Genomic DNA, 139,508 nt, shown 5'->3' with positions numbered 1-139,508 from the left:
GGCCACAGATGCCTGTTCTCTCCTGCCTCAGGTCCCACCCCGCATGGACAGCAGCACTCACTTGCACCGCTGCCTTTCATGTTGCCCATCCCCTGGGCGCACGCTCTAGCTGGAGTTGCACGGGGAGCTAGAGAAGTCTCGCCTCTTCTTATCTTTTTCTCGTGCCTTCTTCTTGGAGTGCTGGTGCCGGAGCTCTTTCAGGCAGAGGCGGTAGACACGCCTCAGGCACCTGAGCGGCAGGGCAGTGTTGGCCTCCAGCTGGCAGAGCAATTCGTAATGGCTGAAGGTGCCCTTTCCCCAGCAGTCTGTCCCCGTGGAAGACGAGGCCGTCCGTCCCCTTCCCTGGAAATGAAAGGGCCGGGGGCACAATGAAGCGGGCGGGAGCTTGGGGGGCCCAGAAGTGTCCTGCTGGGCTTGGCTTCCTCTGGAAGAACGCCAGCCTCGCAGGACTGCTCCGGGCAGCACGTTGGGCTGAGGAAACCCCCGGCAGGCCCCGTGTCGTGCTGGGGGCTCCTGGAAGGTTGCAGCCCTGTGGCTTGGCGTGTCCCTGGGGAAGAGGCAGAGGACCTCTCGGGGCCTGCTGAGGCTTTCTTGCCCGCGCTGGGTTTTGTTTTATCATTGCAAGCCGCCTGGGCCAAGGCTATTGTGGTTCCCTGCTCCCCAGAACCCGGTCCCTTCCCGTGTGACTGATCTTGATTGCTCACCTGTCCCTGGGGTCTCTTCACAATTCTCCAGGGGCCAAGTGCAGTCCAAGCCATGCAGAGCAGCCACACGGTTTGCCAGGCCCTGCAAAGCAGCCAGGTCATCTCCACCTGGGAAAGGCAGTCCCAAAGCTGGCCCAGAGGGTAGGGCGGGTCAGAGGCCATGCTCTCTGCGCCAACGGGCGGTTGCTCCAGGCCCTCAGGAACGATGTCCCTCCTGATCCTGACCCAGCCGTGGGGGCTGCGAAGGCCAATGCTGCTGGGCCATTCGGAGGCCAAGCTCTCTGCACCAACGGGCGGTTGCTTCAGGCCCTCAGGAACGACGCCCGTCCTGACCCTGACCCAGCCGTGGGGGCTGCGAAGGCCAATGCTGCTGGGCCATTCGGAGGCCAAGCTCTCTGCACCAACGGGCGGTTGCTTCAGGCCCTCAGGAACGACGCCCGTCCTGACCCTGACCCAGCCGTGGGGGCTGCGAAGGCCAATGCTGCTGTTCCAGTTGGAGGCCATGCTCTCTGCAACAACGGGTGGCTGTTTCAGGTCTTCAGGAAGGACTTCTATCCTGACTATGATCCAGTCGGCATGGATGTAAAGGCCAAGGCCACCGAGGAACAGAGACACCATGTAGAGAACCATGGTCAGGGAGAGAACCCGGCTGAGCCTCATCGTGGTCTCTCCCGAGGAAAAAAATCTTGACGCGTGAGCAGGCTTAGGCTGTCACCCTGAGCAGAGCTCAGGCAGTGACCACCAGGACCGAGTGGCCGCCCCACGTGTCCGCGGTTGCAAGGGTTGCCGATGTGACAAGTCACGGGCTGATGTCAGGCAAGGCTCTGTGATGTCACAAGGCCTTTCCCCGCCCGCCCGGCAGGCGATGAAGGCTGAGGCAGAGCTGGGGAGCACCTGTGTAGGCGGATTGTGAAGCCTGCTGCTCCCACTGCTATGCCCGCCAGCAGACACTGAGCCCAGCAGGGGAGCGCGACTGGGCCCCACGTGATTTGGGCTGTGCCCTGAGCTTCTCGGCGAGAAGGAGCTGTGCCCAGAGCTCCATCCAAGCTGCGTTCAGTGCTGTGCCCCAGCTGGGCAGCCGTGACACGGTTCCGCTCAAAATCCTCTTGGGGCCAAAGTGGCAGCCCATGTTAAGAGGAAAGCCCCAAATTCACTCTTGGTTTGACAAAAATCTTAACCACTGAGAACAAGGAGTGCGATTGGTCTAGAATTATTCCTGGAGGGACATGACCCACGGGGTCCTGGGCATGCAGCGGCCGCTGCCACCTCACTGGCACATGGGCACCCACCAGGCATCTCACTGGGACATTGGCACCCCCTGGGAACCTCACCGGAACATGGGCACCCTGCCGGGATGCGGGGCCCTCCTCGTGGAACATGGGCACCCGCAGGGCACCTCACAGCCATGGATGCCTGTTCTCTCCCATCCCGGATCTCCCACTTCTCCCGGAGCGTGTGCTCCGCAAGCCCACATACAGCAGCCTGGCTCGCACCACTGCCTTTCACGTTGCCGCTTCCCTGGATCCCCTCGGTGCCAAAATGACACGTGCTACAGGAACAATACACTTTTTTGATCTGAACAGTGCTAGAAGATTGAGGAAGTAGGCTGCTCCCAGCAGGAGTTCTGCCGAGTTTCCCAGACGTGTCTGCTGCTCGGGCATGCTCTGGCTGTCCCCTTCGGGGAGACGGAGATGAGCCCTGGCCTTTGGGATGCCAATGGGCCCTGGCAGCACCTTTGGGAGGGTGGGAAGGGGGACCCTCCCCAGAGGTCCTCACCAGAGAGCTGCCGAATGCCCATGCTGGCTGTTGTGCCAGGTGGGCACGGGCAATCCTCCAGGACGTGGCCACCCATTGGCCATGGCCACCCCGCAGGAACATGATCATCGGGGCGATAATGGCCTCCAGCCAGCAGAAGAGGTTGTAGTCAGTGGAGGTGCCCTCAGCCCAGGAGCCTTCGGTGGGCCGAGGCATGTCCTGACACACCAGCTGGCTGTCACCCTGAAGAGAATTCACTGTTAGCTGGGTGAAACTACTACAGTTGGAATTGTTATCCACCCACTTCCTAACACCTGCCCCTCTTCCTGGTGTGATGCTTGCCCTCGCACCAGCCTTGGAGGTCCTAAGGAACCCAGTGGGTCATGGGCAGGCACTGGCCACTGCCACCTTACAGGCACATGGGGAGCAACCACCACACATCTCTCACTGGGACATGGGCACGCACCAGGCACCTCAGCGGGACATGGGCACCCACCGGGGACCTCACGGGGACATGGGCGCCGTGCCGGGATGTGGGCCCCTCCTCTTGGGACGTGGGCACCCATGGGGCACCTCACGGCCACAGATGCCTGTTCTCTCCTGCCTCAGGTCCCACCCCGCATGGACAGCAGCACTCACTTGCACCGCTGCCTTTCATGTTGCCCATCCCCTGGGCGCACGCTCTAGCTGGAGTTGCACGGGGAGCTAGAGAAGTCTCGCCTCTTCTTATCTTTTTCTCGTGCCTTCTTCTTGGAGTGCTGGTGCCGGAGCTCTTTCAGGCAGAAGCGGTAGACACGCCTCAGGCACCTGAGCAGCAGGGCGGTGTTGGCCTCCAGCCGGCAGAGCAATTCGTAACGGCTGAAGGTGCCCTCTCCCCAGCAGTCTGTCCCCGTGGAAGACGAGGCCGTCCGTCCCCTTCCCTGGAAATGAAAGGGCCAGGGGCACAATGAAGCGGGCGGGAGCTTGGGGGGCCCAGAAGTGTCCTGCTGGGCTTGGCTTCCTCTGGAAGAACGCCAGCCTCGCAGGACTGCTCCGGGCAGCACGTTGGGCTGAGGAAACCCCCGGCAGGCCCCTGTCGTGCTGGGGGCTCCTGGAAGGTTGCAGCCCTGTGGCTTGGCGTGTCCCTGGGGAAGAGGCAGAGGACCTCGCCTCTTCTTATCTTTTACTCGTGCCTTCTTCTTGGAGTGCTGGTGCCGGAGCTCTTTCAGGCAGAAGTGGTAGACACGCCTCAGGCACCTGAGCAGCAGGGCGGTGTTGGCCTCCAGCCGGCAGAGCAATTCGTAACGGCTGAAGGTGCCCTCTCCCCAGCAGTCTGTCCCCGTGGAAGACGAGGCCGTCCGTCCCCTTCCCTGGAAATGAAAGGGCCGGGGGCACAATGAAGCGGGCGGGAGCTTGGGGGGCCCAGAAGTGTCCTGCTGGGCTTGGCTTCCTCTGGAAGAATGCCAGCCTCGCAGGACTGCTCCGGGCAGCACGTTGGGCTGAGGAAACCCCCGGCAGGCCCCTGTCGTGCTGGGGGCTCCTGGAAGGTTGCAGCCCTGTGGCTTGGCGTGTCCCTGGGGAAGAGGCAGAGGACCTCGCCTCTTCTTATCTTTTTCTCGTGCCTTCTTCTTGGAGTGCTGGTGCTCGAGCTCTTTCAGGCAGAAGCGGTAGACACGCCTCAGGCACCTGAGCAGCAGGGCGGTGTTGGCCTCCAGCCGGCAGAGCAATTCGTAACGGCTGAAGGTGCCCTCTCCCCAGCAGTCTGTCCCCGTGGAAGACGAGGCCGTCCGTCCCCTTCCCTGGAAATGAAAGGGCCGTGGGCACAATGAAGCGGGCGGGAGCTTGGGGGGCCCAGAAGTGTCCTGCTGGGCTTGGCTTCCTCTGGAAGAATGCCAGCCTCGCAGGACTGCTCCGGGCAGCACGTTGGGCTGAGGAAACCCCCGGCAGGCCCCTGTCGTGCTGGGGGCTCCTGGAAGGTTGCAGCCCTGTGGCTTGGCGTGTCCCTGGGGAAGAGGCAGAGGACCTCTCGGGGCCTGCTGAGGCTTTCTTGCCCGCGCTGGGTTTTGTTTTATCATTGCAAGCCGCCTGGGCCAAGGCTATTGTGGTTCCCTGCTCCCCAGAACCCGGTCCCTTCCCGTGTGACTGATCTTGATTGCTCACCTGTCCCTGGGGTCTCTTCACAATTCTCCAGGGGCCAAGTGCAGTCCAAGCCATGCAGAGCAGCCACACGGTTTGCCAGGCCCTGCAAAGCAGCCAGGTCATCTCCACCTGGGAAAGGCAGTCCCAAAGCTGGCCCAGAGGGTAGGGCGGGTCAGAGGCCATGCTCTCTGCGCCAACGGGCGGTTGCTCCAGGCCCTCAGGAACGATGTCCCTCCTGATCCTGACCCAGCCGTGGGGGCTGCGAAGGCCAATGCTGCTGGGCCATTTGGAGGCCAAGCTCTCTGCGCCAACGGGCGGTTGCTTCAGGCCCTCAGGAACGACGCCCGTCCTGATCCTGACCCAGCCGTGGGGGCTGCGAAGGCCAATGCTGCTGGGCCATTCGGAGGCCAAGCTCTCTGCGCCAACGGGCGGTTGCTTCAGGTCTTCAGGAACGACGCCCGTCCTGACCCTGACCCAGCCGTGGGGGCTGCGAAGGCCAATGCTGCTGTTCCAGTTGGAGGCCATGCTCTCTGCAACAACGGGTGGCTGTTTCAGGTCTTCAGGAAGGACTTCTATCCTGACTATGATCCGGTCGGCATGGCTGTAAAGGCCAAGGCCACCGAGGAACAGAGACACCACGCAGAGAGCCATGGTCGGGGAGAGAACCCGGCTGAGCCTCATCATGGTCTCTCCCGAGGAAAAAAATCTTGACGCGTGAGCAGGCTTAGGCTGTCACCCTGAGCAGAGCTCAGGCAGTGACCACCAGGACCGAGTGGCCGCCCCACGTGTCCGCGGTTGCAAGGGTTGCCGATGTGACAAGTCACGGGCTGATGTCAGGCAAGGCTCTGTGATGTCACAAGGCCTTTCCCCGCCCGCCCGGCAGGCGATGAAGGCTGAGGCAGAGCTGGGGAGCACCTGTGTAGGCGGATTGTGAAGCCTGCTGCTCCCACTGCTATGCCCGCCAGCAGACACTGAGCCCAGCAGGGGAGCGCGACTGGGCCCCACGTGATTTGGGCTGTGCCCTGAGCTTCTCGGCGAGAAGGAGCTGTGCCCAGAGCTCCATCCAAGCTGCGTTCAGTGCTGTGCCCCAGCTGGGCAGCCGTGACACGGTTCCGCTCAAAATCCTCTTGGGGCCAAAGTGGCAGCCCATGTTAAGAGGAAAGCCCCAAATTCACTCTTGGTTTGACAAAAATCTTAACCACTGAGAACAAGGAGTGCGATTGGTCTAGAATTATTCCTGGAGGGACATGACCCACGGGGTCCTGGGCATGCAGCGGCCGCTGCCACCTCACTGGCACATGGGCACCCACCAGGCATCTCACTGGGACATTGGCACCCCCTGGGAACCTCACCGGAACATGGGCACCCTGCCGGGATGCGGGGCCCTCCTCGTGGAACATGGGCACCCGCAGGGCACCTCACAGCCATGGATGCCTGTTCTCTCCCATCCCGGATCTCCCACTTCTCCCGGAGCGTGTGCTCCGCAAGCCCACATACAGCAGCCTGGCTCGCACCACTGCCTTTCACGTTGCCGCTTCCCTGGATCCCCTCGGTGCCAAAATGACACGTGCTACAGGAACAATACACTTTTTTGATCTGAACAGTGCTAGAAGATTGAGGAAGTAGGCTGCTCCCAGCAGGAGTTCTGCCGAGTTTCCCAGACGTGTCTGCTGCTCGGGCATGCTCTGGCTGTCCCCTTCGGGGAGACGGAGATGAGCCCTGGCCTTTGGGATGCCAATGGGCCCTGGCAGCACCTTTGGGAGGGTGGGAAGGGGGACCCTCCGCAGAGGTCCTCACCAGAGAGCTGCCGAATGCCCATGCTGGCTGTTGTGCCAGGTAGGCACGGGCAATCCTCCAGGACGTGGCCACCCATTGGCCATGGCCACCCCGCAGGAACATGATCATCGGGGCGATAATGGCCTCCAGCCAGCAGAAGAGGTTGTAGTCAGTGGAGGTGCCCTCAGCCCAGGAGCCTTCGGTGGGCCGAGGCATGTCCTGACACACCAGCTGGCTGTCACCCTGAAGAGAATTCACTGTTAGCTGGGTGAAACTACTACAGTTGGAATTGTTATCCACCCACTTCCTAACACCTGCCCCTCTTCCTGGTGTGATGCTTGCCCTCGCACCAGCCTTGGAGGTCCTAAGGAACCCAGTGGGTCATGGGCAGGCACTGGCCACTGCCACCTTACAGGCACATGGGGAGCAACCACCACACATCTCTCACTGGGACATGGGCACGCACCAGGCACCTCAGCGGGACATGGGCACCCACCGGGGACCTCACGGGGACATGGGCGCCGTGCCGGGATGTGGGCCCCTCCTCTTGGGACGTGGGCACCCATGGGGCACCTCACGGCCACAGATGCCTGTTCTCTCCTGCCTCAGGTCCCACCCCGCATGGACAGCAGCACTCACTTGCACCGCTGCCTTTCATGTTGCCCATCCCCTGGGCGCACGCTCTAGCTGGAGTTGCACGGGGAGCTAGAGAAGTCTCGCCTCTTCTTATCTTTTTCTCGTGCCTTCTTCTTGGAGTGCTGGTGCCGGAGCTCTTTCAGGCAGAGGCGGTAGACACGCCTCAGGCACCTGAGCGGCAGGGCAGTGTTGGCCTCCAGCCGGCAGAGCAATTCGTAATGGCTGAAGGTGCCCTTTCCCCAGCAGTCTGTCCCCGTGGAAGACGAGGCCGTCCGTCCCCTTCCCTGGAAATGAAAGGGCCGGGGGCACAATGAAGCGGGCGGGAGCTTGGGGGGCCCAGAAGTGTCCTGCTGGGCTTGGCTTCCTCTGGAAGAATGCCAGCCTCGCAGGACTGCTCCCGGCAGCACGTTGGGCTGAGGAAACCCCCGGCAGGCCCCTGTCGTGCTGGGGGCTCCTGGAAGGTTGCAGCCCTGTGGCTTGGCGTGTCCCTGGGGAAGAGGCAGAGGACCTCGCCTCTTCTTATCTTTTTCTCGTGCCTTCTTCTTGGAGTGCTGGTGCTCGAGCTCTTTCAGGCAGAAGCGGTAGACACGCCTCAGGCACCTGAGCAGCAGGGCGGTGTTGGCCTCCAGCCGGCAGAGCAATTCGTAACGGCTGAAGGTGCCCTCTCCCCAGCAGTCTGTCCCCGTGGAAGACGAGGCCGTCCGTCCCCTTCCCTGGAAATGAAAGGGCCGGGGGCACAATGAAGCGGGCGGGAGCTTGGGGGGCCCAGAAGCGTCCTGCTGGGCTTGGCTTCCTCTGGAAGAATGCCAGCCTCGCAGGACTGCTCCGGGCAGCACGTTGGGCTGAGGAAACCCCCGGCAGGCCCCTGTCGTGCTGGGGGCTCCTGGAAGGTTGCAGCCCTGTGGCTTGGCGTGTCCCTGGGGAAGAGGCAGAGGACCTCTCGGGGCCTGCTGAGGCTTTCTTGCCCGCGCTGGGTTTTGTTTTATCATTGCAAGCCGCCTGGGCCAAGGCTATTGTGGTTCCCTGCTCCCCAGAACCCGGTCCCTTCCCGTGTGACTGATCTTGATTGCTCACCTGTCCCTGGGGTCTCTTCACAATTCTCCAGGGGCCAAGTGCAGTCCAAGCCATGCAGAGCAGCCACACGGTTTGCCAGGCCCTGCAAAGCAGCCAGGTCATCTCCACCTGGGAAAGGCAGTCCCAAAGCTGGCCCAGAGGGTAGGGCGGGTCAGAGGCCATGCTCTCTGCGCCAACGGGCGGTTGCTCCAGGCCCTCAGGAACGATGTCCCTCCTGATCCTGACCCAGCCGTGGGGGCTGCGAAGGCCAATGCTGCTGGGCCATTTGGAGGCCAAGCTCTCTGCACCAACGGGCGGTTGCTTCAGGCCCTCAGGAACGACGCCCGTCCTGACCCTGACCCAGCCGTGGGGGCTGCGAAGGCCAATGCTGCTGGGCCATTCGGAGGCCAAGCTCTCTGCGCCAACGGGCGGTTGCTTCAGGTCTTCAGGAACGACGCCCGTCCTGACCCTGACCCAGCCGTGGGGGCTGCGAAGGCCAATGCTGCTGTTCCAGTTGGAGGCCATGCTCTCTGCAACAACGGGTGGCTGTTTCAGGTCTTCAGGAAGGACTTCTATCCTGACTATGATCCGGTCGGCATGGCTGTAAAGGCCAAGGCCACCGAGGAACAGAGACACCACGCAGAGAGCCATGGTCGGGGAGAGAACCCGGCTGAGCCTCATCGTGGTCTCTCCCGAGGAAAAAAATCTTGACGCGTGAGCAGGCTTAGGCTGTCACCCTGAGCAGAGCTCAGGCAGTGACCACCAGGACCGAGTGGCCGCCCCACGTGTCCGCGGTTGCAAGGGTTGCCGATGTGACAAGTCACGGGCTGATGTCAGGCAAGGCTCTGTGATGTCACAAGGCCTTTCCCCGCCCGCCCGGCAGGCGATGAAGGCTGAGGCAGAGCTGGGGAGCACCTGTGTAGGCGGATTGTGAAGCCTGCTGCTCCCACTGCTATGCCCGCCAGCAGACACTGAGCCCAGCAGGGGAGCGCGACTGGGCCCCACGTGATTTGGGCTGTGCCCTGAGCTTCTCGGCGAGAAGGAGCTGTGCCCAGAGCTCCATCCAAGCTGCGTTCAGTGCTGTGCCCCAGCTGGGCAGCCGTGACACGGTTCCGCTCAAAATCCTCTTGGGGCCAAAGTGGCAGCCCATGTTAAGAGGAAAGCCCCAAATTCACTCTTGGTTTGACAAAAATCTTAACCACTGAGAACAAGGAGTGCGATTGGTCTAGAATTATTCCTGGAGGGACATGACCCACGGGGTCCTGGGCATGCAGCGGCCGCTGCCACCTCACTGGCACATGGGCACCCACCAGGCATCTCACTGGGACATTGGCACCCCCTGGGAACCTCACCGGAACATGGGCACCCTGCCGGGATGCGGGGCCCTCCTCGTGGAACATGGGCACCCGCAGGGCACCTCACAGCCATGGATGCCTGTTCTCTCCCATCCCGGATCTCCCACTTCTCCCGGAGCGTGTGCTCCGCAAGCCCACATACAGCAGCCTGGCTCGCACCACTGCCTTTCACGTTGCCGCTTCCCTGGATCCCCTCGGTGCCAAAATGACACGTGCTACAGGAACAATACACTTTTTTGATCTGAACAGTGCTAGAAGATTGAGGAAGTAGGCTGCTCCCAGCAGGAGTTCTGCCGAGTTTCCCAGACGTGTCTGCTGCTCGGGCATGCTCTGGCTGTCCCCTTCGGGGAGACGGAGATGAGCCCTGGCCTTTGGGATGCCAATGGGCCCTGGCAGCACCTTTGGGAGGGTGGGAAGGGGGACCCTCCCCAGAGGTCCTCACCAGAGAGCTGCCGAATGCCCATGCTGGCTGTTGTGCCAGGTAGGCACGGGCAATCCTCCAGGACGTGGCCACCCATTGGCCATGGCCACCCCGCAGGAACATGATCATCGGGGTGATAATGGCCTCCAGCCAGCAGAAGAGGTTGTAGTCAGTGGAGGTGCCCTCAGCCCAGGAGCCTTCGGTGGGCCGAGGCATGTCCTGACACACCAGCTGGCTGTCACCCTGAAGAGAATTCACTGTTAGCTGGGTGAAACTACTACAGTTGGAATTGTTATCCACCCACTTCCTAACACCTGCCCCTCTTCCTGGTGTGATGCTTGCCCTCGCACCAGCCTTGGAGGTCCTAAGGAACCCAGTGGGTCATGGGCAGGCACTGGCCACTGCCACCTTACAGGCACATGGGGAGCAACCACCACACATCTCTCACTGGGACATGGGCACGCACCAGGCACCTCAGCGGGACATGGGCACCCACCGGGGACCTCACGGGGACATGGGCGCCGTGCCGGGATGTGGGCCCCTCCTCTTGGGACGTGGGCACCCATGGGGCACCTCACGGCCACAGATGCCTGTTCTCTCCTGCCTCAGGTCCCACCCCGCATGGACAGCAGCACTCACTTGCACCGCTGCCTTTCATGTTGCCCATCCCCTGGGCGCACGCTCTAGCTGGAGTTGCACGGGGAGCTAGAGAAGTCTCGCCTCTTCTTATCTTTTTCTCGTGCCTTCTTCTTGGAGTGCTGGTGCCGGAGCTCTTTCAGGCAGAAGCGGTAGACACGCCTCAGGCACCTGAGCAGCAGGGCGGTGTTGGCCTCCAGCCGGCAGAGCAATTCGTAATGGCTGAAGGTGCCCTCTCCCCAGCAGTCTGTCCCCGTGGAAGACGAGGCCGTCCGTCCCCTTCCCTGGAAATGAAAGGGCCGGGGGCACAATGAAGCGGGCGGGAGCTTGGGGGGCCCAGAAGTGTCCTGCTGGGCTTGGCTTCCTCTGGAAGAACGCCAGCCTCGCAGGACTGCTCCGGGCAGCACGTTGGGCTGAGGAAACCCCCGGCAGGCCCCTGTCGTGCTGGGGGCTCCTGGAAGGTTGCAGCCCTGTGGCTTGGCGTGTCCCTGGGGAAGAGGCAGAGGACCTCGCCTCTTCTTATCTTTTTCTCGTGCCTTCTTCTTGGAGTGCTGGTGCTGGAGCTCTTTCAGGCAGAAGCGGTAGACACGCCTCAGGCACCTGAGCAGCAGGGCGGTGTTGGCCTCCAGCCGGCAGAGCAATTCGTAACGGCTGAAGGTGCCCTCTCCCCAGCAGTCTGTCCCCGTGGAAGACGAGGCCGTCCGTCCCCTTCCCTGGAAATGAAAGGGCCGGGGGCACAATGAAGCGGGCGGGAGCTTGGGGGGCCCAGAAGTGTCCTGCTGGGCTTGGCTTCCTCTGGAAGAATGCCAGCCTCGCAGGACTGCTCCGGGCAGCACGTTGGGCTGAGAAAACCCCCGGCAGGCCCCTGTCGTGCTGGGGGCTCCTGGAAGGTTGCAGCCCTGTGGCTTGGCGTGTCCCTGGGGAAGAGGCAGAGGACCTCTCGGGGCCTGCTGAGGCTTTCTTGCCCGCGCTGGGTTTTGTTTTATCATTGCAAGCCGCCTGGGCCAAGGCTATTGTGGTTCCCTGCTCCCCAGAACCCGGTCCCTTCCCGTGTGACTGATCTTGATTGCTCACCTGTCCCTGGGGTCTCTTCACAATTCTCCAGGGGCCAAGTGCAGTCCAAGCCATGCAGAGCAGCCACACGGTTTGCCAGGCCCTGCAAAGCAGCCAGGTCATCTCCACCTGGGAAAGGCAGTCCCAAAGCTGGCCCAGAGGGTAGGGCGGGTCAGAGGCCATGCTCTCTGCGCCAACGGGCGGTTGCTCCAGGCCCTCAGGAACGATGTCCCTCCTGATCCTGACCCAGCCGTGGGGGCTGCGAAGGCCAATGCTGCTGGGCCATTTGGAGGCCAAGCTCTCTGCGCCAACGGGCGGTTGCTTCAGGCCCTCAGGAACGACGCCCGTCCTGACCCTGACCCAGCCGTGGGGGCTGCGAAGGCCAATGCTGCTGGGCCATTCGGAGGCCAAGCTCTCTGCACCAACGGGCGGTTGCTTCAGGTCTTCAGGAACGACGCCCGTCCTGACCCTGACCCAGCCGTGGGGGCTGCGAAGGCCAATGCTGCTGTTCCAGTTGGAGGCCATGCTCTCTGCAACAACGGGTGGCTGTTTCAGGTCTTCAGGAAGGACTTCTATCCTGACTATGATCCGGTCGGCATGGCTGTAAAGGCCAAGGCCACCGAGGAACAGAGACACCACGCAGAGAGCCATGGTCGGGGAGAGAACCCGGCTGAGCCTCATCGTGGTCTCTCCCGAGGAAAAAAATCTTGACGCGTGAGCAGGCTTAGGCTGTCACCCTGAGCAGAGCTCAGGCAGTGACCACCAGGACCGAGTGGCCGCCCCACGTGTCCGCGGTTGCAAGGGTTGCCGATGTGACAAGTCACGGGCTGATGTCAGGCAAGGCTCTGTGATGTCACAAGGCCTTTCCCCGCCCGCCCGGCAGGCGATGAAGGCTGAGGCAGAGCTGGGGAGCACCTGTGTAGGCGGATTGTGAAGCCTGCTGCTCCCACTGCTATGCCCGCCAGCAGACACTGAGCCCAGCAGGGGAGCGCGACTGGGCCCCACGTGATTTGGGCTGTGCCCTGAGCTTCTCGGCGAGAAGGAGCTGTGCCCAGAGCTCCATCCAAGCTGCGTTCAGTGCTGTGCCCCAGCTGGGCAGCCGTGACACGGTTCCGCTCAAAATCCTCTTGGGGCCAAAGTGGCAGCCCATGTTAAGAGGAAAGCCCCAAATTCACTCTTGGTTTGACAAAAATCTTAACCACTGAGAACAAGGAGTGCGATTGGTCTAGAATTATTCCTGGAGGGACATGACCCACGGGGTCCTGGGCATGCAGCGGCCGCTGCCACCTCACTGGCACATGGGCACCCACCAGGCATCTCACTGGGACATTGGCACCCCCTGGGAACCTCACCGGAACATGGGCACCCTGCCGGGATGCGGGGCCCTCCTCGTGGAACATGGGCACCCGCAGGGCACCTCACAGCCATGGATGCCTGTTCTCTCCCATCCCGGATCTCCCACTTCTCCCGGAGCGTGTGCTCCGCAAGCCCACATACAGCAGCCTGGCTCGCACCACTGCCTTTCACGTTGCCGCTTCCCTGGATCCCCTCGGTGCCAAAATGACACATGCTACAGGAACAATACACTTTTTTGATCTGAACAGTGCTAGAAGATTGAGGAAGTAAGCTGCTCCCAGCAGGAGTTCTGCCGAGTTTCCCAGACGTGTCTGCTGCTCGGGCATGCTCTGGCTGTCCCCTTCGGGGAGATGGAGATGAGCCCTGGCCTTTGGGATGCCAATGGGCCCTGGCAGCACCTTTGGGAGGGTGGGAAGGGGGACCCTCCGCAGAGGTCCTCACCAGAGAGCTGCCGAATGCCCATGCTGGCTGTTGTGCCAGGTAGGCACGGGCAATCCTCCAGGACGTGGCCACCCATTGGCCATGGCCACCCCGCAGGAACATGATCATCGGGGCGATAATGGCCTCCAGCCAGCAGAAGAGGTTGTAGTCAGTGGAGGTGCCCTCAGCCCAGGAGCCTTCGGTGGGCCGAGGCATGTCCTGACACACCAGCTGGCTGTCACCCTGAAGAGAATTCACTGTTAGCTGGGTGAAACTACTACAGTTGGAATTGTTATCCACCCACTTCCTAACACCTGCCCCTCTTCCTGGTGTGATGCTTGCCCTCGCACCAGCCTTGGAGGTCCTAAGGAACCCAGTGGGTCATGGGCAGGCACTGGCCACTGCCACCTTACAGGCACATGGGGAGCAACCACCACACATCTCTCACTGGGACATGGGCACGCACCAGGCACCTCAGCGGGACATGGGCACCCACCGGGGACCTCACGGGGACATGGGCGCCGTGCCGGGATGTGGGCCCCTCCTCTTGGGACGTGGGCACCCATGGGGCACCTCACGGCCACAGATGCCTGTTCTCTCCTGCCTCAGGTCCCACCCCGCATGGACAGCAGCACTCACTTGCACCGCTGCCTTTCATGTTGCCCATCCCCTGGGCGCACGCTCTAGCTGGAGTTGCACGGGGAGCTAGAGAAGTCTCGCCTCTTCTTATCTTTTTCTCGTGCCTTCTTCTTGGAGTGCTGGTGCCGGAGCTCTTTCAGGCAGAAGCGGTAGACACGCCTCAGGCACCTGAGCAGCAGGGCGGTGTTGGCCTCCAGCCGGCAGAGCAATTCGTAACGGCTGAAGGTGCCCTCTCCCCAGCAGTCTGTCCCCGTGGAAGACGAGGCCGTCCGTCCCCTTCCCTGGAAATGAAAGGGCCGGGGGCACAATGAAGCGGGCGGGAGCTTGGGGGGCCCAGAAGTGTCCTGCTGGGCTTGGCTTCCTCTGGAAGAATGCCAGCCTCGCAGGACTGCTCCGGGCAGCACGTTGGGCTGAGAAAACCCCCGGCAGGCCCCTGTCGTGCTGGGGGCTCCTGGAAGGTTGCAGCCCTGTGGCTTGGCGTGTCCCTGGGGAAGAGGCAGAGGACCTCTCGGGGCCTGCTGAGGCTTTCTTGCCCGCGCTGGGTTTTGTTTTATCATTGCAAGCCGCCTGGGCCAAGGCTATTGTGGTTCCCTGCTCCCCAGAACCCGGTCCCTTCCCGTGTGACTGATCTTGATTGCTCACCTGTCCCTGGGGTCTCTTCACAATTCTCCAGGGGCCAAGTGCAGTCCAAGCCATGCAGAGCAGCCACACGGTTTGCCAGGCCCTGCAAAGCAGCCAGGTCATCTCCACCTGGGAAAGGCAGTCCCAAAGCTGGCCCAGAGGGTAGGGCGGGTCAGAGGCCATGCTCTCTGCGCCAACGGGCAGTTGCTCCAGGCCCTCAGGAACGATGTCCCTCCTGATCCTGACCCAGCCGTGGGGGCTGCGAAGGCCAATGCTGCTGGGCCATTTGGAGGCCAAGCTCTCTGCGCCAACGGGCGGTTGCTTCAGGCCCTCAGGAACGACGCCCGTCCTGACCCTGACCCAGCCGTGGGGGCTGCGAAGGCCAATGCTGCTGGGCCATTCGGAGGCCAAGCTCTCTGCGCCAACGGGCGGTTGCTTCAGGTCTTCAGGAACGACGCCCGTCCTGACCCTGACCCAGCCGTGGGGGCTGCGAAGGCCAATGCTGCTGTTCCAGTTGGAGGCCATGCTCTCTGCAACAACGGGTGGCTGTTTCAGGTCTTCAGGAAGGACTTCTATCCTGACTATGATCCGGTCGGCATGGCTGTAAAGGCCAAGGCCACCGAGGAACAGATACACCACGCAGAGAGCCATGGTCGGGGAGAGAACCCGGCTGAGCCTCATCGTGGTCTCTCCCGAGGAAAAAAATCTTGACGCGTGAGCAGGCTTAGGCTGTCACCCTGAGCAGAGCTCAGGCAGTGACCACCAGGACCGAGTGGCCGCCCCACGTGTCCGCGGTTGCAAGGGTTGCCGATGTGACAAGTCACGGGCTGATGTCAGGCAAGGCTCTGTGATGTCACAAGGCCTTTCCCCGCCCGCCCGGCAGGCGATGAAGGCTGAGGCAGAGCTGGGGAGCACCTGTGTAGGCGGATTGTGAAGCCTGCTGCTCCCACTGCTATGCCCGCCAGCAGACACTGAGCCCAGCAGGGGAGCGCGACTGGGCCCCACGTGATTTGGGCTGTGCCCTGAGCTTCTCGGCGAGAAGGAGCTGTGCCCAGAGCTCCATCCAAGCTGCGTTCAGTGCTGTGCCCCAGCTGGGCAGCCGTGACACGGTTCCGCTCAAAATCCTCTTGGGGCCAAAGTGGCAGCCCATGTTAAGAGGAAAGCCCCAAATTCACTCTTGGTTTGACAAAAATCTTAACCACTGAGAACAAGGAGTGCGATTGGTCTAGAATTATTCCTGGAGGGACATGACCCACGGGGTCCTGGGCATGCAGCGGCCGCTGCCACCTCACTGGCACATGGGCACCCACCAGGCATCTCACTGGGACATTGGCACCCCCTGGGAACCTCACCGGAACATGGGCACCCTGCCGGGATGCGGGGCCCTCCTCGTGGAACATGGGCACCCGCAGGGCACCTCACAGCCATGGATGCCTGTTCTCTCCCATCCCGGATCTCCCACTTCTCCCGGAGCGTGTGCTCCGCAAGCCCACATACAGCAGCCTGGCTCGCACCACTGCCTTTCACGTTGCCGCTTCCCTGGATCCCCTCGGTGCCAAAATGACACGTGCTACAGGAACAATACACTTTTTTGATCTGAACAGTGCTAGAAGATTGAGGAAGTAGGCTGCTCCCAGCAGGAGTTCTGCCGAGTTTCCCAGACGTGTCTGCTGCTCGGGCATGCTCTGGCTGTCCCCTTCGGGGAGACGGAGATGAGCCCTGGCCTTTGGGATGCCAATGGGCCCTGGCAGCACCTTTGGGAGGGTGGGAAGGGGGACCCTCCCCAGAGGTCCTCACCAGAGAGCTGCCGAATGCCCATGCTGGCTGTTGTGCCAGGTAGGCACGGGCAATCCTCCAGGACGTGGCCACCCATTGGCCATGGCCACCCCGCAGGAACATGATCATCGGGGCGATAATGGCCTCCAGCCAGCAGAAGAGGTTGTAGTCAGTGGAGGTGCCCTCAGCCCAGGAGCCTTCGGTGGGCCGAGGCATGTCCTGACACACCAGCTGGCTGTCACCCTGAAGAGAATTCACTGTTAGCTGGGTGAAACTACTACAGTTGGAATTGTTATCCACCCACTTCCTAACACCTGCCCCTCTTCCTGGTGTGATGCTTGCCCTCGCACCAGCCTTGGAGGTCCTAAGGAACCCAGTGGGTCATGGGCAGGCACTGGCCACTGCCACCTTACAGGCACATGGGGAGCAACCACCACACATCTCTCACTGGGACATGGGCACGCACCAGGCACCTCAGCGGGACATGGGCACCCACCGGGGACCTCACGGGGACATGGGCGCCGTGCCGGGATGTGGGCCCCTCCTCTTGGGACGTGGGCACCCATGGGGCACCTCACGGCCACAGATGCCTGTTCTCTCCTGCCTCAGGTCCCACCCCGCATGGACAGCAGCACTCACTTGCACCGCTGCCTTTCATGTTGCCCATCCCCTGGGCGCACGCTCTAGCTGGAGTTGCACGGGGAGCTAGAGAAGTCTCGCCTCTTCTTATCTTTTTCTCGTGCCTTCTTCTTGGAGTGCTGGTGCTGGAGCTCTTTCAGGCAGAAGCGGTAGACACGCCTCAGGCACCTGAGCAGCAGGGCGGTGTTGGCCTCCAGCCGGCAGAGCAATTCGTAATGGCTGAAGGTGCCCTCTCCCCAGCAGTCTGTCCCCGTGGAAGACGAGGCCGTCCGTCCCCTTCCCTGGAAATGAAAGGGCCGGGGGCACAATGAAGCGGGCGGGAGCTTGGGGGGCCCAGAAGTGTCCTGCTGGGCTTGGCTTCCTCTGGAAGAACGCCAGCCTCGCAGGACTGCTCCGGGCAGCACGTTGGGCTGAGGAAACCCCCGGCAGGCCCCTGTCGTGCTGGGGGCTCCTGGAAGGTTGCAGCCCTGTGGCTTGGCGTGTCCCTGGGGAAGAGGCAGAGGACCTCGCCTCTTCTTATCTTTTTCTCGTGCCTTCTTCTTGGAGTGCTGGTGCCGGAGCTCTTTCAGGCAGAAGCGGTAGACACGCCTCAGGCACCTGAGCAGCAGGGCGGTGTTGGCCTCCAGCCGGCAGAGCAATTCGTAACGGCTGAAGGTGCCCTCTCCCCAGCAGTCTGTCCCCGTGGAAGACGAGGCCGTCCGTCCCCTTCCCTGGAAATGAAAGGGCCGGGGGCACAATGAAGCGGGCGGGAGCTTGGGGGGCCCAGAAGTGTCCTGCTGGGCTTGGCTTCCTCTGGAAGAATGCCAGCCTCGCAGGACTGCTCCGGGCAGCACGTTGGGCTGAGGAAACCCCCGGCAGGCCCCTGTCGTGCTGGGGGCTCCTGGAAGGTTGCAGCCCTGTGGCTTGGCGTGTCCCTGGGGAAGAGGCAGAGGACCTCGCCTCTTCTTATCTTTTTCTCGTGCCTTCTTCTTGGAGTGCTGGTGCTCGAGCTCTTTCAGGCAGAAGCGGTAGACACGCCTCAGGCACCTGAGCAGCAGGGCGGTGTTGGCCTCCAGCCGGCAGAGCAATTCGTAACGGCTGAAGGTGCCCTCTCCCCAGCAGTCTGTCCCCGTGGAAGACGAGGCCGTCCGTCCCCTTCCCTGGAAATGAAAGGGCCGGGGGCACAATGAAGCGGGCGGGAGCTTGGGGGGCCCAGAAGTGTCCTGCTGGGCTTGGCTTCCTCTGGAAGAATGCCAGCCTCGCAGGACTGCTCCCGGCAGCACGTTGGGCTGAGAAAACCCCCGGCAGGCCCCTGTCGTGCTGGGGGCTCCTGGAAGGTTGCAGCCCTGTGGCTTGGCGTGTCCCTGGGGAAGAGGCAGAGGACCTCTAGGGGCCTGCTGAGGCTTTCTTGCCCGCGCTGGGTTTTGTTTTATCATTGCAAGCCGCCTGGGCCAAGGCTATTGTGGTTCCCTGCTCCCCAGAACCCGGTCCCTTCCCGTGTGACTGATCTTGATTGCTCACCTGTCCCTGGGGTCTCTTCACAATTCTCCAGGGGCCAAGTGCAGTCCAAGCCATGCAGAGCAGCCACACGGTTTGCCAGGCCCTGCAAAGCAGCCAGGTCATCTCCACCTGGGAAAGGCAGTCCCAAAGCTGGCCCAGAGGGTAGGGCGGGTCAGAGGCCATGCTCTCTGCGCCAACGGGCGGTTGCTCCAGGCCCTCAGGAACGATGTCCCTCCTGATCCTGACCCAGCCGTGGGGGCTGCGAAGGCCAATGCTGCTGGGCCATTTGGAGGCCAAGCTCTCTGCGCCAACGGGCGGTTGCTTCAGGCCCTCAGGAACGACGCCCGTCCTGACCCTGACCCAGCCGTGGGGGCTGCGAAGGCCAATGCTGCTGGGCCATTCGGAGGCCAAGCTCTCTGCGCCAACGGGCGGTTGCTTCAGGTCTTCAGGAACGACGCCCGTCCTGACCCTGACCCAGCCGTGGGGGCTGCGAAGGCCAATGCTGCTGTTCCAGTTGGAGGCCATGCTCTCTGCAACAACGGGTGGCTGTTTCAGGTCTTCAGGAAGGACTTCTATCCTGACTATGATCCGGTCGGCATGGCTGTAAAGGCCAAGGCCACCGAGGAACAGATACACCACGCAGAGAGCCATGGTCGGGGAGAGAACCCGGCTGAGCCTCATCGTGGTCTCTCCCGAGGAAAAAAATCTTGACGCGTGAGCAGGCTTAGGCTGTCACCCTGAGCAGAGCTCAGGCAGTGACCACCAGGACCGAGTGGCCGCCCCACGTGTCCGCGGTTGCAAGGGTTGCCGATGTGACAAGTCACGGGCTGATGTCAGGCAAGGCTCTGTGATGTCACAAGGCCTTTCCCCGCCCGCCCGGCAGGCGATGAAGGCTGAGGCAGAGCTGGGGAGCACCTGTGTAGGCGGATTGTGAAGCCTGCTGCTCCCACTGCTATGCCCGCCAGCAGACACTGAGCCCAGCAGGGGAGCGCGACTGGGCCCCACGTGATTTGGGCTGTGCCCTGAGCTTCTCGGCGAGAAGGAGCTGTGCCCAGAGCTCCATCCAAGCTGCGTTCAGTGCTGTGCCCCAGCTGGGCAGCCGTGACACGGTTCCGCTCAAAATCCTCTTGGGGCCAAAGTGGCAGCCCATGTTAAGAGGAAAGCCCCAAATTCACTCTTGGTTTGACAAAAATCTTAACCACTGAGAACAAGGAGTGTGATTGGTCTAGAATTATTCCTGGAGGGACATGACCCACGGGGTCCTGGGCATGCAGCGGCCGCTGCCACCTCACTGGCACATGGGCACCCACCAGGCATCTCACTGGGACATTGGCACCCCCTGGGAACCCCACCGGAACATGGGCACCCTGCCGGGATGCGGGGCCCTCCTCGTGGAACATGGGCACCCGCAGGGCACCTCACAGCCATGGATGCCTGTTCTCTCCCATCCCGGATCTCCCACTTCTCCCGGAGCGTGTGCTCCGCAAGCCCACATACAGCAGCCTGGCTCGCACCACTGCCTTTCACGTTGCCGCTTCCCTGGATCCCCTCGGTGCCAAAATGACACATGCTACAGGAACAATACACTTTTTTGATCTGAACAGTGCTAGAAGATTGAGGAAGTAGGCTGCTCCCAGCAGGAGTTCTGCCGAGTTTCCCAGACGTGTCTGCTGCTCGGGCATGCTCTGGCTGTCCCCTTCGGGGAGACGGAGATGAGCCCTGGCCTTTGGGATGCCAATGGGCCCTGGCAGCACCTTTGGGAGGGTGGGAAGGGGGACCCTCCCCAGAGGTCCTCACCAGAGAGCTGCCGAATGCCCATGCTGGCTGTTGTGCCAGGTAGGCACGGGCAATCCTCCAGGACGTGGCCACCCATTGGCCATGGCCACCCCGCAGGAACATGATCATCGGGGCGATAATGGCCTCCAGCCAGCAGAAGAGGTTGTAGTCAGTGGAGGTGCCCTCAGCCCAGGAGCCTTCGGTGGGCCGAGGCATGTCCTGACACACCAGCTGGCTGTCACCCTGAAGAGAATTCACTGTTAGCTGGGTGAAACTACTACAGCTGGAATTGTTATCCACCCACTTCCTAACACCTGCCCCTCTTCCTGGTGTGATGCTTGCCCTCGCACCAGCCTTGGAGGTCCTAAGGAACCCAGTGGGTCATGGGCAGGCACTGGCCACTGCCACCTTACAGGCACATGGGGAGCAACCACCACACATCTCTCACTGGGACATGGGCACGCACCAGGCACCTCAGCGGGACATGGGCACCCACCGGGGACCTCACGGGGACATGGGCGCCGTGCCGGGATGTGGGCCCCTCCTCTTGGGACGTGGGCACCCATGGGGCACCTCACGGCCACAGATGCCTGTTCTCTCCTGCCTCAGGTCCCACCCCGCATGGACAGCAGCACTCACTTGCACCGCTGCCTTTCATGTTGCCCATCCCCTGGGCGCACGCTCTAGCTGGAGTTGCACGGGGAGCTAGAGAAGTCTCGCCTCTTCTTATCTTTTTCTCGTGCCTTCTTCTTGGAGTGCTGGTGCCGGAGCTCTTTCAGGCAGAAGCGGTAGACACGCCTCAGGCACCTGAGCAGCAGGGCGGTGTTGGCCTCCAGCCGGCAGAGCAATTCGTAACGGCTGAAGGTGCCCTCTCCCCAGCAGTCTGTCCCCGTGGAAGACGAGGCCGTCCGTCCCCTTCCCTGGAAATGAAAGGGCCGGGGGCACAATGAAGCGGGCGGGAGCTTGGGGGGCCCAGAAGTGTCCTGCTGGGCTTGGCTTCCTCTGGAAGAACGCCAGCCTCGCAGGACTGCTCCGGGCAGCACGTTGGGCTGAGGAAACCCCCGGCAGGCCCCTGTCGTGCTGGGGGCTCCTGGAAGGTTGCAGCCCTGTGGCTTGGCGTGTCCCTGGGGAAGAGGCAGAGGACCTCGCCTCTTCTTATCTTTTTCTCGTGCCTTCTTCTTGGAGTGCTGGTGCTCGAGCTCTTTCAGGCAGAAGCGGTAGACACGCCTCAGGCACCTGAGCAGCAGGGCGGTGTTGGCCTCCAGCCGGCAGAGCAATTCGTAACGGCTGAAGGTGCCCTCTCCCCAGCAGTCTGTCCCCGTGGAAGACGAGGCCGTCCGTCCCCTTCCCTGGAAATGAAAGGGCCGGGGGCACAATGAAGCGGGCGGGAGCTTGGGGGGCCCAGAAGCGTCCTGCTGGGCTTGGCTTCCTCTGGAAGAATGCCAGCCTCGCAGGACTGCTCCCGGCAGCACGTTGGGCTGAGGAAACCCCCGGCAGGCCCCTGTCATGCTGGGGGCTCCTGGAAGGTTGCAGCCCTGTGGCTTGGCGTGTCCCTGGGGAAGAGGCAGAGGACCTCGCCTCTTCTTATCTTTTTCTCGTGCCTTCTTCTTGGAGTGCTGGTGCTGGAGCTCTTTCAGGCAGAAGCGGTAGACACGCCTCAGGCACCTGAGCAGCAGGGCGGTGTTGGCCTCCAGCCGGCAGAGCAATTCGTAACGGCTGAAGGTGCCCTCTCCCCAGCAGTCTGTCCCCGTGGAAGACGAGGCCGTCCGTCCCCTTCCCTGGAAATGAAAGGGCCGGGGGCACAATGAAGCGGGCGGGAGCTTGGGGGGCCCAGAAGTGTCCTGCTGGGCTTGGCTTCCTCTGGAAGAATGCCAGCCTCGCAGGACTGCTCCGGGCAGCACGTTGGGCTGAGAAAACCCCCGGCAGGCCCCTGTCGTGCTGGGGGCTCCTGGAAGGTTGCAGCCCTGTGGCTTGGCGTGTCCCTGGGGAAGAGGCAGAGGACCTCTCGGGGCCTGCTGAGGCTTTCTTGCCCGCGCTGGGTTTTGTTTTATCATTGCAAGCCGCCTGGGCCAAGGCTATTGTGGTTCCCTGCTCCCCAGAACCCGGTCCCTTCCCGTGTGACTGATCTTGATTGCTCACCTGTCCCTGGGGTCTCTTCACAATTCTCCAGGGGCCAAGTGCAGTCCAAGCCATGCAGAGCAGCCACACGGTTTGCCAGGCCCTGCAAAGCAGCCAGGTCATCTCCACCTGGGAAAGGCAGTCCCAAAGCTGGCCCAGAGGGTAGGGCGGGTCAGAGGCCATGCTCTCTGCGCCAACGGGCGGTTGCTCCAGGCCCTCAGGAACGATGTCCCTCCTGATCCTGACCCAGCCGTGGGGGCTGCGAAGGCCAATGCTGCTGGGCCATTTGGAGGCCAAGCTCTCTGCACCAACGGGCGGTTGCTTCAGGCCCTCAGGAACGACGCCCGTCCTGACCCTGACCCAGCCGTGGGGGCTGCGAAGGCCAATGCTGCTGGGCCATTCGGAGGCCAAGCTCTCTGCGCCAACGGGCGGTTGCTTCAGGTCTTCAGGAACGACGCCCGTCCTGACCCTGACCCAGCCGTGGGGGCTGCGAAGGCCAATGCTGCTGTTCCAGTTGGAGGCCATGCTCTCTGCAACAACGGGTGGCTGTTTCAGGTCTTCAGGAAGGACTTCTATCCTGACTATGATCCGGTCGGCATGGCTGTAAAGGCCAAGGCCACCGAGGAACAGAGACACCACGCAGAGAGCCATGGTCGGGGAGAGAACCCGGCTGAGCCTCATCGTGGTCTCTCCCGAGGAAAAAAATCTTGACGCGTGAGCAGGCTTAGGCTGTCACCCTGAGCAGAGCTCAGGCAGTGACCACCAGGACCGAGTGGCCGCCCCACGTGTCCGCGGTTGCAAGGGTTGCCGATGTGACAAGTCACGGGCTGATGTCAGGCAAGGCTCTGTGATGTCACAAGGCCTTTCCCCGCCCGCCCGGCAGGCGATGAAGGCTGAGGCAGAGCTGGGGAGCACCTGTGTAGGCGGATTGTGAAGCCTGCTGCTCCCACTGCTATGCCCGCCAGCAGACACTGAGCCCAGCAGGGGAGCGCGACTGGGCCCCACGTGATTTGGGCTGTGCCCTGAGCTTCTCGGCGAGAAGGAGCTGTGCCCAGAGCTCCATCCAAGCTGCGTTCAGTGCTGTGCCCCAGCTGGGCAGCCGTGACACGGTTCCGCTCAAAATCCTCTTGGGGCCAAAGTGGCAGCCCATGTTAAGAGGAAAGCCCCAAATTCACTCTTGGTTTGACAAAAATCTTAACCACTGAGAACAAGGAGTGCGATTGGTCTAGAATTATTCCTGGAGGGACATGACCCACGGGGTCCTGGGCATGCAGCGGCCGCTGCCACCTCACTGGCACATGGGCACCCACCAGGCATCTCACTGGGACATTGGCACCCCCTGGGAACCTCACCGGAACATGGGCACCCTGCCGGGATGCGGGGCCCTCCTCGTGGAACATGGGCACCCGCAGGGCACCTCACAGCCATGGATGCCTGTTCTCTCCCATCCCGGATCTCCCACTTCTCCCGGAGCGTGTGCTCCGCAAGCCCACATACAGCAGCCTGGCTCGCACCACTGCCTTTCACGTTGCCGCTTCCCTGGATCCCCTCGGTGCCAAAATGACACGTGCTACAGGAACAATACACTTTTTTGATCTGAACAGTGCTAGAAGATTGAGGAAGTAGGCTGCTCCCAGCAGGAGTTCTGCCGAGTTTCCCAGACGTGTCTGCTGCTCGGGCATGCTCTGGCTGTCCCCTTCGGGGAGACGGAGATGAGCCCTGGCCTTTGGGATGCCAATGGGCCCTGGCAGCACCTTTGGGAGGGTGGGAAGGGGGACCCTCCCCAGAGGTCCTCACCAGAGAGCTGCCGAATGCCCATGCTGGCTGTTGTGCCAGGTAGGCACGGGCAATCCTCCAGGACGTGGCCACCCATTGGCCATGGCCACCCCGCAGGAACATGATCATCGGGGCGATAATGGCCTCCAGCCAGCAGAAGAGGTTGTAGTCAGTGGAGGTGCCCTCAGCCCAGGAGCCTTCGGTGGGCCGAGGCATGTCCTGACACACCAGCTGGCTGTCACCCTGAAGAGAATTCACTGTTAGCTGGGTGAAACTACTACAGTTGGAATTGTTATCCACCCACTTCCTAACACCTGCCCCTCTTCCTGGTGTGATGCTTGCCCTCGCACCAGCCTTGGAGGTCCTAAGGAACCCAGTGGGTCATGGGCAGGCACTGGCCACTGCCACCTTACAGGCACATGGGGAGCAACCACCACACATCTCTCACTGGGACATGGGCACGCACCAGGCACCTCAGCGGGACATGGGCACCCACCGGGGACCTCACGGGGACATGGGCGCCGTGCCGGGATGTGGGCCCCTCCTCTTGGGACGTGGGCACCCATGGGGCACCTCACGGCCACAGATGCCTGTTCTCTCCTGCCTCAGGTCCCACCCCGCATGGACAGCAGCACTCACTTGCACCGCTGCCTTTCATGTTGCCCATCCCCTGGGCGCACGCTCTAGCTGGAGTTGCACGGGGAGCTAGAGAAGTCTCGCCTCTTCTTATCTTTTTCTCGTGCCTTCTTCTTGGAGTGCTGGTGCCGGAGCTCTTTCAGGCAGAAGCGGTAGACACGCCTCAGGCACCTGAGCAGCAGGGCGGTGTTGGCCTCCAGCCGGCAGAGCAATTCGTAACGGCTGAAGGTGCCCTCTCCCCAGCAGTCTGTCCCCGTGGAAGACGAGGCCGTCCGTCCCCTTCCCTGGAAATGAAAGGGCCGGGGGCACAATGAAGCGGGCGGGAGCTTGGGGGGCCCAGAAGTGTCCTGCTGGGCTTGGCTTCCTCTGGAAGAACGCCAGCCTCGCAGGACTGCTCCGGGCAGCACGTTGGGCTGAGGAAACCCCCGGCAGGCCCCTGTCGTGCTGGGGGCTCCTGGAAGGTTGCAGCCCTGTGGCTTGGCGTGTCCCTGGGGAAGAGGCAGAGGACCTCGCCTCTTCTTATCTTTTTCTCGTGCCTTCTTCTTGGAGTGCTGGTGCTCGAGCTCTTTCAGGCAGAAGCGGTAGACACGCCTCAGGCACCTGAGCAGCAGGGCGGTGTTGGCCTCCAGCCGGCAGAGCAATTCGTAACGGCTGAAGGTGCCCTCTCCCCAGCAGTCTGTCCCCGTGGAAGACGAGGCCGTCCGTCCCCTTCCCTGGAAATGAAAGGGCCGGGGGCACAATGAAGCGGGCGGGAGCTTGGGGGGCCCAGAAGCGTCCTGCTGGGCTTGGCTTCCTCTGGAAGAATGCCAGCCTCGCAGGACTGCTCCCGGCAGCACGTTGGGCTGAGGAAACCCCCGGCAGGCCCCTGTCATGCTGGGGGCTCCTGGAAGGTTGCAGCCCTGTGGCTTGGCGTGTCCCTGGGGAAGAGGCAGAGGACCTCGCCTCTTCTTATCTTTTTCTCGTGCCTTCTTCTTGGAGTGCTGGTGCTCGAGCTCTTTCAGGCAGAAGCGGTAGACACGCCTCAGGCACCTGAGCAGCAGGGCGGTGTTGGCCTCCAGCCGGCAGAGCAATTCGTAACGGCTGAAGGTGCCCTCTCCCCAGCAGTCTGTCCCCGTGGAAGACGAGGCCGTCCGTCCCCTTCCCTGGAAATGAAAGGGCCGGGGGCACAATGAAGCGGGCGGGAGCTTGGGGGGCCCAGAAGTGTCCTGCTGGGCTTGGCTTCCTCTGGAAGAATGCCAGCCTCGCAGGACTGCTCCGGGCAGCACGTTGGGCTGAGAAAACCCCCGGCAGGCCCCTGTCGTGCTGGGGGCTCCTGGAAGGTTGCAGCCCTGTGGCTTGGCGTGTCCCTGGGGAAGAGGCAGAGGACCTCTCGGGGCCTGCTGAGGCTTTCTTGCCCGTGCTGGGTTTTGTTTTATCATTGCAAGCCGCCTGGGCCAAGGCTATTGTGGTTCCCTGCTCCCCAGAACCCGGTCCCTTCCCGTGTGACTGATCTTGATTGCTCACCTGTCCCTGGGGTCTCTTCACAATTCTCCAGGGGCCAAGTGCAGTCCAAGCCATGCAGAGCAGCCACACGGTTTGCCAGGCCCTGCAAAGCAGCCAGGTCATCTCCACCTGGGAAAGGCAGTCCCAAAGCTGGCCCAGAGGGTAGGGCGGGTCAGAGGCCATGCTCTCTGCGCCAACGGGCGGTTGCTTCAGGCCCTCAGGAACGACGCCCGTCCTGACCCTGACCCAGCCGTGGGGGCTGCGAAGGCCAATGCTGCTGGGCCATTCGGAGGCCAAGCTCTCTGCACCAACGGGCGGTTGCTTCAGGTCTTCAGGAACGACGCCCGTCCTGACCCTGACCCAGCCGTGGGGGCTGCGAAGGCCAATGCTGCTGTTCCAGTTGGAGGCCATGCTCTCTGCAACAACGGGTGGCTGTTTCAGGTCTTCAGGAAGGACTTCTATCCTGACTATGATCCGGTCGGCATGGCTGTAAAGGCCAAGGCCACCGAGGAACAGAGACACCACGCAGAGAGCCATGGTCGGGGAGAGAACCCGGCTGAGCCTCATCGTGGTCTCTCCCGAGGAAAAAAATCTTGACGCGTGAGCAGGCTTAGGCTGTCACCCTGAGCAGAGCTCAGGCAGTGACCACCAGGACCGAGTGGCCGCCCCACGTGTCCGCGGTTGCAAGGGTTGCCGATGTGACAAGTCACGGGCTGATGTCAGGCAAGGCTCTGTGATGTCACAAGGCCTTTCCCCGCCCGCCCGGCAGGCGATGAAGGCTGAGGCAGAGCTGGGGAGCACCTGTGTAGGCGGATTGTGAAGCCTGCTGCTCCCACTGCTATGCCCGCCAGCAGACACTGAGCCCAGCAGGGGAGCGCGACTGGGCCCCACGTGATTTGGGCTGTGCCCTGAGCTTCTCGGCGAGAAGGAGCTGTGCCCAGAGCTCCATCCAAGCTGCGTTCAGTGCTGTGCCCCAGCTGGGCAGCCGTGACACGGTTCCGCTCAAAATCCTCTTGGGGCCAAAGTGGCAGCCCATGTTAAGAGGAAAGCCCCAAATTCACTCTTGGTTTGACAAAAATCTTAACCACTGAGAACAAGGAGTGCGATTGGTCTAGAATTATTCCTGGAGGGACATGACCCACGGGGTCCTGGGCATGCAGCGGCCGCTGCCACCTCACTGGCACATGGGCACCCACCAGGCATCTCACTGGGACATTGGCACCCCCTGGGAACCTCACCGGAACATGGGCACCCTGCCGGGATGCGGGGCCCTCCTCGTGGAACATGGGCACCCGCAGGGCACCTCACAGCCATGGATGCCTGTTCTCTCCCATCCCGGATCTCCCACTTCTCCCGGAGCGTGTGCTCCGCAAGCCCACATACAGCAGCCTGGCTCGCACCACTGCCTTTCACGTTGCCGCTTCCCTGGATCCCCTCGGTGCCAAAATGACACGTGCTACAGGAACAATACACTTTTTTGATCTGAACAGTGCTAGAAGATTGAGGAAGTAGGCTGCTCCCAGCAGGAGTTCTGCCGAGTTTCCCAGACGTGTCTGCTGCTCGGGCATGCTCTGGCTGTCCCCTTCGGGGAGACGGAGATGAGCCCTGGCCTTTGGGATGCCAATGGGCCCTGGCAGCACCTTTGGGAGGGTGGGAAGGGGGACCCTCCCCAGAGGTCCTCACCAGAGAGCTGCCGAATGCCCATGCTGGCTGTTGTGCCAGGTAGGCACGGGCAATCCTCCAGGACGTGGCCACCCATTGGCCATGGCCACCCCGCAGGAACATGATCATCGGGGCGATAATGGCCTCCAGCCAGCAGAAGAGGTTGTAGTCAGTGGAGGTGCCCTCAGCCCAGGAGCCTTCGGTGGGCCGAGGCATGTCCTGACACACCAGCTGGCTGTCACCCTGAAGAGAATTCACTGTTAGCTGGGTGAAACTACTACAGTTGGAATTGTTATCCACCCACTTCCTAACACCTGCCCCTCTTCCTGGTGTGATGCTTGCCCTCGCACCAGCCTTGGAGGTCCTAAGGAACCCAGTGGGTCATGGGCAGGCACTGGCCACTGCCACCTTACAGGCACATGGGGAGCAACCACCACACATCTCTCACTGGGACATGGGCACGCACCAGGCACCTCAGCGGGACATGGGCACCCACCGGGGACCTCATGGGGACATGGGCGCCGTGCCGGGATGTGGGCCCCTCCTCTTGGGACGTGGGCACCCATGGGGCACCTCACGGCCACAGATGCCTGTTCTCTCCTGCCTCAGGTCCCACCCCGCATGGACAGCAGCACTCACTTGCACCGCTGCCTTTCATGTTGCCCATCCCCTGGGCGCACGCTCTAGCTGGAGTTGCACGGGGAGCTAGAGAAGTCTCGCCTCTTCTTATCTTTTTCTCGTGCCTTCTTCTTGGAGTGCTGGTGCCAGAGCTCTTTCAGGCAGAAGCGGTAGACACGCCTCAGGCACCTGAGCAGCAGGGCGGTGTTGGCCTCCAGCCGGCAGAGCAATTCGTAACGGCTGAAGGTGCCCTCTCCCCAGCAGTCTGTCCCCGTGGAAGACGAGGCCGTCCGTCCCCTTCCCTGGAAATGAAAGGGCCGGGGGCACAATGAAGCGGGCGGGAGCTTGGGGGGCCCAGAAGTGTCCTGCTGGGCTTGGCTTCCTCTGGAAGAACGCCAGCCTCGCAGGACTGCTCCGGGCAGCACGTTGGGCTGAGGAAACCCCCGGCAGGCCCCTGTCGTGCTGGGGGCTCCTGGAAGGTTGCAGCCCTGTGGCTTGGCGTGTCCCTGGGGAAGAGGCAGAGGACCTCGCCTCTTCTTATCTTTTTCTCGTGCCTTCTTCTTGGAGTGCTGGTGCTCGAGCTCTTTCAGGCAGAAGCGGTAGACACGCCTCAGGCACCTGAGCAGCAGGGCGGTGTTGGCCTCCAGCCGGCAGAGCAATTCGTAACGGCTGAAGGTGCCCTCTCCCCAGCAGTCTGTCCCCGTGGAAGACGAGGCCGTCCGTCCCCTTCCCTGGAAATGAAAGGGCCGGGGGCACAATGAAGCGGGCGGGAGCTTGGGGGGCCCAGAAGCGTCCTGCTGGGCTTGGCTTCCTCTGGAAGAATGCCAGCCTCGCAGGACTGCTCCCGGCAGCACGTTGGGCTGAGGAAACCCCCGGCAGGCCCCTGTCATGCTGGGGGCTCCTGGAAGGTTGCAGCCCTGTGGCTTGGCGTGTCCCTGGGGAAGAGGCAGAGGACCTCGCCTCTTCTTATCTTTTTCTCGTGCCTTCTTCTTGGAGTGCTGGTGCTCGAGCTCTTTCAGGCAGAAGCGGTAGACACGCCTCAGGCACCTGAGCAGCAGGGCGGTGTTGGCCTCCAGCCGGCAGAGCAATTCGTAACGGCTGAAGGTGCCCTCTCCCCAGCAGTCTGTCCCCGTGGAAGACGAGGCCGTCCGTCCCCTTCCCTGGAAATGAAAGGGCCGGGGGCACAATGAAGCGGGCGGGAGCTTGGGGGGCCCAGAAGTGTCCTGCTGGGCTTGGCTTCCTCTGGAAGAATGCCAGCCTCGCAGGACTGCTCCGGGCAGCACGTTGGGCTGAGAAAACCCCTGGCAGGCCCCTGTCGTGCTGGGGGCTCCTGGAAGGTTGCAGCCCTGTGGCTTGGCGTGTCCCTGGGGAAGAGGCAGAGGACCTCTCGGGGCCTGCTGAGGCTTTCTTGCCCGCGCTGGGTTTTGTTTTATCATTGCAAGCTGCCTGGGCCAAGGCTATTGTGGTTCCCTGCTCCCCAGAACCCGGTCCCTTCCCGTGTGACTGATCTTGATTGCTCACCTGTCCCTGGGGTCTCTTCACAATTCTCCAGGGGCCAAGTGCAGTCCAAGCCATGCAGAGCAGCCACACGGTTTGCCAGGCCCTGCAAAGCAGCCAGGTCATCTCCACCTGGGAAAGGCAGTCCCAAAGCTGGCCCAGAGGGTAGGGCGGGTCAGAGGCCATGCTCTCTGCGCCAACGGGCAGTTGCTCCAGGCCCTCAGGAACGATGTCCCTCCTGATCCTGACCCAGCCGTGGGGGCTGCGAAGGCCAATGCTGCTGGGCCATTTGGAGGCCAAGCTCTCTGCGCCAACGGGCGGTTGCTTCAGGCCCTCAGGAACGACGCCCGTCCTGACCCTGACCCAGCCGTGGGGGCTGCGAAGGCCAATGCTGCTGGGCCATTCGGAGGCCAAGCTCTCTGCGCCAACGGGTGGTTGCTTCAGGTCTTCAGGAACGACGCCCGTCCTGACCCTGACCCAGCCGTGGGGGCTGCGAAGGCCAATGCTGCTGTTCCAGTTGGAGGCCATGCTCTCTGCAACAACGGGTGGCTGTTTCAGGTCTTCAGGAAGGACTTCTATCCTGACTATGATCCGGTCGGCATGGCTGTAAAGGCCAAGGCCACCGAGGAACAGAGACACCACGCAGAGAGCCATGGTCGGGGAGAGAACCCGGCTGAGCCTCATCGTGGTCTCTCCCGAGGAAAAAAATCTTGACGCGTGAGCAGGCTTAGGCTGTCACCCTGAGCAGAGCTCAGGCAGTGACCACCAGGACCGAGTGGCCGCCCCACGTGTCCGCGGTTGCAAGGGTTGCCGATGTGACAAGTCACGGGCTGATGTCAGGCAAGGCTCTGTGATGTCACAAGGCCTTTCCCCGCCCGCCCGGCAGGCGATGAAGGCTGAGGCAGAGCTGGGGAGCACCTGTGTAGGCGGATTGTGAAGCCTGCTGCTCCCACTGCTATGCCCGCCAGCAGACACTGAGCCCAGCAGGGGAGCGCGACTGGGCCCCACGTGATTTGGGCTGTGCCCTGAGCTTCTCGGCGAGAAGGAGCTGTGCCCAGAGCTCCATCCAAGCAGCGTTCAGTGCTGTGCCCCAGCTGGGCAGCCGTGACACGGTTCCGCTCAAAATCCTCTTGGGGCCAAAGTGGCAGCCCATGTTAAGAGGAAAGCCCCAAATTCACTCTTGGTTTGACAAAAATCTTAACCACTGAGAACAAGGAGTGCGATTGGTCTAGAATTATTCCTGGAGGGACATGACCCACGGGGTCCTGGGCATGCAGCGGCCGCTGCCACCTCACTGGCACATGGGCACCCACCAGGCATCTCACTGGGACATTGGCACCCCCTGGGAACCTCACCGGAACATGGGCACCCTGCCGGGATGCGGGGCCCTCCTCGTGGAACATGGGCACCCGCAGGGCACCTCACAGCCATGGATGCCTGTTCTCTCCCATCCCGGATCTCCCACTTCTCCCGGAGCGTGTGCTCCGCAAGCCCACATACAGCAGCCTGGCTCGCACCACTGCCTTTCACGTTGCCGCTTCCCTGGATCCCCTCGGTGCCAAAATGACACATGCTACAGGAACAATACACTTTTTTGATCTGAACAGTGCTAGAAGATTGAGGAAGTAGGCTGCTCCCAGCAGGAGTTCTGCCGAGTTTCCCAGACGTGTCTGCTGCTCGGGCATGCTCTGGCTGTCCCCTTCGGGGAGACGGAGATGAGCCCTGGCCTTTGGGATGCCAATGGGCCCTGGCAGCACCTTTGGGAGGGTGGGAAGGGGGACCCTCCGCAGAGGTCCTCACCAGAGAGCTGCCGAATGCCCATGCTGGCTGTTGTGCCAGGTAGGCACGGGCAATCCTCCAGGACGTGGCCACCCATTGGCCATGGCCACCCCGCAGGAACATGATCATCGGGGCGATAATGGCCTCCAGCCAGCAGAAGAGGTTGTAGTCAGTGGAGGTGCCCTCAGCCCAGGAGCCTTCGGTGGGCCGAGGCATGTCCTGACACACCAGCTGGCTGTCACCCTGAAGAGAATTCACTGTTAGCTGGGTGAAACTACTACAGTTGGAATTGTTATCCACCCACTTCCTAACACCTGCCCCTCTTCCTGGTGTGATGCTTGCCCTCGCACCAGCCTTGGAGGTCCTAAGGAACCCAGTGGGTCATGGGCAGGCACTGGCCACTGCCACCTTACAGGCACATGGGGAGCAACCACCACACATCTCTCACTGGGACATGGGCACGCACCAGGCACCTCAGCGGGACATGGGCACCCACCGGGGACCTCACGGGGACATGGGCGCCGTGCCGGGATGTGGGCCCCTCCTCTTGGGACGTGGGCACCCATGGGGCACCTCACGGCCACAGATGCCTGTTCTCTCCTGCCTCAGGTCCCACCCCGCATGGACAGCAGCACTCACTTGCACCGCTGCCTTTCATGTTGCCCATCCCCTGGGCGCATGCTCTAGCTGGAGTTGCACGGGGAGCTAGAGAAGTCTCGCCTCTTCTTATCTTTTTCTCGTGCCTTCTTCTTGGAGTGCTGGTGCCGGAGCTCTTTCAGGCAGAAGCGGTAGACACGCCTCAGGCACCTGAGCAGCAGGGCGGTGTTGGCCTCCAGCTGGCAGAGCAATTCGTAACGGCTGAAGGTGCCCTCTCCCCAGCAGTCTGTCCCCGAGGAAGACGAGGCCGTCCGTCCCCTTCCCTGGAAATGAAAGGGCCGGGGGCACAATGAAGCGGGCGGGAGCTTGGGGGGCCCAGAAGTGTCCTGCTGGGCTTGGCTTCCTCTGGAAGAACGCCAGCCTCGCAGGACTGCTCCGGGCAGCACGTTGGGCTGAGGAAACCCCCGGCAGGCCCCTGTCGTGCTGGGGGCTCCTGGAAGGTTGCAGCCCTGTGGCTTGGCGTGTCCCTGGGGAAGAGGCAGAGGACCTCGCCTCTTCTTATCTTTTTCTCGTGCCTTCTTCTTGGAGTGCTGGTGCTCGAGCTCTTTCAGGCAGAAGCGGTAGACACGCCTCAGGCACCTGAGCAGCAGGGCGGTGTTGGCCTCCAGCCGGCAGAGCAATTCGTAACGGCTGAAGGTGCCCTCTCCCCAGCAGTCTGTCCCCGTGGAAGACGAGGCCGTCCGTCCCCTTCCCTGGAAATGAAAGGGCCGGGGGCACAATGAAGCGGGCGGGAGCTTGGGGGGCCCAGAAGCGTCCTGCTGGGCTTGGCTTCCTCTGGAAGAATGCCAGCCTCGCAGGACTGCTCTGGGCAGCACGTTGGGCTGAGGAAACCCCCGGCAGACCCCTGTCGTGCTGGGGGCTCCTGGAAGGTTGCAGCCCTGTGGCTTGGCGTGTCCCTGGGGAAGAGGCAGAGGACCTCTCGGGGCCTGCTGAGGCTTTCTTGCCCGCGCTGGGTTTTGTTTTATCATTGCAAGCTGCCTGGGCCAAGGCTATTGTGGTTCCCTGCTCCCCAGAACCCGGTCCCTTCCCGTGTGACTGATCTTGATTGCTCACCTGTCCCTGGGGTCTCTTCACAATTCTCCAGGGGCCAAGTGCAGTCCAAGCCATGCAGAGCAGCCACACGGTTTGCCAGGCCCTGCAAAGCAGCCAGGTCATCTCCACCTGGGAAAGGCAGTCCCAAAGCTGGCCCAGAGGGTAGGGCGGGTCAGAGGCCATGCTCTCTGCGCCAACGGGCGGTTGCTCCAGGCCCTCAGGAACGATGTCCCTCCTGATCCTGACCCAGCCGTGGGGGCTGCAAAGGCCAATGCTGCTGGGCCATTCGGAGGCCAAGCTCTCTGCGCCAACGGGCGGTTGCTTCAGGCCCTCAGGAACGATGTCCCTCCTGATCCTGACCCAGCCGTGGGGGCTGCAAAGGCCAATGCTGCTGGGCCATTTGGAGGCCAAGCTCTCTGCGCCAACGGGCGGTTGCTTCAGGCCCTCAGGAACGACGCCCGTCCTGACCCTGACCCAGCCGTGGGGGCTGCGAAGGCCAATGCTGCTGGGCCATTCGGAGGCCAAGCTCTCTGCGCCAACGGGCGGTTGCTTCAGGTCTTCAGGAACGACGCCCGTCCTGACCCTGACCCAGCCGTGGGGGCTGCGAAGGCCAATGCTGCTGTTCCAGTTGGAGGCCATGCTCTCTGCAACAACGGGTGGCTGTTTCAGGTCTTCAGGAAGGACTTCTATCCTGACTATGATCCGGTCGGCATGGCTGTAAAGGCCAAGGCCACCGAGGAACAGAGACACCACGCAGAGAGCCATGGTCGGGGAGAGAACCCGGCTGAGCCTCATCGTGGTCTCTCCCGAGGAAAAAAATCTTGACGCGTGAGCAGGCTTAGGCTGTCACCCTGAGCAGAGCTCAGGCAGTGACCACCAGGACCGAGTGGCCGCCCCACGTGTCCGCGGTTGCAAGGGTTGCCGATGTGACAAGTCACGGGCTGATGTCAGGCAAGGCTCTGTGATGTCACAAGGCCTTTCCCCGCCCGCCCGGCAGGCGATGAAGGCTGAGGCAGAGCTGGGGAGCACCTGTGTAGGCGGATTGTGAAGCCTGCTGCTCCCACTGCTATGCCCGCCAGCAGACACTGAGCCCAGCAGGGGAGCGCGACTGGGCCCCACGTGATTTGGGCTGTGCCCTGAGCTTCTCGGCGAGAAGGAGCTGTGCCCAGAGCTCCATCCAAGCTGCGTTCAGTGCTGTGCCCCAGCTGGGCAGCCGTGACACGGTTCCGCTCAAAATCCTCTTGGGGCCAAAGTGGCAGCCCATGTTAAGAGGAAAGCCCCAAATTCACTCTTGGTTTGACAAAAATCTTAACCACTGAGAACAAGGAGTGCGATTGGTCTAGAATTATTCCTGGAGGGACATGACCCACGGGGTCCTGGGCATGCAGCGGCCGCTGCCACCTCACTGGCACATGGGCACCCACCAGGCATCTCACTGGGACATTGGCACCCCCTGGGAACCTCACCGGAACATGGGCACCCTGCCGGGATGCGGGGCCCTCCTCGTGGAACATGGGCACCCGCAGGGCACCTCACAGCCATGGATGCCTGTTCTCTCCCATCCCGGATCTCCCACTTCTCCCGGAGCGTGTGCTCCGCAAGCCCACATACAGCAGCCTGGCTCGCACCACTGCCTTTCACGTTGCCGCTTCCCTGGATCCCCTCGGTGCCAAAATGACACATGCTACAGGAACAATACACTTTTTTGATCTGAACAGTGCTAGAAGATTGAGGAAGTAGGCTGCTCCCAGCAGGAGTTCTGCCGAGTTTCCCAGACGTGTCTGCTGCTCGGGCATGCTCTGGCTGTCCCCTTCGGGGAGACGGAGATGAGCCCTGGCCTTTGGGATGCCAATGGGCCCTGGCAGCACCTTTGGGAGGGTGGGAAGGGGGACCCTCCCCAGAGGTCCTCACCAGAGAGCTGCCGAATGCCCATGCTGGCTGTTGTGCCAGGTGGGCACGGGCAATCCTCCAGGACGTGGCCACCCATTGGCCATGGCCACCCCGCAGGAACATGATCATCGGGGCGATAATGGCCTCCAGCCAGCAGAAGAGGTTGTAGTCAGTGGAGGTGCCCTCAGCCCAGGAGCCTTCGGTGGGCCGAGGCATGTCCTGACACACCAGCTGGCTGTCACCCTGAAGAGAATTCACTGTTAGCTGGGTGAAACTACTACAGCTGGAATTGTTATCCACCCACTTCCTAACACCTGCCCCTCTTCCTGGTGTGATGCTTGCCCTCGCACCAGCCTTGGAGGTCCTAAGGAACCCAGTGGGTCATGGGCAGGCACTGGCCACTGCCACCTTACAGGCACATGGGGAGCAACCACCACACATCTCTCACTGGGACATGGGCACGCACCAGGCACCTCAGCGGGACATGGGCACCCACCGGGGACCTCACGGGGACATGGGCGCCGTGCCGGGATGTGGGCCCCTCCTCTTGGGACGTGGGCACCCATGGGGCACCTCACGGCCACAGATGCCTGTTCTCTCCTGCCTCAGGTCCCACCCCGCATGGACAGCAGCACTCACTTGCACCGCTGCCTTTCATGTTGCCCATCCCCTGGGCGCACGCTCTAGCTGGAGTTGCACGGGGAGCTAGAGAAGTCTCGCCTCTTCTTATCTTTTTCTCGTGCCTTCTTCTTGGAGTGCTGGTGCCGGAGCTCTTTCAGGCAGAGGCGGTAGACACGCCTCAGGCACCTGAGCGGCAGGGCAGTGTTGGCCTCCAGCCGGCAGAGCAATTCGTAATGGCTGAAGGTGCCCTTTCCCCAGCAGTCTGTCCCCGTGGAAGACGAGGCCGTCCGTCCCCTTCCCTGGAAATGAAAGGGCCGGGGGCACAATGAAGCGGGCGGGAGCTTGGGGGGCCCAGAAGTGTCCTGCTGGGCTTGGCTTCGTCTGGAAGAACGCCAGCCTCGCAGGACTGCTCCGGGCAGCACGTTGGGCTGAGGAAACCCCCGGCAGACCCCGTGTCGTGCTGGGGGCTCCTGGAAGGTTGCAGCCCTGTGGCTTGGCGTGTCCCTGGGGAAGAGGCAGAGGACCTCTCGGGGCCTGCTGAGGCTTTCTTGCCCGCGCTGGGTTTTGTTTTATCATTGCAAGCTGCCTGGGCCAAGGCTATTGTGGTTCCCTGCTCCCCAGAACCCGGTCCCTTCCCGTGTGACTGATCTTGATTGCTCACCTGTCCCTGGGGTCTCTTCACAATTCTCCAGGGGCCAAGTGCAGTCCAAGCCATGCAGAGCAGCCACACGGTTTGCCAGGCCCTGCAAAGCAGCCAGGTCATCTCCACCTGGGAAAGGCAGTCCCAAAGCTGGCCCAGAGGGTAGGGCGGGTCAGAGGCCATGCTCTCTGCGCCAACGGGCGGTTGCTCCAGGCCCTCAGGAACGATGTCCCTCCTGATCCTGACCCAGCCGTGGGGGCTGCAAAGGCCAATGCTGCTGGGCCATTCGGAGGCCAAGCTCTCTGCGCCAACGGGCGGTTGCTTCAGGCCCTCAGGAACGACGCCCGTCCTGACCCTGACCCAGCCGTGGGGGCTGCGAAGGCCAATGCTGCTGGGCCATTCGGAGGCCAAGCTCTCTGCACCAACGGGCGGTTGCTTCAGGCCCTCAGGAACGACGCCCGTCCTGACCCTGACCCAGCCGTGGGGGCTGCGAAGGCCAATGCTGCTGTTCCAGTTGGAGGCCATGCTCTCTGCAACAACGGGTGGCTGTTTCAGGTCTTCAGGAAGGACTTCTATCCTGACTATGATCCAGTCGGCATGGATGTAAAGGCCAAGGCCACCGAGGAACAGAGACACCATGTAGAGAACCATGGTCAGGGAGAGAACCCGGCTGAGCCTCATCGTGGTCTCTCCCGAGGAAAAAAATCTTGACGCGTGAGCAGGCTTAGGCTGTCACCCTGAGCAGAGCTCAGGCAGTGACCACCAGGACCGAGTGGCCGCCCCACGTGTCCGCGGTTGCAAGGGTTGCCGATGTGACAAGTCACGGGCTGATGTCAGGCAAGGCTCTGTGATGTCACAAGGCCTTTCCCCGCCCGCCCGGCAGGCGATGAAGGCTGAGGCAGAGCTGGGGAGCACCTGTGTAGGCGGATTGTGAAGCCTGCTGCTCCCACTGCTATGCCCGCCAGCAGACACTGAGCCCAGCAGGGGAGCGCGACTGGGCCCCACGTGATTTGGGCTGTGCCCTGAGCTTCTCGGCGAGAAGGAGCTGTGCCCAGAGCTCCATCCAAGCTGCGTTCAGTGCTGTGCCCCAGCTGGGCAGCCGTGACACGGTTCCGCTCAAAATCCTCTTGGGGCCAAAGTGGCAGCCCATGTTAAGAGGAAAGCCCCAAATTCACTCTTGGTTTGACAAAAATCTTAACCACTGAGAACAAGGAGTGCGATTGGTCTAGAATTATTCCTGGAGGGACATGACCCACGGGGTCCTGGGCATGCAGCGGCCGCTGCCACCTCACTGGCACATGGGCTCTTATTGAGAACCTGTGCAGGGCAAGATCGCACCACTGGGACATCGTCACCCTATAGGACACGGGCACCTACCGTGGCCCTCGGTAGGACATGGGCATCCTAGAGTCACTGACGCCTGACGAGGACACGTGCAGCCGGCCGTCACGCCATCCCAGCTGACATGGGTCCTCCCGGGACAGGGCCATCTCTTGGGGAAGGCCGCAGGCTGGAGCAGGGTGCGCCAGGCCCTGCCCGTAGCGGGGCTGGGGCGGGATCGGATGTGCTGCTATTACCGCTTCCGCTGTCGCGGTCGCGGGAGGGCGGGGCGGGGCGGGCTGGGGCGGGGGCGGAAGGGGCGGGCGCGGCCCGGCGCACGGCGGCGGCGGTTGGCGGGGGCGTCGCGCGGGGCCGGACCGCTTCCTGCCGCTGAGGAGGGGGCCGGCGCGGAGGGCTCGGTTCGGCTGCTGCGGGACCGCGGCTCGGCGGCGGACCCCGCGCCCGGCGTGAGTGAGCGTGGCGCGGTCCGTTCTGCGCCGTCGGGCAGGGGGGCGGCTTCCCGGGGCTGCGGGCGGCCGCCCGCTGTAGCGCGGCAGTACCGGGGGCCCCGCTGCCCCGCCGCTGCGGTGTCGGCTCGGGCGCGCTGCCCTGCTCGGGTGCCACCGGAGTGGCGGGGCAGGGCCGGCAGCGGCGTGTGTCGCGCCGCCCCGGGAGGCCGCCGGGGCGCGGCGCCCAGCGCGACTTGGGCCCTCTGCTCCTGGGGCCGGTGGCGGGCGGTGGCCTGGGGGAGCGTGCCCGGGTCCTCGGCTCGGCTCGGTCTCCTCCTGCGGGCCGGGGGTCCGCGCCGCTGCCCGCCGCTTGTTGTCGGTTGGCCGCGTGCCCTGGGCGCCTTGGGCTGCCGGCGTGAGGTCTTCAGGGGAAGGGGTCGGGAGGGGAGCGGTGTTCGTCTCGGAGGAGCAGCCGCACGCCTCGGAGAACCTACTTGTGCTTGCGGGTGCTCGAGAGCCAGGGCCACGTTTTGCTGGGAAAACCCTCGTTTCACTCAGTTGCTGCCCCGCGGAGAACACTAAAGCAAGGATCCTGGGCCAAAATGTTTTTTTTTTTCTACGACTTCTAATGTGGGTTTTAAGGGAATTAAAGCTGATGCAATCAGGGGTCTAAGAATAGCATAGTCCACGTTTCCTAGCATGTGCAAAGTGCTCTGAACGGCTTTTGCATGTATTCTTGCACACGGGCATTTGTGGAGATGCTACTTTCCAGAGGGCACCTGGTGTTCCCTGTGGTTGCACACAGTGAGGCTTGCTTTTCCAGGAAGCCCCTCGACGCTGGTGAGAGGACCGGTAAGCAGAGTCTGATCGGGGAGAGGCTGGGCAGTCGTAGCTCGGATTTAAATTGTTATGCGATTCCCTAACTGGGAGGAATTAGCTTTCTTTATTTGCAAGAAAGTATGGACCTGAGTAATTTGCAGCTGTGGAAGACAGCAAGTCTGAGCTTATTCTTCATTAACTGGCAAACTGCTCCATTTGTGTTTCTGTGATAATGTACCTGGAGAATGTTGCGTATAAAATAAGGTGCTTGTTCACATAGCCAAATAAAGCTATAAACGTTTTGTAGTTTAATTTAAATTGTGCCCAAAATATTTTGTTATTGTTGGATGCTGGGCTCCAATCTGACAATCTCAGTCTTCCAAAAATGATGTTATTTTTCCCAAATTTAAGTTTTTCTATTTTAAATGCTACTTCTGTTTATTTTAAGAGTTATTCAATCTCATTCTGTCGTTGCTTTTCCTATAGTTTCACTGGTTTCCCATTTCTCACTCCATTTCTGGATGGGAAGAAGTCTGTGAATGCCAATATGGAAGCTGAACACCCTTCTGTTCTTTTAATACGTGACAAAAAGTTAGGCTTACTCCTTTAAATAATGACTGAATCAAATTTTATTCCTGATTGACTAGTCATTAAAAATGAAATCGGGATGAGTGATGCCCTTGTAAAAAGTGTTAATCTACATTAGAATTAGAAGTTAGTGGTTGAATATGGAAGGCCTGCGCAGTTTGCAACTGTTATTCCTCTCAGAAAATGAGTATTTGGAGTGGAAGTGTAGTGAGCATCAGGTAGCATCGTTAATCTTTGCAGATGTAGTTACCGTTATTAGCATCCCTCTTACCTCTGGGGCACATAGTTATCTTCAGTTTCCAGACACGAGTTTTATCTTATATCAAATTCTGGCTCTGCAGTGTAGCTGTTGAGCAGCGCTGTGCTTTTCATTAGCTGCCAGCCTGCCTTAAATATCTGGTAAATGTATGAGGGAGAGATACTTCCTGGCTCTGAGCAAGGAGTGAGAGCGAGCACCCTGTTACTTGAGATATTTCCTTTGGTAGAACAATTTTAAGGATTCAGGGAGGCAGACAGTTTACTGACTTTATGATGTGTGTGTTCCATTTGCCTAAAGAATCATTATGCAGCTGTGGTGAAATTACTTTTAATGATGATTATATTTTCTTCTGCTTTATTCTTTGCAATCCAGACATCGTTAATCTAGGCTGTGAATTTTATAGCTGGATAAGAACTTGAAGGCATATTAGTACCTGGATGTGGTCAGTTCTGTTGTCCTAGAGCCAGACTGAAGAGAGGAAAGAAGGTTCTCTTGCTTCAGAATATCACCTTTTTTTTTTCTTTTTTTTTTCCTTTTGGATCAGGTCTTGAAGCATAGGGTGAAGGTTTCTCTTCACAGTGCATGGACGGAAAGCCAATGCGCAGGTAAGAGATGAAAATTGTCCTTCTCTTATCCAAATATGATAAATCATGTGAGTTGGTTTCATAAGTGCCTAGACAGTAAAATGTTGTTTGTTTTTGTTTTTTTTTAAGGCCTGGCTAGGAGAATTAGAATATAAAACATTCATCTTTAGTCCTTACTTAAATGTATTTAGTTTTCAATATTTACAAGACCAGATGTTTTTAAATGAATATGCTGTTAGGAAGACTACAGAAGACAAGTTATCATAATTCTCCATCCCCCTTCCCTACTTCCCCCATTTACTATCGTATTTGAAATCCAGTATTTAATTACTTAGGTATTGTGAAATTGTGTGAAATAAATTGCCTGGGAATAAATTTAAACTTGATTTCGAAGGGGCATTATTTTTCCCTTAACTGAAGGAGTTTAGTCCCTTTGATGGAGTGAGGTCTTGGGTGAAAAGGAGATTTTCTTTTCTAATTACGGATGCCATCTGCCTTAGTTCTAATGAGCTGAAGATGCAGCTGAAGTTTAATTCAGGGGAGTTCTTGCTGTGGTTATGTCAGAAACATTATCTGTTATATAGAGAAAAAATTGTCACAGTAAATCAGCACGATGGCAGGTTGGCAAACAAGATTGTTTGCTAGTTCTAGTTGCTTTTCACTATCACTATCCGATGGCAATCCCATGGCAAATCTTAACAGCAGATATATTTCTGTATGTGATACAGGCTGTGTGTAAGCAAAGTTTCCTGAAGTTTTACACCTCTAAATGAAGTAAAGAGAACTCATGCAAATTGCTTAGTCTGTCTGCACTCTTTAGGATGTGGGAAGTAGGGAAACTTTTATTATGGAAAATTCTGTAAACAGTCATGTAAGAGAAAGCAAGGAATTTTAACCATATGTAAAGCATTTCTAGCTACAGCATTTGCAGAAACCATTAGCCTGGGTTCTGTGTTGTGGAAGGAGGTAAGAAATAAATAGTCATTTAAACCCTTGAAGAGTGACACTATGTTGTTTAATTAAATGAATCCCTCAAGTGCAACAAAAGAAGACTGTGCTGCTGCTTCAGTTAAGCTAATGAGTAAACCTTGGGACATGATACGGGCATCACTGGGGCTACGTATTGTTCAACATTTTTGCCAAGATAAGAAATGTGGTTTAAACAATGAGGAGCTGTATGTGACTCTTACAGTGAGTTCCTTTTTCTCCAAGACAGATTAAGTAGCAGATGAGCTCTTTTCCATCTTAGTCTTCCACAATGGAGACTGTTTAAATCTTAGCCAACGTAAAACCACAGCTTTTCAGGTTCTTATGTTGTACTCCATTTATCAAAATGTTTTTGCAAAATGACATAAAATTGGTGACTAGCTTGGCTTCTGTTCTTGTTTTCTCTCTACTTTATTTTTTTGTGTTCCTAATGGAAAAATCGAGGTTCTAAATTTATTTTTATGTCTGCTGTCTTCTGCATATTGCATTGAGGCAGAGAATTAAAGTGCTGAAGTTTGTATGTCTTTTGTGGGTTTGTGGCCTTGGACTTGGTATCATGGAAGTTCTGTCTGCCACTCAAACTGGGTAGTGTTAGTGGTGGGCAGCAGCACTGGGCTGAAGAAGTAGAGGTTTTCTATTGTGGTGCTGATCCTGGTACTTCAGGTTTGGGTTTTTTTAAAAATTTTATTTGGATAATGAATGCAGACCAGACCTTTCAGTACCTTTCATTTTCCCTCCCTCTCTGGCAAGCCGGGGTAGAGCATGGATAACGTTTGACATATTTACATGGCTTTACTTTTGAGCTAACCTTTCAGGTGATCTCTGTGCCTAGATGTATTGTATTGCTGCAGTCTAGCCTGACAAGCACGGATCTATCGTGAGCTGTGGACTTCAGTTCTTGAATATGCTTGCATGTTTTAAGGGCCTCTGTGTGGATTGTTAAAATTTCTGTTTGTTATTCTACTGGGTATCTTAGCAGAAGATGATAAAAGGTTCCTGATTGGATTTCAGGCTCACAGATCTTCCTATGAGGTCCAGCTAAGCAGATGGCAGAGCACTTCTTTCATCCTTTTACTCAGGGCTCTGCAGCCATTTAATACCACATGCGAGAGTCCTGTTAGATACTGCAAGAAGAGGGGAGTGAGACTTGGTCAGTACTGTATTAGTAAACATGGTGAGTTGCTATCAAATGTGTACAGCATTCAGAGGATGGGAAGTACAATTTGAACAGAAAAGGCATTGCAGCTATTCCTGTCGAGATTATAGTAGAGAAAATGCATTGATGTTCAAACAGGATTTATCTTGCATTAGAAATGAAGTGATAGTTGGGGCAGGCTATTCTTTCTTGCTGTCAGGCAGCAGCAAGAAAACATTGTTTTGCTGAAGGTAAAAGCAAGGCAGAGGGAACCTCTCCAGTGAAGGGTGTAGTCCCACAATACGTGAGCAAGAGGGCGGAGCAGGTCTGATGCTCAGGGTCAGCCAAGAGTCCTGTGCTCATCAGGCAAGTCTGTAGTGATGAGGAAGGGTTGAGGTCAAGCCAGGAAGCCAATGCAGCAGGTCAGTATTAGTGGGGTACATGGTCAGCTACAGGTGTGCCTTCACCATAGCTCAGGCCAGGCACGAGGGCTTGAGCAGCTCCCAAGCAAAGTGGGGAGGCTCTCCTGGCTCTTTCTCTTTCTTGGCAGCCTGATCCCAGGTTACAACAGCACTGTATTAGGGCTGGCTTGGGCACAGGCAGCCAGACCCTGCTGAGGGGGTGAGACTGCAGGTCCCGACGGTGTGCTTGCGGCCCTCGTGCACTCAGGAAGTTAACTGATTGCTTGGACATAGCACTTACCCAAGACAAACTGCAAAAGGCTTAGGAAGGTTTTGGAATACTCCAGTAATGACCTCATCTTTCTGTGTATGGACATCCTCATTCTTGGTGAAACTAAGTTTTCTGGGTTTGGTCAGTGAAAATGAAACTAAACAATGTAAATAGGGACATATACACCAGATCCTTGCTGTTCTCCTTTTGAGTAATGTAAAATAATATTGCAGTCAGGTTTATCTGCTTGTTTTCATAACTCAACCTCATTCAGCACGTATACCTAAACCTTGCTGTCTAGGTAAGAAAAGGAGTCAGTGGCATTTTTACTAATAATTAGACTTCTAGCTAACTAATTCCTAGAGTATTGATTGCCACAATTAAACATTTCCATTTACTTAGTTGGCAGTGTTGTGGTGGTCACTTCTGATGCTGAAGGTATCACTTTTGGCTGCGCCAAATCAAAGATCTTTGTTCTAGCAGTTCTGTAACGAGTATAGGAAATATTTTCTTTGTGTATGCATTAAATTCAAAGCGAGGCATTGACAGAAATCACTACTGGTTTGGTTTGTTTTCTTCATTTGCTACTAAAATCCATTGCTACTGAAATCCCCTAGAGCAATGTATGATTTTGGATTTCAGTTGATGTTTTCAGCCTGAGACTTGTTCTGTTTCATAGACCTTAGGTCAGCCTATTGTTTTCTGCTGAACTGTGTTAAAGCTTACTTGTAATCTCATGCTAAAACATACGTTATCTTAAACAAAAAATGCAGGCTACTCTGACTTGAAAGTTAAGGAGCTCTATGACAGTATCGGAGAGTACTTTTTCTTAGATACATATTACTAAATATTTTTTTGAACTTTGGAAGAAGCTGCTATAAGCTCTAAGGATGGATGTCTCATAGATGCCTTTGTTAATGAATAAAGTTTTGGGAACTGGCATAGCTGAATAAAATGGAGGCAGAGCAGCCTATTTATTTAGCTGACTTAGTGTTGCAGACTGCCTGTGTTCCCATTTGTACTTTTCAGCAGTGTGCTACAAAAACTGATCCTTTGTCAGCCCCTTCTTAATCCCATTGTATTTGCTGATTTCCCCAGCCCTGCATTTTGATGGAAGCTAATCCTAGAATATCTGCATAGCTGAGTGTGAATCCTTTATCCTTGCATACACATTTCCTCTCCGATCCTCAACCCTTCTTAATCACCCTGAGTATTCAGAGGCAGCTCTTAGCTTTGCGTGTGTGTGTGGGGGAGGCAGCTAGCCTGCCATGTGAGAATCAAGTGCTGCCTTCTGTCTTTCACACCTCTAAGCTACTGACTCATCATTTCATTCTCTGTGCATATATATGCATAATGCACACATAATGCAGTTAAATTATTATCCTCATGGAGACACATGCCATCAGACAGTGTCCTTTTAATTCACACTTCTGTGCCTGTGTATAGCAGCAACCCACAGTGCTTAATATCAAGCATCTGGTTTGATCCAGTGTGGAAATTCCCAAGGCCATTGATCACTAGCTTCTGCATTACCCAGAGGTAAGTTATGGATGAATCAGGAGTGCTAATTTGATTATTACTCTTTTTTCCATCCATTCAATTTTCTTTAATCATTAACCAGCACTTTCTCTCCTGGAGGAAGGAGGCTAGATACAGTGCAGGCACTCAGATAAACACTGATGGGAACAATGCAGTAATGCCTCCAGTTCTTACTAACTAGACTCCTTTTCAATTAGTTAATTTAAAGAAGTGTTCAGCAGAGTCTAATTTGGGCAGAAAAATCCTGTTCCATGCTGGCTAGGAAGGACTAGGACTACTGCCTAAATCTGGCCAACTACTCATGTGGCATAAGCTGGTCTACCCCATTGCTCTGTGTCAGCGAAGAGTCTTGGGTGGTGGGATTGACAAGGTACACTGTATTCCTTGTAGCGGCATAGCCTTAATGTAATCTTTTTGTAGTTAAAATCTGTGCTAGTCTGAAAAGCTCTTCAAGATCTGCTTTACGGCTGTTTTTAGTGAGGGTCATCTTTGAAGAAAGCCTACAGGTGTAACAGGGGTTCTGCTTTCCAAAAGAGGTCCTGTCCTGGACATAGGCCGTCTCTTGTGATCTGTAGTTCTGTGAAATGGGTTTTTATTTGAATAATGCTTGTTCTGTGCTTAGATGCTTTGACTGACAGCCTGGTAAAGACAAACTGTCCAAAATTATTACAGTAGCATGTGTCTTAATAGGGCTCTTATTTTTTCTTTTTTCTCCCAGGGGTTGGTTTGACATAGCTTGAAACCCCTAATGCACAATAATATCCATTTGGCTTGCTTAGCAAGAGCTAGATTCTACAGGGGGATTTTTGTCACCACCTTTCTCCATCTCTTGGTATAGGGATTAAATTACTTACCCTCTGGCCTTAGCTGCTAAGGACTATGGAAGTAAGCCAATTAGGTAAATTAATCTTTAGCCAAGGTTTCTTGGGGTTTTTGTAGGGATACCATTAAACTTAGTTTGCATATGCTGCTGTGAGGAGAGCTTAGCTGCATTGTTCATGAGGATCTTGGCAGAGCTTTGAAAATGGTTGTCAAATCCCACAAGGTGAATTTGGGTTGTGAGGGACAAGAGTGGGTGGAGGAGAGTGAGAGGCAGTATAACAGCAGAAGGATTTGTCAGAGGTGTCAGAAAAGGAGAACGGTGATGGATATAAAAAAGATGGAGTAGGGATAAAAGACAAGGCATTTAAGGTGCAGAGGCTGAACAGGAGCAAGCAGAAAAACCCAGAGGGGAGACCCAGCTGGATCTGTGTAACTAAGATATGAGGAAGAGGTAATGGTCTGAAACATCTGAATATGATGATCAAGGAGAGTGTGTGGGGGGAATGGGAAAACAGGCTAAGATGCAAGTGAATAATTTGAACTGCTGCAAAGAGACTGGTTTCCCTCCCTGTGGTTAGAAGGTGCATTTGACATAATAATGAGAGGAAAAGATGTGAGTTATTTTTTTTTAATTCTTTCCTTCAAGCATGCTGCAAGATATGTTGAGCAATGGGAAAGCGAAGTTAGATTTCTTTTTAACTCTTAGTATGAACAAAGTGTGGCAGTGACAGCTCACAAATGCCATTATACCAGTGAAGCTGGTAATGGATAAGATGTACTGGGTCTTTCAGTATATCTCCAACAGCCAGTGCACTCACTGGATAATTCATAACCATCAGTATTCTGATATTTTGCTCAGTATCCTTTAATTGCTCTAAGTGAGGGTTTTCCTTTGAAGTGGGAAGAGGCAATAGTTTCCTGTATTTTCTTTATTTTTGTAGTAATCAATATGTCACTGGTGCTGATGCATCTTTTTAATAATTGTTCATATGATATGTGGCAGAAATTCAAATATGCTCCCAACATGCAAAATGGCGTCTCAGTTACGTGTTTGGTATGTTTAGTGTGCACTGATCTGCTTATTTAGTTTGATTGCTGAAAACGGAGTTGTGTTTAATTCTTGTTTAGCACTGATTTCAGTCATAATGTGATAGTGAAGCCTGGGGTGTAGGCAGACGTCTCTGCAAAGTGATGTACGAGATGTGTCATCTTGGTTCATCCCTGCAGAACTGCAGAAGGGCTTGGGGCAATACTGCATTCGCGTTCTCTCGAGTTAGTAGCATACATGGTGCGAAGGATGATCTGTCAGCATTGTCGTGCTACCGTGCAAAGGGGTATTGCACTTAAGCTGTAGCAGAGCTGACATCTGCTTAGGGATGTGAGGAATAAAGGAAAGGTACCTGAACTTTCGTAAAGAAGGACATCAGATAGCTAGAACACTGCGTGCGAAGCTGGGACGATAGTCTGTTTTTTCTACTCTGTGCCAGAAACTTGGTTTATATATTCTCAAGTGGTTCCTCATCTCTAAAGTTACAATCTTGATTTTATTTTCTTCCTTTTTTGGTAGGCTGATAGTCATGGATACTTTGATTGTTTTGACTTTTTCCTGATTGGTCTGATATCCTGATTGCCCTCTGCGGTTCTTAGTCTGCCATTCTTGGGAAGGATTAACATTCTTTTGAAACATGTCAGGGAAGGTAGATTGAGTCTGAAGCCTCCATAATTTAAAAATAACTGAAGAGGTGATGATTAAATGGGTATTCTGTGAACCTGAAAGATAGTTGTGGTAGGTTGCAGGCCATTTTAAGTTACTGCAATCTGTGTGATAGTTTAGTATGTTCAGATATCACAGTGATGAGTGACCGTATCAAAAATGTAAGTAGAAGAGCAGAGAAATTTGGTTAAATCATGCAACTAGAATTCTTTGCAGTGGAAATCCATCTCCAGCTCTGTCAAAGAAAACTCAAGTGACAATGGGCAAGTCAGCTAATCATCTTTGCTTTGAGTCACTCTTTGTGAAATGCAGCTAATATTCCTCTGCCACGCAAGGCTATTATGAGGTTCAGTTAATAAATATGTATGTGTAGTTGGATATTACAGTGGTGTGTCATAGAAAGCATATAAAAATAGGTATAAATATAAGCCTGTTGCAAGTTGGCATTTGTTTACTTCTAGGTACACTTTGGTTTGAGACGGATTCCTCTTTCACGTGATCATATGTTTGTTTCCACATTCCAGCATGGAACTACGGGCACTGCTGGTTTTGCGCTCGTAATCGATGCGAGCCCTAGAGCTTTGGCTGACAGCTGGTGATAGATTAGTTGATGATGGTCCTGTCTTATGGTTTCCTCCACTGCAGGTGTACCAGTACTCGACCAGGAGAGACCGGAATGGACGTGACTAGCCGTTGCACACTCGGAGATCCTAACAAACTGCCAGAAGGGGTGCCGCAGCCTGCTCGCATGCCCTACATCTCTGACAAGCACCCTCGACAAACTTTGGAAGTCATCAATCTTCTCCGGAAGCACCGGGAGTTGTGCGATGTGGTGCTAGTAGTCGGTGCGAAGAAGATCTACGCCCACAGGGTGATTCTGTCAGCCTGCAGCCCTTACTTCCGAGCCATGTTCACTGGGGAGCTGGCAGAGAGTCGGCAGACAGAAGTAGTGATCAGGGACATCGACGAAAGGGCCATGGAACTGCTGATTGACTTTGCGTACACCTCTCAGATCACTGTGGAAGAGGGAAATGTCCAGACTTTGTTGCCAGCTGCTTGCCTTCTCCAGCTGGCTGAGATCCAGGAGGCCTGCTGCGAGTTCCTTAAGAGACAGTTGGACCCTTCCAACTGCCTGGGCATCCGAGCTTTTGCTGACACTCACTCATGCCGTGAACTGCTGAGGATTGCTGACAAGTTCACACAGCATAACTTCCAGGAGGTAAGAAGCTAGTATGCTGGAATCATGGTGTAAAACCTGTGAATGCATCCTGAGAGAGCCTGGGCAACTCTCATTTTGTGCTTCTTTCCAAATCCTGCCTTTACATCTGCTGTGTGCTCTAATAGTGATGGGTGCCAGCCGTTAGTTGGGGAAGAAAGAGGAAAGAGGTACTTGCAGGACTGTGGTGCACTGGTGGTTCATATATGATCCACAGCACTTCTTCTCTTAGTGTGGCGAGTGCTATGTGGAAGGCAAGGTTGCAGGCATAGTTGGAGTTCAGTATTATATCTGATGTGGCTGCACGATGGCGTGACATTCCACTCATCTTTCAGAAATGTTTGGATTCTACAGGATTGGAGGAGAGACGGGTGTTAAAGTAAGGACAATACATCAATAAAACAAAAAAAAATTGGTGTTGAGTTTAGGGATTGGACATATGGGTGTGTGGGGGAGCATACCGCTGCCTCAGTGGAGTCTTCAACTCCCTTGCTGTAGCAGAAGTAGGATTTTGCATCTATTATTCAGCAGAAGTTGTTTGAAAGTAATTCAGATGTGTAATTTTGTAGCTGACCTTTATAAACCCAAGTCTCTTTTCCTTTGTTAACTCTGCCTAGATAATTTTTTTGGGAAAAAAATTGCTAGCAACTGGTTCAGGGAAGGATCAGCATAATAATTAAGGATTCTGTGAGCAATAGTCTGAGAAGAGTGGGTCTTTACTTACTGTTACACCCAGATGCAGAAAGGAGCCCAACACTTAAGTGGTGTCTTTCCTGAGCTCTGGTTGGAAGGGCAAGAATTTGCGTATGTTTTGGAAGCAGCTACTCTCTAGGAGTGCGCTCAGCATGAAGGTCTGTTCCCCTGCTGGAGAGATTCATCTCTTGCCTTTTCCAGAAACTGCACTCTTCCATCCCTTGGAACAGGCAGCCTGCTATGGAGAAATCTCCTCCTTCCACCTGCTTCACAGGTAGATCCTTTCCAAAGGGAGTAACTCCAGTATCGACTCCTGATGCTAATTTAGTTTCCCAGAGAAGTGGCAGTATGTAAGTGCTGTGATTGATTGCAGCTTGCTGACTTTTTTTTCTCCCTGCAGGAAATAGATTGGAATTGTATTAATTTCAGTCAGGTAGTACTTAAGAAAATTGTGAGCAGAAGCAAACACAATTGAACTTGACCGTTGGACACATTGAAGACAATACTTGGTATTTAACTGTAAACACATGACATCAGTTTTCTCTAAAACTTGCCATCAAATATGTCTTTCCTAACCATGAAGACTAGAAAATAAAATGTGCTGTTTAAGATGAGAGCTTGTTTTTTGTAGAACTTGGTGATTTCTCAAAAGCCCTACATTTTAGCTGGCCATTTCATGTGCTCTGTGCTTGCTCTGCATTTCTTTTCTTCTGCATTTTTTTGGGGAGCAGGATGGTAACCTATTTTCAGTGTTTGGTCATTTTAATGGTTAGATCTGTGCTCTTCTCATTATTACATGAGTAGGGCATGCTTACAAGCCTCTAAACTTTTTAACAGCATAACAATTTTGTTTTTAAATGTTTTAGCATTAATACATGCAGCTGGCTGTTAAAAGCTGCCTGCTATGGGGATCTGTTCTTTTGCAGTCCCTCGAAGACTGTTAAAGCACACAAAAGCAAAAGTTTTGGACATGAGAAGACATTCTCCTCCTCAAAGATAATGCAAGTTATACTTGACTTAAGTGAATCATGGCCTCTGGAAAACCATTGCTTGGATTAGAGCACTATTTCTTTGGCCTGGGCAGGTTTGGTGTCCCTTTCAGTGCCCTGGGAGTTTTGCATCTCTTCATCCTTAATGATCACTTCTTTCACTTCCACTGTTTCTCTGTAGACAATCTTAATGGTGCTGCTTGTTGGGATTGTATTCTGTTCTGCCATTATTTTCCATCTGGTGAGTGGATTGGTAATCCCTGATGGAAGCCAGTGACTTGGTTACTTAATAATACTCCACTGTGGAGGTTGAGAACTGATAAAAAATGTGCCCTCCTCTGCAGAGGCTGTATCGTCATCGTTCCTCCAAGCTGGCAAAAAGAAATGAGATGAGAATTTCCTGAATGGCAATGTAAAATATTAAGCACTAGGCATCAGGCCAACCCGTGCAGTTACTCTGAATGCCATCTGAATTGCTTCACGTCCTCTGCTGTGCTAACCTCTAGTTCTATTAATTTTTATGTGTATTGCTGCATTACATCATTAACTTCTTGGTAAAATGTTTTTCCAAGTTTTCCATTCCCCTCAATTTAATTTGTTGCCTAAAACCCCTAGTGAATCTTGTGCATGTAATATGAAATGGTTCTATTAACAACTCCGCTGTATAAGAACAGCCTTCGTATTTTTTTGTTTAGTTTCTGACATCTGTGTGAAGGGGAAAAAATACACTTAAGGATGAACAACTTGTACTTTGTATGAACAGACAAAAATTGCACTCCATATTGTATACTCTGACATTTATTCTATCTGTTTGTAAGTGCAGTAATGCACATGAATACTGTAGAGGAAATGAAGCCCATCCAATTCTTGTTTAGTAAGCAAGTCAGTGAAATAGGCCATTAATATTAGTCAGATAATTATTAGTGTCCTGGTAATTAAGCCAAAATAAGCCAAAGCATTTTAAATAATTATTTGTTTTACTATGTAAACTAACAAGTTGCGTAGTAGTAATAACTTGGTTTGCCATCGATGCAACTGGGTTTTCTGAGGGTGGAAGGGAGAGTCTGGGTGACCATCCTTAACTGAAAAATTTCCAGAGCCTCTGTTTTCAGAGTCTGAGGCTGCACTTAACTGTCGGGGTAAAGTTTAGGCATAAGCTAGTCTATGTAGAAGGGAGGGAGACTATGGAAAAATGTTGATAAAGATCTTTAATGACCAGCCCAGTTGTTACTTTAAGGACAAAGAAGTGTGTGGGCTAACCTTGCTGTGGCTCTTACTGCCCCTGAAAGCCCATGGGATCCTAGACCAAAGTCTGGTAGCTGATTTCACTCTGTTGTGTTCCTTTCAACTATATTTGCTGTTGTCAGTACTTGGCAATTTTTGTATATTCATTCAGTGCTCTTAATTTATTTAGATAATTAAAAGGACTGCACAGCTGACTGCTGTTGAGACGATCGTGTCAAAGAATGTATTTTTCTTTCATTTATGCTGCAAATCATAAAGTAAGTCCTGGAATTCTAGTGTGGTTGCAAATGACAAGGACAAACCGATATTCAGTTATTTTCTGTCACTGAACTTCTCAGATTACAGGCTACGGACTGGGAGTGCTTGTAGGGAAGCCAAGCTGGCAGTTATCAATCAAACCATTTCTGCAGTTCTCTTTATTTCGATTCTTGCATCTTTCCCATCTGCCTGGTATCAGTGCAGAAGATGTGGTTGTGCGTGAGCTCTGTAACCTCTCAAGGCAGTTGCAGGCTGACTCACATGTGCTCTGTGGTGTGTTGTGTGAGCAGGCCTCCAGTGGCAGCTAACGCTTCCTGAGAAACTCGGTCGCTATCTTGGGTACTGAAGGAATGAATATGTTTGCAGATTGTCAGTGGCTTGAATTTCACAAGAGATCAGTCCTTAGGGCTTTAGGAGGCTCTGATTCCCTCTTAAGTGCATCTGGACTTGTGCAAATGCTATGTATATATTTAGAGCAAATGAAACAGGCAGGATCAAATGCGTCCATCACCATCTCCTGAAATATTTTCTGTTCTGCCACAAATCGGCATTCAGGAAGACTTTCCATGTTCTCTACAATGCTACTGGTAACTTCTTTCTGAGACTCTTATTTTTGTGCTCTGTTTTGGATTTCTTGTGAATAGAGCCTCTCTATTCTGATACCACTTCAGTCACGTATTTATCACCTATGCAGCATTTTTATTTCTGCTTTATATATTAGACATGGCAAACAAGGAGACTGACTTTTAAAGAAGGGCTTTGTTTTTCCTAAATTTTGAAACCTGATCAGTGTGTTCTGTGGTTTAACGCTTTAAACATGTCCTACAAAAAAACTTAATGTAAAATTCCCTTTCACTTGCATCCCCATCTAAAGGTGTCAGTGTTGTGTTGCTAGGGACTGCATTCTGCTCTGTGCAGCAAACCCTTCACATGTGTTGATGTCAAAACAGTGATGGGTATTTGGCACTTTACTGGATCAGTCCATTAGACTCTTAATTCAAGTGGACTGTATCCACTTTAGAGTTGCACTGAAGTGCTGGAGTGGTGAATGGCTGTGGTGCTTTGGCCACTGTCCTTACTTTCTCTTTTTTTCCCTTTCCATTTAACCAGGTAATGGAGAGTGAGGAGTTCATGCTGCTTCCTGCCAATCAACTCATTGACATTATATCCAGTGATGAGTTAAATGTTCGCAGTGAAGAGCAGGTGTTCAATGCAGTGATGGCCTGGGTGAAATACAGCATTCAGGAAAGAAGACCCCAGCTGCCACAGGTAATCTTGAGCGCAGTAACATTCGAGACCGTTTTATCCAGGGGAAGAGTAATGAGGGCTGATATGGTGGTGCCACAGCAGTGTCACAGTTCTGAATGCATGCAAAGCCACAGTAATTCTCTCTGAGTTCCACCTGTGTTAGATGGCTTGCACTTTGCCTTCATCTAGGCTGGAAGGTGCAGTGGCTAGAGCCTTCAGTAGGGGCTTTGTTGAATTATTTCCAGGTAGGACTTGCCAAACTAGATCATTCCAGTAGTCTGTCCAGACAAACCTGGCTGCATTGCTTTGAGTGTTGTGTAAAAACCATAGTGGATAAGAAAAAGCTTGTCTTCATTTGTGGTGTATCTTTAAGATCTGCTGTTTGATTATGCCTCAGCCCTCATGATCTTATACTGGAGCTTGTCAGAATGGTTATGTTGAAATACGATGCTTCATCTAAACCAAGCCATTTCACAGAGAAGCACCCATTCTGACAAAGCTGTCAGCCGGAAAGCCTCTGAAGTCTCAGGCTTTCTGATCAAAAGAGGTGAGAGTCTGCCTGCCTCAGTGTCTCTGCTTTGGAAGTAGATGTTAAATGCAACTTTATTTAGTGGAAAGCTTTTGAAAATTGTTTTAAATAAACAAACCAAACCGGAAAAACCTGCTGTTCTCAAGGTAGCTCTTAATGCTCTTATAACTGTGTGCCTTTTTAGGCCCCTCTGTCTATACCTGCATGCACCTCTAAATTCTAAGCTAAGTTGTGAAAGGTGTGTTGTTTGTTGTTGTTCATTTATTGCACAATACTGGTCACATTTAAGAGCTAAATGGTTGATAAAACTTCTAACTAAACTAGTGTTTCAAGCAGACGTATTGACATCTGTAATTTTGTAAAGGTTTTCAATTGTGAGCTTGTTTTCCTCTGTTAATAGATCCAGTGGATTGTCCCCTTTCAAATACTGATTTTCTGCTGGGTATCTAAATTGATATATTGAAAAGGCAAAGGTGCTGTAAGACGAGCTGCATTTAACTAAAAAGCCAGGATTTGGATGTGTAAATGACCGTGCATGTTTGCCACAGGAATTAACAACTCTATCAAAACTTGTTAGCCACTGTCATTTTCCATTTGGCTTCTCACATCTCTGTGGGTATATGTGATTTACCATATATGTTCTGTTTTGTGTTTTAGGTCCTGCAGCATGTCCGTCTACCGCTGCTGAGTCCCAAGTTTCTTGTGGGTACAGTGGGCTCTGATCCACTTATTAAAAGTGATGAGGAATGCCGGTAAATCTCCTCACTGATTTACAGAATTGGATTGCGTTGTATTTGGGTGCCTTGTTTGCATCTGTTCTCTAAAACTGCTGATTTGTCAGTGGTAAATGGGTGATATCTCACAATTTCCTCTTTTGCAACTGAGAGATGCAAGAAAGCGTGCTTTCTATTTGTATAATAGTCAACAGTGTGCCCTAGAAGTGTTTTTGTTTTTTCAAGTTTTCAGTGAAATAGGAAACTTTGAGTGCACAGTTTGACTGTTGGTAAAATACCCTTCAGTGTATTGTTTTCCACTTCACCTTTTTTGTTTCTCTAGTCATGGACTTTCATTACAGCTTACCACTCGCATGGCATTCATGATCTCATTATGACTTAAAGGAGTTTCTCTATGTAAAAAATCTGTACTTTGATAACTGAATTGGACTCTGGGATTACAGTCTATTTCCCACAATGCTAGTGCAGGGAAACTTATTTCCTTCTCTTATGGTATGAGTCTCACCTTTCTAGTTCTACGGAGTTCTGTATCATCTATAAAGCACGCAATTTTTCTTGTTGTGCTTAATGTAAAAAAGTTCAGGGGATAGGCTAAACTGTTCTCTTCCTGAATAAGCATTCGTAGTGGGGAAATTCCACATTTGTAGAGGGAAGGAGGACTTTTTTTTCTTTTTTGTTTTGTTCAAGGGTTTGGAATATTAGGATTAGTCCAGGTGGCAAGTCATGAATGGATGGACAGTGTGAGCTGGCCAGAGCTGATGGAGAAAATATTCATCAGAAGGGTACTATCTCCATCTATTGGTCATGTGTGTGTATTACGTATTTGTGTGCTTTTCAACTCCTGAATTGTTCCTAGACAAAACAACTGATGTTAAGTTTTAGCTTGAGGCAGTCTGGGTTTTTCTTTTCTGCATAGTAAGCTTGACAAATCTCTTGTGCCAGTTTTTTTATCAGTCTTTATAGCAAGCAATATCTATTATTAACTCTGGCCAAATATTGATACTGGTCTACTGCTGTCACTTGTGTAAATGACTTGTAAACAACTGATGAGTATTTAGGTGACAGTGTACGTTTTAACTAGAGCTACTCATGCACTTATGTGATTTGTGAATACCTTAAATGCATAACTAGTGCTGGCTGCTCTTGCCATCAGTTTTGATTCATACCTTCTCCTGCGACTGGTATCAGGTGAACTTTGGGGATTAATATTTTCCCGTCTTGCACAGGGATCTAGTGGATGAAGCTAAAAACTATCTGCTGTTGCCCCAAGAACGGCCACTGATGCAAGGACCAAGAACTAGACCACGCAAACCGATACGCTGTGGAGAAGTGCTCTTTGCAGGTATGTGTAGCTCCTGCTGGCTTAGGTCAGGAGAGTCAAGTTGGGGTTTTCTGGTGGTAGTGCTTCCATAAGGCTAGTCTTTACAGCATATTTCTGAAGTGACCTGTGCATTAATATTTGGAGATTTGAGTTAACTTATACTTTCTTACTTGTGTGATTTCTTTGGTGCTATGAATGCCACAGTACTTCCAAACTTATGCTAATCCTCTTGAAAATCACATTTTGTCTTCTAATTATAATCCTCAGAATGAGCAACTCAGAGATGGGGCTACTGGGTTAAGGCTGGCAAAGTCTGGAGGGATTATTTGTACCAGGCACACATATAGTACATGAGCTTAGTGCGTTGTTATGACTTATTTCTTGTGTTTGGTTCCTACAGTGGGGGGCTGGTGTAGCGGGGATGCAATTTCCAGTGTCGAGCGCTATGACCCTCAAACCAATGAGTGGCGGATGGTGGCTTCCATGAGCAAAAGACGCTGTGGTGTTGGAGTCAGTGTTCTGGATGATCTCCTTTATGCTGTGGGAGGCCATGATGGTTCCTCTTATCTTAACAGTGTAGAAAGGTATGTATCCATAAAGCCAATGTGCAAAATGTTAACTCTGAATGTTTAAACCTGGGTGCAGCCTCTTAAAAATGAGTTCATTTTGCCAGCTGTGTTCTTGTTCTGCTGAAAACCTGAAATTTATATTACATGTTATCTACATTTCCTCCTCCCTTGCATACCCCTTCAATATTGTGTTGGTTTACTGTTGAACTAGGACTTCACGTGTAACAGCTTGTGTCATGTTATTCCCAGCTTAATGAGACAAGACATAGCCTTTGGTATAAGGAAGCATATGTAAGAGTTGGGTCTGGGTATAATTGATGGGAGGAGTGATGATCCTGGTTAACTTTCTTTGCAATTGCTGGTTTGTTTTTAGCATTGTTGAGGAAGGTGAGGTTATAGTAAGCATTTCTTAGATATTAAGGGAAAGACCCTGGAATCTTATTGTGGAGTGGTAACCAGAGAATTAAGGAACCTTGGCACTTACACAGAAGAAGGAAAATAGGTCAGTTTTAGACCTGTGAAAGACATAAATCAAACAAGCTTTGCCAAGCTTCCTGTTTCTGGGAGCTGCATATGGCAGTCCCCATGCCTAAAAGCCACGTGACTCAAGCACTCCTAATACTCTAAATCTTGGCCCTGTAACAAATCCAATGAGCTATACAAATATCTCCTTTCTCCTCGAGCCTCCCCATCTTCCCACATATATTCTTGCGTACTCTAGCTTCCCAAATCATGACCCTAGCCTTACATCTCCCATGTCCTGCACTTTTCTGCTATGCACTATATTTCCTTGTCTCTGGATTCCCAAGTCCATCTGGTTCCTTCTTTTTTTTTTATCTTGAAGCGCAGGTCCCAGTGCTGGCTAAGTTCTTGTGTGAACTGCAGAGAACATACAGCAGAGTAACTCTGGCTGCTGCTTTTTGCCTAGATGCAAGTCCCTGGTAACCTGCTGTCTTATGAACCTGAACCTTTGATCTTCAGTTTGAATCATCTCAAGCTGCAGTTTGAACATCCCTGGAATAATGTGTATTGGATGCATTATATCACTTCAGGGGTTTTAATCCAACTTACAAATAGCTGTGTTGCAGTTTAAGCTCAAGATAAGCAAGTTTCACTGCCTTAGTAGTTCCCAAACACAGGGGAGTCTGAAGCATTACCTAGTCAAGCAATTTGTGCTGTTTGGTGTGTTTTTCTAGGTATGATCCAAAGACCAATCAGTGGAGTAGTGACGTGGCCCCCACCAGCACCTGCAGGACCAGTGTTGGAGTAGCAGTTCTTGGAGGCTACCTCTACGCTGTGGGTGGCCAGGATGGTGTCTCTTGTCTCAACATTGTGGAAAGGTACTTTTTAATTAAAAAAAAAAAGTGGGTCACAGGGAGAAGAGGGTCTCTTAGAAGGTGCAGTTGATGCAGATGAGCTGGAGAGGAGGCAAATACTATACAAATCTTATGGGGATTTTTGTTTGGAGTCAGTCTTCCCGCCCCTCTGTGAAGATGCTGACACTTGATTAAGTTTCGGTGTTTATTCTTTTGCCAGGTATGATCCCAAAGAAAACAAATGGACTCGAGTGGCTTCCATGAGCACCAGGCGTCTGGGAGTTGCAGTGGCTGTGCTAGGGGGCTTCCTCTATGCTGTGGGAGGCTCTGATGGAACTTCTCCTCTCAATACTGGTATGCCTTTTGCTGTCCCTTAATTGCAGTCAGCACTTGTCATGGTCCTGTTTGTCCTTAGTGTCCCCAGATGGCTGTTGAATATCTTAGTGATCAGTTTGCGGTGTTTTTTCTTCTTTAAATATGATTTTTCCCATACAGTAATTCACTCTCCAGGCTTGTGAGCCCCTATTACCTGGTTGCATGTTGTTTTTTTTTTCCTTTCTCGATGCTGCATTTGGCAGTGTGTCCTGAATACAATACTTTGATCACCTGCATAACAGTTGCAAGCACATCTTTTTTTCCTGCAGTAGCCCTTTTCTGCTGTAGGAAGGAAGGTGCCAAAGGTAAAACTACTGCAAGATGGTAATGCAGGTCAGTTTGTAGCATTGCCAGCTCCCTCTTGAGTGAAGATGCTGACTGTGATTGACTGTGTAGGGCTGGAGACAGGAGAGATAATAGCAAGCGTTCTATAGAAGAAAAGCATTAGAGTGAGAGATAACAAACTGGTTCATCATGTTTTTGGTGTGTGGAAATTGCAGTGTCTTTACAGATTGAGCAATACTTTGGATGCAGGTTCAAAAGTGCTAACCCCCACTGCCTGCCAACCCTGTTGTCCAAAGATGTGTAATTTCCTCTGCAGTGGAACGCTACAATCCCCAGGAGAACCGCTGGCACACAATCGCACCCATGGGGACGAGGAGGAAGCACCTGGGCTGTGCAGTATACCAAGACATGATATATGCTGTGGGAGGCAGAGATGATACAACAGAGCTCAGTAGTGCTGAGAGATACAACCCTCGAACCAACCAGTGGTCTCCTGTTGTGGCCATGACATCCCGCCGGAGCGGAGTGAGTTTGGCTTGGTTTGCTTGTCTATACTATACATAATCTCGTGGTGAGAGAACAGGGTAGAGTGTCATCTTGTGAGGTTTTTCTCTTGCTTCCTCTGTACCTTCACCTCAGGGGTCCGTATTGGGACTGGTACTGTTTAATATCTTCATCAATGACATAGACAGTGGGATTGAGTGCACCCTTGGCAAGTTTGCAGATGACACCAAGCTGAGTGGTGCGGTTGACATGCCTGAGGGATGGGATGCTGTTCAGAGGGACCTGGACAAGCTCGAGAAGTGGGCCTGTGTGAACCTCATGAGGTTCAACAAGGCTAAGTGCAAGGTCCTGCACCTGGGTTGGGGCAACCCCTGGTATCAATACAGGCTGGGAGATGAAGGGATTGAGAGCAGCTCTGTGGAGAAGGACTTGAGGGAACTGGTGGATGAAAAGCTGGACATGAGCCAGCAACGTGTGCTCGCAGCCCAGAAGGCTAACCGTATCCTGGGCCGCATCAAAAGAAGCGTGGCCAGCAGGTTGGGAGAGATGATTCTGCCCCTCTACTCTGCTCTGGTGAGACCCCACCTGGAGTACTGCGTCCAGCTCTGGAGCCCTCAGTGCAGGAAAGACATGGACCTGTTGGAGCAGGTCCAGAGGAGGGCCACAAAAATGATCAGGGGGATGGATCACCTCCTCTATGAAGAAAGGCTGAGAGAGTTGGGGTGGTTCAGCCTGGAGAAGAGAGGGCTCTGGGGAGACTTTATTGTGGCCTTTCAATACTTAAAGAGGGCCTATAAGAAAGATGGGGACAGACTTTTTAGCAGGGCCTGTTGCGGTAGGGTAAGGGGTAATGGTTTTAAACTGAAAGAGGGTAGATTTAGACTTGATATAAGGAAGAAATTTTTTTACAATGAGGGTGGTGAAACACTGGAACAGGTTGCGCAGAGAAGTGGTGGATGCCCCAGCCCTGGAAACATTCAAGGTCAAGTTGGATGGGGCTCTGAGCAACCTGATCTAGTTGGAGATGTCCCTGCTCATTGCAGGGGGTTTGGACTAGATGACCTTTAGAGGTCCCTTCCAACCCAAACTATTCTATGATTCTTCTGTGAGGGGGAAAGGTTCGCAAAAAGTCAAAGCTCTTTAGCAAGACTAGAGAATGAAGTCGTAGTCATGTCATGCCATAGACAGCTGTTTAATATGCCTGAGGTTGGGGAAATTGAGTCATTTGAGGGTCTTTTTTAATAGTTTTGGTCCCTTATATGGAGTCAACTTCTTAGGCCTGAAACAGAGTTCTTTAGGTTTTTACTTGGTGAAGTAGCCATACTTGGTATGAGATCCTATTAGAGAACACTATCAAAAATAGTACCTGAGTCTTACCCTGCAATCCACTTTGGATGAATTAGGAGGTGAACATACCTACTTGCCCAGAAGAAAGAGCTGGGAAACTGGGCAAGCGTGTGTTTAGATTCAAACTTCCAGCAAAGTCTTTTCATGGCCTTGAGATGTGTGTGGGAACAGGATTTCTGGGCTTTCACTTAGTACGTTACCTCTCTTCACTGAATCCTGTGAGTATGGGGAGTGGCAGCATGTTCTCATCAACTGCTAATCTTCCTGCTTTCTGTAGACATGTGAACAAAAGATTAACATAGTGTTTTAAGTAGTCATTGTGTTTGGGCAGATGCAAATGTTATGAATATTTCTCATTAGATACTGGATTTTGTAGTAAAGAGTGGATTAATTCTGTCTGCATGTTAGTATTTTGGTGTCTGGTAAGGCAAGTATGAATCATAATTTGAGCAACTACTGGTTTTGGAGGCAGAGAATACGTATTTATTTCTGTCCTCAAAGCATATAGTACACTGTCAAACACTCTCCTTTTTAGTTACTGATAAGGCATTGACTTTTCATGAGCTGCTTCTGTATTTGCTTTCTGTAGAAACTGCTAAACAGATGCATCTGTATCTGCAGCCCTCCTGAGTTCTTTCTAACTTCTGCAAAGCCAAAACAAGGACCATTTTACATTTATATTGTGTTCTTGTCGTCTTTTCTCTTTTACGCCATGAGATGTTTTCACTGGAAGTGATGTTCCTAAACCACAGAACTGATTGAGATTTCAGTGGTTCTGAGCTTCAGCAGAAAGACAAAATTGAAATTTGGAGGCCAAGGTGCTTACAGATGGTCCAGCCCAAGAGGAGCAGGCCAGGGGCTTACATATGGTTCTCCTAGTTTCAGCAAGCATTCCAGGCTGTAGTCTGGTAGATATTCTGATTTGTCTGTGTCATACTTTGTCAAGAATTTCAGTCCAGGACATAATAAGTTTTGGCTGATAAAGGCTTAGGTTCTCATGTATCTATTATCATTCAAGCAGTTCTATCTCTTGTAACTGGTAGTAAGGGCAACCTTCTGCTTTTTCTTTACGAGATTCTCTATTTTGAGATATATATTTAACTTTTAATGTCTTGTTATTTTTTTAGGTTATTTTGTTTGTTCTTTTTTCCCCCAAAAAACCCTCTACTGCAGACTGCCTTTCACCAAACATGATTATTAAATCCTTTTATTAATATTTTCATTTTAACCCTTCTCTTTAGGACCTGTCTTTTCAGGACATCCCAGCTAAATAGCTACTATCTGTGATGGGTTGTTTTGCAGGTTGGCCTCGCAGTGGTGAATGGACAGCTAATGGCAGTGGGGGGTTTTGATGGCACAACGTACTTGAAGACCATTGAGGTGTTTGATCCAGATGCTAACACATGGAGGTAACTTAAGTTTGTGAACAGTCAAATAGTGATCTCCAGCTGTAGCTGCTGTCACCCAGCTGGAGCTGTCCCAGCCAAATTAGAAGTGTGATGTACACCATAGTGAAGAACTTGGGTGTGGTAGCCAGCATAATGTTCACATTGTGGCTTGTTGGCTTGCATGAAAGAGTAAGAAAGAGAATCACATTTTGAAAAATATCCCAATATGCTATTTACCTACAGCATCCCCATATCTATGACTATGGCAGTTGAGAAACATTTTCTTGCAGATTTCTGCCTGAATTCCAGCCATTGACTCCATTTTAAGTAAAATGGGAGCGAGTTTTCTGTAGTTTTCCCATCTGAGTATCCCAACAGATTTAAGCAACAGAATACAGTATCATTGCATCTTTTGCAGGTAGGAAAATTTTGTATGGATAGGTTATTGAGACCCAGAGAAGATAAATGATTTAGCAGGCTTGTTGGGTAGCAAGCAAAAGGTCATACCAAAACCTAGTTTGTTTTTAAGTGCTGCTTTTGAACATAACAAAAATGGACCACACTGAGAGAGAGATGCCCCTTCTGTTTGTTTTGGGCTGAGTCTCTTCTGCTTCCCAATAAAACTAAGCTTGCCCTTAGCAGAAGGAGCTCACAGTGATGATGCAGAATTTGGCCTACTCATTTTTTGCTTTCAAGCTGAGGCTCTGATTTCTAGATCCTTTTGGAGGAGCTGAAACAGAATACTTCAAGCATATGATGTTCTTCCCCTTTAAATCTGCAAGACAGCAATTGGAAGAATTTCATCTGATTTACAAGCTGAGAGAATTAATATGCAATTGCTGATCAAAACCATGTACTGAGCAGAAAGGCTATTTTTCCTATTTCTTTTTTAGTCATAACTACACTTGAAAGCAATTGCCTGTGTATTTATTCCCAAATCTAACTAGTATTAAATTTCAAGCTCCTATCTGTATTCTTGCTGCTTTAGTAATCTGGCAGGGGTGGGGCATAGAAAGAAATTAATGTCCTTATTCCTTCCAGCCTTGTAATACTAGCAGATTAACCCTTTCCCTATGAGATAAGCTGTCATAAGAAGCAGTGGAGGAACTTCCTTGTTTGTTGAGTTATGGACAATGCCTTTTGAACTGCTGAGAAAACCAGTTGAGTAGAGAGTAATACCTACTTTGTATTCCTTAGCTGAATGGTTTCAGCTACTTCAGTGACAGTAACAATAATAAGATGTCTAGAGTTAGGAGTTACTGCCTGGGCTAGTGTTCACAGAAGTTTAGGAGGTTGTTCAAGGTATTAAGCTTGTGGGTTTTTTCTCCCACTGCGTTCAGTATAGCTGATCAACATCTGTAGTCTTCTCTTTTGTTTGCTGAACTTCTTGCTCCATGAAGGATATTTTTATTTGTGTAGCCTGACTGAGAAATGCTTCCGATGCAATTCGGGTTTAACAAATTGCATTGGTAGGAGTTGTTTGAAGAACTTGCTTCTCCTGTTTCTGCCAGCAGACTTCAGTGGCACAGAGGGGAATAGGCAGCTGAAGTGAGTAGGATGCTGGAGTCTATAGGGATCAGATTTCCATATGAAATGCAGGCACCATTTCAGTAACATATTTTGGAGAAACAGATGGTGCTTGGGATGTGTTTGTATCTTGGTTGGATCAGCTGAATTGAGGGTATTAGAAATATAAAAGGGATTAGTTTAATTGTGAGTAGCAAACCTATCTTTGCTCTTGCGTTACCCAAAATGTAGCCCAAGGTCAGCTACAGCCTGCAAAGTTCTTTTCTATCTTGTGCATTACCAGACAGGGAGAAAGCAAGTGATTACTCGAGTAACAGAAAACTGCGGTGTCAGAATGAGAAGCAGTTTCTGTTTTGAGAGAGAAAGGCATGAGCAAAAACAGCTGTTTACCTTGGAAGTATATAAAATGACTGCTACCCAACTTACTTGTCATGCTCCGCTTTAACCAGAGGTTAACAATGGTGTAGTAGTGCTTACAAGGGCTGGTTCAGTCTTTCCCATGGTAGCTCCATGAAGGAGCTGAACCAGTGTGACCACTGAAACCTTGTCTTTGCAGGTTGTATGGTGGAATGAACTATCGGCGGCTGGGAGGAGGAGTAGGTGTTATCAAAATGACACACTGTGAATCCCATATATGGTAAGCATCAAGAGGGAGGGAGACCCCTTGGTTCTCATTCCTAGAAAAAACTGAAGAGACTTGTTGACACTGGACCTCTTTGCAGCTCTAGTATGAACGGTCTAGATCCAATGTAATTCTTTGCCGGTGACTCTTTCTATGGAATTATAAAAATGACTTCTGTGAGAGTGTGCCTAATGGGAGACCATGTTGTCAGACTCCAGGGAACCACTGGACAAAAGTAGAAGTGTTGCTTATGTCCATATTTTTTCTAAATAGTCTACACTTTTGAATAAACCAAACTGTAAAAGTTATTGTGGCGTAAACAATGCTGATGTAGAGACCACGTGCTATACTGGGAGTCTGGCGAGGAGGAGGGTTTTCTGCTTTCCCTCCTGCTGTGAGCAGTGGATGTGGCAGCTGTGTGGTGGGCGAAAGAGGAAAGTGATACAGAAAACATTGCTTTTGCCTTATTTACAGAGAGCTTCAAAAAAAGTACTTGACCTGCAAGGTGCCATCTTTGCACAGAAGCTTTTCTGTGCGCAGAGTATATTTATTTTTTCATTTGATTTGTATCACGTATTTTCTTTGTATCGCTCACAGCGATAATTCCAGCTTTTTATATACATATATATGTGTGCATATATATATGTATTTTATATATATGTATATGTGCATGTGCGATTTGAGTTTTGACAAGCTGGTGGTTAGGGCAGGGCTATGTCCTGCCAGCTATTGTGGTTCCAACCCTTGTGGTATGTTTTAGGGTCTCTTAGAGTACAGGAGAGCTATGAGGATGGGTGCCCTGAGTATCTTTTCAGTCTTGCTGGAGGCAAGTAGAACTGGAACTCTCATCTATCGACTGAATCAGTGAAGTGCACAAAAGGGGTGAGAGTGAAAAGGATTTCAAATGATGCCTTTTTACTGTACAGTGTATGGTACAAAAGTTCAGCTTTTGTCTCTCCCCTCCCCTGTATATGAACCTAGAAATAACTAGTTGTTGCTTACTTATAAAAACCTTTTTCTCACGTTGCCTGCTAGATATCGGTTCTTGTCTGAAGCTGGAATGCAGGTATCATCTGTTAATTCTGACTAGCCTAGATCAACACTCACTTCTCAGGTTCTTGCTACAATGGCAGACCTGCAATCAGCTCCTGCTGAAAAAAGCTTAGACCAGCATCACCTTAGCTGCCCTCCTGCCTCTTGTCTGTGTTTTTAGAATTCCTGTTGTAAAACACTGACCATGATGAGATGGTACCCTCCCTTTTAGTGATTTTTATGCACTTTTCCTGCAGTTGTTTAGAGCAGGGAAAGGTATGAGGCTCATTTAAGAGTTGGAGGGGAGGGATTGTTTGCTGGCACTGTAACTGTCATGTTTCAGTGGCTGCGGAGGCACCCAGGGGCGGGGGGAGAGGAAGGAGGAACTCTAGACTCAAAGGTTCTGATATGGTTGTACTGTAATTTTGATCTAGTATAAAAGAATGACCTTTTGCACCTGATATAACTTTGGACCTTACTAAATCTGATTTTAAAAGAGTAAGAGGACTGTAAATTCCTGAAATGAAAAAGGCAGTGCTGACATCTTAAGTTCTTTAACTTCATAGTTTGATTCATGTAACTCAGCATTTTAATGTGCTTGAATATAGTAAAAATTACACTACAGTAATAAATGGGTCATTAAAACTTTTTTAAAAGCCCCTTTTCCCCTAAAGGTCGGTATTCTTGTGTTTACATATGAAGATCATTTGCACCTTTACAAGGAAAACAAGTATTCTGTAAACAAATGTTTACATGTATCATTTATGCTTTTTTCTAGCATGAGTAACTTGTATAAATAGTGCTATCTTAATAAATTTCTTCTATGCTGTTCTTTGTTTGTTCCTTGGGGTGAAAGCAGTGGACTATGCTTTTGTATAGTTTGTGTGAATATAGATGCTGGGGGTTTTTTCAGATACCAGCCCAAGTAAAACTGGCTTAAAACTCTGCTGTTTAGTGTTACCCTCAATTGCTTAGAAGCACATTATTCAGAAACAGCTTCTTCTGGAAGAAAGTATCTGCACTATCTGGCTAAATCTAGCTCTGTTCACTTAACTGCAGTTATCAATTATGTGGGCTATACCCCAATTTGCAGATAAGCATGTAAAAAAAAAAAAAGTAGCTTTTCATTCCAGCAATACCTTACAGCTAGGCTGTAGTAGATACCACACATACATAGCAAAGCATCACTCTTGAAAGCTGAGTATGGCTGTAGTTTATATACATACTCCACTGGAGTTTCATATGCTATTAGTCTGTGTTCTTATGGCAAGGAAGAAGTTAAAAGAGGCTGTATGGAATTTAGGTTTTCTAGAGATTATTTATGTAAATTTGTTGGAAAGAGCTGAGCATTAGATTTAAAACTAAGCCATGGGTGTAACAGTCCTGTTTTCAAATCAAATACAGGTGCCAGTTATGTCAGACCTCCTACTCCTGCTTTACCCAGTGTTCCTCTGAATCGAGATAGCAAACTTTGTCTAAGATGTTTCATAAAAGGAAACTAAAGCACCAGAAGTGATAGTTTAAATAGCTGCTGAGCTGTCAAGACCTTCAGAAGATTGCTTAGCTGCTTTTACCAGGGTAAGAGTTATCACTTTATAGACTGCAACCTTTACAAGCAAAAATAATCCATCTTCAACTAGTAAACAAAAACTAAAACCAGTGCATGTTTCTTTGGCTAATTCTGGAAATAAATTATTGAAAGTAGATTAGGAATTAGGCATGCAATTATGTCATGTTAGGCAGTTACATGTTTGCATGGCTGGTTCATGTCAGTGTTGCTGGGGAGAAGAATGAAGAATGGTTTTAGTGACAGCTGACAGATAAATCTTAAAATTATGTGGTTGGACAACGAAGGGAAAACTTGCATCCCTGCCTAGGGGGAAGATCACAGCACAAACTCATCAGACCTTAGATATGCTGCACAAGTGTGAAGCTATTACAAGTGAATTGTATAGGAAACTAGACTTTAAATGTTGCTGCTTACAGAATTATTTAATAGGTAACAATTAGTAGTTTAGTCAGTTGGAAAATAAGTACCTCACAAGTATATATTTAATCATATAGGTGGTCTTTACTTTGCTCAAGACCAATGTATTGGCAAAAAATGGTAAATATTTTCTTTATTTAGTACTGAAATACAAAAATCATAACACTTAGCATTTACTTACTCTACTTCCTTTCTGCTCATTTAAGCTGTAGCCAGGCACTGTGCACTAGTTCTCTGAACTCCTACTTACTGTAGAAGGGAGAGATCTAGTATAAAGTCTTAGCACTCATAGCTCCAACCCTGAATGCTCTCTGGCCTACAAGGTTACATTCAAGACAACAAACATCAGGCAAAGCATAGTAAATATCTAGCTTATACACAGACCTCAATTTCCTATGTATTAACTTGTCTGAGAGGACCAACAGGCTGGACACACAAGGCAGTTGTCAATCTCATGCTGTTTGCCTCAGCCCAACCGGGACATATATGAACACTTTATGACCATTACCAACTGGCCTTAGCAAACTAGAAAGGAAGTTAGAGACCTGGGATTTTTCTGCCCTGGGTTGTAGAGCATGCACCCTTTCTCAGGTATGCTTGACCTTGCATTTAGACTGGCCCAAGAGTAGTCGCAGTTTAGCTAAGGCCTGTATAGCTTCAGCTATCTAGTTAAGTGAAAACCAACTTGCTATCTGAAACAACAGAAATACCTGTCAATAAGTTGCATCCAAGAATTTGCAAAGTTTATCTCCTAGCCCCTGGCTGATATCTACACATAAATGAACAGAGTGACTATGATAAAACAAAGGTGCTTAATAAGCTATTAGAAGTTCATACTGTAGCACTTTAGGGCAAAATGTCTGCTTGTCTTTGCTGGGCATGATGTTGAATTACAGCTAGTTATGGAGTTGAGTTGCAGGAGTTAAGAGTCCAACTTTGGACAGCCAGCATGAAAGGAAAGAAGATGCTGCAGGAGTGAGTTTCCAATCGGTTTCTCAGCATACATCTTCCAACAGTAAGCCTTTTTAGTGTGAAGATTTGCTGAAGTGACTCACTGTATCTGAGAGATTGCTAGTTCGGTCAGTAGCATCAGCACTCCGGTTAGGTATTGGCTTTGTAGAAACTGTAAGACAAAAAAAGCATGTTAAAACAAAAATTGTAGTTGCCAGATTTCCACACCCTTGATGGTTGGAAACCAACTACCCAGTAAGTATTCCATGTGATTAGTCAGCTTCTCTGTTGTTGTTTGCAAGGTACCTTTTGTTACCATTTTGACCCTGGATTTGGAGAAGACACATGCCTACATGCTGCTCCTTTCAGAGCCCTCTAACTTCTGCTCCTGTCCCATGTGAAGCAGGGTACCTAAGAAATGCCCTGCTCCTACTCCAGCTTTTTGGAAGGGGAGAACCCTAGGACTTCTGTTCCTTCGGCTACCTCTCTCCTTCTGTAGGAAGGCGACTATGCCAGTTTCCTTGAATACCCATATTTTCCCATACTGAATATATGTCTGACTTGAAGTCATCCCTATTATGGAAGAGCCATGACTGAGTTTACACAAAACACTTTCCAGAAGAGAACCCTTCTTCAGAAAGCCTATTCAGTTGAGTATCTCTTGTGTTTACTTACCTGCAACATAAAAAGTTGTTTCATCCACTTTTTAACTACTACAGGTAAAAACAGGCAATGTAACACTAACATGTAGTGGTTTGCAGTTGTCCTACTGAAGGCCGAAATTAAGAGATGCTTCCCAGCAAAGCTTATTTTCTTTCATTTGATGAACTCATGCTCCAGGAAAGAGGTACATGAGTGAGGTCCCAGTTGTAGCCTCTAACGTTCCCTCTGTACCCAGAACAATGAAGTCAGCACATCATAGACAGACTAGATTTAAGGAATTGCATTTACACAAACTGTTCTTTAACTCAGAAGACCATATTGTATTGCTTGAAGAAACTTCAGGAAGGATTAATCCTCTATGGTTTTAAAGCATACTGTAGATACCTCTATAGGGAAACCAGCACCTTAATGAAAAGAGGTACAAGTGAAGTAGTTTAAGATGTTTTGACTCTTAAGATCATCTGTTGTCTCTTGGCTCACCCACACCCCAGTTTTTTATATAGCGGGTTAATTATGTGTCTTCTGTCTGTCCCTTAATAACTGCAATACTAGAAAACTAACTTTTTTTTTAAGGTTTTTGATTAAGTTTGGGATCTTTTAAGCCTAAGTTTTGGCCAATGGGCAAAGAAACTTTCCTGTTCATACCGCAGCTCATATACCTATTTCTAGCCCAAGACTAGGGTTATTAGCTTCTGCTGCAATACAGTAGTAAAATACTGTATTGATAGCTGCTCCAACACCAGAGCTAATTATGACTAAGAAAAGGTTTAACTAACTTCTTGTAGGAAATTATGCATAAGAAACATGAAACCTTCATTTTTAAAAGTAAGGCATTTCTAGTCGGGTACAGCTATTTTATTTGTCCAGCATTAGTTAGGACAACATGCTACTTAAAACCTCACCTTTATAATCCCATCACAGTGTGCTGAGGCAATTGCTGTAGAAACTTTCACCAGTTTTGTAGCTGACAAGTGGATCTTAAAGTGTCTATGGAAGTGAGAGTAAAGGCAGTCCATAAAGACATCCACCTCTTCTTGAGTGATCTCTCCTGGAGTTTTTTGGACTGTGTCCCACAGAGCTTTTGCATCCTCCGGATGAATAGCATATGAAATATTCAGAGGCTGGGGCAGACAGGGGACAGAGAAAACAAGTTCCATGGCAGATGCAGTTTTGTCCACTTTGCATCCGGTCCACATAGCTGCCATCCAACTGAGATTGAGAGGGCTGATGGCTAAACGGCGGAAGCAGCAATCAAAAGTCTTCTGAAACCAACTTCCAACAATGGATGTGTAGCTCTCTCCCCCATTAGCAAGAAACAAAGGTAAACAAGTGAAGTCCTCTGGCACGTTCTCAGAAAGATCATCTCCAGACACACAGCAGAACCAGCCCGACCATATCAGTTTCTCTTCTGAGTTTTTTGAGGAAGCTGCTGATCTCGAAGAAAGCTGGGATGGGGAAAAGAAGCATTTGAATGCTACAGAGCAAGTTTGACTTTTTTTAGTCAAAGATGATTTCTGTTTTATAATTTCAAGTGTTTGGTAGAAGATTTTTCTCAGGACCTCGCACGCAACATTCTCTTCTATAAAGCTCATAGAGTTATTCAGTCTATCCATTACATCCCTAAAAAGATGTGGGCAATTCTGTCAAAAACAGCAGGAAAAGCACTTTTTACTTCATTAGGAACAGTCCTGAAATCTGAGTTTATGCTGCTTAAGAAGAGCCAATCCATGGTACATCCTATAACCATTGTCACACTGAACTTGGCATTTCAGTAACATCTTTCACTTCAGGCAAAGCATTTCAGAAATATTAATTAGACTTGAGCTATGGCCAAGAGGTAGGATTATACCAACTTTATCCAGGAAGCTAAATAACCTGGCTTGAGTTCTTGCAGTAAATTGACTGCTGAACTAAAAAATTACACAAAGATTTCTCCTTATAGTCTTACTCTGATCTCATCAAAGAGTTGAGCTCCAAATTGCAATTAAACATATCCATTGCTTATGAGATTTTCTGTTCCAGTTAAAAATAGACAGAACTCACTTTCATTAAATCTCAACAGATACTACAGTAATTATTTCATACAGCTAGGGTTTAGTATTTTTTTTTAAGAGACAGAGCAAAAGCAACTTGTAAAATGCAAGTCTCAATTCTAGTTATCAAAACTGCTATGAAGACTCCTTACCTGCACGAGAATCGCAGCCTGGTCTTGGTCACTACCTTTCAGGTCTGGAAGGCTGGAGACAGACACTTTGATGTCCAGCTCAACCCCTACTTCCACCGCCAATCCCTTCTGCTTCTCGGCAGCAATAAAAGCACTAAGCAGTCTAGCGTAATCCCTCAGACGAGCGTCAGAGAATCTGTACAGAGGGGTCACGCTGTATAAGGTCCACTGCTTGCGCAGTAGAAATGCTGTTCTCTGGGGATCTGCGTTTTCCTAAAAAAAGAGTTAAGAAAATAATATTAAACCCCAACAAACAGGGATAGCTTCCCCCTTCAGGGCTTGCAAAGGGACCCCCGGCCCGCGCGGCCCGGGCCCTGTGCTCGAGCAGGGGTGGTTTTCCCGCCTAGCAGTGCCGCGGGAGCGGTGCCGACCAGGAGGCGGTAGCGCTGAGGCGGCGGCGAGTCCCGCCGCCGCGGGGAACGGAGGGGAGCGAGCTCGGCCGAGGGACAAGGGCCGGCACCGGCGGGGCAGCCCGGCTGAGGGGACAGGTAGGCCCCACCCCCACCGGCCCTACCTGGGAGCGCGGCGCTGGTGGGAGCAGCCGACCGCTGGGGCTGAGCCCGAACCGCCCGTGCGCCCGCCCAAACGTCGGCCCCCGCGACAGCCGCCCGATGCTGGGGAGCGTCCGCACCGCCCCGTCTGCCGACTCCATGGCCGGTGCTAACCCCGGCGCCGCTCCCCGCCGGGCTCCGTTTGAACCCCCTTCCCGTCAGCCCCCGCGGCGCGCTGGGCGGGGCGCCGCCCCCCGCCGCCATATTTGTGGCGGGCGGAAGTGGGGGAAGAAGGTGATGGTGCTTAGCCGGCGGGGTGAGGTTCCTTCGGGCTGGCTGCTCTGCCGTGGCTCAGGGTGAGGAGATCTTCCCCCGACGAGCGCAGGGGAAGCGGGCCGTACCGTGAGGTGGCTCGCCTGCTGTGGCTGGGGACTTCCCCGCCGCTCCCGGCCCTGTCTGCAGGGGCTCTGCTTCCTGCCGGTGCCCCAGGCCCTTCCGGGAGATGGGGCTCTGGGGTAGGGCTGCCCCTGGGGGGAGAGGCTGAGGCTCGGGGGCTGGCGCTTTCCCTCCTGCGTCTTTATTTTTAACGGTTCGCAGGTTTGTGACGATCCCCTCTTGTTTCTGAGTCAGGTGCAGCCTGCGAAATGGCCCTTCCCTGCCTGCTGCGGCTGCTGCCCAGGGTGCTGCCCCCGCTGGCCGGAGCGCTGGCCCGGCCGGGCTGTGGGAGGGCTCTGCACCGGGCGGCCCCCGCCCTGGCGGCTCCAGGTGAGAAAGAAGCGTTTGTCTTATACCCGCCGCTGCCTCTTCTGGGTTTTGGTGTTTTTTTTTCTCCCTGGGACCTAGGTCAGGGTATCCTGCAGAGGAGACTAAAGGCACACTTGCGATAAATTGTTTTCCCTGGATCATTTTTTTTAAACGTCTTCTCCAAATCATGTTTTTATTTGACTTTTGGCATTTCACAGTGAATCGTGATTGAAACTATATTAAACCCAATTTGTCCGTCTTTTCTTTTTTTTTTCTGAGCTTTTACTTTGCTTTTTTTCCCCTCTTTCTTATGTAGCACACAATCTGTAAACAACAGGGGTAGCTGAATGCCTAATGTGAAAACAAACCTTCTTGCCCTCTACTTTACAGCCTTTAGGCTGTGGTGAAGGTAGCAAAGTAGACCAGTTCATATAATTATACACACACATATATATGTGTCTAGGTAATAGCATCCTTCAAACTTCTCCTTGCAAGCTAAAACTCTAGCATATTCTGTAAGTGGTGTGCTTGGTTTTATAACTAAGTCATGATGCCAGGCACACTGGGGTCTGTGGAAAGTCTTCTGTAGTCATGGTTCAGGCCTTTTACCAGTAGTTGCAGGCAGGAAACTGTTCAATGTACACCCACATGGTGGGTGTCAGTGTGTTTCAGTCTTGGCTTGTCAAGCCCCCTTTCTGCTGTGTCTTCTAGATTTGAATGTGAAATTGTCAGAGTGCCTCAGGACTGATCTGCAGCTTTCCCTTCTCTTGCCCCTGAAATTTGCAGGGCACCAGTTTGCAGCAAGACTGTTCAGGTTTATGAAAGTTTGACTGAAACATAGAAATAATTTCTCTTAAAAACTTGTTTAGAATAATTTCATGTCATGTTTATGTCCTAATGTCTTACAGCAGTCATATTGGGGATATATGGAGTAATTTCTTTGTATATGTCTGAATTATGCTGGTGTTGGGAGGGTGGGGGGGGAAACCCTGTAACTGTTTTGTCTTGCCTGTCTGCAAAAGCCACAAAATAATTTATTATTTTTATTCAAGACTTCAATAGCTTCGTCGCTCGGACCAACACTTGTGGAGAGCTGCGTTCTGCTCACGTGGGACAAGAGGTCACACTGTATGGATGGATTCAGTATCAAAGGTAAATGCAAACCAAGGTAAAAATGGAGATGCTTATTTGCCAGATCCAATGTATGCTCTAGGCCTGGATTCAAACACTTTTTTTATACTTCAGGTTATCTTTTCGTATCCTGCAGTAGTCACTTCTGAAGTGAGTAAAACAGTTGAGAACTGTGCCAGATCAGTATTTAAAATTTCAGAGTTTCATACAAATGTTAATTGATCCTCATTACAACACTGTAAAGCAGTTAAATATTGTTACTGTTGTTGTATAGGAAAGCAAGCAAGTAATAGCGTATTTATAGCAATTCTGACAGCCGTGAGCAGATAACTTCTTTTATATAGTGTCCTTAAATTTTAAACAAACGTTATTTGTCTTTTCAACTACAGTATCTAATGAAGCAATTTTAAAGTATGCAAGCTTTGCTTAAAAAAGAAATGTTAAGAAAAAATATTAAGAAAAGGTGGTAAGCAGAAGATGAAATGTTAATTCCAACAGTTTGCTATAGGCGGCGTGATATAATCACTCCTAATGGAGTTGTACATTTTGTAAATGTAGGGTGAAAAGCATGTCTGCATACAGCATGGACGATGCTCCAAAATATTCTGATCTTGGGTATGTGCTTGTAAAATGGAGATAGGTCCTGTGGCTTTGATGAAATTAATTTGTATCAAAAGTCATGTTTTGCATTTTACAGTCCAGAGAGGCTGGTTTTTATCCAGCATTGTTCTGCAGTGGTGGTCTGCATGGATTTTTTTTTATTAAAAGGTCTTGAGCATCTCGTCTTTAAACAGTCATGGGTGGAGTTCCAGGAAACAGATTTAGGATTATTGCAATGAGATCATTGCGCTCTTGCTTTTAAAGACAGCCAGAGCATGTTTCATTTGACAGCTTCTTGATGGATTAAATACAATGGTAGCTGTCTCTGCTGCAGCTGAAGAGATCAAGATTTATGATTCTGAGTCTAGGACTGTGGATTGTTCATGTGAAACTTTTTATGGGACCAGTGTTCTCCTTCTTGGTTTGTGGTTTGATTTTTTTTTTTTTTTTTTTTTTTTTTGTATCCATGTGAACTTTAGTTTTATTGCTCATCTAAATGTGTTTATCTGAATGATGTTTCCCAGCAGGAAATTGCATGTGTTCAGAATCCCTGCTCTACATGGATTAATTGTCAAGTTAAAATTCTGCCTCTACTGCTTATTTGCACATTGTCTGTGGCTGGGCAAAATCTGAAACAGATTGTTCAGGTTAGATTCAGATGTGGGAAAAGTATCTGTACATACATGTCCTGGTTTTGGCAGGGATAGAGTTAATTTCCTTCCTAGTAGCTGGTACAGTGCTGTGTTTTGGATTTAGGATGAGAACAAAGTTGATGACACACTGATGTTTTAGTTGTTGCTGAGCAGTGCTTACACTAGTCAAGGACTTTTCAGCTTCCCATGCTCTACTGACTGAGAAGGCTGGAGGTGCACAAGAAGCTGGGAGGGGGCACAGCCAAACTGGCCAAAGGGACATTCCATACCATGTGACGTCATGCTCATTATAAACTGGGGAAAGCTGGCCAGGGGGCCGCTGCTCGGGGACTGGCTGGGCATTGGTCGGTGGGTGGTGAGCGATTGCACTGTGCATCACTTGCTTTGTGTATTACTATTATTATTATTATTATTATTACGTTATTTCAATTATTAAACTGTTCTTATCTCAACCCACAAGTTTTTCTCACTTGTGCTCTTCCAATTCTCTCCCCCATCCCACCAGGGGAGGGGAGTGAGCGAGCGGCTGTGTGGCGCTCAGTTGCCAACTGAGGTTAAACCACGACAATACATTACTTGGAAGTTCTTTGAGATTAGTCACAAGGTACAGCAAGTAGCTAGTTGCCATGTGCTTTGGCTTAAAAAGCAGAAGACTACTGAATTCTTGAAAAAACTGTTCTTCCTTTTGTGTTTTTCATGGATCAGACAAGGCCTGTTTCTGGTTTTGAGGGATTTCCAGGGACTGACCCAGATCATCATACCGCAGGATGAGGTAAGTGCTACCAAAACATGAGTGTCTATCATTTTTATTTTTCCTTTGGTAGCTTGGGTCCAGCAGACATGGAGAGCAGAACAAGTGCTCTGACTCACAAGTAGACAAGCGTTATGAGAGCCCTGGTCTGACACAGCAACAGAAACATTAATGCTGTTTCGTCTGGCTTATGAGGAATGATCCTGGATTCAAATGGGCCGTTAAGAAATTAGGCCCTTGAGCATGGTGCATTTCTCCTGTTCTTTGAATTTCTGTGAGACATTGTCATCTTCTTGCAGGCACATTCCCATGTGAAGAAGCTCTTGTCTAATGCCCCAGTGGAGTCTGTTGTGCGAGTGACTGGAATTGTGTCCCCTCGGCCCCCAGGGCAGGAGAATCCGGTGAGGAAGTTGGGGTCTCTCAGGGGTTTTTTCCTTGTGGAAAAGAGCACCGGATAGTAAGATTATGGTGGGGTTTGTGTCATAGCTTTGCCATGGGTTCTGGGTGTGTGACAGCCTATCCTCAGATAATGTGAGGGGAAATAACTGCTGTGACATGTAACTTAGGAGAACCTCAAAGCACATTAGACACCCGTGAATTAAATTGTATTCCAGCCCTTTGAAAGGATAATGGCTAGCTTCTTCAGGCTTTCAAAATGTGGTTGAGAATTTCTTTTTCTTGAAAATAAGTATTGTCATCACAAGTTCCACAGCATGTGGTGGCCTATTTCTCACTCAGAATAGATTTTGCTGTTCTCGTTGTATAGGAAACAGGGGTTGAATAATTTTTTTAATGTTATGCATTCCCCAGCTCTCACTGTAATCAGCCATAGATTAATCTGTCAGGATTGTACATATCCCATCACTGGCAGGCCTAAAAAGAGAACCTGGATTTATGACAATAACTTTTTTGCTCTGACCACTTATAGATGTCCATAAAGAATGCAGGCTTCAAGCAATGCTTTTATTTCTTTTAATCACTTATTTTATTGGAAGGTTGTATATACTTTTCCCTGGTAAATAGAAAGAGTTCTATAGGATCAAATGAACTTTGATGTGTCACAGTGCTAAGCGGGGGAAGCTGTCTATTCTCCCTCAGGATCTAAGAAAAAGAAGACCAGTTCTGAGAACTGGTGTATAGAACTGGAAGTTTTGAGAAGTTCCTCACAAGTTGCCTTTTTTGACTTGTATTAAGGACTGATGGTGATGCTGCTAATGCACACTAAAATGTATACTGCGTGGTTTCATTGAAGCTAATGGAACTAGTATTTTGTCCAAATGCATGTGCCCTAGAAGAGTCTGTTCCTCTGTGCTCAGCACGTCCTTCAAGGAGAAGGCAAAGGAAAATAATTATATTGCTTGTAGAGATCAGTTTGCTACTGGGAAAGAGCATGCCATCTTTAGTGAGGTGACTTGTGTTTTTCTGAACAGAAGGGAAATCTAGGAGAAATTGGTCCTTGAGAGAAGTTCTGAGTTATACTGTGTTAGAAGGCAGGGAGGATAATCACATGGGTTTCTTTTCCCCCCGACCATCTGTGAAATACCTTTGTCCAATTGTTTTCCCTAAGTTTTGAATCTAATTTTTTTTTGCCTTTTTGCTCCAGAAAATGCCAACAGGGGATATTGAAGTGAAGGCAGAGACTGCAGAGATCCTGAACTCCTGCAAGAAGCTTCCTTTTGAAATCAAGGATTTCATCAAGGTCTCAGCGTTTCTTCTTTTTTTTTACCAAAGTGGTGGCTTTTCAATAAATTGGGAATTTGCCCAGGGTGATGGTAAAACATCTGAGAGCTTTGTCTGGTTCTCCTAGCTCTGCTTTGGGGGAAGGATGGTATTTAAGGTAGGGATACTGCTTGTTAGCTGTGAGGATGTATTTCTAATTAGAGTTAAGCAGAAAACAAGGCTTGAATGATTCCAGTGCACAGGGTTTTCAAATATCACTGTAAGAACAGATGGTAAGGGAAGAGTGAAAGAAATCGGGCTATGCGAGCTTTTTTGAGAGTGTGAAACAGAACCTGCCAATGCACTGCTGTGTTTTAAGGCAAGGGTACTTAGTCTTATCTGGGCAAGTAGCTAGTCAGCCAGAGGATTTTGTTCCTCTGTAAGTACGCAGTCTTATAAGAGGTTAGTTTTAGTGCAGGCTCCATGGTGCAGGAGTGGCATCACTGTTATTTGAAGATTTCTCTGTGCCATTGAAACTGTGACTGATAAATAGGTGTTGGAATTGGGGGAACTGGGTCCTGTTCCTTCTGTGTTATGGGTCCTGGACAATTCCCATCATCTGCACTACTTTAGTTTTCCTGTCTGTAATAAGGATGTATCACCATTTAGTTTTTCCTTAAGATCTATGTATGATACCACTCCTGCTTAAAAATCGCAAGGAGGATTGCTACAGTCTGTTGCAGTGGACTGAGAATAAGGAGGGCTGAAATCCTGAGCTTTATTGAGGCAGCTCTTATCACAGTAAATGTCTGTCTGTTTTGTTTCTTTTTTTTAAAGTAATTGTCATGCATGGAAACACTCTCAGTGGCTGATGTTTGTGTAGGTTGTGGGTAATGGGTGGGTTGTGGCAATAGAGCAGCATTCTTTTTTAGCTTCCCTGTTTTGTCCTGTGGCTTTAGGAGCAGCTTCATTGGACATGCAATATGAATTTTGTCTTAATCCTAATTACTTCTTATCTCCAGAAATCAGAGGCCTTACGGATGCAGTATCGGTACTTGGACTTGCGTAGCTTCCAGTTGCAGTATAACCTGCGGCTGAGATCACAGATAGTGATGAGGATGCGGGAATATCTCTGTAACCTCCATGGTAAGAAAAGTGCTTAAAGAACAGTGAGCAGCAAACAACATTTTAGCCCTCCATTCTTCTGTTTCCTATTGCTGGGAAAGACTGCCAATCAACTTGCTACTCCAAACCGGTCCCACTTAGTAAGGACATGTCTGCTTGCAGTGGGGTCTTTAGAGGGATGTTGGCAGGCCTGAAGAACAAAGTATGTTGAAATCTCTTAGCATGCTACAAACAAGTTGTTTCAAATGAGGTATATCCAGTGAGAAAAGGCCTTTTGCAGGTAGTTTCCCTCTTCTGGTCACCCAACTTGAGGCATGTCAAAGAGATGGATTTCTTACAGGGCTTTTGCTTATCTTAAAATCAGGAAGTCCTTTCTGGAAAAGCAAAACCTAGTTCAAAATGGATAGAGAACAATTTTTCAGCCTATATGGAGTCCTCTGTCATCAACAGTTCTGGCAGGACATCAGGGTAGCTCAGAGCCTTTAAATCTGTCATTATACAAGTTATTCTTGGAAGCAGCAAAATCTGTAGATTTTGGAGAGGCTACATGGTGTGCTAGATCACCTATTTTGCTGACTAACTCTACTCTAGCTTACTTTGTGTCACACTAGTTCTCCCTGCTCTCAGCATATTCTATGTCTGAAGCATGTGTTTGTTCCTCAGGGTTTGTGGACGTAGAAACTCCAACGCTCTTTAAGAGAACACCAGGGGTATGTATGCTGTTAGTAATGCATTTTAGCCTCCTGCAGTTGCATAGGCAGTTCATGGTTGAATTATTGCCAATTGCCACTTGGCCTTCATTGCTGTTCCCCCACTAAGGAACAGCTCATGTGCAAATTTCTACTATGATACATGGATCCTTTTAAAAGTAGAGGGAGTGAAAGGGAAGAGGTGATATCTTGTGTCTTAATTTTGGACCTTCAAATGAATAAAGCTTCTGTCTTGTAGAGCACATGTTGAATGCAAGTCCCATCCTGGGACAGCCAGATTATAAAACCAAAAAACTTCCTCTAAGCACTGTTTCCCCAGCATTTATCTCTTAACTATAGGTTACTGCAGTGGCACTACTCAAGTCATTTTAATTTCTGAGTTTATATTCCTTTCTTTCATTTCAAAAATAATTGGAGAGCTGTAGCCCAGGAGTTGTTGATGCAGCTAACACGTGGAGTTCTTGCATTTAAACCCCTGTCTTGGATGGTGTATGCATTAGTGTCTCAGAGCAGAAGGTGGAGAATCCTCCTTTCGGGTAATTTGGACCAAGTTGGTTAACAGATTTTTTTTTTAAATGTAATGGGCAAACAGCCACTTCCTCACAAGTGGAATTTCATAATGGGGAAAATAGGTCCTTTCCTCTTGCGCTTCTAGTCTGTGCTGTCAGGAATTGAGGCCACTTACTTGCTGAACTCTGTAAGCTTTTCTTTCTGATGCTAGGGAGCAAAAGAATTCCTTGTGCCCTCGAGGGAAGCGGGCAAGTTCTACTCTCTGCCGCAGAGTCCCCAGCAGTTCAAGCAGCTCCTCATGGTTGGAGGCCTGGACAGGTAAGAGTTTCTTGGACTCCTGTTCTCTGCATGTCCTGTCCAGGGTTTGCTTGCTTTGATCTGTGAGGTTTTAGATACTTCCCCAAGAACTTACTGCCAAGGGTTTTGTGTTTTGAAGAGGGATCCTTAAATACTTAGGACTTTTCAGCTAGGCTAGGCCCTTTGCCCCAGCAATAATGCCTCCCAGTAAGAGGAAATGTATCCTGTTTGAAGGTTGAAATCTTCACTGTTGTTTTAAAAGGAAACCTGATCTGAAGCACAGTCTGCCTGAAGGGCAGAAAATCTAGTGTGTGATAAAAGCCTCTCCAAGAGTAATGTATAGAACTAATTGAGGTGAGGCTGGGCAGCTGAGCAGGACTGAGACAAGGAAAGCATGTTCTCGGGGTGCATGAGTACAAAGCTTTTAACTGGGTTTCTTTCTCCAAATAAAATTAAAGGGGAGGGAGAAAGTTTTTCATGCAGTGAACTGCAGGCCAGGTCTTGACCATGAGTGAGTTTTGCATGGCCCTTGGTAGAGTCCAGGTTTGGAACGGAAGGTGGGAAAAGGGGTTGTGTATGCCCCTGTTGGGAGACAGTTCACCTGGTAGCCTCCACATGCCTCTGAAGGTGTAGTTGGAGATGGATACAGCTGCTGATACAGTTGCTTCCACTCAAAATTCCATGCTTTTGAGGGGATGGGAACAACCAGGTCTATAATCATCTGCTGCAAAGGGAATAGACCTCTTTTTTTCTGTTTTTTTTAATGGACAATTCTTTGGCACAATTTAATTTAGGGTACTTTAAATTGTTATCTGAGTAAAAGTCCTATTGCAGGTACTTTCAGGTTGCTCGCTGCTACCGAGATGAAGGTTCGCGGCCTGACAGGCAGCCTGAATTCACTCAGGTAACCAGCTCACGCTGCCTTTTACCCTCCTCCTCACCCCAACAGCTTGTAGCTGTTTTTCCTTCTGAAGGTTTAGTTTCTGCTAGCTCTTGTGCTGCTTGAGGGGGTACAATGTTGTTTGTGTGCTTCACAGACACAGCCCTTTGAAGTTAGTCTGGGACATGCACAGAGTGGATACTGTCCTTGGATGACTGCACAGTTCCATGTGCAATAGATGTGGGAATTGTGTTGCAGCAGTGATTGTGCTTGATGATGCAATCTCCTCCTGTCCTGCTAGGTTGGACATCCCATTCCTCAGCCTTGAGATCCCAGGCAGAGTTAGCCTGGTTCATTCAAGGCTTCTCCTTCTGTCCTTGTCATCATTACCTCATTCAGTTCTCTGAGGGGATTGTATCCTGAGTCATCACGCTGTAGGGAGATCATAAGCACACCCTCAGTCTAATGCAGTCATGCTATGATTTAATGTAGTATATTGTTTCTTTTTATGCTGGCTTTATAGTCAAGAGCTTCTGCAAGTAGCAATGCAAAGGCAAAACCTGTAGCTAATGTGGAATCCCCCCTCTTGTTTTCTATTTTAAGATAGATATAGAGATGTCATTTGTAGATCAAGCTGGGATCCAGAGATTGATAGAGGGCCTCTTGCAATATTCCTGGCCTGAGGAAAGAGGCTGCATTACAACTCCTTTCCCTTCCATGACATATGAGGAGGCACTGGCTGACTATGGGACTGATAAACCAGACACTCGTTTTGGGATGAAGGTGAGGGTTTGCCCATTGGAAACTTGCAGCTTTTCCTTTCTGTCAGTGTTTTAAGAATAATCTTTGTTTAAATCATGTATACGTGATTGGCTGAGGTTCTTAATGCTGTAATTTACCTACGGTGTCTATCCCATCATTGCTGCTTTGTACAGGTAATCATCTCTTGGAGAAGAGAGGGTTTGATTATTTGGTTGTGGGAAAACGTATGTTTTTAGAACACTTTAAAGATAATGTAGTGTTAGGAAGCAATGTATCTTGACTATCTTAGGAACAGAAGCCCATAAGGCATCCACAGATACTGTAAGTGCTTTTCTCTACTGCAGTCGAAAGCATACTCCTGGTGAGCATGCTTCATTAGACAGGCTTCTCTAGCCTTTTAATGGTCTGAAGATCTTTTTAAGATAACCAACTATGGTTGTGTGCATACACTGTTTGTTTATGAAATAAGAGTATGAAAGTATGAAATAAGAATATTGACAAATGTATTAAGAGGAGCAGTGCTGAAAAGCAAGAAAGCACCTTATATTTCCCCAGGAATTAATTTTGGGGGTTTCTTTTTTCAGTATACAGCTCTCTTCACTGTGGTAGGATATCACCATCTCAACCTTGGGTTTTTCTGGCTGTCTTGCACTTCTGTTTCTGCAGTGCTTAGCCTCCTAATGGTTATTCCAGCTTGGCCCCATTCATTTCTTTCTATGAACCATTTGATTTCTCTGAGCAAAGAAATGATATCTCAGGGAATGGTGTTGAAGGCGTTAAGACACATGTGCAGGATTTTTGCTTCATGTTCCTACCACCACTGCTTTTTCCCCGTGTGCTCTCTCTTCTCAGATAGTGGATATCAGTGACTTTTTACGAAGATCAGACATTCAGTTTGTGCAGAATGCACTCAGTTACCCACGCGGCACTGTCAAAGCCATTTGTATCCCTCAGGGGGTGGTAAGTGATGCTTTTACCTACTGCTTATGGTTTATGTGAAATAAATAAAATGCCAATTTGAATTCCTTTGTTGGTATGGAAATGTTCCTTGCTATTACTGGGAGAGTGGTGTCCTTCAGGGAACTTGGGATTGGTTGTAATTGATGTCAGGCTGGGTTAAGTGGTGTTAGAATGGAGATGATCAGGTGACAGGAAGAATATATCGTCCTCAGGAAGGGGAGGAAGAGAACAGAGCTGCAAGATCCCTTGAGGATAGGGAAGCCTCTCAGGGCTTCAGCTTGCTTTTGTCAATGATGGCTTCTGATGTGCATCTGAATAATAAATTGTGCCCTGTGGCAAGAGATTGAAACAGAGCCAGGTATGGCACAGCTCTGTTCTGGACTAGTGAGAGAAAGGTCAGGTGGTTACAAGCCCTTCTCATATTTGCTTTTGTTGCATCTGTGGGCACAACTCATGTCTCGTAATGAGAATGTCACGGACCAAATCCAAGGCTGACAAAAGATGTAGAAGATTACTTGACACAAGCTATTTGTTTTGGCAGGGAAGCATATTTAATTCTGGCTGTGGGCTTCTTTGCAACTTGGGCAGTATGGAGAAAAAAAAAAAAAATCCCTTGAACACTGAGTTTTATTTGGGGAATAGGACTTTCTCACCATGGTTTTCTCTTGGGATTTCTTTAATTTTGGCACAAAGTGCAAGTTACTGGCTTCTCACAAGAGGGCACTAAGGTGTGCGTTTGAGCAAAACAAAAGTGGAATCTTGAGCCCCTCTAAACATTAGAATAGCTGAAAAAAATCAGGATCCTGATGCAGGTCCTCACATCTGCATTTCTTTGCACGTAAGAGCCCAGTTGGTTTCTTTCTGTTCCTCCAAATTGAGCTATGCCTTCCCCATCAACAGTGTGGTGTCATAATCTTGTTCCTGAATGCTGGAGGCAGTTGGCATGATTTGACTCTGCTGACAAGCTACATCTGATCTGTGAGCAGGGAGAAAACCTGCAGCCAGATGTACAGCCTAGAGGGGCCCCTTCCTGAAAGGAGCCCTTGGAGAAGACACCCAGCTGCAGCCTAGTGCTGTGGTCCATTTTCTATTCCATAGCCTTCATAGAACTTGCACTAGAAACAAATAACTGGGCAGGTTTGGAAACAGCTCAGTCAGTAGGTTTGAATCCTGGTCAGGCTTTCCATAGATTTTGCTGATGTTCAATGTGTCTTCTCTTGCTCTTTCCCCAGAGATATTTTAAAAATAAAGATTTGGAGTCATTAAAGGAGTCTGCAAAATCCCAGTTTAACCAGGTGAGACAGAAACACTGCTGAGGCATTGGAAACGGTGAATGACAAAGTGTGTATAAAGGCACTTGCAGGCAGAGGAAGGTAGAAGAGCAGGTTTTAATAACCGAGAGTCAGTGCCTGAGCATGTGATGCTTCAAGACAAGAGAGGGCAGCACTGAACTGACATAATCTTATCTATCTTTAGGAAATCATGGAAATTATCTGTAGGCCTGATGGAAGCTTGAAGTCTCTGCTTACAAAGTTTCTTGGTGAGGAGCAGCAGTCAGAGCTCATCCAAGCACTGAACATGCAGGTGGATGATGTGGTACTGCTGGCAGCTGGTGAACACAAGCAAGTGGTAGGAAGCATTTCTTGGGTGGCTGTGTGAGTTGAATGTTGCTCATGATGGCGTTGATGTTATCTGACCTTAGTCTAATTCTTCTTATTAAAATAGGTCATCATCTAATTCTACATTTCTCTGGAGCTGAAGTTATAGCAACAGCAAATAATGCATGAAATGTACCTATTGCTTTTATTTCCCCCAGTCAAATTCTGGGAAGAACTTGTAACTGACATGAAAGCTAGCATATAAACCAGGAACAAATCAGTACCTCCTTTTTTCTCTCACCTTAACTTAATTTTTAAAGCATCAAACAGATTGGAAAACAAGGTCAAGTAGGTAATTTTGTCTCCTATAACCAGATGACTAGAGTGAAGCACAGCTGCTTATTAGCAGCAGTGATGGTAGATTGTGTCCCTACCCTTCTCTGTATTCTTGCCTGCAGACGTTGCCTTCCAAGCATTGGTTTATGACAAGATGTCATGCTTTGCTTGATAGCCAAAATTTTGTCATATTCTTTCTGTGCCTTCATTTCTCTGCCTGCAAAGTGCAGATCTTACCTGCGCTCCCCCAGTTAATCCACACTTGTGTAGAGTTTGAGATTAGTGTAGGAGAATTCTGTGAGGATGGAACATTTGGAAGAAAATGAACTTTCCAGCTCCTTATTTGCTTTTCTTTGTCAAACCCTGGAGCTGCTGCTGCCTCAGCAGGAAGGTGATACTTAGGAGATAAGGCAAAAGTGTTTAAGGCAGTAGTGCATTACAACTGATGCTGTCTCTGATACTACCTTTATGAAACGCTTTCTCTGGTCAGTGTTTGAGTGACTTCCCTGTTAGTAAAATTGCCCCGTCTCATTCTCTCCCTTCTCTTTGCAGTGCTCTGCATTAGGAAGCCTACGGTTGGAGAGTGCTGACCTCCTTGAGGCGTCTGGGCTGGTACTCCGTGATCCTATGACTTTTCACTTTCTGTGGGTGGTGGATTTTCCTCTTTTCCTCCCCAAGAAAGAGAATCCCGCTGAACTGGAATCTGCTCATCACCCCTTCACTGCCCCTCATCCTTCAGATACCAGCCTCCTCTATTCTGATCCCACAAAGGTAACTAACTTCATGCCTGCCAGCTGTCTGTCCTGGAAAACTGGGCAAGTAGCATCTGTTTTTACTGTAAAAAGGGATGTTTCATGGAACTGACTGCATATTGTACGTATCTGTTTAGAAGAGATGGCTTCCAGATTATGCTGAGTGGCAAATATCCATGTGTGTCCCTGACAAAAGGAGCTTACAGGAAACAGTTGCTTAAGGGCAGGAGTCATATTCTGATCCATCCCACGTTGCTTCAGTTTTTGATCAACTTTGCAGAAGGATTTGTACTGTTCCCACCTCTGTCAGCAGCAGTCCATGCCTCTGATGGGACTGGTACCTGAACTGCAAGGTACCACTGAGAGAGCAGTGTTGTAGTATGTCATGGCTTTGTTCCCAGTGTCTTTGCTGTCTGTGTGCAGGTTGGTGTTAAATGCAGCTGTGCCCCAGCCTTGCTAAGGTGCTTATTAATTTCTTTCTGCAGGTCCGTAGCCAGCACTATGACCTTGTGCTGAATGGCAGTGAAGTTGGAGGTGGCTCCATCAGAATTCATAGTGCAAAACAACAGCGTTTTGTGCTGGAGAAAGTGCTGAAGGTAACACCTACAGATGTATCTAACATTCTCTTGGAGATTTAAAGGACTAATTTAAATATCCATTTCAAATTCTGAGAGAAACACTCGTGTGCTTCTGAGATACAGAAACATAACTCCTAGCCCTGAGTGATGGATGACTTCATCATACCTTCATCTTATATTGCTAGTAGAAAGAGCGTTGTTTGTCCAGTAACACTTCTTATGTAATTTTGCAGGAGGATTCTGAGGTGCTTTCCCATCTGCTTGAGGCTTTGGAGTTTGGAGCTCCACCTCATGGAGGAATTGCTTTAGGTGAGTGCTCTGTAGCTCTCCAGGATGCGGGTGTCTTGTGACTTTTTGTTTTGGCATATTAGATCCCAGGAACAAGCCTCATGCTTGTTAGCAAAAGCTTTGTCCCCTCCTGACAGAGGGCTGTTCTGGTGTTGCTGTTTGGCACCACTAACACGGTAACACTGTGTAGGCTTCACAGTGCTTCCATCTCTGTAGCTGCTTTGTAGAAGGGAACAGAGGTTTCGTCACCAAGTGCAGAATGTTTCGGTGTTCCTCCCCAGTGTCATAGTGTGATTCAGTTCTTATGCAAGGACCAAATCACATGTTGGTGGCTCTAAGGATGATCCTTACACACTGTTCTACAAATACCGTATTCATTAAGATTAGGTCATCTTTATTCTCGTTCCTCTGCGGCCAGAACAGCATCCCTGTACTGCATGCCCAGAGGCCTGGGACAGCATGGTACTTTGTTTTGTGCCCTGGGTCACAGCCACGACCTCACCCTCTGCTTCAGTCTCACTTCCCTTCTTCCTGATCTGTTTTGCTCACTAATTCAGATAATGTCAGATATTTTTCCTAGAACATTGAAAGTTTGTGGTTTTAAGAAAGAAAAAAACCAAAACAACCCCCCCACCAAAACAAACAAAAAACCCTACAAAAAACAAGGGTAGCATTTTAACCTGGTCTTCCAGTGTGATTTCCCTCCATCCAATCACCCAGAGGCTCTTTCTTTCAATTCCTCCTTGTTGTAATCCTTCAGAACTGGTTGATCAAGAGCTTTGAGCAGTTAAGTAGTGCCCTGACAGTGTTCCTGCCACTTAGCCCTGGTTTTGTATTGCTGTCTTTTGCAAAGGCACTGTCTCTGTCTTGCAGTCCTTGGTGTGTTGCAGAACTTTCTGTAATATTGAAAAGCTTTATTTTGCTAGGCATTTCTGCTCTTTAGGCAAGTCTGTTTCTCTGCTACTAGTTGCGACTAATTTTTTTCCCCTTACTTGCTTCAGTTTTATTCTTCAAGCTCAGTAATATTATCTACTCCATCTTTCTGATTTTTCTGAATTGGAGGAAGTAATACAGGGCCATAACTCAAGTGGTTCACCAATTTGTTTTCTGCTTCTAGGACTTGACAGGCTGATCTCTCTTGTCGTTGACGCTCCAAGTATCAGAGATGTCATTGCTTTTCCCAAATCCTTCAGGGGACGGGACCTGATGGGCAGTGTTCCAGACTACGTCACTCCAGAAGAACTAGCGCCATATCACATCCAGGTTTCCTGGCCTCTTGCAGAAAAAGAGGCAAAGCAAAACTGACTTAAAGCCAGTGATGTAAGCTGATCTGTTTAACCAGAGGTGGTTACAACTTCTAAATACTAGAATTCAGTTCAGAAAACATCAGCTTATGCGATGTTATGTGAGGGTGGGGGACAGTGCAACCCCACTGTACCATGGCATTTTCAGGATTGAATGGGAAATAGATACAAGGGCTCCCCGATAGGAATTCACTTTAGGGTTCGTAATGGGAAGGAGAAGTAGAAAAGCAAAAGAACATAATTTTAGCATAGGATATTGAGAATGTTGGCTTTGGGGTGTCATACTGGAGTGATGATGGGATCTAATTTTTTTCACTCCCCACTTTTTCCATGTTGCTTGTAAAGTATTCCTCCTCACATCTGGAGGACATAGTGTCAGCTTCCCTGGCAGATGGTCTGTATTCCTGGTGATCATTGAATCTGTTAGCTGAGGACTGTTACAATAGAGCAGTGCTGTGCTGGGCCAAGAGCTCTGGGCACTTCACAGCAAAACTTCAGTGCAACCAGCAGCTTGTCTCATGCTGGAGGATACAAGATCATCCAGAACTTGCCACAGGGAGTTCATATTCAGCTGCGTTCTCTCTTTAAAGACTGGGAGAGAAGTGTTTATATCATTTGCAACAGTTGTCCTCGTAATACTTCTCAAACAGGAGATGATCTGTCTTTGGGGCCTGTGGTCCTACTGCTTTTCAGCACGCTAATTCTGAAGTTTGTATGTTTGTAAATAAAGTTTATCTGGCAATGTGGTTTTGACTGAGCTTGGCTTTGGGCTTTCTCTACAAGAAGAGCGAGCCACCAGTTCTTGTTTATGACCCCGATCCCTCCAGGAGATGACAAATCTGTGACAGCGTAGCAGTGTTGCCAGTCTTCTGTGGATTCTGCCTGGCCCTGCAAACTTGCTACTGTGGTGAGTGATGCAGCAGCAAATTCCTCACAAATAACTAACTGTTCATACCTGTCCCACACCAGAACAGCCACAGTGCAGGAGCGACTGTACTGAGTAGAGCATGGGCTTTAGCAGCATCCTACCACACCAAGCCACTTGGCTCTGCTCTGTAGTGTATAGCAAGCCCTCTGCAGAGGCACTCCATAGGTGTTCTTAATTCTGTGCTTAGGTTGGAGAGAGCAGAGAATTGGTGGGAGGAAAGGAGGAAGGTGAAGAAGCTGAGGAAAAAAGAAGAAAAAAATTACCTGAATAAGCTAGGAAGATGGTGCAAAGGAAGAAAAGGGAGAGCTACTGTGTCCCAGCTGGGAAGGACAGATGGAAGACTGCAATTCTCGTCTGGGCCGATACTGAACTCCAGCCTTCTGCAGGAGATCCTATCCTGCAGATTCTAACAGATTCTAGGCTGCTCCAAGGGTTATCAGCTAATGCAGTCTCCACGTTGTAGGATAACATTACATGGAGGTGTACTGTCCTGTTGATAAGAAATAGTAAGGGAGGTGGCTCTTCTCCTTAAGGTTGGGGTGGGGTTTTTTTTGAGTACTTTATACAGGCTGAAAGTACCATCCATAGACAAGTAACGGTAGAGCTGACTTGCTGCTGCTTTGCAGATTATAAGATGATGGAGTTGCGTGTAAAAGAAAACTTAAATCCTTTCTTACCTCATGATTGTTATCGTCAGTCTTGGAGCATGGTTAAATACTATTTAAAAAAACAAAACCAAAACCAACACAATCCTGGATTTGTATTCACATTCATTCTAGCCAAACACTGTGAATTCCTTAATTTTTTTCCTTGTATGAGCCATTCATTCTTATCTTGAAATTTATTCACCTTTTGTTTTACTTTTTTTTTTCTGAGTAGAAGCTGTCAGTAATGGAGTGAGGATCGGTTTTCAGAGAGAGGCTGAGCTGCAGATTGGATCCCTAAGCAGATCCATGTTAAAAACTTTTTTTTAAATTTTGTTGTTGTTGTTTTTGTGAGAAGGAGAATCACCTTGTGAGAGTTATAGCAGATATTTTTGTTCCCTTAACTTGTAAGTGGTGATATGGAATACAGCCACTACAAGCCTATGTATTATATTCAGACTGCTTTTTTAGGGGATGCTGGATTTTGTTATTTAGTTTCTTTACTGGTACTGAGATTAAGATTTGCATGGAATTTGCTTGAGGATCATCTGTGTTCCTAAAGCAGGGATGTCAGAGGCTTGTTTGAGGACATGGAATCACAGAAAATAAGTTATTCTGCAAAGTTCTTCACTCCCTCCAGACTATTATTTATAGTAGCTGTAAACATTATATGCTGAACTTTTTTTTAATTGTGAAATAAGGGGTACTGTATCATTTGGTTAGTAACTGTTTGCAAAGGCAAATGCTGTTTACATTTGAAGAGTCCCAGTTCTTTAAATTAGGATTATCACCAAGCGTTCAAAGGGTAACTGATGCTCTAAGAGGCTTAAGCAGAAACATAACACTGCCTGGAACATTCCTCTTGAGAGCACTTGTTAAAACGTGAGAGCAAGCTGTCTCTGAGGCATATACATCCCTCTTTCTTGTGCAAGCTGTTTTGTGTGATGTTTGTTTACCCACTGCTATATTAAGGACTCACTGCAGTTGTAAGTGTGTGACACAGCTACAGTTAGCTACAGTGAAAAAAATGCAACAAAACATGTTATCTGAGCTGCTGCAGTCCTGCCACAATTAGGTCAGTGGAAAAGATGTATCCCAAACTTATGCAAGCCATCTGTGCTTGGATTTGTCTATGAAGGTGGCTTACAATACAAGTGTGTGAATTTGCTGGTGGTTATGTGATTGTTGCCACAGAGAAGACATTAATTGTTTTGTTTTTTATAGAGCATTGTGTAAGGCTTCACTTGGGTTTGTGGAAGCCTGATCTACAGAAAGTCACTTTAAACCACAGTCTAGTTGGCATACTTAGCTGCATATTTTGGTAGAAGCAAGAGTAGACAGACATTACAAAGAAATATGTGGCAATAAGGGGCAGTCATATTGCGGACCAATATCTCATGTTTGCTGGAGAAAAGCTGCTGGCCTGTGATCCTGAAAATAGATGTTAAAACCACTACTGCAGTTCAGCACAATGTCCATCAGAAACACCTGCTGAAAATAAGCTACAGCATAACCACAAACTGCAAGCTTTCACAGAACCCTTGTTGCTTCTACCTTCCTTTTTCCTGTATGAGACAAACCTATGGAGAAATGTTGCTATGTCAGCTATGCTTGAAGATGCAAAGTCCTGGACTCCTCTAAGAGTTACTCTTTAAGTAAAATCCTTCATTAGAGGTGTGGTGTGTAAGAAAAGGTTGGTGAGTCTGTATTGCTGTGTGGTTTGGGTTGGCTTTTTTTTTCCCCTCCCTCATACAGCACAAGCCTCCAAGCCCAAGCCAAACTAGCAGTGTAGGTCTGTTCATCAACTTAATGGGAGTCCAAAGTCCTTGAGGGTGCCTTTACACTACTCCTTTTTGTCTAAAGAGCAAGCAGTAATACAATCAGTATACGCAGACTCCTCCTTGTTTTGGAGGGAGGTACTAATGAGGCTGTTGGCTGTTACCAGAAATGCCTGTTGGCACACAGAGCAGCCTTCCATGCTACAGTATATATGCATGTGAAATTAGTAACAAACCCCGTATCATTACTATCTCCAGATTCCTGCACTGATTTCCACATGTCATTATGACTCTTCTGCTCTTTCTTCAACCTCTTCTCAATGTGTGTGAGTATGTATGGACAAGAGAATTGCTCAGCCTCTGGGTACTCTACCTGGAGCAGTTGGCTTTGTTGGGAATAGAATCACCAGCTGGACACAGGTGCTGCCTGAGGATTTGTTTTGCGTCTTTGCTGGTACGGATCAGCTTGTGATGGTTGAGTGTGTTCCCTGACATGGTCTTCTTAACTCCAGAGAACTTAATGACTAGCATACAAGGGATGTGAATGTTAGAGTAGGTGATAGGATTGTACAAGGAGTGCTCTCGCAGAAATGAGAGTTCTATGTAAGGCCTCTCTACTCCTTTAACCCCACCAGCTTGCTGATTTTCTTCTGTTAGATCTGAATGAAACACTGGTAAAATGGAGAGACGGTTTATTCCCCACCTGTAGGGGAACTGGCTCTGTGTACGTTTCAGTAGATTTGACTGGAACAACCCTCTAGTAATTTTATACCACCCTTTTGTAACGTTAGGGATAAGTTTCTGATGCATTTTAGTATTTTTTTTTTTCTTCCAGAACAGGAATGTAGCACGCTGGTGGGATTCTCAGCAGCCAAAGCGTGGGATTTTTTTTCTGAAAAGTTTCCAAGCCTATCCAGAATACTGCAGGTTGGGCCAAGCTGGGGAGAGATATCAGTGCTTGATTTCAGCCATCCCAGATGGCTTGGGTGGGTTTGGCTGCAAAGGTTTTGTACGAAACACTGTAAAGACAGGAACTGTTTTCAGAATTCAAGCTGGAGTTTAATCCTATACAGTGCTGGTATTTAGCTATCTCTCTAGAGTTAGCTAAATTACAGATACAATATAACTTCACGGCAGCTTTGTGTAATCCCATGCTGCAGATACCCAGAGGTTCAGGGTGCTGATTAATTTCCTGTTCTGTTGAAAACAGGCTACTGCTATAAGAAAATATTATTATTTGTAACAAGTCAGCAGAAATTTTCAAAGAATTTTCAGCTGTTGGCAGCTGGATTTGTACCCGCTATTTTACCCCATGGGGAAAAGGGAGGAGCTACTGCTCTGTACTGTCACTCTCCTGTAGCCTGAATCTGACAGGAGGACATTTGTGTATACTTTTCTTTGTCTTGGAGAGCATGGGGACCTTAGCTCAGACCTGATGTAAGGACACTCGGTGCGGTGCGGTAGAAGCTGGAGGGACATTACTCGGGAATACAAAACTACTCCTGGAGCTAGATCGTATGTTAGACCCAGCGTTGCTGCATGTGAGCAGGAGGTGGTGCTTTGTACATTCGTGTGGCACCTCCACTGGAAGGCATGGCTCCACTGCTCTGTTTTTCACAGGCATCTCTCCCACTGGGAGGAATGCAGCAGGTATGGCGTCGGGCGATGCTTCACTGATGTCCAGCATGTGGTGAATACAGGCAGCCTCAGAAAAAGAGTCTATAACGGCAAGAGCAGGGGGATAAGGAGAGCTTATGCTCCCAAATGTAAGGGTTTCTATTTTTCCCCCACTTTCTTTATACCTTCAGTTACTTGTATGATGATTTGTTTTGACTACACTCGCTTGTTGTTGTCAGCGTACCTCTCGTTGAGGATGCTTGGTACGCTCTCTGTCCCTTTGGCCCATGTGTTAACAGCAGCAGAAAAGGCATAGACAACTGACAGCCACCTAAGTGGTACCAGATGGAAATCCCCTGTGTAAGCTTCACATGACTTCACCTCTAAATGTTCGCTCTCTTATTCTAGGCTTGTGTTCTAGTTTGTTGGTTTTTTTCAAAGCATTGTTTTATGTAATTAAAAAATGTTGATTACATGCAGTCACCAGCTGTGCCAGCCATAATTCTACAGCAAACAGAGCTCCGTGACATATATATTCAGCCTGGATTGGTCACATTTGCCTCTAATAACCCAGCAGGCTCCAGCGTTCTTGTTATGTTTTGATAGCCTTAGTGTTTACTGTAACGCTAAAGTAGAGTTTAAGAAAAGCATTATCGACAGTTCTCCCATTAATTTGGTCATATTATAAATATATTTGTATTTCTGTAGCCACGAGTTGTGCTGTTATGTGTTATTCTAAAAAGTACTTCCTCCTGCTTAATTTAAATCTCTCATCAGATCATTTCATGAGGTACCTTCCCATTTAGGTTATTAGAAGGAATGAATATTGAAATTCCTTCTATATTTTCCATTCCGCTCATCATTTCACAAACTTACATCCTCTGTTTTTCAATCACGTCAATATTAAGCTGTAGAGTTTTAGGTTATCTCATCTGCCTTCCTGTGGAAATCGCTGCATATCTCCTATGCTACTGGCAGTGACTTTCCATACACCCATCGACAGCTGAAGTGGCCAAAAGTTGATGCTGTTGTAGGCTGTTTGGAGTCTCCCCCCCCCCCCCCCCCCCCCGCCATGTGTTACTGTTTGTATTTGTCAACCTTCACTTTCTGCTCTGTACTGTGTAAAGGTACTAGATAACTTTTTTGGTGCAAAAACTAGTATTAACCATGTACTTCAGTTAATATTTAAAAAAAATATAAATTATCAGAAAGATCACAAAGAACCTGATAAAAGAAAGGAGCAAGCTTTGGCAACACTTTGCGCTTTCCCAAGTAGCAGGTGTATACCGAAGTGAATGATTAAAAACATTTCTGAGAACAGTTAGTACAAGGGACATGTACAGTGGCAGTTTTCTCTGGAATAACAATCACAGTGTACTATTGGATTTTTTTATATTATCCTCTATTTGGAGAGTGATAGATTTAAAACACTCTCCGTCCTGAGAATTTTACTTGTTTGCTTAGCAATTTGAAGAGAATTGTAGTTGAAGGCTTCAGCTCTTTGATGGTGTCCTTTGAAATGCAGGCTTCTCATTTGTCATCTGTTCAATTTTTCTTGTCATTAGATCTTTACTTGTGTATAAAAAGACATCCAGTACAGTTTTGTAAAATAAAAGCCTTAAATATTTTGTGGGGTTGGTTTTTGGTTTGGGTTTTTTTTTTTGGTAGCATGAACAGAACTAATTTGACAGCAATTGCAATGCCAGGGCTCTGAGTAGGGTGGTACCGAGTGTCTCTAATCCTTTCAAAGAGCATCGCTTCACTTTAAGTGGCAAAATGACAGTGTCCAGGGCAAAATGCGTGTGATGTTTCTCGTGGGTGATGCAGCCCCGGTAACCGTAGAATGCTATGTTTTTGCAGCTCTGTACAAACATATCAGAGAACAAATAGGAGGGGTAGGTGGGTGGATGACAGGCTGACTAGCTCAAGGTCACACAGGCTATTGTCCCAGAGGGAGCATCCCAGGAATGCTGTAACAGCTCACATAGAAAGCTAACTCATCTCTAACCTCCCATGCTTCTTTACAAGGAAAAAATGCTGGAGTTTAGATAAAAAGTACTATGTCATATTCATAGCAAAAGCTTAAAAAAGCAATTATGGAAGGCAAGAGCTTGATTTGGATGTTTAGGATGTCTTGTAAAAATCCCAAGAATGCTTTAAATAGAATTTAAAATGAAAGCATATAAAGCCATGAATTCTCATTTCATATTTTCACTGTTAATATTGTATAACTAAAGACAGATCCAGCAAATCCCTGGCAAATGTTTGAGGGGGGGGGGAAAAATGATTCTTTTAATGGGAGGAGTATAATTTTAGCACAACTACCACAGAAATACACAGGACCAAGCTCTTCCCACAATTGCCTTTGGAGATAGCTTGCTGGTTTTAATGCAGTTGCAGGAGCCACATGAAGAAAATATCTGGCATGCTGTTACTAATTTCATTTGTGGAAGAGGAGATAAACAGTAATGAATACAAAAACCCATTAAATGTAGACTCACTAGTTAAATAACTATGCTAACTAAATTAATATACAAGGAGGTACTTTGTAGTCATGATGACATTCAGCTGGAATGATACTTTCTGAAAGGCAATTTCTGCAAGTTTATAATTTTATTAATGCTACCTGAACAACCTTCTGTTTAAATCTAAGTTAGGAGCCTGCAGACCATTTTCTTCATGTCAAGGTCATTTCCATCCCCCCTTTCTACTTCTTGCTACTTCCTTGGCAGTGCCAATCAAAGCATTTTGAGTGATGCCCGGGGAGCAGCACTTCATTATTTCAACTAGGACCAGTTTTGGGGTCCAGCACACTGCATGGCCTCATAAACAGCTGCTGCAGCACAGGTGAGGAATAGGAATAAGTGACTCAGGTTTGGGGAATATAGGAATGAGGACTACTTAAGCTGACTTGAAGTAAAATAATGTGCAGTTAATTCATGCTGCCATCTTGTGGCTCCTGCTTAGAAAGATTTAAAAATACTGGAAATTGTCAAAATAATCAGAATCTATCACGCAACAGTAGGAAATACTGAAGCTGTCCTTTAAATAGCCAGTGGCACAGATTTTTGTGCACTTTCCTAGGGGTTACTGTTCCCTTTGAAATCAAAGTGGATTGCCATTTTTTTTCCTTAGCCTTTCGTGGCAGTATGAACTAAAAGCTGGAGGTGTACAGTGCGTGTTTATATCTTCTGTGATACTATACATCTTATTATGGAGAACAGACATCACATAATGTGCAGTTATAGAAAATTTCATGCATTTTAACAAATTCATAAACAAAAAAATGGCATTTTACATATCCTGGAGGATAAGTAAAATTGAGGATGAGAAGTCTCACCAAAGTCTGCTGAAGGCTGTGTCTACCCCGGTGTCATAAAAGAAGAAACAATGAGGGTGATCAGGAGGGTGAGTTGCTTAACTCGCCTTGCTTTCAACAGTCAGGACTTGAACATGATGCTACTGAACAGTAAGATGTTTCTAATTGAGCTTAATACTTTTATGACCTCTTCAGCAGCTCTTGCGTTTCACTTGACCTTGCTTTTGAACTGCTGTAGGTTTGTCTTGGTTCTTTTTCCCCTCCCTGGAGCTAGGATTGCTCATGCTAATGTCTGTCATGGTTTAACCTCAGCCAGCAACTGAGCACCACACAGCCCCTCGCTCACTCTCCCCTGCCCCCGGTGGGATGGGGGAGAGAAGCGGAAGAGTAAAAGTGAGAAAACTTGTGGGTTGAGATAAGAACAGTTTAATAATTGAAATAAAATAAAATCCTAATAATAGTAGTAATACTACTACTACTGATAATAATATACAAAGCAAGTGATGCACGATGCAATTGCTCACCACCCACCGACCGATGCCCAGCCAGTCCCTGAGCAGCAGCCCCCCCCCCCGCCAGCTTTCCCCAGTTTATGTACTGAGCATGACGTCACATGGTATGGAATGTCCCTTTGGCCAGTTTGGGTCAGCTGTCCTGGCTGTGCCCCCTCCCAGCTTCTTGTGCACCTCCAGCCTTCTCAGTCAGTAGAGCATGGGAAGCTGAAAAGTCCTTGACTAGTGTAAGCACTACTTAGCAACAACTAAAACATCGGTGTGTCATCAACAGTATTCTCATCCTAAATCCAAAACACAGCACTGTACCAGCTACTCGGAAGAAAATTAACTCTATTCCAGCCGAAACCAAGACAATGTCTCAAATTTATTCTCTGTCTGTGGATGACTCCCTCCGATTCCCTTAGTCACTGCAGTCCCTGTTGCAGGCACAGGCAAAGACTTCAGGAGGCAATGCCTCCTGGCAGCTCCGTGGGCTTATCCAAATCTATTTTCAGGGTACACTGAGACTATACAAATGGTTACCACTTAACTGTTGGCATTTGTCATTTATAACATTTAATGTAATATTTGATAGCTGGTGTATTGAACTGCACTGCATAGCTTGCATGGCCAAGTGAGACTTAATCTTTTCCCCCAGGTTTCTATTTCACTATTACAGCTTGGCTTGTCCCAGGTTGCCTAACTCAGAGCAAAGGGAGCGAGCCTTTGGTGACAGCGACTTAAAGTGCCACTACTAAATGAATAACCACAATTCTCCCTTTGTAAGCGTGGGATTAGTTTATATCTCTAAGCCTGCAGGACAAATGCTTTTTGCTTCGTCATGATCCCTTGATGTAAGAAATACTTGTTATGACCGTGACAACCCTTCCTTTCAGTAGTCCCGGTAAGCACGACAAATGAGCAGGTCAGCACTTTCCTTGGTCCTCCTCATACTATTAACGTACGTGTGGGATAATCGTGGGAACAGAAAGACCTATTGAAAAAACGTCAAGAAGGCCAAAATGTTTAATGCTTTATTTTTTCATGCTAGTCACTGTTGAAAAGTTCAAGAGAAAGAAGTGCTGACTAGCACTGCCAGCGATAATTGCAAATAGTGAGATCTCTGCTTAGAAGAGAGGAAAAAAATACATTCAAGAGGGCTCTTGGGAAATCAGATGGTCTCAAGCAGTCTGGGTGTCAGGGATCTTATTAAAAAGTCAGCTGAAGTGATTTCAGAATCATTTGTGGTGATTTTTCACAAATTATGGTTAATAGGTGAGGCACCTGACTGCTGTAAAAGTCGTACAGTACCTATCTCTAGAAGGAATAAAAAGAGGACCTGGATAATTACAGATCAGTTTAATTTTCATTTACAGAAGAAAAAAACCTGAAACAAAAGCAGTCTGGAAGATGTTGGACAAGTAAACCATGTAGGTTTTTTGAAGAAAAGTCATCTCAAACCAAAGTAATATCCTATGAAAAGATTAAACGGTCTTATTGCTAGGGGAGTGGCAGTACATGACAATATACCAAGTTTTTTTGGCATAGTCATACCTAATGTGGCTTTAGATGAAACTGGGTAAAAAATGGTTAGATGATGCCACACAGGGAAAAAAACCACTTAAATGTGTATTTTCAGGTGCTTGTCCCAGGAACATTTCTTTCAATTTTGGATGGTGAATAGAAAATGTAGTTTCATATATTTATTCACAAACTAGTACAAATTTGGTAGCTGGGAGAATCTGTAGGCTATTGGGAGAGGGATACGGCTGGGATTCAAACCTTGACAAATGGAGAAATGGTCGTGGAAAAACTAGGATGCCATGCAAAACAGATAAATGCAAGTTGCTGTATTTAGGAGAAAAAACCATCTCTGTAGACAGCAGCAGACGACCGGCTGTTCTGACAGCAGAAACTGCTGGTGTTTATACTGGGTCACAAGCTAAACATGAGTCAACAAATGTCCTATTGTGAAAAAGCAAATACCATGCTGGGGTGTAAACAGTAACGCAGACAGCAAAACACACGTTGCTGTCTCTTCGTTCTGCTCAGCGTGGTGTGGTCTCAGCTACAATACCTGATTTGGAGTTTGGAGCTGTGCCCTTGAAGAGAGCCTGCATGCTGCCGTAATTCCCAGTCTGGCTTCTGGACCAGCAAAGAGCAGCGCTGTTCGCTTGCTGCCTCGTGACTTGGGTGTCGAATGCTTCTCTTTGATACAGAAAGGCTGTTTCCTCCTGTCTGCGAGCAGGGAAGGCAGAGACTGATGTGAGAGTTGACCGGGTGAACAAATTGGGTTCTCTTTTTGGTGTCGTGTGTGGTGCTGTCCTAAAGCTTGATTCCTGGCCCGTGCAGAGTTGACCTGTTATGCTGGTGTGCTTTGACAGTTAGTTCTACGTTTGACCACTCCATCTTGTTTAGTAGCTGTTGATGTTTTCCAAGAGGGAGAGATACTGATATTCAGGTAGTTGTGAAAGTCCATTCTTCTATTTTTTACTTAATCTCATTGCATGTTTCTCTCAGATTTAACCTTACAGACCCAGAGGATGATCATGTTCCCAAGACTGTATTGTTTTAAGAGCAGAGGGGCTGTTTACATCGTACCTTTGTTGCACATTCTGGGTGCTGCCTGACGTCCACGGGACTCCTGGAACTTGCATCCACACTGCCTTTGTAGGCAGTCTGAGCTCAGTCAGGATCATTTGGGTCTGGATCAGCCTCACTTGCCCATGCAGCTGTGGGGACTCAGGGACATCTCATCTGCGTGCTGTCAGTCGGACAGTGTCTTTGCGAAGGCAGATGTGGTAGATGGAAAATCCTGAAATATAACCCTCTCTCTGTGGGTTACCTTGTTTGGACATTTTTAGTCATGAATAAGGAGGCTACAAGCAGAATATGCACAACTTGGGTAATAAATATAGCTTTATGGCTTTAGCACACAGTGAGGGCAGGTAGGTTTTAACCAGCTGCTAGACCAAGCGTTAGTACAAGCTGCTAGACCAAGTGTTAGTATGCTTCCACCCTCCTCTCCCTAAGACATCCAAAGAGTCTTTGCTGGCCCTGTAGGCATTGCCAGGAGCAGAAAGGTTGGTCTCCAATGCTCGCTGCAGAAGATCCTTAATGGTGCTCAGTTGCTGCCTTCTGCCTCCATGAATATTTCCTGTAGAATTTTCAATATTGATGTTTTTACCCTTGAATCTTTGAGCTCCTGACTTTCCCTGCTGCAACAATCCTGTAACTTTGTCTTATCTGGCATAGCTCTGTTTTATATCTTTTTTCACTTCTTGGCAATTTCTTCTGCCTCTTTTAGGGAGCTGGGCTGCATTGAAATTAGGCATTGGACCCTTGGACACTGTTGAACCCCTTGGAGAGGTGGTGGAAGGTTACAGAGAGAGGATTACACTATCCCCAGTCTTGGAGGCAGTGCCGGCAAAGGCTAAGCAGGTAGCAGTGTCGACGTCAGGCAAGTGATGGGTTAGGCTGGCAGGGAGGCAGTAGGGTAAGAGCCAACCTTAAGCACCAGAGCCAGCCCCATCTCACCACCGGTGTTGATTCTGGGGGCTGCCTTGCCTGCCTTCCTAGGGGACAGACCTTCCCAACTCATAGCTACTTAGAAGGGTCTTTCTGCTGCCTCACAGCATGGCTCCCGGTTTTGCTGGGCTGCAGTGATAGAAATCCGAAAGACAAATTAACCTGCAGGTGCTTAGTCAGAGCTATCAGGTGATTTTCCAGGCATGCAAGCCAGTTCTTAGGGTCAAAATGGCTGGACTGTGTTTACGTATCTCGGCCAGTGTCATGAGAGCATCTAAATGCAACAGCCTGGGCAGTGGAGAGGGATGACTTAGTTCTTGGGCCTCTTGTTCTTTGCCAAATGGTACTTGGGTCACACCATCTTCCACAGAGGGTAAAGACAGGCACAGCTCCTCTCCAAGTGCACCACTCTTTAAATAGAGGCTCAACAGTTTCCCCAGTTGTTAGTTCAGCAATGCTAAGCCTAAACAAAGAGCAACAGATGGGAAGTCCCCTGTTGTTGTGCACCACAAAGTCAGAATACAACTCCAAAACACATTTTGCAGAGTTGCTGCTCACAGTGGGTTAGTTTGAGCGAGCAGTGAGCTACAGCCAAAGGAAATGAGAGAGCAGCAGGAACGTTGTTATATCCTTCTCAGTTGTGATTAGGAAGAAACATTGGAAGATGACGGCTCACCTCTGAGCTCTTTGTGTTGCTGCTGCAGCAAGGGTAAATGCAGAATTAATAGCAGGTTTTTTTAAGACATTTTTTCTCCAGAAATGCTTTACCAAGAGTGTTGCTCCCAGGGGAATTTACTTTAGGGGGGAGAGAGGTTATCTCAGGAGTCCTTTCCCAAAAGAGTTCTCTGTTATGTGATGTTTTAGCAAAAAGACCTTCTCCAGAGACTATGCTTTCCCTCAGGAGATTAATCTGTTTTGCAGAGCTTTTCCTTCTCTGTTTCAAAGAACTCATTTCTGTCTCCATTTATTTGAAAACAACACTTAATATTGGTTGTAGCCTCCGGTCTTTTGGTCCCCTGTGACGTGGTGGTCTCCCTTACCTCCCAGGCTGGACTTCAGTCACACAGAAGTTACGATACAGCCGTCTGCAGCTGATGCCTTTGTTCAGTACTGCCCCTGGCTTGGACTCTACTTACAGACATTCAAAGCCCTGGGTCACCGTCTTTTCTGGAAGTCTTATCCCCTGCTGCTTTCGGGTAGGTGTCCAGGAACAGGACACCTACCCCAGGTGGTAGTCCCCCAGGATTGGGGACTAGCGGAACCAGAGGCTACACAAGCAACCACAATTCTGTGCTTTTTCTCTTGGTTTCCCCATGGGAGTGAATTTGCCTTTTCTGCCATTTGCAAGCCCAGTTTAGCCAATACAGGGCTTTACCAGAGTCCCAGGGTCACAGATTCAAAGCCAGACGAGTAGCAGTATCATGCTGTTTCCCACCAGTGCCAGTGCTGCCACGTGATGGTATCTGGAGCTAAAAGACCTCTTAGGGTGTGGGGCATCTGAAAAACATCTGAGTGACTAGCTCTGGGGTTCATATTTTCAAGGCTGGGTATTGCTAGATTCACGAGCTGGTTTAAGTAGGGCAGAATATGTGTGTGTGAGGGGAAGGGGAGAGAAATGTCATGGGCAGGCGGATTGCCGGTGAAGCTGCCTGCCCCTGCGGGGACCAGGGTTCCCGAGGTAGATCCAAGCCATCAGACTTTACAGCCAGGATGAGCTGCTAATTTCAGTAATGGCTGCCTGCTTTGAAAGATGCTCGGGTTTTGTTTATGCACAAGGGAATTGTGTTTTGTGAGTGCCCCATCCACCACGGGGGATGTCAGTGTGAGCAAAGGGCCAGCACTAATGCCATCCTGCATGGCTGTGAATGAATTCGCCCTTTATTCTGCACTCTCCATCCCTGCTGAGCCAAGAGCCCTGCACCACTTACAGGCATGCATAGATGCTGCCATTTGCAGTGCTCCTTCAGCCGGGCTTCCACACCCCGGTGCCTCTAATCCCGGACAAAACCTAGGCCATGGAGCAGCAAACACAACGAGACCTCTATTCTTAGCCTGGAAAGCCTCAAAGCCGGTTCTCTGGGGTGTAGGGCGATGAATATGCAGTTGCTGGAGCTCTCGACAAAGCCGAGTGAATAGCAGCGTTTGTCGTTAGCCCTGAACATACACTCCTCTCCCATTGGATCTGTAGCCTTCACTGCAGCTTTTCCCAGTTACATAAATATGGCCTATTTTCCCCTCACGAATTAACATCTTGCTCGCTAAGTTAAGCTTTCGCACACATACAAAACAAACCCTCTGATTTTTCACACGCAGCTGGAAATCCTGGCTCACCCAGGAAGAAGCCATCCCTGCCCATATAAAGCCTTCACAGTGGTGACGAACAGTGGCACTGACAGTGTCCCCTTGTGAGTGGCACGACCCTGCGAAGTCCTGGACACTGCATTGCAAATCCAAGGTGCCTTCTCCTTTCCCCCTGGGAAAGTCAGACCCCGGCTGCGAGGATGCCGGAGGGTCTGCCTCCCTGGCAGGCTGCACGGCGTTCTGGAGACTGGAGGGTTGGCTGCATGCTTTGGGGCACAGAGCAGATGGCTCCTCACTCCCCAGAAGGCACAGATGTGGGTATTATTTTCCCCAAAGATGGTTCACCCCCACCCCCCGAATGTACTGGGAGATTGCACTGCAGTATATCTGCATTAAAAACAGCCCTATAGAGAACGGATGTCATTTGGAAATCTCCCAGCCCCTGGGTGTAAGAAAGCTGACTTGCATCCACAGAGACTCCGGGCGGCTTTATTAGTGATATAAGTAATACAGATGCACAGGGCTGGGAAACAGATGCCTGTGCCCCCCCTTGCAGTGATGTTACTCCCTACTTCAGCAGCCTAAAGGGATCCAGCTCCCCAGTGCTGCTGGGGTCTCTCCATGGTGGGGGAATGGCCAGGATCTTGACATGGCATCAAATCTCAGCTTCTTACTCCTGTTGTGGGGGAAATAAGGATACCTCATTGTAGGTCCTCAGACGATCATCCCCTGGGCCAATGTATCTGCTGCTACAGTCAGAGAAGTCACCCATAGCTATGGATCCACAGTGAGACCTTTTCTATTCCAGGGCTGATGGCATGCTGTGACTTGAAGTATGTTCTGACAGCTCCTGGCAGAGTGACCCATGAGGGAGATGTTTCCTGGAGCTGGGCACCAACGTCCTGAGGCCAGCTGAGCGGGCAGGCGGTTGGGGTGCCGGATTTTGACTCAGTAGGGCTGGGTCCTATCCTGCTCTGCTGTAGACGTGTGTGTGATCTCAGGTGAGTCTTGAAGGTGTATTATTGAAGACAGTCACTTAGAGATAGAGACGAACCTGGCAACGTGGTGCACTCTCAGGTTAACTGCTGTGGAGGGTATTGACTTGGAGACTTTCTGCGCTTGTAGTTCAGTGCATCACACCCATTGATTTTTATTAGCAGCAGCCCTGTGGCTAGGCAGCCATGTGTCTCTGAAATCATCAGTGGGAAACCTTAGAGTAGGGAGCTGCAGTAAACAGGTGACTAGGGGGCCTCAGGGGAGGGTATAATACCTTAAGCATCTGACTTCGCTTTCATTTTAATCCTTCTGACCAAACTGAGCACCCCAAGTGAGACCCAGCCCCCCTGAGTGGTAAGCCACTAGGGCAGAAGAGGGGAGGAGGTGTTGGATCTTTCAAAAAGCTGGAAAAGGCATTCGGCACAAAGCTCTCGCTTCCTTCCAAAGGGGCACACTTTTCTAAGCATGTGATGCTTTAGAAAAGCACATTGTAAAAATCCGTGGAGTGAGGAGTTGGTGCCCCTTCGGGAAGGATTACGGCTAGATCTCTGAATCCCTGGCGTTTTGGGTCTGTCATTGCAGCAGATCAGCAGAGTGTCAGGGACTGCAGGCAGCTCTGCACACAGCTTTCTGTGCAACGTGCAAATGGGAGTTGTAATGGCTGGAGTGCCTTTCCACACCCTCCAACAGCCCTGCCATGCCTTTGGACCTGTATCAGCACAACCCCGATAATGGGAATGAGAGGGGGAGGCTGAGCTTTAAATGATGCTGGTGCTTTGGATATGTGCAACCCACGTTCTGCCTATCTTAATGCAATGCCATCTTTAAAAGCTCTGGGTCAGGCTAGCCCTATGCCACCCCTCAGTGCAGCTGACGAGGGCTGAGGTTGGGGATTGTTTTTTATGTTCAAAGGAGAAAAGGAGTCATCAAGGAAAAGCTGAACTCTCTATCACCACAATCCCTTCCTGCCCTCTAGTACGGCCCTTCCCCTCCCAGGTAAAAGCAAACAAAGACAACAAAGCCCCTGGTGCCCAGGCGGCAGTTTTCCTTGCTCCGATGGTCCATGAGGTCCTAATCTCTTCCCTGTCCCTTTTCCCCACCATGCCCCTGGCCAGCAGCGGATGCTGGCGAGTTCTCCACGGGCAGCAGCCAGCCTGCGGCAACAATGAGAGCAAGTCAGGCAGTGCCATCCTATACAAGCCTCTGTCTGCTCTGCGTGTGTGCATCTGCGAGAGCGCGCTCCCTCACTCTCCCTTCTCCCCCTTCCCTTTCTTTCGTAACCCCCCTCCTTCTACCAGCTCTTGTTCTTTTCATGAGATGCAGGGCTAGGGAGCCAGGAGAAGTGGCACGGTGCTGCTGCTCCTCCAGAGATAACTGTGGCCGGGCTGGGTCCTTCGCCCTCCCCGATGCACCGGGAGTCTGCAGACACTGTTCCTCAAGGTCCCAACCAGCCATGTCCATCAAGCACCAAGAGCCACGTAGCCACCACCCTGCTGCCAGCTGCAAGACAGGTAAGAGCTAGGAGGGCCTTGGTGGGTGATGAAAGGCCCTGTGGTCCTCCGCTTGGTTACGAGGCCCCAGGGGAGGGATTTTTGCTTGCTTCTGCTCCAGTTTTCTGTGGGGAAGGATGGCTCCGCAGGCAAAGCGGGAGGGGAAAGGTGCTGCTTGGATGTCACCCTTATTAATGTCATGGCAGCACTTCTCCCAGTGCATTAATCTTCCCATGGCATCTTAGGAATGGTCAAAGGGACACCGACACCGCTTCTAATTAACAGGCGGATAAAGAGAGCAGCGTATTTCTTATGTTAACACCAGCCCAGCACTGGCTGGGCTGATACAGGAGCAGGACTGGTTCTGGGGTGATCTCTGTTTCAGTGGGATTAGCGGTGGGCCTTTGATGCTGGGGGAAAACATCAGTCTGTGCTGGTGCCTGCAGCTCTGAGATCTTCACCGTCTTTTCATTCCCCCCCTCCCCCCCCCTTTGCTATTGTTGTTATTTTAAAAAGATGGATTGTATTTCCTTTGAGTATTTGGGTATCTGTGACATTGTGCCTAACACCCAGGCTGAACGCTGGGGCTGAGCTAGTTAAAAATAAGACTAATTGGAGCGAAAGGAGAACGTGTTGGAGGCGAGAGAACTGCATTGAGCAGAGGCTGTAGCAAAAACTTGCAGATGGCAGGAACGTGTGCACTCTTTCAGGGAAGAACTGGGGGCTAACCTGAGGGGGCTTGTTTTCCTGCAGCCCTGACTGTGGGGCTGCTATAACTCATGGGGATCCTGCAGCAGCAAGGGCCATCTCTTTGCTGTTTGATGGGTAGGGGGAATAAGCTGGTAATTTGGCACAGCTAAGAAATACAAGGGACCCGTCGTGCTAGCATCTTCTCTCTGTGGCTGACTATCACTGCATCTGATCCCAGAGGAATGCAGTCACATTCCTGCATCTGAGGAGCGTACCCATTGCATAAAGGGCTGAGCTTTCGCTGTACTGTTGTGCTGCCTTTCCCTGAGACTTGTTCCTGCAGCCCCAGGCTCCTTCGAAGCAGCACTGTCTGCACTGGCAGGACAGGCCTGGCCTCTTGCCCTGCAGTCCTTGCACGTGGCTCTGGAGACGTTGCCCAGTCCTTAGGGCTTGCCTGGTGCAGGCGTTGGCAGAGCTCGGTGTGCATCTCTATCCAGACTGGCAGGACACAGGCGATGATTGCAGGCCAATCTCCTGAGGAGAGATTGGTGCTGGATGTAGCAGACATTTTTATGAAAGAACCACTGTCTGCTGGAGAAAGAGGATGAGCCCATCTAACTCACTTCATTTATGTTTTAATTAAGGCTAGAGCCGCAGCCTCTGGAGATGAAAGAGAAATCCCAGCTCACCCATGCGGTTAACTCTGTATTTCATTGTGCAAATATCCATTCAACTGCTCACATGTTTAAAGTTAAGCACGTGCTCAGGTGTTTTGCTGCATTGGGAATGACCTCTCAGTGCCACGTTGTGTATCTGTACAGCAGTTAATAGCCCCAGTAAATCCTTGCTGTGGGACCTGGATGCCCTGTAAGCCCAAGTCTTTGAAATAGCAGCGATAAGAGCAAAGAAGCATAGAACTTGTCCATCATAAATGGATTTGTGACTGCAACCCCGAGATCTCGGGGCTGATTTCTAACATTCAGTAAATGACTAGTTTGCAGTGTTCAGCTTGCAAAATGCAGGCTGCTTGCAAGAACCTTGAATGATCTCTCAGCAGAAAATTAACCCCATCTGTCAGCAAGCCTCACTCCCTGGCCTGTCTCAAGCATCAGATCTCAATCAAAATGTACAAGGGACGGAGCATCTGCGGCAGGGGATCTTTGCGGAGCTCTGTCTGTCGGGGTGGATCTGCCTCGGCTTCCCAGCCACACACACCGACTGCGTTACAGACACTGCCATATTGACAGCAGAAACGATGCTGAAAGCTGGGAGGACTCCAAGGCTGCACAGAGCAGCTCTGTGTCAACTCCAATCCTTTCTGCCTCCCTGCTCCACGCTAACAGCATCCTCTCCAACACACACACAGAGGTACCGATGTGCTTCTTTATGTGTAACTGCTCCTGAGCATGGCAGCATGTTACCTCAGAGAACAATTATGAAATTGTAATGAAGTGCTTTGAAGGGGAAATTCTTCCCTTTGATTCCTGTATCGCACGCTGCCCCTCTCAGCCCGGAGCCTCCCACACTGCTTAGCTGTCGGTTTTGCGTCCTACCTGCCTGGAGGAATTGGGGAGCAAGTCGGGAGTGTGCAGGCCGGGGCCAGGAGCCATCTCGCAGCGGAGACATCTGTTCTGCTGCAGCAAACGCAATGCCCGAGAGCTGCAAACATGTCCAGGAGATGCTTTTATCATTGACACAGGGGAGAATTTAAATAGCTGCCATGCTCTCGAGCTAAGCCGGAGACAGAACTGTGGATCACACTTTATGTAACTAATTTTTATTTTTAAACACAGTCTTTTATTTTCAAGGGGAGTTCAACTCAGTGGGTGTCTCCTATCTCCTGCCCTGCCTCGTTAGCGCATGTGAGGTGGCTTCTTTTATCAATCCCCCATCCAGTGTATCAGCTGCTTGGTTTCCTCACCTACTCCTGAAACTCAAGCTCTCCTTGTTTCACCTTTCAGGATTTCCTGCCTGCCTGGCCTGATGTGGAAAATTATTTGAGGTTTAAGGTGAATAGAAAAATTAACCCCTTAAAAACATTCTGAGCTACATCTGTGGATATTTCCTGACATTACTGGAGCTCCTTTTTTAGAAGAGGGAGCTGTTCTCGTGGTTCTCTTCGCAAGTAAGGCAAGTCTGTGATTTGTTTTGCAGTTTAGGAAGCTATCCATGTCAGTTCTAATTCCCTTTTGCCAAGACAGTCACCTCGTGCTGGACCAAGTGTGTTTTCCCCTGGACCCTCAAACAAGCAGGCAGGCGTGCTGGTACAGTGAGCAGAGCATTGCATGTCAGATGTCAGTTACTAACAATTTTCTTCCAGCTTTAATTGCAAACGGTGGAGAACAGCAAGCTCTGGAGATAAATTACTAATTTGAATTACCTTGGGGTTGGACCCATGCAGATACCAGTATGGATTCTGGATAAATTTTGAATGACCATGTGTCAGAGGAGATCAAATGACACTTCGTGGCATGAAAGATTTGCTAGGATCGTCATTCCAGGTCAAAGGTGGTTGTTCCTTCCAGTCCTCCAGCAAAAAACCAAAGCCCCCTTGGGTCACAGCAGAAGTGGACCATGGCTGGAGGCTTGTGGTTGAGCCAAAGGCAGGCTTTGCAGCATGCAGGTCACCTGAATTCCCAAAGCAGTGACTACTGTGGGAGGCAGCCGGCCCCACGTAATTGGCATTTTGCAGTCACAGAGCCTACATCACTGAGCATCTTCCAGAGAGATCACAGAGGCAACAGCATCTCATGAAAACGCACCAAAGAATGACTTCAGCGTGGGGATGTAGCTGCCAAACATCACAGCGGTCTGAAGAAGCACTTTGTTGGCGCTAGGGAAAAACGTCTTGGACTAGCAAGTCATGAAGCACACCCTTGAACAAGCTCCTTGCAGCACAGTACTAGAAAAGAGAAATGCTGGAACAGAACCAGGAAAAGTTGCAAAGTAAGAGTGAACACAACCCCAAAGAAGTTCAAAGCCCCTGTGGCACGGATCACTGTAAATATGACAAGGCCACAAAGTCAGAAATGAGAAGTGGAAGCGATAGCGGCAGGCTTGGTGTGATGGCTCATTAAGCACAAAATAATGGAATCCCAGAGCGGCAGCAGACCCCCGAAGAAAGAGAGCAAGAGTGACAAGATAGGCAGAAGTCTGCTTAAATGTCAAGGTGAAGGAGTTTATTTAAGGCAAACGCACTGCAGATGTCAGCCAAGCAAATGAGCTAGTCAGTGTAGGCATCCTCTGATCTTCCAGCTCCAAACTGAGAAGGGTGGTCAGCTGCCAGCCCCGGGAGGAGCAAGCCTGTGTCTGGAGAGGCAAAAGCCACACAACTACCAGTCAGAGCTGCCTTCCTGGTCCGGATGGATATGTGAGGGCAGCCGTGCTGGAAGGAACAAATGTCTTCAGGCCACGCAACTTTATCTAGCGGTTGGGTGGCAGAAACTGGGACCAAGTGAAACTGGTGGAGGTGTTTGGTCCAGAAGAAGTTTTTGGGTAAAAAGCACTTGAATGATGATCAATGGACAAAACACACGGAATAGGCAGGGAGGTATTTAAAATAATAGGGAGGATGAAAAGGACCCTGGAGATGGTGGAGCGAAGATTAACATCCTGGGAACAGGCTGGCAAATTCCCTTCCTGTCCAGTGACAGCCAACACTCCCAACGCTGCACGTGTTCACCGCTTGTGTGTTTGCTGTTAGCAGGATATGAGGAAATTGCTTTAGAGTATTTCTTGGAGAGATTTAAAATTTTGGATGGGATTCAAGCCTAATGTCGAAATGAGTTATTTTATTAAAAGCTTTTAAATAGAAGCTACAGCCTAGTCAGAAGCAGGAGGGCCACTTGAGAAGCAATTTGCTATAAACCTCTTCTCCTACTGCACAGAAGCTTTCTAAAATATTACCCTGTAAAAATATAATTCTCTTTATCTGTAATTTAATTACATTTGCCATAGTGCTTGTGTCAACACAGTTCACTTATTTTTGTTCTCTGTTAACTCACACCTGGCCCAGGGAACTAGAAGAAAAAAACTGTTGATCTTCAGAGTAATTTGTGGGTTGCTCCAGGGTCTCACTGAGGTCACGAAAAGGGTGTACTGACGTACTGGAGAAATAGGGACTGGGGTCTCTGTCCATACTGATGACAGCTATGAAATGGCAATATATAAAACTGTCATAAAAGCAGGAGGAGGAGCGGGAGCACTCACGTGGTCCTCTGATCTATCCCATCCAGAGTTAGTGGATCAGAGTTTTTGATCTGTTTGAGACTGAAGCAAAGTCCAGGTATCTGAATAATGGACCAGAATTATCTAGAGTTTTGTTGATTGAACACTTTGTTGACCTCCCCCACCCCACAATATCTGTGTGTGTAAATGAGATCTGAGGGATGTCCTGGAAGTATTATGAAAATGTTGTCACTTGTGACATCCTGCGGTTGCCCAGAGAGAACCTGGAAGTGTGGAAATGCATGAAAACAAAAATGACATGTTGGAAGTTAAACCCTTGATGATGATGTGTTAAATTTGGCTTGGGTTTGGGGCAAGGGCTGAAGCTGACTGTTATTTAACTTGAACAAACCAGCCTGTCATACGAGAGGCGTAAGATGAACCTCAACCTTTGACCTTGGCTGAGAAGAGATTGTATCAGCCGAGGCATTTTTTTCAGTGTTTGTCTTCTGATAACTGGAGACATGATTAATCTGAGTCAGGATGATCGGGGCTTTGTGATGGGAGGATGAGAACAAGGCAAATATTTCCTTGCCAAGTTGACCTGTGAATGAGGGGATCCAGGATGATGGAGAGCTGGGATCACTGCTGCAGTGCTACTAAGCCCTGTGTTTTCGTAGTAAGTTTCCTGTCTTTCCCCAGGGATGTTGCCTGGTGATAATGTGCTGTCTCAAGACATGTTTCCTGCTAGTAGCACCAGGATGTCAGGCCCAGCAGTGTTTTAGCAGAGAAGAGGCAGGTGACTACAAGTTTCCAGGAAAAAGGCAATGACTTGTTTAACTGCAGAGGACATTATTATTTTTATTATTATTATTGTTGTTGTTGGTTTTTTTATTTTTTTTTTTTAGTCAATCAACTTCGTCAGGATCAAAAAAGCAATGAGGATCCCATGGCTTGAGCCCTCAGTGAGTCAGTGACCCACATCAGTGCCTGTGCAGCCTGCATGACACCCACGTGTTGTTACTGATGGCTGAGCTAAACCCAGAGCTGGGGGGGCTGTGCTGCAGCCCTACCATGTCGGTGCCGTGGGATAGGTTGTTGTTAGAGTCACTGTGGTGCACTGGACATCTCACATACATCCTCTGGAGGATGGAGGTGTGGGTGCAGGAGAGAGAAGGCAATCGGAACCTATACTGTGGGGCAAGCGCGCCGAGGGAGGTTGCAGGGAGCCTGCTGCAGGGCAGGGAGCAAGCAGGACTGCACACATCAGGTGAGAGAAGGGGAGATGGATGAAAGGGGTCAGTCACATCACTGACTTGCCAGGTGGATTTTTTTCTTCTGTCATCCCATGCCCTGCAATAAGGTGCTCCCTTGCCTGTTAATAATTTTATTTGGCCCTGCTGACACGTGGGCTCTTTAGTTAAACTCTCCCATCCTTTCTGTCTGTGGCAACTCCTGACGATCTGTGATCTGAGGGCAGCAACCTTCCCTAAATCTCAAAGGAGCCGATTAAAACAATGCAGGCGGATGCTTTATCCCAACATACCAAGGGTGACAACAGCGAGCGCTTTCGCAGGCATCCCCCCCCCGCCCCCCAGATACTCCCTGCCAGCATTTGGCATCTGCCACCCGTGCGGAGCGGTCCCCCATCTCCAGTGGGGGAGAAGCTGGGGTTTTGCTGCCGGGTGGGTGAGGAGGGGATGCAGCAAAACGTGCTGATCAGGTGGGCTCCTCGGCAGTGCTGCCGATGAGCGGTGGGAGCCGGCTGCACAGCCGAGCCCCAGCCCGCTGGGTTGAGGCTGCTGTAGGGTTTTGCTGGATGCGGGAGCGATCTGCTCTGAGCTGCACTGCTGCTGCTCGGAGAGAGGTGGGGAGGGGAGGGGTGTCGAAGTGTGACTTTCACCCCGTGCAGGGGGTTGCCTCTGAAGAAGACCGCTCTGCTCTCTCCCCAGAGCCTCTCTGACCACGCTGTCAGCACAGACCCACCGGCAGAGAGGACAGGTCAAAGGCAGTGAGTATCTTTTTCTGTGTCTGTCTGTCTGCAGTGCCTCTGTGTTCAGTTTTTTTCTGGCTTTCTCTGCATGTGAATGGATGGTCTTAATCTCTTGACACCCCTGAGATCTCATGGTTTGGGGTTTTTTTTTTTAACCTTTGTGCTGCTATTTTTTTCTGTTGGGATGGCTTCTTTATCTTTGCTCAGGTGATCTCCTGGGGTGTTTTGATAACCTGAATGTCATAATCACACCCCTCCCTTTCTGTCTCCCAAGGAGAAACCCCCAAAACACATCCATGATGAGACTGGCAATTCTCCTTGACCACCGGGGTCCTTTCATAGGAGGGGGAGGTAGGATGAATGATGGAGCAGGAGGCAAAAAACTTCCCCATGGACCCCTACCAGGATGCCTTTACCAGATGCCACAGACTATATTTCTAAAGTCATAACTGACTGGCTTTATTTGCAATCAGAGGAAATATCTGTGGGTATGTCAGCCGAGCAGTTGGATTGCCTTCATGGGAAATATAGGTCTCGGCGTCCATGAAGTCAGACAGACTTTGAGATCACAGGGAAGTTCGGTGCTGCTCAGCTGTGCAGGTTGTTGTTGTGGGGGCTGGTGAGCGGGTGGGAGTGGGGGCGAGCAGAAAGCTGTTTCATAACAGTACCCCAAAAAGCAGGCTGCTAGAGGAGGCTGCGGGGGAGAGGGCACCCGGCTCTGTTTCCAGCTGTCACTTCAGAGCGGCAGTGGGAAAGAGGAGTAGGGGCTGTTGGACTCTAGGAAATCATGTGTTGTGGCCCCACATGAGGGTGAGGCTGTTAATGAGGAAATTTAAAGGAGCTTAAGGAATTACAAGGATTGATTTCAGTTAAAGCGCATCGAAGCAGCCAGTCAGGGTAGGGATTAAGGAAATGCACTCACTGGCATGTAGCGCAATCCCAGTTCCATTAATTTAGTTGGGAAGAGGCTTTGTGCGTTTTTAATGTAATCAGGTTTTAAAAGGGATGTTGCGTTGGACAGCCCAAGGTTTGGGATCTCCCCAGGCCCCAGCAGAGCAGGGTCCTGGCTCCTTTGCACACAGTCTCTGCTCTCATCAGTTCCTTTGTCTCCTCCTCAGTTGTTCCCTCTGGGCAAGAGGACATGGAGGTTATCTGGAGCTTGGCCCTGTCCTGGCAAATAAGAAACCTTTGCCCTTTGCTCACTATACAGTCCTGCTCTCTGTCCCATTGGTCTCCTGGCTGGTGGACCTCGCCTTCACTCTCTGATGTGAGATTTGTTCAACCAGCTGCCTGTGTGCCAAGGCTCACAGGAACCCTGCCATCCCCTCTGTCCTTCCCTCCCTCCTTCCCTCCCCTTTGCAGACTGTTCATCTCCTTGGTGGCTCCCCGCAGGCTCCCACCACCCTGAAGAGGAGATGCTTTCTTTGAGTTATTTTTGTGTGAGTGCTTGAGCCTGTGATGGTGAAAGGACCAGTATCTGCAGACACGTGAAGTCCTCCTATTATTTTATTTGCAGTGCCAGCTTTTCCATGATGCCTGGCCAGTAACATCAGCCATGACCTGGAGGGACAGGGACAAGAGGTAGTTTGGTCTTCTTAGCGAGGTCAGCCTGGAGCTCTGCCTGTTGAGGAGAGACCTTCAGAGGTGTTGAATGATGAGTGCGATAATGCCAACTCCTGCCGCTCCGTGGTGAGCTGTGACGCCAAACTCAAATCACTTTAGACCTGAAGCTGGATTTAACCCGTGGTCCTGGTCTTAGAAGGAAAAGCTGTCTCTCCTCTGTGATCATCCCTCAACTCTGAACGTCTTCCATTGAAAAATCGACCTTCCACGCTAGGAGGCAAGGATCAAATGGGTTGAGAACAACTGACCCTCCTTTTTTTGCAGAGGATTCTTTGATATATTTTTAAGTGCCAGGACATGAAACAGTAAATCCCTCCTTTCCGCACTCCTGTCTCCTGCAAACAGCCCCGACTGCTGTCCAAGCCAGCCAGTTAAAGGGTTAACTATAACTGGATGCCTGAATGGCTGCCTTACTGATCCCACGGAGGTAACTGAAAAGGCATGCTGCATCCCTCACCCCTGCCCATCCTGTCGCTGTCTACCTCGTCCAGCGAGCCTTTCAGCTCGCTGCAGTGTCCCCTCTTCCCTCCCACCCTTCCGTTGCCTCTCCACCTCCTGCGCACCCAGTTTCTTTCCCTCTCTTTCTCCTGTGTCCTGTCTTGGAAGTCCTCACCTAGAGATCCGTGTTCCATGAGAGACAAGGTCCTTGCTCGTGGCGCAGCATCTCTGTCCCCCATACACTCTGATTCCCTGCTGCAGTCCCTTGATCTCAGGCATCAGAGAGAAATCTGAGCAGCATTGCAGTAATGCATGTCACACCTCTTGCTAAGAAATTTGTGAGCTTGCTAGAACAAACAGTGCAGGGAAGATAAAGGTTGGGGGCAGGAGGTATCAGGAAAGGTACCAGAAAGATCCTATAGTGGGCTCGGTGTCCATCTGAGCACAGCAGGTCCAGCATGCTCAGCTAGGAACATGACACTTTGCAAACAGTATTTTTGCATTGATGTTTGAGGTTTATGTAGCATTGCATCCCGAGACCACTGGCCATGGGTCCATATTTTGAGGCTGTGCAACCATTTCTGCGACTGAAGATCTCCAGGTTTTTGTGCTTGTTAAACACTGCGAGCTGCCTGTGCTGCACCAGGGAGACACTCATTGCATTTAATTAACATTTAATTTGCTTTAAGATTACATTAAAATGTGCAATAATAGAAACTCTGTGAAGGGCGGGAGGAGAAGAGGGAAACAGGCATGCTACAGATTGGCTCAGTTGCTGGTGCTGAAGTGTTCTGCAAGAATTACACGTAGAAGGGAAAAATACTGTGCTTCCCTCTGCAGTCATAGGAAGCATTTGGCATCTGTTTGGCAGCAGGGCTCGGAGAAGGGCTTTCTCCAGCTCGGAAGTGGGTCCAGCAGCTGAGAAATGGAGACTGGGTCACTAAATCCTCCTGCCGTGGTCCGGAGGAGACAATGGCCTTGTTCGATGTCAGGGGAATCTAGTAGAAGAGACGCCCTTGGGCTGGAGAGGCAAATCACAGGCTCTGCCCTTCTAGAGACCATGTAGAACCATTAACTGGCACCTGCATGTTTCCGAGAGGAGACGACGCCAGTCCCGTATAATGCATGTGTGTGTTGTGTTTCCCTCTCCCTTTGTGCTCCTCGCTGTCCCGGGGTTATGTAATGAAGGATGCTGCAGACGCGCCGGCTATCCTGGGAAGGGGCTGGCAAGGACGTGAGCGGATGGCGGAGGAGCGAAGGCTCTGGGGCTGGTTTGAAATTTAGAGGAAAAAAGCAATAAAGCCATTTTCTGCCTGGATAAGCCTGTCAGGAAAGAGGCAGTTTTAGTCTGCTTATGTAACCCCGAGTCTAAAGAAGCTGCTTGGGATCCCGGCCGGGGTCTCATGGCTCTGCAGCACAGGCTCACCTTGCAGGTGCCTTGCTCCTTCTTTTCTTCCTCCAGCCCCCTCCTGCCCTCAAGCCCTGGTATTTGTGCTGTTTCTGGTGCTGCTGGATTGTGGTGACTGATTTTGGTATTGCTGCCCTTTGCTCTCCTCCCATACCTGACCAGAGCAGGTCTTTCCAAGAAACCATCCCAAAGTGCAGCCTTTAAAAGCTTTTTTGCCAGCCGGAGCAGCTGAATGACTGCTGGGGGGGAGCCTTCAGCTGCTCTGGTGCTATGTCCGTCCTTAGCGTCTGCTTGGCATCTTACTGGAGATGTTTCAGGGTCCCTCCCACAGACGAGGGAACCAAGGACACAGAGGCACTTTGAGGCACAGAGCCACTGAGGTTTTTTGGTTTTGGTGGTTTGGTTTTTTTGCCACTCTGGCTAAACTTATAATCATCATCTTCTTTGGTTTTCCCTTGCTCACACCCTTGCTCCCCCACATCGACCACAGGAACAGAGGGATGAGGACTCGCCTGGGCTGCCTGTCTCACAAATCAGACTCATATAATGATTTCACAGCTATTCTTCCGGACAAGCCCAACCGGGCTTTGAAGTGAGTATAGCTGCAGCATCCCACCCCAACCCCTTTTCTGTCCTTCTCCTCCCTGCCCACCACTCCCTCTAGTATTATCTTCCTTTTATTGTACTTTGTATAAGCTTTGAGTAGCTCTTTTAGCCACAAGGAAGGAGGAAAACAAAACAGCGCTGATACAACAGGAACAGCCTCAGAAAATACCTGGATCATTGACATGAATTCTCCCATGAGATGGGACATACACATGGTCCCCACTGCTGTATGTGGGACATGTCTGCACATATTTGAAGACATAATTTACCCCTCTGTCATCACAAATCAAAGTCTGAGCAGTTGACTCTGTATAAGAGGTGACCAGCCATTTCAGGACAGTCCTCCTTAGCTAAGCCTTGTTATTAAACACTACCAAAAAGTCCTATATTAGTTTGCATAACACTTCAGGTAGATGCTTCAGACAATCCAGGGTCCTGATTTGAGATGAGTGGGATGGAATTCATCTGATCACAAGTCATTGCTTACATCTAGGCTAAGAGTCTAACCTTCCCCTTAAAGTTAGCAGAGAGAAATAAACACTTCTGCAGGGGGGGGTTTAATTTCACTTAACTTTTGGCATTGACAATGTAAATGTCTACATCTGAACTTGTTCCCTGAGCATCTGCTTAGAATCAATGAGGAAAAATTTGTCCCTTTTAGGGTGTGATTCATCTGGCCTATTTTACCTGCCTACTTGGGGATGTGAGGTGAAGAGAATCAAGTCCCTGCAAGTCCCTTGGTATCTCCTCGCTGACTCTAAAGGGAGCCCAGTGTGACTTGCTCACCTCAAGACCTCTACATTGTAGACCTCCAAAGTTAGGCGAGAAGAATCCAGCCTTCCTCGGTGTCCTTGTCAAACAGCCCCAGAGGGGAACAGCGGCTGTGGGTTGTCTGTAACTTGCCTCTTCCTTTCTTTACAGAAGACTGTCAACAGAAGAAGCAACAAGATGGGCGGACTCTTTTGATGTCCTTTTGTCCCATAAATGTGAGTACAGATCAAATTCTACCTTTTTCTTTCCCTTGTACCCTTAATACTGGTTGTAGCTAGGGCAAACAAAGTGTGCATTGCATAGCACAGGAACAGTCCCTCAGGTAGCTGCTTACTACCCACTAGGAAACGGTCACAGTCATTTATAGGCAGGACTTGTCCTCTGGTTAAAAGGCAAGGGAGTGAGTTTCTGTGGGTTCCCTTCCTGGCTTTGCTCTTGACTGGGTGATCACAACTGATAAAGTCATCAACTCGAGGTCTAGCCTTCTCCAGCTCCTGGGGATGCACTGGAGGCAGGACCCCAAGGCTGTTGCCGTGCGTACCATCCTTTGGCAACTGCTCCTGGGTCCAGTCTTCATGCACAAGCAAATGGCAGGTTCTCAGCTTGCTAAAGCCCCCTGGGATCCATGAACACCGGCTTGTCTCCCTCTCCCTCCAGCTGCTCTTCTGAGCTGCTGTGCAGCTATGCCGTGTTGAAGCGCAGCCTTTGCTGGGAGTGCTACGACACAACACTGTACGTGGTTCAGTAACCTTGAACAACTTGCTCTGTAGCAGAGAAATCGTGCATGGTAGCCCTTAGCAGGATGTAATTTACAGTTACCAATGCAAACCTGAAAATTTCACATCTGGAAACCTTGTGCAAACGTATAATCAGCACACCTTGCTCCATTCAATAGATAATATATCAGTTCTGTTCAGAAAATATTATTCTGCTTCACCGACGTTTTCATGCTGGGAAATTATAAACAAGACAGCAAAGTTCACAGTATAGGTTCATTAATGTGTTTCTAATGGAGAAAAAAACAAGAGTGAGTCAAGGTTGGGGAGAGGCCAATGTGGGTGGTGGACTATTTTATTGCAATAAGGAACTGTCTGGTTTTCTTAGAGATTCAGGTTTTTTCCGCACTACATTTTAAAATATAAGCATAGAATTATATTATTATTTTAAATAAAGTGTAATTTTGCTGGATTTCTACTGAGATGACAACAGTTTTGGCAGGGAATTAAGTGACAACTTTAAACAGGCTGGCTGTCCAAGGCAGAAAAAGCAATATATAATTTTAGCAGCAGTATCTTGTTGAGATCATTGCTCTTGCAGCCAGTAGAAAAAAAATATGGTGTAGCTGGGTATGGCTAAGAGGGAACATTTCTTTTGTCAAAATTCAAAACAAGAAGGGAAAAATGCACCAAAGAGACTATAGGGTGCCTGGGTGATGGGGAGTGGGAAGGACAGGATATTCACATCAGTTACAAATCTGTACTCAAGCCCCTGTTCCTCCTTCACCAGCACAAAAGTCAAAATTTTCCTTATTAGATACAGACTTCAGCAAAAGTGCTTTGGTTACAAAAGCCAGTGAATTTACGCATCTATGTACTGACATTATACAGACTGTTCCCTCTTCAGTTGACTGCTGCGAATGCTAAATCAAACCTCAGTTCAATTATTTCATCCAACAGCCTCCACAAGAGTGTCTGTTTTTATTAATAAATTAGCCTTATAGAGTGATAAATGAATTATCAGAATTTTTCCTGTCTCTAGAATGGAAAGTAATTCTGATAAATCTCTGGCACCTAATGAAAAATATTCAGTTCCTAATAGCAACAGAAGGCAATATTTAAAATTTAAATTAATCTTTTTTTTATCAGCAGTCACGGTGACATTGCCTGGTGATCAGTGACAAAACCATTTGTTGTTTAATAAACTACTTTCTAGAGGAATATATTACAACTGCTCTGTACCTGAAGTTTCTGGAATTGCTAGCCTGGCAGTCAAAGGTTATAACGATGCAAATACAAAAAGCTCTGTTGAAACAGAAGCGTTATTTCAGTTCCACTGGTTTAAAGGAGAGAAGAGCGTACATCCATAAAAAAGAATTGTCTTGTAAAATCATTGTGGTTTCGCTTATGTATACTTGTATCCAAAACACAGAAGAATGGCCAAAGATCTGGTATGAAAAGAACCAGAGAGAGTTGCATTTTTGCTGTTAGAAATGTGCTGATGTTAGGTAAGGGAGTCTTGTGCCTTATCTGACCAAAATTTCAGAGTAAGAAAAGCAGTGCCTGGCCTGCCTGCATCTGTCTGTAGTAAAGCTGCCAGCTAATATTCTGTTTCTAGTGCCAAGAGAAGGACAGAACTGTCTCGGTCTACCTTCTCTGTGACTGCCCAGGTGAGCAACATTAGCCAGGGAAAATTGGAATTCATGCTTGGGGGCATGGGCTGAGCGCCAGCTGGGCTCAGGGAGAATTTCCCCTGAGGCTTACAGGATCAGCAGGTAGACCGCTTCTGCTTGACAGATCTGTCATAAACTCTTTCTTTGCTAGATGTTCATCTATTTTGGAAGGGAGGTTGTGATGCCATTTTTAGGGGGTTGAGTGGTGCTTTCTGCTGCAGTCAGATGTTACGGTGGTTTCGGGTCCCTTCCAGCCAACCTGTTCTTTGGGGAAAAAAAACCCAGAGTGCTCAAGTAGGACTCAGGAGCTGGATGTAGCAGCTGAAAATGGGGCAGTCTTTGTGGGTAATATTGCAAGGGGTTGGACAGATGCAAAAAAGAGCTCCAAGGAGCAGGAAAGTGGATCAAAGCTCCCTAAAAGACTCTCTGAAGTGCCAAGGTGAGCAGGCTGCCCTTGTACACGAAGGAGGCTCGCAGGACTGCAGTACTCTTTATGGGAAAGGCAAACAACTTGTACTCTTCCACTTCCTATTTTAATGAGTCTCCAAAAGGTTTCTAAATGGAAGTGACCCGAACAGGTATTATGCATTACACAGACTCTATGGAAAGTGTCATTATGCTCATTTTTGTCAAATATCCCTTGAAGTGTGCTGGCCCTGTGGAGCCCCCCCTCTTTCCTCTCCCCTGATTGTTTTAATGAATGACCTCTGTAGGTAATGTTTGATCCTGACATGCTACTTCTGGCAGCATCTTGAGTGGAGGATTGAAAAACCCTGGGTTTTGAAGCAGTTGCATGTCTCCAGAGACTCCTGGGCTGGGCAACACCCCTCTGTATACAGTGGTCTGATTTGGATTAATTCCCCGGTCATTTAAAGAATAATTTGTGTTGACATTAGCAACAGATGGAAATGTAGGAAAGGCAGAAAGGCTCTCTGTGTCACACCCCCACCTTCGTTTTGCACTGGCATTGGGACTTCAGCATCCCTCAGCCTAGCCCTCTTAGAGTAACCAGTGCTGAATGGTAGGATGCAGCTCAGCTCCGTTTCATTGACAGCCCCAGATGAACAGGTCAATGCAATGATATCCTACTTGGTTTTGCTAACGGGTGAAGCAAATCAACTTGAAACCATAGGGTCAGCCAGTTGATCTCCTTTTTACAGCAGGAGCCTTGACTGAGCTCACTGCAAGAGATGCAAGCACAGTGTAGCAGCATTCCCTTGGGTAAGGGCTTCTGAGCATGGCAAGCAACAGAAGAGAGGAGTTTGATCCTACTTTGCAGCAGGGAATTGAGAGAACAAGAGACAGATCATATGTAGCATGCTTCCTTGGATGCTCAGGGAGCAAAAGCACTCGTTTTAACATGCTAGATTTTGGCATCTTTTCCCATTTTTTTGCTAGTGCAGATTAGCAATGGCTCCCAGGGAAGTGGAGCTCAGTGTGGTCTGCAGAGTGTGTGTGCATGCATGTGAGTAACAGAGGAGTAATCCCCCCTATGTACCCATGCCCAGGAGGTACAGGCTGGTCAGCCAGATGGAGATTTCTTTTGACAGGCTGCTGGAGGGAAATACAAGGAATGGCATGTCTCATTCTGCATCCCTCGCAGGGCTGGACACGTCTTGTCATTTGTCCAGAATCCAGCAGGACGGTCTGTCCTCAACCCTTAGTTACTTTTCAAAGAAGCATCTGACACAGAAAACCTTTGCGCTGAATTTCCATTTTTATCTCAAGGGTGATTTCCCCCCCCCCCCCCTCCACCATGTTTTGTGATCTCTTTGTTCTTCTGCACAAACTTTATTGTCCTCCTCCTCCTTCTGTTGTCTACACATTGCTCCTCTTCCTACACAGCACAGGAATATCGCAACCTACTCCTGGTTCTTTCTAAGCCAGAACAGCATTAGCATTAGCATTGTGCTGGTGCCAGGCAGCTAACGTTCACCAAAGCAATGCTAAGCAGCAGTGGGAGCATGTATATATGCTATACAGAGCATTGTGGCCTTGTCTCTTCAGCCCTGCACCCAACATGCTCCATAGAGCTAATCCATTAATCTACCAGCCATAAGGACTCTGCCTTTATTTCCTACATGAAGTGCCGATTGCCCTGATGGTGTGAAATGCATGCATTAAAAATATATGATTGTTGATCACTTTCTTACTCTGACAGTGGCTAGTGCTTGGTTATTAAGCTGTCTGCCTGAACGATTTAAGCCACTAATCTCGGCCCTTCCTCGTGTTGCTGAAGCTTGCCTTAGTTAAGACCCGTGCTGTGTTTTGTGCTAGCCAGTTCAGTCCCTTCCTCCTGAAGGACAACATTTGAATGGGATGTCCGGAGCATCTGAGTCCCTATCCTTACATAGTCATTGATCTGCCTGGCAGTGCCCATCTATAAAACACAAATTTTTGTCATTGTCTCATTCGCAGGTGACCTGCAGGGTTATAGCTGTGCAATGCACTGCAAGATCTTAGGATGGGGTAATGTACAAATACTTGCACAATCCTTCCTGACAGTCCTCTTGTGCATTCCCTTGGTCTGTTTGAATGGAGAGCAGGGCATTTTGAAGCTTACATTTACACTGCAAAAGTAAAAAGCAAACATCTGCTCCTCTTTCAGACTCTTGACACTCAGAAGAAAAGCTCCATTTCTTTGCCTTCATCCTACCTGCTCTATCAGTACTGATTTACTCCTTTGGCTTCAAGCAAGGCTCAGCACTCTTTTGAGTCAAATTCCTGAATAAGTGTCCAATAGTTGTCTTGAAAGGCTGTGCATCTATACCAGTACATCTCTGTCTTCTTGAATGGCCATGCCTTTAGGCTACACATTTTATGGATATCTTGTGCCGCTGCATCTGAAGACTTCTAATCCTGCTTTTCGTTTCTGTGCTTTTTCTGTAAAGCATCCCTTTGGAATCGTACTTCTCAGGTGCTCCAGCCGTCTTCCAGGATATTTCAGGAGGCTGACTCAGTAGGTGATGCTCTCCTGCACATATCACGCTGCAATCCAGTGCTGGTTGCCCCAGCAAAAAAGCTGTTCAGTTGGGTAGGATGAGCTTTGAAATGCTGATCATTCATGAGCGATGCTTCCTTGATAGCCTCCATATGCAGGAGGAGATTAAAGTCAACATCCAGGTCAAATTCCAGCTCAGGTGGTGACAGTCCCCATACTTAATTGTCCTCCTGCCCTTTCAATTAGATTTGTCATTGTTCCATGATAAACTTGTGGGCAGCGATTTACTACTGCGCAGTCATCTGGGCTCCCATCTCTGAACTCCTGCTGCCAGGCACAGCTGTAAATGCTGGCAGGCAGTCAAAGGCTAAAGATGAAAACTGTGCAGAACCAAGGAGCCTCGTGTCAAGGATGACCTCTTCTGCGTCCAAGGCTGCCTCTGCAAGGTCCTCCCACGTCTGGCCTCACCATTTCCAGCTACTCGAAGGCTGTGAGGAGGGCACAATAGGAATATATAAAGAAGTGGAGAACAGCCAGACACTATTATTTGTCTATCCTCCATCTAAACTTCAAGATAAAAAGGAGCTGATTGACATGAGAGCAGGAGGCAGAGCACATGGAAACCTCCTGGTCCCAGGAGGGACCTGCTGCAGCGGCTTTCTGGGCCAGGGCTGAAGCAAACACCTTTCTCACCTCATCAATCATGAAGAAGTTCCCTTCTTTTAGCAGATATTTTGCAGATATTCTATTTGCCATGCAAAGCTGCTATTTCTGCAAGTGATCCTCTATCAGTGCTGGGGCTCCGAGGCTGCTGTAGAGGAAAGGGGGAAAATAAAAAAAGACCAGGACAGAGAAAGGGGAGCAAGACCTCTGCAGGGACACATAGCAGAGACTGTACAGTCATAACAGTGTGCTTGGGTGCTGGAATATTTAACGTCAAACATCTTAGGAGCTGATGATATATAAAATGACATACATCTCAGGGAACTGCTGCCTTCTCCCTTTTGTACTTTCTTCTTTCTGAAACCTGTCAGCCTGCTGTTATGTCCTCTCCTTTTCCTCCTGCAAAGACTCCCCTGCTGTATTCCTAAGTCCTCCACTTGCTCCCACACAGGCCCTGTGAATTTTATAGGCATTAAAGGGGACATGGGTTTTGAAAAATTGTTCTGTCTCCTAGATCTCAGGAAGGGGAGCAGCCCTAAAACACCTCTCTCATTCACCGTATTTATCTACCCGTGGAGAGGCTCAAAGCAGCCATGGGCAGCATGATCCTGACAGGTACCCTGCTCCTGGAGATGCCTTTTGGACCCTCTGCTCTGCAGGCTTCTCCGGGGCTAATGTCACATTATTGCCCCTGTCTCGAACCCACAATTTGCACTGTTAATTGCTCTGCAGTGCTCATGGACAAAAGCCCTGGTTTTGTCCACAGTAGCAGTCTGAAACCCTGATCTTCTCCTACAAGTGCATTAATTAAGAAGTGGCAGGACGAGCTGGTGTGATACAGCTATTTCTGTCCCTCCTGGGGCTGACAGGAAGAAGCAAGCGTAGCTGAGATGGGATGTACACATTTTAGTTGCTGATTGCTGTGCTCTTTGCAATGCAGCATGCTGATGGAGCAGTTAGCAGTGCAGAGCCCATTAATGAAAGAGTTTTGAGAAACATAGAGTGGAGAGGTTTAGCCTGTAGTTTGGTTCTGTCTGGCCTAGTATCTTTTCAGCCTTTCCCTTTGAGAATATGGGCAGTCAGAAGTCAGACATCTCCACTGACTTACGCGCAGCCAGAAATAGGTTAGTTGCTGTTCAACACCTGGGGCCATTTCTTAGGGCCGAGGCTCAGGACCTAGAACTGAAAAATATCTCCATATCCTAAGTTATTACTGGAAACACAAGAAGCTGGAATAAGATTAGGACACACAAGGGAGAAAAAGGGCAGTGTTACATTGCTGCTTCTCCTCGCATACCTGGTGCAGGCAAGAAAACAAGGACAAAGCTGTAAGGAGTTTGTGATGGATCCTGTGTCATGGCCAGCCCCTGTCCCCTGTGGGCCTGGGCTTGCTGTGGACATGTGAAAATGACCCGTACCAAGCACCAGGCGTCGCCCCTTGGGCTCCGTCCCAGCTCCCACGCCTGCTGCCACGGGAGGAAGGAGGGAAGGCAGCACTGCTGAGATCTCCCACAGCAGAAAGGGGGCAGGTGCAGCCTCCAACCCACAGCATTGCAGGAGCTCAGGTCCTACAAACCCTCATCAGTCTTTGTCTGTCCCTGCCACACACACACGCACTTGCTCCCTCACCCTTTCGGGGCACCTGACCTTGCCGAGTGCATTCACAATTCCATCAATATTTTTAGACACTTGCTTGGAAGTAGCCAATGCTGACTCAGGAGGTTTCCAGTCATGAACTACAAACATTCAGACCCTATAGAAAAAGACCAGGTAAAGTTAGAAACATGTTACTGGAAAAAAAAAAATTAGGAGCCAAATTTAGCCCAAGGCTAAAGGAAGGAGAAAGGGCATGTGTGAAACCTTCAGCTACTTCAACTCCGCTGATGCCATTCAGGGAAAGGAAATAAAACAATAGCTGTGTCCATAAATATGCCCAGGCAGGGGTTTAAGAGGACACAGATTGCCTAATAAATCTTTCCATATTTCTAATCTGCCCCGGCTGACTCAGATTACATTACTGAAATGTCACAATTGCTAAGCATTAAGAAGTGATAAGAACACTTTTAACACTGACTAGACAAGTAGTAATTATGCTGCATCCTTTCGCTCTCCCCTTTATTATAGCTGTAACAGTTAGACTCTCCAAGATCATTCCTCTGTTTAAATAAGAACTAAAAATATGTCACAAGGCAATAAAGCCAAGTGACAGAAAACATAGGAGACAAGTCCACAGATGCTATGTTTTATTAAAGGTTTTTCTTAATGACAGATAGGACATTACAAAGTGCTGCATTAACACGCACAAGATGCTGTGGCAAAGAGACCGTATTATTGAAGCTTGACGTTTTCAAGAGGAACTTTTCAAAGGTTAGGCGCCCCAGTATCGAAGAAAGCCTTTTGCCATGTTAGCTGGCAAAACGCTTTTTCAGAGCAACAGCAAATGATGAGAGTCCAGCTGATGCAATGGTGTAAGTCATGGACACATCCTGGGATCGCAGACCTTGGGAGAAAAATCAAATGGTCTTTGGTAGGCAGGGGTGGATGGAAGGATGTCTGTTAAAGAGACTGCTCCCTGCCCTCTTTCTCCTCCCGTTGTAACTCCCCACGTCTCTCTTGCAGATGGGCTGGCTGCTTTCCGCGCTTTCCTGAAGACGGAGTTCAGCGAGGAAAACCTGGAGTTCTGGCTCGCCTGTGAGGACTTCAAGAAGACCCGCTCGGCAGCCAAGCTGGCCTCCAAGGCCCAGAGGATCTTCGAGGAGTTCATCGATGTGCAGGCTCCTCGAGAGGTGGGTATGCCAGCACCCTGGGCAGGCAGAACTTCCCTCCGGCAGAGGGAGCAGGTCCATCTCCCCCAGCCGGGACCTGCAGGGTGCCGGGAAGCCCTCCCTTCCCTCCTAGAGGTGATGGTGAGGAGTGGATAAGGAGGATGGGATTGCCATCCTGTCTGCTACAGCTGCCTCTGCTCGCAGTGACTCATTCCCTGGTGAGGGCAACTACTTTGACGATACTAATTAGTCACAGCCAGTGAGTTCACTAGCAACCACAACCTACATTTCCTAACCTCTACAAGCTTCCTAGGAGTATTTCACCTTGCTCCTCTCATTTACTATCAATCCCCAAGCAGGCTATTGGGCTCGTCTCTTGCAGGACATTTTGTATAAGAGCATCCCACGAATGACTAACCTGTTGACTCTCCAGGGAGGCGTGTTTATCTGCTGACTAACTCCCAACTCAATTAGACCTCTTAAAAGATGCAAGCAATAACTCAGAGATGAACAAAAAGTGTAGTCACATCCCAAAGCCTGGAATTGTTAAGTCCTGTTTCAAGTACTGACAGGTTGATGCGACTGTCAGGTCCTGCGTCGTGATGTTGGGTTGTGTTATTGTATTCATAATGCAACCAGGAGGGTGCTTACTACACCTGCTCTCCCACGGCGGTCCTCCTGCGAGATTGCACGGGTGTTTGTCACCATACAGGTGCCTGCAAGGGGATCCCCCTAAAAGGGCTCTCTTTACTCCATCTTTGAACTAGGAAGGCTATTGCGAGGTCACCCAGATTTACACCAAGTGGTGGGTGTAAATCTGGGTGATGCTTCAATCCTCATCTCCCTCAGTGAGGATCTTCCTGCTGTTATTCATGAAACTGGGTGAGATTTTCAGGACTGCAGGGCTGAATCTGGATTGGAAATGTGAGTGCAGGCTGGATGGGGTCTCTCCTAAAATCTGGTCCTGTTGTCATAATTTTGGTGTGCTAGAATGTGAAATGACCCTTAAGTGACACAGAGAGCTAATCTATATTGCTGTCATCTGAGTTAAAGCAGACAGCTTTACCTTCTAGACTCCTTTAAGTTTGGACGCTGAGTTAATAACAACAAATAACATCTTTTCAGCCAGGTTTTAAACAATAACCCTAACAAATGCTGACTGCTTTGCTAGGGAAAGAAAACAGGAAAACTCACTTGTTGGCTTTGCAAACAAATGGCAGTCATAACGAAGGTAGTTTATTTTTTCAAGTCCCTGCTCTAGATATTGTAACACTAAGCTGTTATGGGAAAAACCAAAAAATTTATTTTATAACAACAGACTTTAAAAACATTTAATAAGAGTGTACTAATAGTTTAAACCCAGCTAAAAGTTCATTCACCCTTACGTTTGGCATGTACTGAAGAATAAAGGGACTGGAGAAATCTTGGTTGACGTGAGAGAGGTTAGGCTGAGTCAGCATTTTTAGATGTGTCACATAAACCCGTGCTTAAGAGCCTGAATAAAAGTAATTTGATTTCAGAAGTGCTCAGATCAATATAAATCTAGTTCAACTTTTCCAAATTTGGGGCAGGATTCGTAACGCTGGATCGCTAAAACCCACAGAGTTTGGGGGGCTATTTAGGCATGGACAAGGGTAGGACCTTGGTTCTGCTGCTGCTTTTACGGCCACGACTGAGAAGAAATGTGCCATTTGAAGCAGGCAAACTGGTCACTCAGTACCAAACTCTCTTCTGCTACTTTTCCCAGGTGAACATAGACTTCCAGACACGGGAGCTGACAAGAAGAAATATGCAGGAGCCCTCCCTCTCTTGCTTTGACCAAGCTCAGGGGAAGGTGCACAGCCTGATGGAGAAAGACTCTTACCCCAGGTTCCTGAGATCCAAAATCTACACAGACCTGCTGTCTCAAACCCAGAGGAGGCTCAGCTAGAGCAGCGATGGGGCCCTCAGAAACCATGTGCTTCCCACAACAGCCAAAACCCATGTCTAAATGTGAAACTTTCTTGGTGTTAAAAGCAGTGGGAATGAGGAAAGAGGGAGAAGGGGAAGAGGCGGCTTCCAGACCATGATCCAGAATGTGGTATTAGGACTCTCTGAGTTTCTGTGCTTTTTTTGGTTAGCGGTAGCATCTTGCAGTTGTTGCCTCTCTCTAACACAAAACCATAATCCTCTCTAGTCATGGGGTCATCTGTTGGGAAGGCAGATTTCCTTTAAAATTACTATGTTGGTTTGTGTGTAAATAACGCCACTGCACCTTTCCATCCTTCCAGACATCTCCCTGGCTCTCACCTCTCCCCTGTGTTTGGAGGGGCCCTAAGGGCAGTTCTGAAACTTGTGAAGCCAAGTGGAGTCCAAAGCATCATCTCCCACACTGGCTGCTGGGGTCTGGATCCAGACACCGTGAGGAGGGAGAGAGGGGAGGGAGAGAGAAAGCAAAGGCACATGATTCATGCTGCTTCCCGGCGTGGAAACCATCAGCGAACTCAGCTCACCTTTCCATTTTGCTTGCACACCTTACGACACCAGCTGCTACCCTGTCACAGCCCCTTATCTTCCAGGGATGGAGACTAAGAGTTATTTTCCGTATGACTGTCAAGGACCTGAGTTTTTCTCATGAGGAAGGTGATCCCAAAAGCTCTTGCTAGACCTGGTCAAGCAAGTCTTCTAGTGCGAATGATTGTTTTTCATTAATATTTATTTGCACTGTAGTTCAGCCTCAGGACCCCAGTCGTCGTTCAGGCTTCATTGTGCTAGGCACCATACCAAAACCTAACACAAAACGAAGCTCCTGGCCACCAGAGACATTAACAGGCTTGGTGGCTTCTCGGAAATGACCTACCAGCTGTTGGGAAAGAGCTGAGAGAAGGAATGTCCTGTCTTTCCCATGCTGAGATGTAAGAAGAGCACAAGACCTGCCTGCTATGGCAGATAGCATTTTTCACGTAGTACCTGACCAGTGCATGGCAGGGAGAGGTAACATGAAAATCACAATTATATTTTTGTTATTTACTGATTATTGACTGTTGTTGTTACCTACCGATTGTCCACTGTGGGTTCAATGCCATGTAAAGAACTACTAAAGACACAGACTCTGCTGCACGGTGCTTGCTTAAAAACAGGACACAGGGAAGCATGCAGTGAGCAGGATGAGTGTCCGGGTGTGAAGTGGTGTGTGAAGTGTTCTTTGGCCCTACTCCCATAGCCTGGATAGCCAGCTGCAGAGAAGACTCTGTGCAGATGTCAGTTGTGTAGCACCTCCTCTGTGCTGTGCAATAATACTTACCATCTGAAGGCCCCATTTCTATGGCATTGCTTTTCCAGCTTATCGGCTGTCAGATTCTTGCAATATTTTCTAGTGGAGAAGCAGACAGCCTGTCCGTGGATTTGAGCCTACAGACCAAAGGTCTATTTTCTTAGTTTTATGAAGGCCTGGAAAGCGACCCCACGGATCTTTTCCTTTTCTCAATCACTCACAGATCAGAGTGCTCTAATTTAGGGCGGTGGGTAGGTTTGATACATCAGAAAGCTGGTGATAAAGATTTAGTATGTGTGGTGTAAACTAGGTAGACTGAATTCTAAAGCTAAGCATGATGTGTTCAGAACGAGATACAAAAAGCCTGCTTGGATATTAAAAGTTACTGTCCATGCATTAGGTAGGAAGCAGGTTTTAAGGCTTTTTGTAAGGATGCTGTGCAGGTCATTAGACAAATAGGTTTAGGATAAAGATAGGGATGGTAAGCATGTTGTTTTTATTTTGGAGGTGTATTCCTGTGGTCTCTAAGACACTAAAGTCTAAATATGGTGCAAGTGGACAATTTATGTTCTGTAGGGAAATCTGCTTTTTGGTACCTGGTTGGTCAGCTTTAGAATTCTCCAGTTGTTTTGTAGGAAAAGATCAGTGAAAGGTGGGCACTGGAAAGTGCCCCAGATTCATCCAAGGGGTCTTGGATGCAGCGGCTCAACCAGCCGTGAGTTTAGCTGTTCATGGGCCCATACCTTTATGGCAAATAAGGTACCTGGCAAAGAAGGTCTAGTGGGACAGGTGTCTGGGGAAACTTGTGCAATGCTCTGGAAGGAGTCAAAGACAGAAGCAAAGGATATAGAGTCATGTATTCAGTGGCTGTCCCTGGTGTTATCCAGGTGGAACAGCGTCACAACGTCTATACAACCCCCTCCTGCTATAGGTGAAAGGGAAGGAGGAGGGCAAATCATCCCACATTGCGGTGAAACACTCTCAATGCTTGACCTGCAAGGGAGGATGCAAAGCCACTGACTGTGAGGAGGGGCTGGAAGAACTCTCCTTTCCAAGAAACACTATGTCTACTACACCTGCATAACACAGGATGGACTGGGATCTCTCAGGGGCACAGGTTGCTTTGGCTGAAACAGTTCCCCTTGACATGGCCTGTAGTGCCAGTTGTACCCAGTGTCATTGCGACTGCAAAATGGCACAGTGACCAGTGATCCAACCACTGCAACGTGGCAGCTCAGCTTCCCAATGCTGTGGCATCAAACAAGCTGTGTTGCAAGGGATGAAGGGAGGCTACCTTGTGTGGCCCCACCTTCCTCCGTTTCAGCCTCCTCTTGACTGTACATGAAAAAAGCATCCCAGTGCTGCCCTGGATGTGAGAGACAGCACCAGCAGGCTTATGCAGTCATTGCTTTTAAAGAGAAGGCAGAAGGCCATGTTAACTGCCTTGTGGTATTTCTCTTAAAGCCACCAATACACCTTCTGAGTGGGCATGGATGATGCTGACCTCTAGTGCCAGCTGATGCATCCCAGACAAGGCTTTTCAGCAAAGTGCCCTACAGGCACCCACAGCCGTGAAGGTCGCAGAGACAACCAGGCGATGAGGAAACAGCATAACCAAGATGTTTTTGTTGAGGAATGAGGAACAGAAACTCAGAAGTGAGAACAATTCCCAGGCTTCCCTGATAGCTACAAAGGCTGGTCCTGTTCAAAGTGTGACTCCAGAAAGCCCAGGAGGTAACATCTCTCAGCAAGCTCCTCCAGCGTCACTGCTGGCATCCTTTCAGTTTGTGTCAGAATTCATTGAAAAACTTCAAAGTAGCCAACACCTTGTAAAAACCAAGCTCCCCTCTCTCCTCCATCAACCTGGGGAATTGCTTTGAGCAGGCACACTCAGAGATGGCATTGCTGCAGTTGTGACAGCAACTGTATTCATGCAGGCTGATGTGCGAGAAGTGTTTTGCCCATTAAATTGGTGCCAGATAATATCCTCCACGGGAAACATCCTAGAGCATAAAGTGGAGCAAAAGTATTGTCTGAGGCATATGAGTCTATCATAGTTATTTTTGTTGCTGCTCTTATAGTTTGTCTCTCTTGCAGGAAAGCAGACTAGTTATTTAAAGCATTTTTTTTTAAAACAAGAAATTGGCACCAGCTGCTTCTTTTATGCCAAATGTCAGTCTGAAGTGAATTAAAATAGGCAGCTTATAGTTCTTCCCCTTAAACCAGGGGCTGATTAAGGAAATAATCACTGAGCCAAAGCTTCAGAAAGCACTGAGTGATGACTAATCCCCATCAAGGACAAATATCCTATCTTTGATTCATCTCTTACTGATGTGAAAGGGATATTCATAACTTACAAACACCATTTCCCCTCTCCACAAGCACACACCTCCAAAATTTTCCTCCTGTTTCAAGTAATGTCAGTGTGCCATCACATGAAGAGAGGAAAAAAAAATTCATTTCACTCAGCTCTTTTTATTCTGTGTGTTTGCTGGCATGTACCCTGTCAGCTCCCAAGTCATTTGACAGCAAAAGGGAAGAAGAGTTTACAAATTGCCTTTTCTATAAGCTTCAGATGTTGTTAATTCCAGAAGCAGATGCAGAACCCGATTCTGCTTTGAGTTTCTTTCTCCTGCTTTGGCCCGTCAGCCAGGTTTGGGATGATTTCCATCACTGTTACTGGACTTGTTAATGTACCGATGGGTCCCTGCCCTCCACGCTGGGAAGGTGTGAAGGGCAAAGTCCTGCTAGTCTAAGCAGGGGAGGGAAATAGGTGTGTGTGTCTGCAGGTGTGGGTGAGTGAGAGTGCACATGAATTCATATGTATGTTATTTAGTGTCTCCTACTAAAGAAGCTTTTCTGAGACATAGATGTGCATGTTAAAATAGGAGAATTAGGCATAAATGACATAAAATGAGATTTTTTAGCCAGTGTTGTGTTTGCCTCGTGTGTAAGTTTGACTAGTAATAAGAGACATAAAACTCTGCTAGGCTTCCAGTTACCCATAAGAGCACATGTATCAAACTGAACTGAATGTTCACTGATAGACACAAAACCAAAATGTTTACAGCATTCAGAGCAATAGCAAAGCATACCTCATGCCAGTCCTGGAGTGCCTCTCACCTGTCAGTGCAAGCTCTCCCCTCCCTGGGGGCCTCTTGCTCCTCCCTCCAAGCCCCTCTCTCTTTCCCAGTCCTGACCTCGTGGACTTCCCTCCTCGTCCTCCTTACGGTTACCTCGCTGAAGCACTCCTGTCCATGCCAACCTTCCTCTCCACCAGCACTGCTTGTCCGCATATATCTCAGCCTGGGTCTCATGTAACCTCCTCCCACGCCCTCCTGTTTGCATACCCTCCATCCCCATGTATCCCTCCTCTCTTCTTTGCCTTTCACTTCCCCAGACACTTGTTTCTGGTCTTGCCATCTCTCTCCTACATACCTCCTACTGTTGCTATAAAGCTCCTAGTAGCTATTGCTTGCCCATTATATAAGAAGAAAATGCTTCACATCATAATTTCTGCATTATCTTTCATTCCTGGGGCTGCTGCAGATGTCTTCTTCCTTGGTACTGTGTTTTCTCTGGCATCGAGGCATTATATCACAGAACTGGAATTAAAGTACATTTTGCTGCTAGACCAGAAAGCTTTTCTCTAACACGCACCCCTTGGGCTTTGCAGAGGCTTGTCTTGTCCCCAATATTGTGTCTTCTTCTTCCATCCACACTCCACGTGGTGCGCTTGTGGCAGGGGCTGGCTAGTTGAGAGGGCAGCTGTGCTGCGTGGAGGCAGTGGCTGCTTTGGCAGGGTCACAGCTGTGCTTCCTCTTGGCTTTCTGATATTAAAAAAAGAGTGTAAATAAAGGTGTGTGTTGTATTTGCTTAGTAAAGTCAGTCGTTCTGCTCTGTGCCTCCTCTTGGTTTTACTGGAGGGATGTATCTCTAATTTGAGGCTGCAGTAAACTCAACTGGAGTTCAGGGAACTGAGGACATGGGAGGGAGGTGGCAAAAGGGGATGAGGTTATTACTGAAAAACCCCAGCATTTCTGGCAAAATGGCACAGAAGAAAAGGCAGTGCCTGCTTCTGGAGGGACCTGGTGTACCAGGAGGTATGGGGACCAGCCACGGTATGACTCACTTGTCTCCAGTAGCTCCACAACTCCCAGTTTGCATCATGTGCTGCGTGCCCCAGGCTGGATCTGAAACATGATGGATGAGGAGCTGCTCGGCTGTGTATTTGCAGTATAGATAACAGCGTTATCCTAAGAGAAATGTCTTCACATTGCTCTATCAGTGCCCGCAGTCACCAGCTAAAAAGAGAAATGTCTTCACATTGCTCTATCAGTGCCCACAGTCACCGGCTAAAAAGCAATGAGGGGAAAGAGGCATCTTGTGTTGTGTTTACTTATGCAGTCCTCTGCGGGATTACTGGTAATGAAGAGAGCAGAGTACAAGTACTCCCTGGGGTAGATCCCCCTTCCTTAAAAAGCATGATCGAAGTATCTCATCCTCCTATAACCTGTCTCCCTCCTCCTCTACAAGCAACCCGAATCAGACACGCAGATTTTAGATTTTTCTTTAAGCTCTCTGGCACCTCCATCTTTGGTGGGATGGCAGTGTCCCACTGGCAGAAAGGGGCCTTGAGGCCCCGATTCCAAACCCAAGCACCAAATTAAGGCTGTCTTAAATAATAAAGATGTCTTGTTCCTTGGGAAACATGCTTGTGGGTGGCTCAGAAGAGATTTAGGAGGGCTTTACTGTATGGAGTGAACTCAGAAGCGAGCCACCAGGTACCTGGGTAGAAAGACCAGCTCTTTTAAGACCTTCCTTATGCCACATTTTTATTTTAATTAGGTCCTGATGCTGTAACTGCCTCCGCAGTGTCTGGGTGCTGCTGGTGTTGGTAGATAACAGCAGCAGCTGTTTGGCCAGGACACGTGGGCTGTTCAGTCTGATTCCTTCCCGTTCAGGGGAAGGCATGGGCTTGAGTTCGGTTTGACCTTCCCTCTGCATTAGCTGCTCGTTTGCCAGGCTCACCTTCCCCTGTGAGGCTGGAGAGGCTCCTCAGCCATACCAGATGTCTGACCGGTGATGATATCTCCACTGAGTCATGTCACCACATTGTGTTACTCACCTGTACTGTATAGAGACCGTAAGGATGTAATAAACAGTCTGAGACTACTTGCTCTCTGCCTGAGTGACTGGAAAGGTGCAAGTTGAGCACGTTTTTCTGCGTGGAGAGGAAAGTGGGAACTGTGAGCCCAGGGATGGAGGGGTGTCTCCTAGCAGAATTGCTGAGGAGGAAAAGGATGGGAGAAGCTTGTGCCTTCTTGGACCCTGCCTTGCTGGTTGGACCTCTGCATGCTGGTTTCACTGGTGCAGACATGCTGGATGGGGCAGCGAAGAAGGGACGTGTTAACTCTAAGCAGTCAGTCTCCTCTGGAGGTACAGTTTGGGGAGATGAGTCAGAAATATTTTCAGTAGGATGTAGGAGACTACAAGGAAGGTAAATCTGAAGAGTCTTCCACCAGTGCATTGCTATCATTTTCTGGGTACACCCCACTGCTGCCTGTGATGGTTTGCCCACCCCAAACCCCAAAACCAAGGACCTGAGCACAAGCAGCGTCAGGAGCAGCTTGGAGAAGGCTGCAGCAAAGCTTCCCCGCAGTGAGGGGCTGCTGGCATCTGCCTGGGGAGTAGCTGTGGTCGGAGCTGAGCAGGAGCGGGAACGCTGGCTTCAGTCCGGGGAGGCAGGCAGCACAGAGAGCAGTGATGGCCAGTGTAGATGGGTGGCGTGAGCAGCCCTTCATCGCAGACAAATTACCTGCTCCACTGAACCGGGTACCTCGCGGGAACACACAAAAATCTGCAGGACCTTCCTGGAGGGGATGAGCTCGCCACACTGCAGCCAGGGCAGCAGCACTGGGTAACTGCTTGTTTGGGAAAATGGGAAACCAAGCACTTTCCCTGCCGGGAGCGTGGCAGGGGGACACAGGGCTTCCAAGGTAGCCGGTCGGCTCTCTCCAGCCTGACCACCTCCATATGCATCCTGCCATCCCGCGGGGAGAAGTGGTGATGGCTCTGGAGCAAACGCTCTTTATCAGCCCATTAAACCACTGACACGCAGCCAGAAGTGGCCGTGGTGAAGGTGGCACAGCTGGGGCATCAGCCTTTCCTGTGCACACGGTGCTGTGGGTGGCACAGCTCCCACCTGCCCCTCTGCCAGCGTTTCCATCACGCTGCCTTATTGCCAAGTATGAAAACAAGTGCCCAGTCCGTTCCCCGTACCAGGACCAGCAGTAGGGGATGCACAAGCGAGGTCTCCCAGAAAAGGGAGCAGTGCAGATGGATCAAGCATGATCAGGCCACAAAGAGCAAACAAATACTTTCTCCAGTGCATAAAAAGCAGCCCCGGGCTCCAGCAGGCATCTCGCATCAAGGTCTCAGCTTGATGCATCCTTGGGGGATAAACTGGGGAGAGACGAGCAGGAATAGGCTGGTGAGTCACTGGCAAAGCCCCAGGACGAGGGCTAGCAGTGGGGATGAGGGCGAACAAGTAAGGAATGGGAAAGGCAAGGGCTGGCTCAGCAGGCAGGGGAAGCATGTCTGGGGACCAGGGCATGCATGAGCTAGAGACGGGCAGCAAGAGCTGAAGTCAGAGTGACTTGGCGAGTCGCAAGGGCCAGTTTAGGGAGTCTGGAGGAGCCTGGCTTGCTGGGGAAGGGTCAGGCAGCAGCTGAGGGCAACCCCGGGTACTAAAGGGGGAGGGGGAGGTGTTAGCAGGGGCAGAGACCAGGGTGAGGGCAGCTGGGGTGGTGGTTGTTTGGGTGTTAGCAGAAAATTGCATGGTGGGAGATCTGCTGCAGAGTGGGGCTGAAGCAACCTCATGGGGGTTGCAGCTTGCCTGGAGAAAGGGCTTCCATGGGGAAGGGCTGAGGCCAAGCAGAGCATCTTCTGAGCAGGTCTGTCAAGTGAGGGAGACCAGTGACCTGGATCCGGCCCGGCCCTGGGCACACCGAGGGCACTCCTCACCTGGTGCACAGCCCACCCTCCCTGACAAAAGGTAAGTATTTGCTACATGGTCTGCACAGGGTTGCATTTAAAAACAAACATTAAATGAGCTTGGTTTTATCTGGAAATCAGTGCAGTGGAATTTATCAGTCCCTCTGTCTTCTTTCTATCCCTCTTTTTCTGTCCTAATTCCCTTCCCCTTTTTTATTGTTTTTCCTTTTCATCTGCTGCTTCTTCCCTCTAAGCCTGTCTCTGAGCCAAAACAATTTACATGCATCCAAGGAAGGATCTGCCATTAGTGCTGCTCTGTCTCTCCTCTTAGTCAGGATATATTTAGTCATCATCTTTGGGTTTTGGTTTTTTTTTTTTCTGTTCAGTGGCTTTAAAGAGCAGGTGCTGGGAACAGAAAGAGAAGATTAAAAATACCTGCTGTCAGATACCTCTCCCTACGCAGATGTGCTCTGGGGCTGTGCAAAGCAAGCATGTGAGCAGAGTGGATAACAGCTGCCCCTTGAAAAGCTCATTTGTAATTCTAATTTTTTTATTTCAATAATCTCTTTCCGCACTGCTACTAATTTCCAGAGCAGCTATTTCCTCTCGTGCTTCATGTGAACACAGTGTGCGCTTTTGTTGGGAATCAATTAAACACACCGTGGGTTAGGGTGAGGGCCTGTTGTTGCACAGGAGCTGCCAAGGGACAAGCACCGCTGCCTGCGCGGGCAGCTGCCCATCCTGCAATGGGGTGGGGGTTACCCTGGGCGGGGAGGCATGGATGGAGCAAGGCTCACCTGCAACCACATGGACAGCATGTCCTGCGGCAGCCCCTGACTGTCCCTGTCTCATAAGCTGTGACCGTGGTCAAGACCCAGCTGCAGTGTGGCTCCTTGGGGACCCCTTGCAAAATGCCCTGCTGCTGTTGCAGCCTTGGCGGCTTCCCTGCTCCTCCCGGGCACCATCGCCAGCTTCGAGCGATGCCACACTCCTGCCTGCACAACAGCAACCTCCTGTCAGGGGTGATCCCCTGCCAGCATCCCTTTCCCCTTCTCCTTTGCCTACATCTCTCCTTAAACACAACCAGAGCTTAACAACAGCTTGCTGGTGGAGGAAGGGGCTGTGCAACACAAGCAGTGCCTTTATGTCTCTGCTTTCTACTCCTTTGCATTCAGCATCTCCCTGATTTCATGCAGACAGCTCCAGGGGACTTGTTGGGCTTCTGGCAGTCTCTGCTGAAGCAATGCAGGGAGCGTGCGGTGCTGTTTTCAGGTTTTACTGTTCCTGATTGCCACCTCTATGGTTTCCCATCAGTTTAGGAGAAATCAGGTGTCAGGCTCCTCAGTGAGCCTGCCTGGTTCACATCTGCGATGCAGCAAGACCCCAGCAGCGTGGCTTGCCCTGGCTCGCCTTTGCCTTTACTTTTGCCTTTGCCTTTGCCTGCCTCCCCTTCCCATCCATTTCTGTATCCTCCCCTTCTTATTCCATTCAAACCATATAAAAATACCAAAATACCTGGTACCAGAAACTCTCCTCAGAGCTTGGCTGTGCTTTGGGGCACACATGAAAGGGTGCTTTGCACCCTTTCACCAGTCCCTCCTTGTTTCCCTTTTACCACCTCATTTGTGTAGTTTTGGGGCTGAAAACCTTTCCTATTTTTCAACGCTGCTGGCACTTCACAAATCGTAACCCAGAAACAACAGCAGCAATACCTGGGGTTGAGAGGTTTTGTGTTTTGCTTCTGATGGGGAAGCCGGTAGCTGTACCCCTGCAAAAACACTGGTGCTGTTCTGGTGAAGAGTGGCTGTGGATGCAGCTCTCCCACTGCGGGTGCCTTCACGGTCCAGCCATCTCCCAGCCCAAGCATGCAGGGTCCCCCCAGTGCACCCTGCCTGGGTTGCCAGGACCTCCCTGGTGGAAATGAAACCCTGAGAGGGCTGGTCCCCATGGATGGGAGGTGAGATTCATGCCGGTAAGGCTGTGGCACAGTTACGGGAAGGGAGCCCGGCCCCAGGCGTTGCAACACAGATGAGTTTTTTGTGTTCCAAAACAAGGACTGATAATACAGGCAACCGAGCTGGAGCCGCGGGAGGCTGCTAAGCTAAATGAGACAGGAAGCACGTAATTAAATTAGATATAGAGCGGCATAAAGACATCTGAGTACACATACATCGTTGGGCTCGGAGGCTATTGCATAACCCTACTGAAGAGCTCTGCATTATAAAATATCGCACCTACCACATCCCACGCTGGTGACCTGCCTATCCTTGAACAGCATCTCCCACCCCATCGAAGGGGAGAGTTAAAAAAGCTGCCCCAAGGGAGCAGAGCTGCCAGATGGTGGTTTGTGCAGGGGGCTGGTGGCCGCGGCAGAGCGGGCGGAGGGTCTGTCCTGGCCTTCATGGGGAGGACATCGCCAGAACAGCCTGATCCCATTTCTGTGCCTGGGCTCAGACCCGCACATGTGGTACTGGCACTGCGCCGTGTCCCAGAGCCATGCACCGGTTCAAACACCCAAGCGTGGGACTCTGTTGTGAGTGTGGCATTTCCTACAGCTTTATGCATCTTCTGGCTGAGTGACTGTGGTGCCCAAGAAGATACAGCCTTTGACTCTTTCCCTCCCACTGAGGTTTTACAGGGGTCTCTCCCTCCCATGGGGGCTTGCAGGGACCAAGCTCCCACCGCAGGCTTTTCCTCACTTCTGCCTTGCCATCAGCTTTTTCTCACCTGAGCCAAGTGCTTCAAAAGCTGCTACAGAGGGGACAAGGTAAAACCACACACACACTTGCCCAATGCACTTTTTATCTACGGGAAAAAGCAGTGGGGAGACAGGGGCTGAAGCAAAGTGGAGGTTTCAGCAGGCAGAGATACCAAGGCAGAGATGTGCAGTTTCTCCACTCTGGCTCGCATCAGCCATGCTCCTCTCCCATGGGTCATGGCTGTTGTTGCCATCCCGGCTGTGTTTTGCCATACAGTTACATTACCCCAGCTGCTTCAAGCAGCACGTGGCTCCCAGCACAGTGGCTGCCTCGGGGACCACGGACTTGCTGCCAGAAGTCATCTGTCCTGTGTGTCTGTAACACATGCCCAGCCTCCTGGAGGTTTTTCTCTCAGCATAACCTGCTCAGGGGATGCCTCAAACACCAGGGAGGGTCACCAGAGCATCCTGTGACTTTGCAAATCTTCAGGTGGGAGAATGGGCTGCAGTGGGTGAGCACAGTTTTAAAGGGAAAAAGGACACAGATGAAGTCCCACTTAACACCAGGCATGCCCCAAAATGATGAGACAAAACAACACCAGGGCATCACTGAACACGGCATCTGTGCAGAGTACCAGGCAGGAGATAGAGAGGGAGATGCAGGCAATGGAGGAGAAGGGCCGTTATCTCCCCATGCCCATGGCTGTTGTTGTTGGCCAGCTGCTACAGCTGGGAGGTGGGTGCAAAGGGTATGTATGCATGGTCAGTGCTGAAATACCTGGGTGTGATCCTCTCCTGTGGGTACCAGGAGAGTGCCATGCCATGTCAGCATGGCACTGCTGCTGTGACACCAGTGCTCCCAGCATAGCAGTGAGCTGGGGTGGAGCACCAGGCTGATGTGGCCAAGCACTTCCAAAACCTGTGTTAGATCAAGTGATGTCCACGCTGTGGGCATGCACAGACCTTCTTAGCATCTGTACAGGCAAAGGCAATCTTACAGCCCTCTCACCCTTACTCTTCCCCTTCTTTCCTTAAATCCACAGCAAGGATCACAGCTCTAATCATGTTTTTAAGACACAGGGAAGACATGAACAAGAGCTTTCTATAGCTCCAAACGTTTATCTGTGGCTGAACATCTGCTAACCAAGAAGCCTTAAACTTGTTTATTCAAGTGAAAAAAAACAGAGTTGTCAGGAAAGAGGCTGCTCTTGACTTTAAAGCTGAGACAGGAGCTAAAAACTCGTCATTAATGTTCGGTCATTAGTCCTGATGCATCTTTTCCGGCTAGCTGTGGGCAAGACAAATCAGTGGTTTTTTCTAAGTGGTGGAAGAAAGACAGGAGTGCCCATTACAGTTCAAGGGAGCTGAGGTGCCTAGTGCTCCTCTGAAAGTCTCCCATCCTGATATCCTCGTGCTTCTGCTCCCTGAAGACAGCTCGAGAGGAACCTTTCTCCCCAGCCCAGGGCCAAGATGGCTGCGTGCTGCCACCTCCCCTGGCATGGCTCATCTCCCACGGGCAAGATGCTCTGGCAATGTCCCGCACGTGATTAATGCAGGCAGCAAGGGTAGGAGACAATCTGAGCTCTGGAAAAATGTCTGTGCTGGCTGCGGAGCTGGTAATAGCAGGGACCAAGTGGGGAGGAAGGAAGAGGATGAGTAGTGGAGATGGCAGCTCTTGCCTTTGCCCTGGGACGTCCGTGGGCAGGGGGGTTTAGGGTCACTCTCCCCACCATAGAGCTCCCTCCCAGAGCCACCGACTGGGGAATTGCAGGGAGGGCAGCTCTCCAGGACCCTTCATGAGCCTGACCTTGGCATGGGGGACCTGTTGGCTGTCATGGACCTCTCTGGTTGTTGCACCAGACCTTGGGGTTCACTGATGTGCAGTGTCTGACACTGGTTTAACTCTTTCTTTTCATCCTTCTGTTTTGTTGGTTCAGTCCTTCCCCTCCAGTTTCCAACCTCTCCCCTGCTTTTAGTCTCTTCTTTCCATCTTCAGTTCTCATTAGGATCCACCTTTATCAGATGCTTTCCCACACTTTGCTCAGACTTTCTTTGATGCGCATCCCCTCCCCTTCTCTTCTTCCACCATAGAGCCAGCAGAGGATTTTTTATGAAGAAGTGCAACTTCTGCCAGCACGTGGGGTCAGACATTGGTCCTTATTTATTCTGGCTATGGATGGGCAGTGTAATTTGGGGGGGATGTGGAAACATTACACCCTTCTGCTCTATCTGCACTGCAAGGGGGGCATATTGCATTGCCCCGGGGAGTGCAAAACCTTCCCCCAAGCTTTTCATCTGCCCCTGGGATGCTGTAAAACAGCCTGACTCTGCTGGGGACTGGCATCTCCTGC

At 49.8% G+C, this 139,508-nt stretch overlaps 4 protein-coding genes across 12 annotated transcripts; 3 read left to right on the top strand and 1 right to left on the bottom strand.

Moving 5' to 3' along the window:
• The first annotated feature begins 38,353 nt into the window (after nt 1-38,353).
• On the top strand, nt 38,354-66,185 carry KLHL20 (kelch like family member 20). 3 transcript variants are annotated; one of them, XM_076339725.1, is made up of 13 exons: nt 39,016-39,242; nt 40,601-40,661; nt 48,155-48,728; nt 53,021-53,179; nt 54,345-54,439; nt 55,648-55,763; nt 56,143-56,326; nt 57,508-57,651; nt 57,848-57,981; nt 58,604-58,812; nt 61,441-61,547; nt 63,610-63,690; nt 66,112-66,185. In XM_076339725.1, the coding sequence occupies exons 2-13, from the start codon at nt 40,639-40,641 to the stop codon at nt 66,170-66,172; spliced, it is 1,887 nt and encodes a 628-aa protein (XP_076195840.1). In that variant the 5' UTR covers nt 39,016-39,242; nt 40,601-40,638; the 3' UTR covers nt 66,173-66,185. The 3 variants fall into 3 exon arrangements, with proteins under 3 accessions (XP_076195843.1, XP_076195840.1, XP_076195841.1); XM_076339728.1 differs by lacking the exons at nt 39,016-39,242; nt 66,112-66,185 and adding an exon at nt 38,354-38,408 and having other exon boundaries at nt 63,610-65,534; XM_076339726.1 differs by lacking the exons at nt 39,016-39,242; nt 40,601-40,661; nt 66,112-66,185 and having other exon boundaries at nt 48,123-48,728; nt 63,610-65,534.
• Nucleotides 66,186-66,797: 612 nt separating this feature from the next.
• Nucleotides 66,798-71,199, bottom strand: CENPL (centromere protein L). The gene is made up of 4 exons (XM_076339724.1): nt 71,047-71,199; nt 70,494-70,745; nt 69,211-69,753; nt 66,798-67,817 (listed from the first exon to the last, which is right to left on the bottom strand). The coding sequence occupies exons 1-4, from the start codon at nt 71,182-71,184 to the stop codon at nt 67,746-67,748; spliced, it is 1,005 nt and encodes a 334-aa protein (XP_076195839.1). The 5' UTR covers nt 71,185-71,199; the 3' UTR covers nt 66,798-67,745.
• A 115-nt stretch (nt 71,200-71,314) lies between these two features.
• On the top strand, nt 71,315-87,407 carry DARS2 (aspartyl-tRNA synthetase 2, mitochondrial). 2 transcript variants are annotated; one of them, XM_076339723.1, is made up of 18 exons: nt 71,315-71,379; nt 71,654-71,788; nt 72,820-72,919; nt 74,857-74,923; nt 75,202-75,303; nt 76,506-76,601; nt 77,584-77,707; nt 78,350-78,396; nt 79,118-79,224; nt 80,038-80,107; nt 80,687-80,866; nt 81,698-81,805; nt 83,038-83,100; nt 83,282-83,434; nt 84,292-84,510; nt 84,977-85,087; nt 85,303-85,378; nt 86,475-87,407. In XM_076339723.1, exons 2-18 carry the CDS (start codon nt 71,668-71,670, stop codon nt 86,660-86,662), a joined length of 1,932 nt encoding a protein of 643 aa, XP_076195838.1. In that variant the 5' UTR covers nt 71,315-71,379; nt 71,654-71,667; the 3' UTR covers nt 86,663-87,407. The 2 variants fall into 2 exon arrangements, 1 of the variants encoding a protein (XP_076195838.1); XR_012995475.1 differs by lacking the exons at nt 85,303-85,378; nt 86,475-87,407 and adding an exon at nt 84,629-84,844 and having other exon boundaries at nt 84,977-85,022.
• Nucleotides 87,408-90,289: 2,882 nt separating this feature from the next.
• RGS8 (regulator of G protein signaling 8) lies at nt 90,290-132,638 on the top strand. 6 transcript variants are annotated; one of them, XM_076339720.1, is made up of 7 exons: nt 110,268-110,336; nt 110,566-110,624; nt 112,123-112,656; nt 114,566-114,667; nt 115,603-115,667; nt 124,065-124,231; nt 125,958-132,638. In XM_076339720.1, the coding sequence occupies exons 3-7, from the start codon at nt 112,631-112,633 to the stop codon at nt 126,138-126,140; spliced, it is 543 nt and encodes a 180-aa protein (XP_076195835.1). In that variant the 5' UTR covers nt 110,268-110,336; nt 110,566-110,624; nt 112,123-112,630; the 3' UTR covers nt 126,141-132,638. The 6 variants fall into 6 exon arrangements, with proteins under 6 accessions (XP_076195834.1, XP_076195832.1, XP_076195835.1 ...); XM_076339719.1 differs by lacking the exons at nt 110,268-110,336; nt 112,123-112,656 and adding an exon at nt 90,290-90,333; XM_076339717.1 differs by lacking the exons at nt 110,268-110,336; nt 112,123-112,656 and adding an exon at nt 103,590-103,777.
• The last annotated feature ends 6,870 nt before the right edge of the window (nt 132,639-139,508 follow it).

This window comes from Aptenodytes patagonicus, chromosome 5, assembly GCF_965638725.1.
Source record: "Aptenodytes patagonicus chromosome 5, bAptPat1.pri.cur, whole genome shotgun sequence".
NCBI lineage: Eukaryota > Metazoa > Chordata > Aves > Sphenisciformes > Spheniscidae > Aptenodytes > Aptenodytes patagonicus.
This window is presented reverse-complemented; position numbering and strand designations above follow the sequence as displayed.

Excerpts from the sequence above, each read along its gene's own strand:
- KLHL20 (XM_076339725.1), top strand. The coding sequence starts at position 40,639 with ATGGACGGAAAGCCAATGCGCAG. Across the intron at positions 56,327-57,507 it reads TATCTTAACAGTGTAGAAAG|GTATGATCCAAAGACCAATC; the intron begins GTATGTATCCAT and ends GTGTTTTTCTAG. Across the intron at positions 57,982-58,603 it reads AACTTCTCCTCTCAATACTG|TGGAACGCTACAATCCCCAG; the intron begins GTATGCCTTTTG and ends TTTCCTCTGCAG.
- CENPL (XM_076339724.1), bottom strand. The coding sequence starts at position 71,184 with ATGGAGTCGGCAGACGGGGCGGTGCGGACGCTCCCCAGCATCGGGCGG. Across the intron at positions 70,746-71,046 it reads CACCAGCGCCGCGCTCCCAG|GAAAACGCAGATCCCCAGAG; the intron begins GTAGGGCCGGTG and ends CTCTTTTTTTAG. Across the intron at positions 67,818-69,210 it reads ACTGTGATGGGATTATAAAG|TTTCTACAAAGCCAATACCT; the intron begins GTGAGGTTTTAA and ends TTTGTCTTACAG.
- DARS2 (XM_076339723.1), top strand. The coding sequence starts at position 71,668 with ATGGCCCTTCCCTGCCTGCTGCGGCTGCTGCCCAGGGTGCTGCCCCCG. Across the intron at positions 76,602-77,583 it reads AAATCAAGGATTTCATCAAG|AAATCAGAGGCCTTACGGAT; the intron begins GTCTCAGCGTTT and ends TCTTATCTCCAG. Across the intron at positions 81,806-83,037 it reads TTTGTATCCCTCAGGGGGTG|AGATATTTTAAAAATAAAGA; the intron begins GTAAGTGATGCT and ends CTCTTTCCCCAG.
- RGS8 (XM_076339716.1), top strand. The coding sequence starts at position 110,361 with ATGAGCGGTGGGAGCCGGCTGCACAGCCGAGCCCCAGCCCGCTGGGTT. Across the intron at positions 110,481-110,565 it reads CTGCTGCTGCTCGGAGAGAG|AGCCTCTCTGACCACGCTGT; the intron begins GTGGGGAGGGGA and ends CTCTCTCCCCAG. Across the intron at positions 124,232-125,957 it reads ATGTGCAGGCTCCTCGAGAG|GTGAACATAGACTTCCAGAC; the intron begins GTGGGTATGCCA and ends TACTTTTCCCAG.